At 36.1% G+C, this 144,179-nt stretch overlaps 1 protein-coding gene and 1 pseudogene across 1 annotated transcript; one reads left to right on the top strand and one right to left on the bottom strand.

The window, feature by feature from the left end:
• Window positions 1–69,633: 69,633 nt before the first annotated feature.
• On the top strand, window positions 69,634–71,015 carry LOC132360151 (14-3-3 protein zeta/delta-like; annotated as a pseudogene).
• A 2,071-nt stretch (window positions 71,016–73,086) lies between these two features.
• Window positions 73,087–130,119, bottom strand: LOC132360150 (transcription elongation factor 1 homolog). The gene is made up of 2 exons (XM_059915226.1): window positions 130,045–130,119; window positions 73,087–73,496 (listed from the first exon to the last, which is right to left on the bottom strand). The coding sequence occupies exons 1-2, from the start codon at window positions 130,117–130,119 to the stop codon at window positions 73,164–73,166; spliced, it is 408 nt and encodes a 135-aa protein (XP_059771209.1). The 3' UTR covers window positions 73,087–73,163.
• Between the last annotated feature and the right edge of the window lie 14,060 nt (window positions 130,120–144,179).

Genomic DNA, 144,179 nt, shown 5'->3' with positions numbered 1-144,179 from the left:
GAAAGATGATAATTCAAAACAAAACAGTGGCATGGCAAGACTCACACTACAATAAAAACTAGAAATATATTTTCTAAAAAGAACTAGCAAAAATATAATTCTACTGTTTTAAAGGAGCACTTTTCTTTAGAGTCCCTTTAAGACAATATACTTCTAGTTGTCTTTGGAAAATCTATTTTAGAAAAATAAGTTTATTTGATTTATTTAAAGTCCTTCCCCCTACCAGAGAGTTTAATAAAAAAACAAAAAACAAAAAAACCCCTCAAAAATGGTTTAGGTTTATTCTTCCATCTAACGTATATGAACTGTTGGGGTTCAGATATAGGCCTCACATTCCTTAGTCTGAGATGATTAAACAGCATACGTTCCCCACTCCATGTTCTTAGCAGCTTAAAAATGTATAATTGAATTGCACAGTATTCAACAAAATTCTCTAGTAGAGGAAATCAAGGAAGACCAAGATGCCAATTAGGATGATATTTTTTCCTGATAGTGGCAGAATACAAAAGAGCCAGTCATAAGAGCAGAGGATAAAGCTGCGGCCCTGAACAACCTGGGCCTTGGGGAAGTAAGACCAAAAACTTTCTATAGAAAATAGAGATGTAGGAAACCTATGTAGGATATGTAGAAAAGGAAGTATAATGAGAGGACCACAGAATCTGGACCCAACCAGAGTCAAGACTATTCTTTCAGTCATAGAGGGTGAAGCATTTTCATCAGTTTATGTTAAATCTTTCCCTCCTCCCACTGTGTTACGTTTAAAGAATTTGTGCTTATTAGCTTTAGAGAAAAATGTGTAAGTTCTTACTCCTGCGTGTTCAGACATTGTTGATGAATCCTTTGTAATTCTTTTAACCTTGTCAATTAAAGAAACCCTCCAGGTTTTGTTAAAAATAGATATTGAATACATTCTTCTCATCTCTATAAGTTGACTCTGTTGAGCCAAAGAAAACTAAAACTCTATAAGACCCATCCCTTTTAGAACGTTGCTTTAATAAACTATTTTATAGGAAATCTGGATGTGCTGCACAGTGTGTACAGACAAGGTCTTATTCCTGTCATTCAGTTGAATACACTATAATGTTTAAATAGAGGAAGTAATCTCTTTGTTTCTTCATTATTCTTTGAGTAACTTATTTAAAAATGACATTTTCCTTATTGTGAAAAATGAAAATATTTTTTATATTTCTAAATGTTTTATTCACATTGAATGATCTAGGAAAAAGTCTTTCTTCTCCCATGGTGGAAATGAAAAATTGTGAAACTGTAAATCTGTATATATTTTCATTCAAATAAAGGAAAATGAAATACCATTACATGAGGTAAAAATGTCTTGATGAGTAACCGAGATAAACATGGCATGATATAAATTACCTAATAAACAGCTCACAACTGTGACTTATTTAATACATTATAGTTGACTCATCCTGCCTGTCTGCATTAATGGCTGAGCATAAACCATTTTTGTCAGTGAAATTTTATTCAGATTTAAAAAGAATAATGTAGTTCATAATGGATTTAACTACAGTCATCAACTCTACACCATCCTGTTGCTTTCAGATTGTAGATTGAACATATGTTTTAAAAATCTTAATATGTCTTACAATCAGAAGTGTTTTATGTTAATATATAGCTTTGTTCATCTGATTACAGCATCAGAAGTACATTAAAGTTTTATGAGAGTCTTATAAAGTTCAACAGTTTGATGGAATACTAAACAGAGTAATCACCGTACTTTATGGAACTTTATTCTGAGATGAGTTAGATTTTCTCAAATGATTATTAGGTGGAGTGACTCAGATCATTAGCTTACCACATTCCATACATGAGAAAGGATGGTGCCTGGGTCTAGAGTCCTGAAAGATTAAAAATATCTCTCCAAATATTCACCATATCACCAAAAAGTGACTCACACATTGGAAAGAGAATCCCTTAAGTATGTGATGACAGGCTTTTCTTTTATAAAACCTCAATAATAAATCCCCTGTCCTCTCTATCTCTAGGAGGTCAGAAAACTTTTTCTATAAAAGGCCAGGTAGTAAATACTTTTAGTTTTGTGGACCATAGTACATCCTCTTTCTGTCTCAACTACTCAATTCTGCCCTCTAGGTGTGAAAGCTGAGCAGATAACATGTAAACAAATGGAGTGACTGTGTTTCAACAAAACTTTTATTTATAAAACACAAGGGGCAGGACTGATTTGGCCTATAGGTTATAGTTTGCTAAACCCTGCTTGTAAACTTTTTGGCTAGCTGCACTTTTCTTGATGATAACATTCAGAGAGAGGATCAAGGCATCAGGCTGTTCTAGTTTTCTTCGTTTTTTTAGCCAATAACCAAAGCCACCAGAACAGGAGAATGAGCTTTACCAGTCCCAGGATTTCCAACTATGTGGTCTTGACCACATAATACATTTATTTACTTTAACTGGTGAAATCAGTGAGTGAAATAACAGGTTTGAATCTGGATCATTTAAGAATTCCCTGCATGAAGTTTCATTAAATTATGTACAATCCCCCCAAACCATTTCCTCTGATATCACACTGTCTCTTAAATATTTCCAAATTTCTTTCCAGACATTTTCTGAAGGTTCAGCTGGCTAGAACTCAAGCAGTTGTATCCCTGAGTACTGTTTCTTTCATTTGCATGGAGATTTTCTAATAATAATAACATGGGTGAAGGGGCTCTGTTACCTGACTTGTAACCTGGAAAGTTCATGTCCACTTTAATCTTTGTGGAGAACTTCACCTAACTGAATTCAACTATTACCGTAACTTATTGGCAAATGGATGTAACTGGATCTTCTTCCTCATCTCAGTTATGTTGACAGCCATTCAGACTCTTCTCCTTATTTTACCCACCAGGGCATTTAAAATTCTCTCTCCCCTTTGCCTGTAATCCCATATGAGTAACACATTTGTTGTGTATTTTTCTTATTTAATAAATTGCTTTCCTCATTTTCTGAGATCCTGCCAACCACAGCTGGTCTTGTAGTATGTGGCAGCCACACTTCTCTACCCTTGAGGTCTGATGAGATGCTGACTTCCAGGGAATAGACATTCTTCAGACAGCATCAAAGGACTCCATCAAAGAATGGGGAGAAGGCAGAGTTTTTGCCTTGCTCTTTGTGAACTCTGTCCCACTGAGTTGGAGATGTCACAGGGTCCTACTCTTCAACTGCACTTTGCCTTCCTTTGTAGGCACTGATTTCTATCAATATTTATATAGTGCCCTTGGAATTGATGGTATTCGGGGAGGTGGTACAAACCATGTACGTATATGAGAATTGGAAATGTCAAAACATTTTTTCAGATAATTTATTCATTCAACAAATATTTATGAATAGATTGACCATATAATTTACTGTACACAGTACTTTTTTTTTTCTGAAAAGATATAAGATGGAAAATATAGACAAAAGCATGGTAATTGTATTCAATGAATGCTTCCTATGTCTGTTCCAGAACCAGAGAAATAGCAGTGGCCAAAGCCTGCCCACAAAGAGCTTTCACTGGAGTAAGGAGAGACATAATAAACAAGCAATAAAAAGGTTAACCTTTAAAAATAATTTTTCCTGCTTATATAAATTAAATACATTATAGAAAAAAACTAAATTCAGAGACTTTCTGCTGTTACTGTTGCTTCCTTCTTTTATATATTAGTATAAGGGTGATTAAGGAAAGTTAACCACTGGTGATTAAGGAAGTCTAAAAGCAGACTTCTTGGGTTTGAGTCCTGCCTCTCCCAGCTGAGACGCTAAGAAGGAGACTGAATAAGTTAACACATGGAAAAGACTTACAGTTGTGCTCAGCACATAGTAAGGGCTCAATAAGTAATATGTGACTTTTATTATTACTTGACAAGGACACTACATTGATGAATCTTCTGAGAACCTGGAAATAAGATTGCCACTGTTCAACTGCAAAATCAATACATCATAGTAGAGATATACAACTTTTCTCAAAAACAAAGGATAGTGTTCCAGGGCAAAAGGACTATATTGTAACTTTTTCATGGATTAATATAACTAAAACATTACTGTGTCAATCAGCTGTGGGCTTCGTTAGCCATAGATGTGTAGAGAAAGGAGAGCTACAGTGTAAATGTTGGTAAAACGCTCCCAGGAGGGAGGGAGTCTCAGTCTGATAACTCCGTCAAGTGTTCCCCTCTGTTTTGGTAGGTGTCCCTGGAACAAGTGCCCTGGAGCTTATGCCTGAAGAGAAAAATCTTTTTTATTTTCCTTCTTTTTGTTGGTTACCAGATAGTCCTCTAAAGTAGCTCAAGCTTGTAGTGGGAGTTTGGTTGATTAACTTCCTCGTAGAGCAGTTGGGATTTAGTTTTCTTTGCTAGGCTTAAAGTCTAAATTGGGTTTGAGTTGTACTAGGTTATTTTTTAAAGGAATTGCTGTCTTATTTTGGGAATGGAGTACAGTCTTTGATTTCATGGCCAGCTTGGATATAAAAGTTCAACCATATGACATTGCCATTTTTGTAGGTCAAAATGGTCCAATATTGGCAATAGTACATGGTTTAGTCGAAAGCCTGGGCAGCTGGATGTAAGCACCTGGTTGTGCTCACTGTGATTCGGCTGCCTGCCTCTGCTTGGCTGGCCACACAGTCAGAGAGGACTCCAGCCAGCCGGCCAAGTGCAAGTCTGTCTCTTCAGGATGGCTGAAAGCCGCAAACAGAGCACATCCTGCCTTGCGGCCTCTTGGCATCAGGCTGAGGGTGGTTAAGGCAAGTGCGCTACTGCTCTTGCCAGACACAGAAGAACTCAGCTTCCTCGAGGATTGGTGGACCATGGGGGGATAAATCCGCCCTCCAGACTCAGCTGTCTATGTGTGCCAGACCCTTTCTGTAGTGATGACGAACTGTAACCCTTATCTCTCCTCTTCAACTAGGCATCCTTTTGTTTCCTACTGGATCTTGAGAGCCTGCATGAAAGCTCTCTTTGTTTCATCCACATTCTTTAAGACTATGCCCTGTATGAAGACCCCCTCATCTAGGGGATGGGAATCTCCCTCTCAGTCACACTGACACAGCAAGGCCAATTTTGGCTTAGAGATCAAGGAAGGGAGCTGTAGTTGAATGTTCTGGTCCTATTGGAAAGATCATCCTTTTGGTTGGAATCTTGCGACAAGATGTTTTCCCTTAATACCATTAAACGTTTTATTCACCAAATTCCTTCTTCAGGTTCCAGGCTCACCCAACAACCTATATCATCCAGCTTCTCATGTAGATATGCCCTGTCACATGGGCTTACAAGTGTTCTGGTTTCTGTGGCATTTATTTCTTGTTGTGAATTAATAAATTTGAATTTGGATTTATATCATAGTCTTATGGGTTTAGTTCATGTAAATTTCTGCTTATGAAGGATGTCTCTATTTACAGTGGGCCAACACAATCTGATTTTTAATCCTCTGAGAAAAGAAACCAAGACAAATTCAACAAAGTAAAGAGGCCTGTGAGGTCTATTAAAAGTTGGGCAGAATATCATTTTCTAGTCAGACAACACGTACCTTATATCACCATGGGGCTGAGCATGAGTAAAAGCTTCTTTTTGCTTAGCAATTTTTACATACACTCTCTGCCCACCACCCCAACAAAAAAACCCCAAATCTTAATGCAAACACTTTGAAGGATTTCCTGCCTAGCTGTTGTAAATTTCTAACTTGGAAATTTTTAGGATATTAGATATTTGGGGGAAAAAAACATAATAATGTTAAATAGTTGTATAATATGCCAATTACATAGACATACCAAAATTTGTAGAACAATACTACTGTTGTTGAATATTCAGGTTTTTCATATATTTTTTTCTATTACAAACATCTCTATGGTGAACTGTCTCCTTGACACATTCTTGTGCACATCTATTATCTTTCCCTTATTATAAATTTCTAAAAGTGAGATTCATGAGTTAATATCTGTAGTCATTTTAGGCTCTTGATACACACTATCATTTTTTTCAATGAAAGTATGAATTTACACTCCCACCAACTTTGAAAGAGACTTCATTTCACTGACACTCACCAATATTGGTTTTATTCCTATTTTTGAATCTGTGTTATTGTTATAGGCAGAACATACTACTGCATTTTTTAAAAATAAATTTATATATTTTATTTACTTATTTTTGGCTGCATTGGGTCTTTGTTGCTGCGCGCGGGCTTTCTGTAGTTGCGGCGAGCGGGGGCTACTCATTGTTGCAGCACGTGGGCTTTTCATTGTGGTAGCTTCTCTGGTTGTGGAGCACGGGCTCTAGGCCCGCAGGCTTCAGTAGTTGTGGCATGTGGGCTCAGTAGTTGTGGCTCGTGGGCTCTAAAGCGTAGGCTAAGGAGTTGTGGCACAAAGACTTAGTTTCTCCGCGGCATGTGGGATCTTCCCGGACCAGGGCTCGAACCTGTGTCCCCTGTATTGGCAGGTGGATTCTTAGCCACTATGCCAGCAGGGAAGTGCCTACTACTGCATTTTTATAAGTAGATTTTCCATTATTTCTAGTCAGACTGAATTTTTCTGAATTTTTTCAAATGTTTTTGGCAATCTGAATTTTTCTTAAAAAAAAACCCCACACATTTCAACCTCCTGATTGATGTCTGTGAAGCAGGCAGGAAGAGAGAGCGATGATCCTGGGAGTCTGAGGCTCAGAGACACCAGTTATTTGCTTTCCTCTTGAGCAATGGTGGGATCCTTGGACTGTAGCTCTTCAGTGACAGACCTCTGTGACTAGAAGACAAAGCCTATTTCCATCAGAGCTTTTATTGTGGTAGCTGAGGTTTTTATTGTAGTAACAGATACCTTTTCACACGATGCTGGAGGCTATGTCATAGGTTACAAAGGAAGCTACTCAATTTTATATACAGTAAATGTACCTTCTAACAATCAATTGACCTAATTCAAATCCCTTTTTTTTTTCTTTTTTTTGAGGTGTGCATTTCAAGCAGCAAACCCAACAGTGGCATTTATTGTATTATCCTGAAGCAAAACATTCTCCTAAAGTCAAACATGGTACACTTGAAAAGCAAATTTTTACCAAAACATGATTTAAAGCAGCACTCCAGAATAATTTGTTTACAATTGTTGGGCCTATTAAAATGATCTCCTAAAGCTAATCACCTGGAGAACATTATGGAATTTCTTGATGAAGAAACCAGTCATTTAAAGGGTATTTTCTGGTGTCCCCCTTGGACTCTCTCTTGTCTCTGGTGCTTGCAATATCTGAAGAAAACCTGAAGCATGCCTTTCTAAATGTCAAAACCCTTAATCTCAGCCAGTGCTCTTTTCGTTCTCAGTCCCAGCTCTTCTCCTTGGGGTAGCACAGAGGGCGAGTCTCTCATCTGCCTCTAGACTAGCTGCTCTCACTGGGAACTAACAGCTTTCAAAGATGCCACAACTTATTGTCTGCATTATGTTGTGTTACTTTCCTTAAACTCCCAATAACCTAATCTGCATCTTTTTCAACTGACCCGCAGCTCTCACTTGGTTACTTATTGGAATCTATTTTTAAGTGATGTAAATTACCATTTTCCAAAACTGTACACATACTTTTGACTTTACAATGTATTATAAAATGTAAGGTGTGTTATACATTCATAATGGTGGTATGTTGCTCCCTTTTTCTATTCACCTTTATTACTTTTCCTTTTCCTTTCCCATTCCCACAGAAGCTGCTCTAAACCTTTATCACTTTTGAAATTTCCTAATTCAGAACTGGTTCCTTATTCTCAGTACCAGCCACCTTTCTCAACTGAGCAAATAGCAATTATGAGCCCTCCATCTTGCCTTCTTTCCATCTCTAAATGCACTTACAGATTCAGACATCCCTCCTAGAGGGGAGTTCTCTCTCTTTTCCAAGCATTATTCCAGTAAATATTTCCTCTTTCTTATAGCTTTAGTTTTTCTCTTTTTATTAGTTTCTTTACCTCATTTAAAAAATAAAGCTAAAGTTTCTCCCTCCTAAAATGTTAATTTTACTTCCCCCCAAATACTTTCATCCAACTTGAAGCTCAGCTTTGTTTACCTTTATCATTAAACTTCTTGACCAACTATCCAACATTTTTGTTTCCAGTTGCTTGCCATTAATTTAAACCTCAACCCACTGTAATTTGAGGTTTGATTCATTCCTGAGTCAGAGAGTTCTTCTCAGGGGCACTGGTGAATTTTTAATCAGATAGTCCATTTGAAGTATTTTCATTCCTTTTCTCCTTTTCATTCCTTTGACTAGCCACAGTCATTAAAATTTTTTCTCCCATGGCTTCCATGCTACAAATCTGTCTTGCTTTTCTCTCTTCCTCTTTGAATATTCCTTCTCAGGCACCTTCACAGTTTCCTCTATTGGAGGTTACTTCCTGAGTCTTAGGATTCCAGAATGGCTTCTCTTGTTCTCTCTCTTTTTTCCTCTCTCTTCTCTACATACACACACTCCTAGACATTCGTAACTCTTCCTATGGCTTCAAATTCTATCTGTTTACTGTCTGTAGTATACATTCTACTGAGGGAGAAATACAACACAAAACACACAAATCAGACAGTTACAATACCAGATGGTTGTTACTTGCATATGTGTGTTATTCTCAAGATATTACTAACCCCAATAATTTCAATCTTAACGATTTATGTGTATTATGGTTTGGCTAATTTTAATGTGCAAATTAGAATCAAAAGGCACAGTGAAAGAGATTACATGTTCCATGAGAGCAGAAATTGTTGTACTCCTTTGATTCCCTGAAAGACCCAGGATTAGGGCTTTATACATCCTAGGCACTCAGCAACTTTATGATACTTGTAGATAGTCACCGTGACAGTGTGTGACTGTGCTTGCCTGAGAAAGTTTCTCATAAAATAAAATACAAAGTATAAAAATAGATGCCACTCTTACCAACTGCAATTTTCCAGAGATTATTTTTCAAGAACCAAAACTAAGGAAATAGCTTTAAATTACACACAATAGATTTATATCCAAATGTGACCTGTTCCTGGAAAGTTGAATAGAAAAATAGGATTCTATAAGCTACTGGGCCTCAGGACCACTATAGATCCTGTGCCTTGCTGGTGATTCTCATTAAGTGGTAGGCAAAAGTGATTTTACATAATCATGTTAATCAAAAGATGAAGATGTAAAAATGTATGAGGTCTTTGAGAACTGCAAAATAATTTTAGAAATTATCTGGTCTTATCTCTTTGTTTTATGAGAGAAAATTGAAGCCAGAGGGGTTAAATGAATTCTTCAATTTCACTTAGCTAATTATTAGTGGCAAAGCAGGGAGAATTCAAGTTTCAAGGCTCAGGGTTTAATGTGCTTTACTTTATAAAATGGTGCTTATAAATAGCGAAAGTTGTTGTCAATTCTGGCAGAAAAATTAGACCTGTTTTAACATCATTCTTTTAATTAAATAAACAGCCCTTACTCCTTACATCTGAATCTATTTCTTCCCTCCTTGACACGTGAGGTGCTTTCCAGGTGAAGAAAGTGGGGCAATTGCTTTACTCAGCGTGGTGAATAAAGTTTCCAGGTTATTAATGTTGGTGATTATGTTGCTTTTTTACATGACATCTTTTTGTTCCCCAAATGCACCAGGTAGCTATTTTATATCTAGCTTTATCCCTTATTTGGTCAACAAATATTCATTAAAAATGTACTTTATTCTAGTCATAATACTGGGAACTGAGAATAGAAAGATTAATTATAATTCAGTCTTTGCTCATAAAGATGGTGTCAACATCCACTGAAGATTAATTGTAATAACATATGAAAGTGCTCTGTTAATTGTAAATTATAGTAAATATATAGTCAAAATCATCAACTAAATGCAATTTAAACGTTATAGGTGCTATAAATATGTATGTAAATGTGTGTAAATATATGATACTGTGTGGATACAAAAGAGGTAGAAGTGGGAAAGAGGAAGACAGAAGGCCGTCATGGTGACAATCTCTACATTGAGTCATGAACAAGAGTAGATGCTCTTGAAAGGATGATGGTGGGAGGGTAGAAGTAGGAAGCAAGGGTTAAGGGACAAGAGGCAGAGATAGCAGGGGAAGTGAAGGCATGGAAGTGTGAATTAAAAGCAGTTCTGTGAGGTTAGAATTTAAGAGGATGAGGTGGGAAGAGAGACTGGCAAGAGGCTGGAGTGATAGGTAGGAGCCAGATTTTTGAGGGGCTTCGTATGTCCGTGGTAAGGAATTTGTTCTTCATCCTTGATGTATGGGCCCATAATTGTCATCACTTGAAAGCATTATTGAGCATACCTTATATATGTATGTCTCTATAGTATTTGCTGTGGTATGGAAGGAAGAACCCTGGATTTAGTGTGAGCAGACCTGAGTTCCAGTTCTTATCCTTTTACTTATTAATGATGAAATTTTGATCATTCATGTAATCTCTTGGGACCTCAATTCTTCTATTTGTAAAATGGAAATAATAATTCACAGGGGATCAAATAAGAGATATTTGAAATTCAAAAGTATATACAGTGATAGAGCATTGTTATTCTGATTATTTCAGGGGCAGAAAACTTTTGGGGCAAAGAAAAGAGTAAATGTGTTGATGAGGGTGTCATGCTACAGTTTGCTTCCAGTCGGTCCTCTGGGATTGCAGAGAGAAGTATAGCACATGTTGCTTCCGTGAGAGTTCAGTTAAGAAAACAGAAACCAGTCTATATCTTCTGGTTTGGGTTTATGGATTATAGGGCTTTTGGAAGTGATTGGGGAGTGGATGTTAGGAAAGCTGCGACTGAAAGATAAGGGAGCTGCCTTTGAAGGTCAAGGAAGTGAACTGTTAAAATTTAGCCTGAAGCACCCAGTGGGTGATTTTCAAATGCTTGCCTGAAAACCATTCTGAAACTCACATAACATAACCTACACTCTTTAATACTTACATTGTGAAGCTTAGAAAAGCTTCACAATGTGTAGAAAGTTTGACCAAATGGTGAATCATTTAGTTCTATGATCACAGGATGAAAGAAAGCAGGAGACACTATAGCAGAAGTTATATAAGAAAATATCCAATTATTTTATGGAATTTGGGGACTGGAAAATGCAAATAAACCTAAATATCATGTTAAATATGATGAATGCAACTTCATGCAATACATTGAAAAATTGAAAGTTAAGTATGACATGAATATTTTAATGATCCCCATTCAATAGAATATTTTGCAACAGGATTGTTCATTGGATTAATGTTTGGAGATGGACAATTGTAGCTGTGAATTTTTAAAATGGGGAAGAATACTGCGTTTACAAGTGAGTTTTTGGAGATCATTACAAGAATGATTTTAAGTACTAATAAACAGATACCAATTTGGAATCTGTGGTAGGAAGTCTCCAAGATGGCTCCCAATGATACCTACTGTTGGGGATTCAGGCCCTTGTGAAATTGTCTCTCCTTGAATATTCTGGACCTAGTGACTTACTTCTAACCCATAGAATCCGTAAAAAATGGTTGGATGCCATTTCTGAAATTGGATTACAGAGGACTGTGACTTAGGTTTTGCAAAGACTCTGTCTTGCTCATTCTCCTTGCTTACTCACTCTGAGGAAGCCACATGCATGCCATGTGACAGGAAACTGAGGGAGGCCTATGGCCAACAGCCAGTGAGGAATTGCATCCATATTAATTAATTCCATTAATTAATTGATGTAATGAACTCCATTTCATATTTAGAAAGTCATCACTCACCTTGAGATAAATGTTCACTGACATTTTCTTTAGTCTTTTTATGTTTTTATTTTTATGTTGGATTCATTTAGAATTTATTTTAGAATCCTCCTTTTCAAAGTTGCATTTCTTACATTCAGGCCACAATGATCCACCACTGAGAAAACCTTCTAAAATTTACTCAGAGATTCCTGAAATCTAAGGCATTTTCCAAGTGATTTCACTACAGTGACCCATTTACTCAACTAGTGATTTCCTGAGTTGATCCGAATTCTAAGCCTGAAAGTACTCTTAGTCCAAATGTTGAGCACAGATGTACAGGAAAGAAAATACACAGTTCTTAAAATAAATGTTAGCAATCATTCCACTTAGGAGATGTGTGATTATTGTCTCTCCACTTAAAAAAAAAAATTCAAATTCTTCTGTAAAAGTGTTACTTCCTCCATCTCTATGTGGGGAGTTATGAAGGAATACACTTTACAAATAATTAATACTAAAGACCACATATAGAATCAGGGATAATGAAGACATAACAATTGACTATAAATTACCACTGCATTATGCATAGCAAAAACCTGACTGTGCTGAAAATCTGAGGTGTTACTTTGTAAAACAGGCTGTACATACAGATCTAGTGCCAGAATAGTTCCATGAATAATTCCTTGAATAACTTTCAAACAAATTGGAATTGTCATTCTACATGGCACTCTGATGACAACAAAGAACACTTTAGGAAATGCTTTTCTTCAAAATCATGCTGATTGGTACAAGCCAAATTTTGATTTTGGTGCCCCGAGTATTAAGAATAAAGTTTCATGTTTGAAGATAAATGTACTACTGACTGACCAAAAGTAAGCATGTGCATTGAGTTGTCTTCTGGGCAGTATAGTTTGCATAGATTCATCACCTTTTCTAGACTAGTTTCCCAGAAGGATATAACATGTAGCATTGTACATTGTGATTCTTATCGCCCAAGGATTTCAAATCATAGACTTCAAACTTGTGTGTGTGGTTGAGGATTCATTTTCTCTCCCTTGATTAAACAATTTTAAAATGTCTTTGGTTATTGTAGTGTGTAAATGCACTAATAGCTAAATATACAACTCCAAACTGAAGTGTTTATATTTAGCAGAATCGTATAAAAATTGTCATTTTTGTAAATTAAAAAAAGTCAAACATCAGCAATTTCATTGAGTTTAACCTAAGTAATACGGTTAACGAGCAAACAGTGATTAAAGTTCTAAGGAAAGCAAAAATTGGGAGCACATTCTTAAATGAGCTGTCTCTTTGTTTTCTTGTTGTCATATCATAGAAAGAATTTATTTCAGATTGAGGAAAACATGGTAGTTTCCTACCCAAACTCTTTTACTATCAGAACCCTGTTTTTGCAAGAGTCAACAAAGTATCCAGCTTAGGAACAACCACAGAAAATCGTGGTTTTCAAGAATCTTTGCAGTTGGTTATAGCTATGTGGCATAGTTTTATGATGTAAGTGGAACCTAATAAGTTGACTTTTGGGAAAATTTATAGTTTCATTGATAAAAAGCAAAGAGTCACTTTGCAAGCAGTCATTTTGTACGTCTGAAGATGAACACTACGTGTTAAGAATTGTGGGTCAGGAAGCTACATAGAACTTAGGTCCTTAATAACTTCCTTGAGCTACCTCGGGGTGCCTATCTCCATACTTGATCTTATGTGACAAAAATAAACCCCCTACTGGGTTAAGTCACAATTAGTTGAGCTTCTATTATGTGTTTCTTAACTTCAGTTCCTGATGTATTGCCTAGAGCAGGGGTTCTCCAACTTTAATGACCACCTGGAGATCTTGTTGAAACAGATTGCTGAGCCCACTCTCAGAGTCTCTGATTCAGTGGATCTGGAGGTGGATCCTGGAAATTTGCATTTCTAACAGGTTTCTAGTTGATGTTGATCCTGCTGGTCCAAGAACCATGCTTGAGAAGGATTTAGCAGGTTAACAGACATGAAAACAACTATAAAATACTATGGAAGCTGCTTTCATTGATTCTATATCAAGTCAAAGGATAAATAAGAAAAATTGCATCTAAATATTCCTGAAGTCAGAGGAGTGAATGGAGAGAGAATTTGAGTTGAAGAATGAGTATGAGCATCCTAGGCAAATAAATGGGAAGGGATGGAGAGGAAACAATTGGTGATGGCATGGAAACAGAAAAGCACTGTTGTACTGGAACTGTGGAGATGTTGGTCTATAAGCTAGAGACATGCACACCTGTGTGTGCGTTCGTGTGTGTGTGTGTGTGTGGTATTAGGGTGATTAGGAGGATTCTGTATGTGTATAACTAGGGCCACATTTTGAAAAGTTTTATATACTGTGGCAAGGAATTTAGATTGTATACTGTAGACAGTGGGAAAATCATTAAAAAATCTAAGGGTAGGGACATGTTCCATGTGTGTGATAAAAAAGATGCTATTGGCAGTGTGGAGGACAGGCTGGAGGAATAGAAGCACAGAAGCAGAAGAGCAGTAAAGGGTGCAATTGTTCAGGTTGTGTTGATTTTCAGTTGAATGGCTTGATTTTAGTGGGAAGATAGATATGATTCTGAGTAAGAGTATCATCTGATCAAGATGGAATTTTCAAAATCCTTACTAGTAGCTGCATAACAGCACTTAATAAAGAACCACCCCACCCTCCCTCCAGCTGCTATCCATCAGAACAAGGCTAGCTTCTTAACGGTGCTCCTTCTCCAACGTTGGATGTGGAGGTGGGAGTGAGGCTCCTTAATTATCAAGAGAAGATGTGGCAGTTCTAGAACCCAGAACAGTTCTCTAAGATCTCTTTAATATGTTATAAATTGAATGCAAAACATATATACTATCTCAACTGAAGCATTAATAGTCTTGGTTTTCTCTTCAATGGGATAAAGAAGTTCATAAGCGCATGTCACAGAGGAGGGCCTCTGTCACAGGTTGACACCTGCTCTCCCATATAGCATAGCACCCAAGAGACACACATGAAACCTGAAGAAATATCCTCTGTATATTTTTAATCTAACCACAAATTTATAAAATTTTATTTTAGTTGGATCTATATAATATTTACATTTACAGTTCTTGTCATCAGTCAAACCAAGAGGCAAGCAGGATAAGTTGGCTTTGGAAAAAATGCTAAGATATCAAGGATTTATAAATTGAGCTGCCTCCTTTGTTTCAGTTGACATGTTTAGGGCATTGGTAAAGAAGCCAGGAGGCTGGCTTTCCAGGTTAAAATTACTGGCATGTGTAACAGCTTGGTAATGGCACCCAGGTGGTTAATTTCTCAGGTTTAGAAACTCATTTTTCTTCTCCTGTTCACTTAGGGAAAATCAGAGTACACAGAGTGGTTATACGATACCCAAAACAAAACAAAACAAATATCAAAAAAATTTGCAAGAAAATGATTTATAAATGCATACCAGCTTTTAATTTATAATAGGGGTCTGTAAGGGTGCTATGGAAGGGTAGTGTTATCCCAAGAACCATCATCATCCTCTTATCTCCTGGGCCCATGCTTTCTTTCATCACGATACTAAGGCAATCAAATGATTAATCGAAAGTGTGCTTGGTGAGCAAAGAGACTTGTGCCATTTTGCAGGACATTTAATCTGGATGGGCTGATGTAGAGGCTGATGACCTTCCTCCAGCACTGTGAACCTTCCTATTGCCTGAATCACACAGACCTCTTAGACTGTCTGTCTTTTGCACAGCCCTGGAGAATCACTCATAAAATGGTCATCTGGCTCTCCAGCTTTACACAAACTACCATATTTCTGTCATGAAACATTTTCTGGACAAATTGGATATTACTATATCATAGGTTACCTTAACAGTAGTTAAATTTTAAATATTTTGATGCCATTTAAGAAAAAAACTTATTCTTTAAATTTAAGAAATATGTCTTATTCTCATTAGAAAAAATGATTTCTTAGTATGCAATTGCATTTAAAAACACCATATATTGGGGTTTTTTTCCCCTTTAAAATGAAAACCTAAGTTTGATGCAAGAACACAGGAACACAATAAACTAAAAAAAATTTAAAAATCTGAACCATTATAAAAGTTGAAATATTTTGTTAACATATTGTTTTTCTTACAAAAAAGGTAATATGTTGAAATAGCATTTTATGCACCAGATTTTTAATTATATTATGAATAGTATGTTTTCCTATGGTAATAAATATTCTTCTGTATTTGTATTTTAATTGATGAATATCATTCTACTATGTGGAGATATCATAATTTACTACATACTATTGGTGGACATTTAGATTCTTCCCCAAATTTCAGTAGTATAGATAATGCTCTAATGAAAGCCTCTGTTTAAATATATTTTATTTACATCTTTGATTCTTTCCTTACCATTTCTAGAAGAGTTTTGCCCTTTACATTGCCAAGTGAAGTGTACCACTCTTTCATATGACCATTCTAATCCATTGTATACTGATGTTTTGTCTCAAGTACATAAGGTGGTATTTTCTGATTACAATCTCAGAATCTGGTAATCTGGTCATTTTGTGAATTTGGAGTCTGCAGTTCCCTGTGTATATATTACCGTGTATGTGTATATATGTATGCATGTGTTAAATATAACATATATGGCAAAGAAAGTAAAGTAGATTTTACTTTCTTTGAGTTTAGATATTTGTTTCATTAGCTTCTCTATAAGCTCAAATTTAAACTTTCTAAGTCTGAATTGAGGAATTGTTTTTGAAATAAGTAATACGATTTATATTAAGTTCCACTTTGGGACTATAGCTCTAGTTTATTTTGACCAAAAAAATTTGATATGTTGGAAATAACCCGTGCTAAAAATTCTTTTATTCTCATTTTATCATTTTATGTGTTTGTGATTTAAAGCTTTTACAAGGCTACCAATGGTAGAAGATTCTATTGAAATATTTATATACATGGCTCTGGATCAAGGGGTGTGTGTGTGTGTGTGTGTGTATGTGCACGTGCGCATGCGTGTGTATCTGCATGTGAGTGCATCTGTGTCTATTATGGAAATAGATGTGTGTGTGTGCCTTTGTCTATCATGGAAACACCTATACTTTTATATATTTTAAAAACATTTGTAGCTATTATCTTGGTGTTGCAATATATAATATACAATTCTTATATAAGGAGATGGGCATATCTCTCTTTACAAGGAAAAATTTGGCAGAAAAAAATTCAGAGGTTTATTCTTTCTAGATGCCTTAATGGATGTCCAGTCCACTACTTAGATACTAAGTTATAACTAGAAAATGCTTTTTTTTCCACAGTAATTATTGGACATATAGTTAACTTGCCCTACCTCTAAGACAAGCATTTTTAAACTGGGAGTATTGACTCCTAGGAGTGCATGAATGGACTTCACAATGTGTGTGAGCCCACCAAAATTATACAGTCCTAACGTTATGTTTATGTGCATTTGTGCATTTTTCCCTATTGTGAAAATTCTGTCATTTAAAATTCCATTCTCCAAAGGCTCAGTGACACTCAAAAGGGTTAATAATCATAGTTATAAGATGTATTAATTATGTATCAGGAAACAGAATTGAATAGAATATCTATAAATTGGGAATCTAAGGATTTTAGGATATTCAGTAACATGGTGTTGTGTTTTCATATGTGATTTGACCTGTCAGAGCACAATTCAATCTTTATTGTGTTGCACAAATTGAGTAGTTGAAACAGACTATATTAGGCACATAAAGGTTTTGTTTTGTTTTGTTTATGTTTTTGTTTTTTTAAAGAGTGAAGATGCTGCAGAAAAAATAATCATAGCAATTTTTTGGTTGTTCAACTCAAGGTTAACTTGGATAATTGCCTATGGTCTAATCTTGAGTTTATTTGTCATTTATTTATTTGTCTGCTTGTTTATTTATTTCAGTAAGTGAGGGAGCCAGGATGAAAAGAAATTATGTCAAAGAAATTAATAGTTTTATCATTTGTTTGGCTAACTAGCTTATAGTTAATCTTATACATTTGAACCTGTAATATGCAGGGTACTTTGTATAGTGAGGAATTGGGGGTATATGGAGACATGTAAGAGATGGCTCAAATTTTCCAAAAGCTCACAATCTAGAATGAAAATTAAGTTTATAAGACCAACCACAATCTGAGGCAATGTACTTCTGGCATGAGTAACTCAAAAGCAAGACTATATCATGTCTATCCACACTATCACAATTAGGAATAGTTTCTACTTACAGCAGAAATTTGACATGAGACTGTATTTGAAAATGTAGGTTTTATTATTATTCTTGTATGGTGAGGTTAACAGATCAGAAGATGACTGTCATTGAAAGGATAGTTTGTTACAGTTCCCAAGAGGAAGGGGCACACCGCACAACTTGGGGTCCCATTGGGAAGAACTAGGGTTGGTCAGGAGGCAGAGGGAGGTGAGGGGAAAACACGGGCCAGAACCTTTATTGTGGTTTTCTAGAGAAGGAACTGGAGAGGCAGGGTAAGCAAGTTTAGGACTGGTGAGTTGAAATAATTTCTGTGGGCTCTGGGGTGTAGGGGCTGCCCCTCCTTCCCTGATACCTGGCCTTGGTGTGATTACAGAAAGAGGATAGTGGCCCAGAGTGTAAGACCCCCAAGAAAGAGGTTGGGCTAGATGGCTTCTAAATTGATTAGTTTGCATAAGAATGGCATGCTCCTGGGTCAGTTGTTTGCTCTCTCTGAGAATTAGCTAGCAGTGGGAGGGGCAGTCTTTCCAAGATTAGCAAGGCCCCAGATGTCAAAACATCAGAAAATACAGAATATAAAAAGGAATGACTGATACAGGCTGTTAACAGATATAAGGCTCTTGAGGCTATTCACTTCCCCATACTATTTTAAAACAATAACGAAGTAGTGGACCTATTTACTAAATGACAAATAATGAGAAATTCAGTCCTTTCAGTGGTCCAGAAATTGGTTAGTTTGTAATAAGATTAGTTCTTAAAATGTTTCCATTATGAATTGATACTGTATTCATAATATTAATAAAATTATCTGAGGAAAACTTCCATTAATCCTGGTATTTCCTATTCCTCCCCCCAGCCCCCAATATTATTTCAGGAAAGTGAGCACAAGGATGAAAATATTGTTGAACTCTTAATATATAGCAATCCTGTCCAACTGAAATATAATGCTAGCCACACATGTCATTTAAAAAATTTTAGTAAAACTAAAAATAGAGTTACCATATGATCTAGTAATCCCACCCCTGGGCATATATCCAGAAAAGATGAAACCTCTAATTTGAAAAGATACATACACCCCAATGTTCATAGCAGCACTACTTACAATAGTCCAAGACATGGACGCAACTTATGTGTCCATCGACAGATGAATGGATAAAGAAGATGTGGTATATATACACAGTGGAATATTACTCAGCCGTAAAAAAGAATGAGATAATGCCATTTGGAACAACATGGACCTAGAGATTATCATACTAAATGAAGTAAGTCAGACAAAGACAAATATTACATATTACATATGTGGAATCTAAAAAAATAATACAAATGAACTTATTTACGAAGCAGAAACAGACTCACAGACATAGAAAACAAACTTATGATTACCAAAGGGAAAGGGGGAGGAGGGGTAAATTAGGAGTATGGGACTAACAGATACACACTGCCATATATAAAGTAGCTGAACAACAAGGATTTACCATATAGCACAGGGAACTATGTTCAATATCTTGTAGTAATCTATAATGGAGAAAAAACAGAAAAAAAGTATATATAAAACCAAATCACTTTGCTGTACACCTGAAACTAACACAGTATTGTAAGGCAACTATACTTCAATTAAAAAAAGATTATTTTGCAAAAAAAAAAAAAATTTAGTAGCCATATAAATATAAAAAAAGTAAAATTAATTTAAATATATTATTTATATGCATGTTTAATATATAAAGTAATATATTTTGTTTAATCACATATATCCAAAATATCATTTCAGAATGTAACCAATATAAATATTATTTATGAGATTTTTTTCTTCTTTTTAATGCTGTATCTTTGAAATCTGGTGTGTATTCTATACTTACAGCACATTTAATTTGGATGTTAAATTGTCATTGAAATACTTGATCTGTCTTTCAGTTTCATAAAATTTACAGTTGATTGAGTAGATTTACATATCCAAAATTGTTCCAGATGCACTTAGAAGTTTTCCAATAATTGAACTGGGTATCAGTTTTGTTTTGTTTTTTAAAATTTATTTATTTTTATTTATTTATGGCTGTGTTGGGTCTTCGTTTCTGTGCGAGGGCTTTCTCCAGTTGTGGCAAGCGGGGGCCACTCTTCATCGCGGTGCGCGGGCCTCTCACTATCGCGGCCTCTCTTGTTGCGGAGCACAGGCTCTAGACGCGCAGGCTCAGTAATTGTGGCTCACGGGCCCAGTTACTCCGCGGCAAGTGGGATCTTCCCAGACCAGGGCTCGAACCCGTGTCCCCTGCATTGGCAGGCAGATTCTCAACCACTGCACCACCAGGGAAGCCCCGGCTATCAGTTTTAAACATTTAACTTAAGTAAGAGTAAACAGAATTTAAAATTCAGTTCTTCAGCAGTACTATCTGCATTTGGTCAGTGGTTACTGCATTGGACAGTTGAGGTCTAGAGTAATGATTATCAAACTGTGCATTAGAATCAACCATGAATTATGTAAAAAACACAGTTTGCTGGACTCCACCTGAAACCTACTGAATCAGAATCTACAGGGCATTATGTGATCAACAGAATAGTTTGAGGGTCACTGGAAACACCAAACATCCATGTGTCTAGAAACAGAGGAAGGAAGAAAGTTCTTTATGAGAAGGAAGTCTATAAATTCTTACCTAATTGGGTGCCCCTTATTCTCCAACCTTACTTCCTACCAATCTCTTCCTAATGTGCTCTTTTCCAGCCACACTGGCCTCTTTGTAACTTTTCCTCTCATGACTTTGAATTCAGTTCCTCTGGAATTATCTTCTCTTCCACAAAAAGCTTGGCTCACACAGATATCATCTTCTCAGAGAGGCATTTCCTGAGCACATGAAACATGAAATTAACGTATTTCCCACCATACTTTGTCTCCTCACCTTTTTACTTGTCAGTTTCAATAACTAACATTTCATATGTTTTTCTATTTATTAGTTATCTCCCCCTTACTAGAATGTAAATCCAATGGGAAATGGGTCTTTGTTTACTACTTTATCGCCATCATCTAGAAAAGTACTTGGCACTCAGTAAATCGTGTTAAAGAGATAAATATAAAATCTCATTCAGTCTGGAAGACTAGAACGTAACCACTAAATTTGTACAGTTCAGATAAGGTCAATGCAAAGTCAGCTCCAGTGTCTATGATAACCAAGTGCCCCTGATTGATTTAGAGCAGTGAATTTCTGACCAAACTGACTTTTAGACCATATCTCGGGGAGCGTGTTGGACATATATGGTCAGTAACAGGCACTAGAGAAATAGAATACCATGGACACTGAATAGACTTTCACATTATGTAGTTGAGAGGATCAGAATGCTCAATGATATTTGATATCTATTCTCAAAGTAAGAAAATAGTTAATAGTAATGGTGGGACTTCCAGCAAACAAGATGGCATAGACCCATTTTCCTCTGCTCGTCTCTGATAAGCATAACTATAAATCTGGTAATGGTGCAAGAGACAATGCAAGGATAACTCTGAAAGGTGTTCAGAAGAGGTGAGCTGGTTTAGGACACCAGGATGTGAGGCACAGCACAGCGGCAGGGTGTCTTGAGTCCCCCTGCCCAACAGAGAATGGTGTTCAGGTCCCGCATTTTCAGATGCAAATGGCAACAGAAGGCAGCCTAGGTATGCTGCTCTCCCCCCCATCCCCAGGTGGAATGGGAGTACCTCTGACAATATCAGGGGAGCAGGACATTGCCCACAAGGGGATCAACTGTGAGCCCCACCAGAGATAAGCATCCCGGGGAGATAATTCTTCCTCATGGGCCTGAGACTCTTCTTTTTGCAGAGAGATACTGAGGGGGCAGGCAGATTGGGCAGGGGAGTTCAGCTATAGCAGGCAGCCTGGTTCGGGGAAGCCTCTTTGTCTCCCTGGGGACTCTTCTTCCCCACTCAGAGAGTCAGGACAACCAGGAGCCACTGATAGGGGGTATCCTACCACAGTCTTCTCCCACTGAGAGAAACCCATGGCATTCCTGAGGAAACACATTCAATTTCCTCAGGTGGGACCGGGTGGGATCAGTGGGAGCCCTAGGGGCACTAGATAGACCAAACTAGCCAAAGTAACACTTCTAAGCCTCTGAAAGTTAGACTGCCATTGGAAGCAGAGCCCACAGATGTAAGTTAAGACCCATGGGCTACACCTAAACAGAGTGACTGCTTGCTAAATAAAAGATTCAAATAGGACCCAGAGGCTCCTAACATAGCAGACAATATGTCCAGGATACAATATAAAATCACAACTTGAATGAGAAAAGACAATCAATCCACTGATGTCAACACCAAGGTGAATCAGATATTGGAATTATCTGACAAGGGTTTTAAAGCAGCTGTCGTGAAAATGCTTTGACAATCAATTACAAATTCTCTCAAGACAAATGAAAAATTAGAAAATCTCAGCCAACACTTAAATTTATAAAAAAGAACAAAAGGGAAATTATAGAACTGAATGACACAATAATTGAAATTATACAAACTCACTGGATGGACTCAATAATTAATTAAGCATAGATAATTGTTAGAGGATTATACATTCATTTTTAAAATAGTTACTGAGAATTTACAAAGTGTAAACAAGTCAGACATGTTACCTGTATAGACTGTCAGTGAAATAGAGGAGTTGGGTGTTAAATAAATCACGGCAGAAATAATTATAATTGTGACAAGTGCTATGAAGGAAATGCCACAGATAAGAAGTACAGACAATCATTCTCAAGGGTATGGAATTTGAAGGAAAGATGAGAACAGAAGATAATTCATGAGGAGAAAGACTCATTGAAGGGAGTTCGCTGAGTTTCCTGCAGGGATCCTTCTGACTTGGTCAGCTCATATTTGCCTCAGGAGTCTCTGTTGCCAGCTTTCTTGATAAAGCATAGACGATCTGAAGTCCTTATGCTTCCTCTGAAAATTAGGATTGTGATGAGGTGAGTGAAGGACGACTTGTAGGATTCTGGTGTGGATGATGGGGTAAATATCGCAATATTATTAGGACTGGTTGTAGAGGAAGTGGAACAGGTTTAGAACTGGACAAAAATGAGGTCACTTTTGCATACACTGAGCTGGAGATGCCTGGCTATCTGCTGCATCCTATTGGCAGATGGATTTGTGGTTTGGAGCTCAGCAGAGATCAGAGTTAGTGATACGGATTTGCCAGTCTTTAGCATGGATGGAGGTTAATGCAAGGAAGGAATGAGGTCATGGGAAGAGAGTATGTAGGATGAGAAAAGAGGGTCTAAGACATAAATGTAGGGATTGGGAGAAGAAGAGAGCCTGCAAAGATGAATACAGAGAAAATAGAGAAAAGTAATAGAAGCCAGATAATGTTAACAAAGGAAGGAAAGGTTAATGTCAAAGGCTGCATAAATGTCAAGGAGGTAGGGGGACAAAAACAATTTGCAACAAGAACACTCAGTGCCCTTGGCAGGAGCAGCTTCAATAATTTTTAAATGGAAAAAATGGAAACAGCACTATAGACTCTGTTTCTGGAAATTTGGCAGAGGGAGAGAAAGAAAGACAAAGGGAGGGGGTCAAGGTAAAGATTTTGTTTTGGATTTTGGTATGAGAACAGCAATTTGAATGTTTGTAGGCTCAGTAGAAGGGGCAAACTGAAGGGAAGAGGTTGGGACCCAAATAAGAAAGGGAGTGGCAGATGAGGCAAGGTCCTTGAAGTGGTGGTGGGGCTGGATGATGGAGCAGAGGAAGGGTCATTATCCTTCATGGGACAGGGGGAGGGAGGGATTCCTTTTCCAATGAGGGAAGGATCATTTATAAAAGGGCAGAAATTGAAGTGTTATTACTTAATCCACTTTAATTTCCTTGTCATGTGGAAACAATGTGTCCTACTAAAAATAAAAGGAGAAGTCATGGGTGGTGAAAGTTTGGAAAAAATATTAGAAATATTAAGAGGAACAAGGAAAAGAAAATTGAAGGTTTTCTGGGAAGCATTGACTTACTAGTTGAGGTTAGAGGCACGTGTGTGATGGAGTCATTTGACTATTTCTTCAGCAGGTAATTTTTGATCATGACTATCAGCTGATCAATTTTGGAATGAGAGTTTAAGGAAGTGTTGGCACTTAACCAAAGTCTTCACAAATGAAGTTGAATATTTTGTAACATTGTTACTGTCAATGTTTACGTCGTGGCAAACTTTGTCAATTTACTAAATATATCACTAATTAGTTGATTAAAAACATGCTTTTCTTTTATTTATTATTCTGTAGGCACTTATCGGTTGCCTACAACGTGCACAGTACTTTTTCAGTCCCAGCGGGGAAGCCTAGAAAAGTTGCAATTCCTGCCTGCCATAAATTATCCATTTATTTGAAAGGAAATGATAAATAGCGCAACAATCAGGGAAGATAAGCAAAAATGAAAAGACAACTACTATTTTTGTTAAGGTCTACTACGTATCAGACATTGGACTTGGGTGTTTTATAGATGTTATCTCAGAGGCAATATTGCGTAATGATTAAGATTGTGGCCTCTGGAACCAGATTCTAAGTGCCTGATACATGATGGCGATTATTATCAGCTAATTGATTTCACAATAAATGCAGGGAGTAGACATTATTATTCCCATTGTATAAACAAGGAAAGCGAAATTAAAGGGGTTAGATAATCTTGCACAAGATCACACAGTTGAGGTAGATTAAGATTCCAGTTTCTGATTGTGTAGCCTTCATTTGTTTCCATGGACTCTGCAGCTGCTCACCTAATGTATAATGTTGTACAAATTGCATTTTCCTTAGAAATTATGCTTGCAAAGTAGGGGGCATGCTCAGCATGTGGTGACATTAATCACAGAAAATGGACTGATGAAAATGAGTCTTATGGAGGGATTTGTGGGCATTAATTAGAGAAACAGAGTTAGAAAGACATTCTGAAAAGAGGAAATAACATAAGTGAAGCAATAGCCGTGGGAATGACTTTTTTTTTTTTTTTCTTTTTAAAGGCTGGGAAATGACAAGGAGGTAATTCTACTGGAGTTGGCCTCCATGCATTGTGAGATGAGAGGGTGAGTAACTATATGACTCATTTTCTAAAAATGATTTGATTTGTAGCTTTTGTTACTTACCTGTCCTTTTGACATTATTGCATTTTAAGAAAAATTGGAAATAATCATTTCTATTCTTTTCAATTTTGGTCTATCCAGTGGACCTATCCAGTTAGGTGGCCTTTCTTTTCCTGTGAATCACTAACACTGAACAGAATACTTGTGGACAAAATTTGTACATTAATACTTTTTTATGGATTGCCACATAAATACCAGCTATATTTCATCTGAATGGTTTTTGTTTCTAGGGTTTCCTAACTGGTTTCTTCATTTCCATCTTGACCCCTCTGTAGTAAAGGCTCTTCCCCCAGTCATGGTGATCCTTGGAAAATCTAAGTCCAATTATGTTACTGTTCACAATTTCTAATGACTTTTCTATTTTCTCAAAATAAAATCCAATGTTCTTACTCTCAGCTATACGGTCCTGTAGATCTTGTCTCATGCTGGCAACCTCTCTGACGTATCTGTGTTTCTTTCTCTATCCACGTTGCCTTGTCCATCATTTCCTTCAGTTCTCTGCTCAAATGCCATCTAATCATTGGGGTCTTTCCCAACCACTTTCTCTAAAATTGTCCTGTTCTTTTCACCTCTCCCCACATCTGTCCCAGCAACCTCTATTCTTCTTTACCTTGATTTTGTTCATATCACTCATCACCACCTGACATATTACATATTTATTTGTTTACTGTCTGTCTCTTCCCACTTGATATAAGCCCCATGAGAATGGGAACTTTGTCTTGTTCATTTTTCTTGGTATAATACCAAGAGCATTGGCATATAGTAAGTTCTAAACAAATACTTATTGAAGAAATGGAAATGAGTGAATAAAACTATTTTTACTAATGCTAATATATTTAACATTTTAAATTTATATTGGGGAGAATAGTACCTTTAATATGGGAGCTATGCTGTGCTAAAGTACTTCACAAAATAATTGACCAAAACTTGTCATGCAGTGCCAGAACTCATGCTTATTTTCCTTATCCAAATAAGGGCTATTTTCATTATCCAAATACTATTCAGCACAGTGAAAGCATTTCCTAAAACAGACATGAATACCTTTTTTAAAAATTGAAAGTCATTAATGTACAGTGGATGGGGTTAACAATCCAGGGATTTGATTTGTTGTGAACAAATCAACAACAACAACAACAAAATTTGCATTTTTCTTTTGGTGGAGTGGTGACATTGTTGTGGAAAATCTGGGAGGGGTTATGAATGACAAATCTAACATGAAAATGAATTGCACTGCAAGCCTCTGCTTGAGAGAGTCTAAGAAAGGCTAGGGTGGTTTATCTATATTTGAGATACAATAGGAGACAGAGAGAGTTATTAATTCCTCCTCAACCATCAACACACTTCATGATCTTGGATAGGTTCCCACACAAGCAATCAAACTCTGCCATTCCCCTTTGGGAATGAGCCAGACTGTCTTTCGTTTTTCAGTAAGGAGTCAGGAATTGCTGTTTTGTCATCGTAATGATCTCTCAGGATAGAATAGGATGACTATAGAACCATCTGAGGCCAAGTCAACTTCCAATTTTGTGTATATCTGGGTGTCCTCAATCTAATCAGTTCAGCCTGTTTGTCCATCTGCTAGGGTCAAAAAACTGGCAAACAAGAGAGTATTGTACTATTCAACCTCAAGTTTGTATCGTTTGAATTCTTCATGTTCTACTTCCTTGATTTATAGATGCCTAGTAGCCCGGTCAAGGCTGAGAAAAATACAATAGTGTGCTAACTGTAAATTATCAAAGACAACCAAACCAGCTAGCCCTCTAAAGGTTTGTGTTGAAGAGACTGGCAAAGTGGCAAATCAGTAAACAGTACAGGCTTGTGGGTTATCATTGGCTTTTATGTGTGCCCCCAGATTTCTTGTTTTGGCATGACAATCTTTAATAACGATTATATTACTAGTGAAGCTTTCAAATGACGATCAAGTAGATTATAGTAGAAATTATATCTGCATATGTTTGGTTGTCTACTAGACAAAAACATTGTTAGAAGTTCTTTCCTGACACCCAGGTTCTCATAAAAACATGCAAACACAGTGTGCTGCCTCAAGAGACTACAATCACAGTGGTGATATTCCATTTTATATTTATGTTCTGAGAGATATCTCCCTGATGGTGGAATATATACCAAATTCCAGCAAACATCCAGTTTGAGAATGGGAGAGGAATTCCTGGCCCAGCACTGTTGGTCAACGCATAGAATTCACTATGTTAAATGGTGTCAGACATATTGCCTCCAATGCCTGCCAACTTTTTTTCACTCAATAATGCCAACATTGCCACTTCATCATGCAAACAGACAATCCAAGCCTGCAATATTCTTCTGCAGATGCTAATGACAGCAATCTCAGAGGGAGCCTCGTTCTTGTTTTGGTACTGTTGTACCTCAGACCATCATGTAGCATTCTGCCAATAACAGGTTTTAAATTAAAGTGTTCAGCTGTCTCAATGACTACAATAGAAGTGTTGGTGGCTGGCCTCTCCGTGTCACCCCTAGGGTATCCAAAGTCACCAGAACACTGGATACTTGGAGAGGAACCCTGCCTGTTTCCATCTATTCCCTCATCCCATGTCATCCTCTTTTTTCTATGGAGCTCAAAAGACTTTCTTCCCAATAAGGCGAAACTAGGAGTTCAAATTCGAGTGATGTTGTCTTGGTTAGTCATTCACTCACAGGTATTTACATTTTCTGGGGCTCCCTTTGTCTGTGGCACAGTTCCTGCATCTTTGGCATCATTGGTCATTATAACTCAGCCAGGAGACTTGCTACTGCTATCAGAGGAAATGTCTGCCGCCCCTTGGGTGACTCAGTTAAACTTGTTCTCTGCCTTTAGAAGCTTTTACTCTGGGACAAGCAGCATGGGCGTGTCACATGGCTGTGGGTGTGTAGTGGTAGATATATCATTGTTTTAATTTGCAGTTATCTGATGATTAATGATGATAGCATCTTTTCATGCGCTTATTTTCCATCTGTATGTCTTCTTTGGTGAGATACCTATTCAGATCTTTTGCTCATTTAAAAAAATTGGGTTGTTCAGGTTTTTTTATGCTTGAGTTTTAACTGCTTTTTGTATATTTTGGAGAGCAGTGCTTTATCAGATTATGTATTTTGAGAATATTTTCTCTAAGTTTGTGGCTTGTCTTTTGATACTATTAACAATGTATTTTGGAGAGCAGAGGTTATTAAATTTAATAGAGTGTAACATCAATTTTTCTTTAAAATTCATGGATGATGCTTTTGAAGTTGTATCCATAATCTCATTACTAAACTCAGGCTTCTCTAGATTTTCTTCTGTTTCCTTCTAGACATTTTGTAGTATTGAATTTTTTTTTAACATGTTTATAGGAGTATAATTGCTTTACAATGGTGTGTTAGTTTCTGCTTTATAACAAAGTGAATCAGCTATACATATACATATGTCCCCATATCCCCTCCCTCTTGCATCTCCCTCCCACCCTCCCTATCCCACCCCTCTAGGTGGTCACAAAGCACCGAGGTGATCTCCCTGTACTAGTGGCTGCTTCTCACTAGCTATCTATTTTAACTTTGGTAGTGTATATATGTCCATGCCACTCTCTCACTTTGTCCCAGCTTAACCTTCCCCCTCCCCGTGTTCTCAAGTCCATTCTCTACCTCTGCATCTTTATTCCTGTCCTGCCCCTAGGTTCTTCAGAACCATTTTTTTTTAGATTCCATATATATGTGTTAGCATACAGTATTTATTTTTCTCTTTCTGACGTACTTCACTCTGTATGACAGACTCTAGGTACATCCACCTCACTACAAGTAACTCAAGTTCGTTTATTTTTACGGCTGAGTAATACTCCATTGTATATATGTGCCACATCTTCTTTATCCATTCATCTATCGATGGACACTTATGTTGCTTCCATGTCCTGACTATTTTAAATAGAGCTGCAATGAACATTGTGGTACATGACTAGTTTTGAATTACGGTTTTCTCAGGGTATATGCCCAGTAGTGGGATTTCTGGGTCATATGGTAATTCTGTTTTTACTTTTTTAAGGAACCTCCCTACTGTTCTCCATAGTGGCTGTAACAATTTACATTCCCACCAACAGTGCAAGAGTGTTCCCTTTTCTCCACCTTCCCTCCAGCATTTATTGTTTGTAGATTTTGTGATGATGGCCATTCTGACTGGTGTGAAGTGATACCTCATTGCAGTTTTGATTTGAAATTCTCTAATGATTAGTGATGTTGAGCATCCTTTCATGTGTTTGTTGGCAATCTGTATATCTTCTTTGGAGAAATGTCTATTTAGGTCTTCTGCCCATTTTTGGATTGGGTTGTTTGTTGCTTCATTTGCAAATATTTTCTCCCATTCTAAGGGTTGTCTTTTCATCTTGTTTATGGTTTCCTTTGCTGTGCAAAAGCTTTTAAGTTTCATTAGGTCCCATTTGTTTATTTTTGTTTTTATTTCCATTTCTCTAGGAGGTGGGTCAAAAAGGACCTTGCTGTGATTTATGTCATAGAGTGTTCTACCTATATTTTCCTCTAAGAGTTTTATAGATGTCTGGCCTTACATTTAGGTCTTTAATACATTTTGAGGTTATTTTTGTGTATGGTGTTGGGGAGTGTTCTAATTTCATTCTTTTACATGTAGCTGTCCAGTTTTCCCAGCACCACCTATTGAAGAGGCTGTCTTTACTCCATTGTATATTCTTGCCTCCTTTATCAAAAATAAGGTGACCATATGTGTGTGGGTTTATCTCTGGGCTTTGTATCCTGTTCCATTGATGTACATTTCTGTTTTTGTGCAAGTACCATACTGTCTTGATTACTGTAGCTTTGTGGTATAGTCTGAAGTCTGGGAGCCTGATTCTTCCAGCTCGGTTTTCTTTCTCAAGATTGCTTTGGCTGTTCGGGGTCTTTTGTGTTTCCATACAAATTGTGAAATTTTTTGTTCTACTTCTGTGAAAAGTGCCATTGGTAGTTTGATAGGGATTGCATTGAATCTGTAGATTGTTGTGGGTAGTATAGTCATTTTCACAATGTTGATTCTGCCAATCCAAGAACATGGTATACCTCTCCATCTGTTTGTATCATCTTTAATTTCTTTCATTAGTGTCTTATAGTTTTCTGCAAACAGGTGTTTTATCTCCTTAGGTAGGTTTATTCCTAGATATTTTATTATTTTTGTTGCAATGGTAAATGGGTATGTTTCCTTAATTTTTCTTTCAGAGTTTTCATCATTAGTGTATACGAATGCAAGAGATTTCTGTTCATTAATTTTGTATCCTGTTACTTTACCAAATTCATTGATTGGCTCTAGTATTTTTCTGGTAGCATCTTTAGGATTTTCTATGTATAGTATCATGTCATCTGCAAACAGTGACAGCTTTACTCCTTCTTTTCCAATTTGGATTCCTTTTATTTCTTTTTCTTCTCTGATTGCTGTGACTAAAACTTCCAAAACTATGTTGACTAATAGTGGTGAGAGTGGACAACCTTGTCTTGTTCCTGGTCTTAGAGAAGATGATTTCCGTTTTTCACCACTGAGAACGATGTTGGCTGTGGGTTTGGCATATATGGCCTTTATTATGTTGAGGTAAGTTCCCTCTATGCCTACTTTCTGGAGGGTTTTTATCATAAGTGGGTGTTGAATTTTTTCAAAAGCTTTTTCTGCATCTATTGAGATGATCATATGGTTTTTCTCCTTCAGTTTGTTTATATGGTGTATCACATTGATTGATTTGTACATATTGAAGAATCCTTGCATTCCTGGGATAAACCCTACGTGATCATGGTGTATGATCCTTTTAATGTGCTGTTGGATTCTGTTTGCTAGTATTTTGTTGAGGATTTTTGCGTCTATGTTCATCAGTGATATTGGTCTGTAGTTTTCTTTCTTTGTGACATCTTTGTCTGGTTTTGGTATCAGGGTGATGGTGGCCTTGTAGAATGAGTTTGGGAGTGTTCCTCCCTCTGCTATATTTTGGAAGAGTTTGAGAAGGATTGGTGTTAGCTCTTCTCTAAACGTTTGATAGAATTCACCTTTGAACCCATCTAGTCCTGGGCTTTTGTTTATTGGAAGATTTTTAATCACAGTTTCCATTTCAATGCTTGTGATTGTTCTGTTTATATTTTCTATTTCTTCCTGGTTGCATCTTGGAAGGTTGTGCTTTTCTAAGAATTTGTCCATTTCTTCCAGACTGCCCATTTTATTGGCATATAGTTGCTTGTAGTAATCTCTCATGATCCTTTGTATTTCTGCAGTGTCAGTTGTCACTTCTCCTCTTTCATTTCTAATTCTATGAATTTGAGTCTTCTCCCTTTTTTTCTTGATGAGTCTGGCTAACGCTTTGCCAATTTTGTTTATCTTCTCAAAGAAACAGCTTTTAGTTTTATTGATTATTGCTTTGTTTCCTTCATTTCTTTTTCATTTATTTCTGATCTGATCTTTATGATTTCTTTCCTTCTGCTAACTTTGGGTATGTTTTGTCCTTCTTTCTCTGACTGCCTTAGGTGTAAAGTCAGGTTGTTTATTTGAGATGTTTCTTGTTTCTTGAGGTAGGATTGTATTGCTATAATCTTCTCTCTTGGAACGGCTTTTGCTGCCTCCCATAGGTTTTGTGTCATTTTGTTTCCAATGTCATTTGTTTCTAGGTATTTTTTGATTTCCTCTTTGATATCTTCATTGATCTCTTGGTTATTAAATAGTGTATTGTTTAGATTCCATGTGTTTGTATTTTTTTACAGATTTTTTCCCGTTATTGATATCTAGTCTCATAGCATTGTGGTCAGAAAAGATACTTGGTGCAATTTCAATTTTCTTAAATTTACCAAGACTTGATTGGTGACCCAAGATATGATCTATCCTGGAGAATGTTCCATGAGCACTTGAGAAGACAGTGTATTCTGTTGTTTTGAATGGAATGTCCTATAAATATCTATTAAGTCCATCTTGTTTAATGTGTCATTCAAGCTTGTGTTTCTTTATTTATTTTCATTTTGGATGATGCGTCCTTTGGTGAAAGTGGGGTGTTAAAGTCCCCTACTATGATTATGTTACTGTTGATTTCCCCTTTTATGGCTGTTAGCATTTGCCTTATGTATTTAGGTGCTCCTATGTTGGGTGCATAAATATTTACAATTGTTATATCTTCTCCTTGGATTGATCCTTTGATCATTATGTAGTGTCCTTCTTTGTCCCTTGTAATAGTCTTTATTTTAAAGTGTATTTTGTCTGATATGAGAATTACTACTCCAGCTTTCTTTTGATTTCCATTTGCATGGAATATCTTTTTCCATCCCCTCACTTTCAGTCTGTATGTGTCCCTAGGTCTGAGGTGGTTCTCTTGTAGACAGCATATATATGTGTCTTGTTTTTGTAACCATTCAGCCAGTCTTTTGGTGGGAGCATTTAATCCATTTACATTTAAGGTAATTACCAATATGTATGTTCCTATTACCATTATATTAATTGTTTTGGGATTGTTGTTGTAGGTCTTTTCCTTCTCTTGTGTTTGTAGTATTGAATTTTATATTTAAATCTATTACCCATTTGGAGTTCATTTTTGTGAAAAGGATAACGTGTATATCTATGTTTAGACATGTATTGCATATGGATATCCAACTGTTCCAGCACCATTTGTTGAAAAGACCATCCTTTCTATATTGTATTGCCTTTGGTCCTTTGTTAAACATCAGTTGACTATATTTGCATGTGTCTGTTTTTGGCTTTCTATTTTGTTCCACTGATCTATTTGTGTTTTCTTTTGCCAATGTCATGCTGTCTTGATATAGTGAGTCTTGAAGTTAGGTAGTATATGTCTTCCAGTTTTAGTCTTCTTAGTATTGTGCTAACTACTTCACCTTTCCATATAAAAACCTTAAGATTAGATTGCTGATAACCACAAAATAACTTGCTTGGAGTTTTTGTGAGGACAGTGTTGAATCTATAGATCAAGTTGGGAATAATTGACATCTGAACACTGTTGATTCTTCCTATATGAACATCGTATATCTCTTCATTTATTTAGATCTTCTTTGATTTCTTTTATCAGAGTTTTGTAGTTTTCCTCAGGTAGAACTTATAATATTTTGTTAGATTTTTACATGATTTTCCTGGTGCTAATATAAATGGTATTATATTTTTAATTTAAAATTTCAATTGTTTATTGCCGCTATGTAGGAATCAATTGGCTTTTTTTTTAACTTTGTATCCTGAAACCTTGTTATTGTCACTTATTTTTTCCAGGAGATTTTTGGTCTCTTATTTGGGATTTTGGTATAGACAATCATACCATCTGTGAGCTAAAACCATTTTTTTTCTTCCATTTCAATATGTATACCCTTTCTTATTGCACTAGATAAGACTCAGTTGATGTCTCTTGTTTCCTATTTTAGGGGGAAAACATTCAGTTTCTCTCCATTAAGTAAAATGTTAGCTGTACATTTTTGTGAATGTTCTTATCAAATTGAGGAAGGTCCCCTCTATTCTTGATTTGCTGAGAATTTTTTATCATGAATGGATGTTGGATTTTATTAAATATGTTTTCTTCTTTAGCCTGTTAATGTGGTGGATTATATTAGTTGATTTTCAAATGTTGAACCAGCTGTGCATACTTGTAATGAATCCTTTTTGGTTATGGTGCATAGTTCTTTTTATACATTATTGGACTCAGTTTATTAATATTTTATTAAGGATTTTTGTCAATAGGCAAATATCTTTGATTCCCTTTCCTATGTGAATGATGTCTTGGCTGAATATTTGATTTTTGAGTGGTAGTCTTTGCCCCTTTGGAGAGTAGGGGTAAGAGATGGCAGGTTGTCAGGCCCCTTTGAAACCACTCAGTTCCCAGTTCTCCTTAGCTGCAAAATCTAGAGTTCTTCTAAACTTTGAGGTAGGAAGGGTAGGAAAGAAACAGTCCATTTTTACAGGGGTAAATTTCCCCAGCCAAGCTTTCACCATTAGTGCAGAGCTTTGATATTTTTCCTAGGAGCCTCTACTTTTGGTCCTCAGGCTGTGGTCAAAAACAAGGCACAAGAGAGTTGAGTAAGGACCTCTCTCTCTCATTCTCTCTCCCTCTCTTAGGAGAACCTAAAGCCTGAATCCTTATTCATACCCTCTAGTCTCCCTCTGCCTACTAAATCTAACAGCTGCAAAACACAAAACTAAGGAAAATTAATTGGCAATTAGCTTCCAATGAAAGAGAAAGAGAGCAAAGACTTATGGTTAGAGCAGTAACTTCCCAGAATCCCTGTGTCATATTGAAATCTATTTAGCTCCTCTTTTTCCACTTCCCAGCATATAATAAATTTCATTTCATGCCTTTTAAATGAAATGGTAAAATGCATCAGACGAGCCATCATTTTTGGTGTCAGCTATACACAAACTTTACACTTACAAAAGTATTTTACATATGGTAGGGGATTCAATTTAAGCCTGAACTTTACTGACATGGACACTACAGACAGAATTGAAGCAATTTCACGCAGCTCAGTCAGCAGCAGAGGCCTTGACAGAAGTGCCTGGAAGTGAGCTGTCATTGAAGTGGACAAGTGGAAAAGGAGGAAAATGGCAGAGTCAAGTGGTGACAGACAGGATGAGTTCAGTATTACAGGTGAGACCACTCTCAATATCTCCAAAATAATTCAAGGTTTTTTACATGGAACTGGAGATCTTATGGGGATGGCGATTCAATAGCAAAGCCAGGGAAATCCAGTCATTACTCTTAATATGACCCCTTTTTAAACACCCAAGTGTGGCTTAGGTAACTCAGGTCACACAGTAGAAGAATGTAGAGAGGAATTCACTTAACAACTGTATTTAACCAGAAAGTAGATCTGCTGTATCTTTTGACCCAGGTCTTTGGTCTTTGTTCTAGTATCTTTTCTGTGTGTGATTTAAAGAGGAAAATTAATTAACACATTTAAATAAACGTCTCATTATTTTCTTGGAGAATATGACTTTATAAAGTATGCAGGATCACTTGATCAAGGGAAAAGAATCTTTAGATGGTCAACAACTGCCCATGTTCATTTATAAGGAGGCACAAGCTTTTTCTCTGTTACCGCTACTATCTTCCTGACATATCCAGCAGACCTTGACAAGTACAGCACATAAAGCTTATTTCTGTAGTGATAGGAGTAGTGCTCTGCTCCTGACTAAGAAACCTTTATAAGCAAGGCTTCAGTTCCACAAAAATGAGCTAAGACAATCTTACAGCTTGTTCAAGACGTAACTCACTATCCTTGCTTCATTTCACTGGGTTTCTGAAAGCAGCCCTGAACCACTTGTTGCTCCAAGTCATCTCTTCAATTCATCCATCAGTATGGGGTACCATTTTTTTATGGAACACCAGATTGCTTAGGGACCAAGACAGAAGAATTTGAAATCTGGGTCTTTCGTGCTTGGGAAGGAGATTTTGTTCTTTTCCTACCCATAAACTCTCAACTTATATTCATTTAGAGTATTTTAGTTTCTTATATACAAAGAATGGATTTTCCACAGTTGATGAGAAAAGTGAAGAGGAGTGTGAATTTTTGCTGAGCTTAGAGCTAACCTGCTTGAGTGACTAGGAGCATCTTAGAAACACACACTGTCAGTTTAAGAATGTGATGTAATCTTCAGGGGAATAGAGGATTGTTTGGTCTAGGAAAGCTGGGATTTGTTTCATTTGATTTGGTAGATGGTATTATATCTGACAAACAGTAGAGTTGGGAAAAATATAGTTTCTTCTCCTCTCTTTTGACTTGCATAAAGAAAAGATTAAAATAACAATAAAATAATAAATTTTAAATAATATCCTTTTCTTCAGTTATGTAGAAGTAGAACTGAGAATGTGAGCTTCATTTGACATTTGACAACTGAGTTGGAAAATCATTATAACTTTACTAAGATTGATGCAAAGCAGCGTTTCTCAGTGTGTTCTGATCAGCATCACCTGGGAAATTGTTAGAAGTGCAAATTCTCAGCCTTCACCCCAGATCTACTCAATCAGAAACTCTGGGGTAGATGCCCAACCTTCTGTGTTTTAATAAGTTCTCCAGATGATTATGGTGCATCGCTCACTCCCTCAGCCCCTTGAAGTCTTTGCTCAAATGTCATTTCTCAGTGAGGCTTCCATGTCCACTTTATTATATATTGGAACAGCCCAGCCCCTGCCCTTGGCATTCCCTATTTTTCTTACCTTGTGCTGCCCTTGTTTAAATCCATGCATCTAATCACCTTCTAATATAATATCTAATTTATCTATTATGTTTATTGTTTGTGATCTGTCTTCCCTCATCAGAAGGCAAGCCCCTCAAAAGCAAGGGCTTTGTCTGTTTCATTCACTGTTTTGTCCCAAACACTTAGAATAGTGCATGGCACATAAATATGTGCTCGATAAACATTTATTGAATGGGTTATTTTGTGAAGTCAGAATTCATAACAAATCCATGTCTCTCCCAAAGCGCTGAAGCATTTCACACCAGGAGAGCTGAGATTCCATATTGACAAGCTCTCCAAGCGTTTCCCCCTGTGCTCTTCTCCTCCCATCTCCCCATCCGGCCCCTGACACATCCCCACAGCGTCCTACACCTGAGTCATGCTCAGCCGGGAATGCATGTGTCCCCACACACACTCACACACTCCTCCACCATATGCTATAGCACCAGCACCCCAACCCCTAAATGGTCACTAGAGACCATAACCCTGTCAGGAAAAAAGGTAGATGGTTCACCCCATCCCACAACCCCCTTTAAATTATTTCTAGTCTCCATTTCTGGTCCTTAATGCCTTTGCTGCTGATTTATTGCTAGGAGCCTGGAAGAAGGTGTTATCGTTCTATTTCACACACGATATGCTAATCAAATGTGTATTTTAAGGATCGGTTTTAGAGATAACGCTGTATCTAATTAATTCCTGTTTTAGAGGTAGACCCTAAGTGCTAAAATACTCTGCTTTTCTGGAAGGGTAGATTGGAGTCAAATCTTTTGTATTGAAAGGGGGAAATGTATTCATTTTGTAATGGAGAATATACATAGTGAACCAGGGTGTAATATTGTAACAGTGGAGATTAGGGTAAACATAGGAGATGTTTTATGTCAGTGTCACGTTCTCAATGAAGCCTAATCCGACCACTGTAGGTGAAGTAGCAAGTGCTTTCTTCCCTGTTCTGTCCATTCTTTCTCCCCCTTATCATCTCTGCTTTTTTTCTCTTCCAGAACAAGTAATATAACATTACTTCTGTTATATTATACTTTTCTCATTTACTATTTTTGATATTTATTGTCTCTTCCCCCTCCCCACCAAAGAATGTAAGCTTCTCAAGGGATGGTATATTTTTTACTCTCTTGATCAATGCATTGAGATTAGTGATAATGAGATAAGGATAACTAAAACTGTGCCTGACACATAGTGGGTACTCAATAAATACTTGTGAATGAATAGAATATACAGTGTTTATATCCTTGCCACTATAAGAGTGAAGAGTTGTGGGAATATAACCAAATGGAGAAGATAATTCACCTAAGGTTGATGTGGAGAAGCACTTATGCTGTTTGCCCAAATTATGGGGTTTCCTTATCATACTAATGATTTTTTTTTTTTTTTTTTTGGCTGCACCTTGCGGTATGCTAGATCTTAGTTCCCCGACCAGGGATCAAACCTGTGCCCCCTGCAGTGGAAGCACAGAGTCTTAACCACTGGACCACCAGGGAAGTCCCACTAATGATGTTATAATGAACCATGTTACAGGCAAATAATGTAATTGTAATTAAGAGTGGAGAAACAAGTGTTCCAGCGGGCTCATACACTGGAGGAGAGTTAAAGGGGGAGGTTTGGGAGGATCTTTTATTGTGGACAAAGAATGAGGTCCCAAGGGCTGTAAATGAAAAAAAAAAATAGTGTATTAATAAAAGAGAATATTGTATAAATAAAAGAGATTGTACTGAACTGTGAGTTGATGAATTTGGGGGTTAATGCATACCTGGAGGCTTCACTGAGAAATCAAGACTGGAAGGTAGCGGCTTTTGTGAAATGGCTTGTTATTATGACAACTTGTCTTGATTGTTTTTCTTACTCCTTGCTGCCACCCAGCAGCCCACCTGAAGGGATTAGGATGGTTAGAAGGCAGAGTTAAGTAGAGAGTATATTGGATTAGGAGTCTATTATTACTATCTTTAACTGATGGAAAATACTTCTTAAAATAATTCACTTCACAATATTTTTGCCCTAGGTGGCAAGTGCAGGAACATTCTAGAGAGCTGAGATAGGTAGAGAAATTAAATAGCTGACTCTCTATAGTATAAGCATAGGCAACCTAATTAGAAAATTAGGTCATTTTCTTCTTCTTAAATTCCCATCACTTCTACGTGTACCTGAAAGTTACACTCCTGTCCCATCAGTAACCCTTATAAGGAACACATTTTTTTCCCAAGTTATCATTTCAAATATTTTCTTTTACTAAAGAGAGTGCTAATTGTTGAAAGGACACGTTTAACTTCAGTCATCACATTTGTAGCCTGAGACTAGCTTATGTTCAGAAGTTGCTTCAGTAACTAAAGATAACACTGTTAAAGATAGACAGTGTTTAACACTTAAAATTCACCATGGTAGATTCTGAAAAAAATTAAATGAACAGCGAGCCACCATTTTTTTTGAAACTGTTTTATGTTTTATCCCTGGGCTTTTCCTGATCATAGCCCAGAAACAAGAAACAAAACCATTTTCCTAAGCTGTGGCTGTTCATCTCAGCTGTCATTGTCCCCCACTCTGGTAAACAAGAATGCACGTGAAAGGAGCCATGTTGGCTTCTGTTCTTTGCGAGACTGTAGACACAACGCAGAATCTGGCAGATGGAAAAAAAAATAGTGAGTGTGTGCTTTACTAATAGATTTCTAAAACAATAGCTATATCAGGAAAACATGCATTAAAAAAAAGAACAGCAAAGCATAGCTATCCACAAGTTCCTTCAGAGAATCATTCTCACGTTTTAGGTGTTATACTTGAGTGCTTGCTAAAAAAATCATTTTTAGCAGAAGAAAAGAAAACTGCATCCATAAACATGTCTGTGTGTGTGCCCATGTGAATGAGAGAGGTGAGAGGGGAAGAGGGAGGAGAGAGGGAGAAGGAGGCAGGCAGAGAAGTAGAGGAGAGAGACTTTGATGGATTTCCTTTCCAGGAAGTTTGGTTTAAACTTGTTTCCCTGAAAGCAGAAGCCCACCTAGGGGCAGCAAAGGTTTAGGACTCACAGATCTTGAGTGACAATTTCATAGTCAGAAGGGGACACTCCAGTTTTCTTTGCTGAAAGAGTAGAAGTGGGAAGCTTGCGCATGGGTTCAACTGTTCGCTTTGGATATCTATTTGCTTTGGATATCTATGTGTCCTAGAACTTAGGAAATGCCTGGAGAGGAATATATATGCAGATGAAAGAGATATCCAGAATTTTATAGCACTTTTGTAAAATATAAGGGGTTTTCTGTTTCCATATAACATTGAACTTGATCCATATCAATAAGTTTTCTGAATCTTCAAGGAATTAGGGTGTATTTGTACTTGAGGATATAAATAGTCAATTCCATTTCACAGTTGCATATTTTTCTGGCCGAAGCTAACTCAGTATTAAGTAAAGCAAATTAACAGTGTATAGTATAGTTATTTTCCAGAAATTTATATTTTAAAATGTGATGTCATTAATGTTATTTATTCTTTTAATTCTTCTGTGGTATAACTTTAGGGCTTGATACATTTCATTAAAATATTACAGTGACCATCCAGTGGGCAGTAGACATTGTATCTAGTTAATGGCTCTGGCAAATTTAACCTTTAGGGGTAAGGGAAAGGAGGTCATTAACAAAATTAGTAACAATTACTGTTACAGACAAAGGCCTCTGAGCACAGGGTGTGGGAGTGGTCTGCTCTAGGGGGCAAACAACAGGGATGTGACTTATCTGTAGAATTTAAAAACAATTCTCAAATTAAGTGAAAGCCAGTCTCCTATTTATTATCACCAAAAACTTGGACAACTCTAAATGTCCGTTAATTTAACAGGCTAATTTTCCTAAATAACAGAATCAGTCAAGTGGTGCATGAAGACTGCACTCATAATCAATATGCCCAATTGCTTTCCTAAAACACTTTGAATGTTAAACTGCATCAACCTCCCCTTTGCCCCACCATACTTTTTTTCTACTAAGCCAGGTAGAAGAAAATCTGATCAGTTCATAAATTAATTTCTTTCAGATAACTCTGTTCTAGAAATTTTTCTATCCTCTGTAAAGCCTTGTAGTGGCACTTGTGAACAGAAATCAAGGTTCAGATTTTCACTCTCAGAAAGAAAAGTCACTCATACATCTTTGACTGATTTTATTAGATCCTTGTCAGATGTGGTCTTGAATCAAAAGCAGGCATTATAAAGAAAATACAATATTCTGCAATTCTTTTCCAGAGTTAGGTTGGGTGGTTAGAGATTGTACTGGTCAACCACCAATGAGGAAAAGGAAGTATGTGTATCTTGCACATAAGGGTAAGTATGACCTTATCAAAATGTCAAGGACATTTGGGGATATTTAGCATCTTTAGAATTATGATGGTCAGAGATTTTTCCAGTAGACATTTTTCACAGCCCTGACTCTAAGAATAGTGGTAGATATCTAGGAGATATCTAAGTGGAGAGTTTTGAGGACATGCAAGTGTGTGTTTGTGTGTGAACGCACACATGTGTGTAGAGATATACAATTGATTAAGCATGAAATAATGAGAATATATGAGAAGCAAGTTCCATGGAGTATAATAAACTCTGAGTTAGCTTCAGGTCTGTGCTAATAACCTGGGAGCCCAGGCCCAAAGAATAGGATGTGAAAGAAGGGCCCCAGTATTCAGAACAGGGAATGTAGGGTGAACTCCATCCAGAACACCAGGACCTGGTGGAGTTCCACCTTGACAAAAGGAAGACAGGATTCCTGCTAGTGTGGAAGGGGGCCAGGACTCAGACCACTGTCACAATGGTCTCTTCCAGCATAAAAACACGAAACAGTTCAGAGATCAAATACATATGGACATTTTTTACCCTTTTGTTAACTAAATATCTTTTCCATTTCCCATAAATTTCTTTTCCATGCTTTTGAAACATCGGGTCTTATTGCCTTTCCCCTCAGAATAGAAATGTAATTTCTAATTTCTAATCATCATAAAGGCCACAGGTGGGAACTCCAACTTTCTACCAATAAACACAGATTTGGCTCGGTCTGCACTCATTTTTAGAAATTTCTTTCTTCCTGTTAGAATAAAATATATCTAGGAATCTCCTAAAATAATCTTCCCAGTTTTGCTCTAGATCTCATCTCCTCCCTCCTCAGGGAGATTAATGTACTGATCATTTCCTCTATCCTGTGTCTTCAATTTCTCCCTACCTCCTTCTTTCCAAAAGAATTTAAACAGACTGAAGTCCCTTACATCATAGAAACACAACATAGCTAACTCTGCTTTCCTTACCGCCAAATACTCTTAGCCTGCTGTAATATAGCTTTTGTGTCCACTCAGTTACTAAAATTGCTTTCACCAAGATCACCAAATACATCTTCATTGTTATTCCTAGTGGGTACTTTTCAACTTTTTCTAAACTGAACCACTGTTGTTCACTCTCTCCTTTAAATACTCCTTGTTTCGTCTTCTAGATTATCCATTGTCCTGGTTTTTCACAGATTTTTCTGATAGCCACTAAACATCTGCTTTGCAGGGTCTTCTTCTTCTACCAGGAATTCCAGCCCCTCCTCCTTTCTTTGCCTTCTTACCTGCACTCCTCCCTTTATCCTCAACATGCCTACTCTTCTGAAAATCAGTTTTGTTCTTACATACTCCAAGAAGTTTTTCCTGAATTTTGAAATATGTGTTCTGTCCAAGTTTATACGCTTTCGTAGCACATTTTCCTCAAGTAGTGTTGTAATCACCTGTATACACACCTGTGTTCCTCATGTTCTTGCTTCTCAAATTATGGCTCACAAACCCTCAGCATCAGCATCGCCTGAGAACTCCGTAGAAATGCAGAATCTTCGGTCCCAGCGCAGACTTACTAAATCAGAATCTGCGTTTTAATGACATCCCAGGGTGATTCGTATCCACATTAAAATTGGGAATCTCAGTGTGGTCATATTAGACACTTGATAAATATTTGTTCAATGAAATGGAAAAATCCCTGTCTACCCAAGAAATCTGTACAGAAGAAAGCAAGTGGGGGGACTTCCCTGGCAGTCCAGTGGTTAAGACTTCACCTTCCAATGCAGGGAGTGCAGGTTTGACCCCTGGTCAGGCAGCTAAGATCCCACATGCCTCGGGGCCAAAAAACCAAAACATAAAACAGAAACAATATTGTAACAAATTCAATAAAGACTTTAAAAATGCTCCACATCAAAAAAAAAAAAAAAAAAACTTAAAAAAAAAAAAAGAGAAAGTAAATGGGATGGATTGCCTTAAGGCTAGAATGATGTATTTAAGATGCAGCTCAAAGGTACCGCTGAATTGGGAAGGCTTTTTTGCTCATTTGTAGAAGACAATTGCACACAGCTGCTCCGTTTCTATTTACTGAAAAGATGCGGGGGTGGGGGTGTGTGAGTGAGTGTGTGACAGAGAGAGAGAGAGAGAGAGAGAGACACAGACAGAAAGAGACAAAAAGAAACAGAAAGAAGAGAGAAAGTAAATACAGTTTAGCTAGTGAGCTTTGGAAATCTCCATCCGTTAAACTTCCATTGATCGCAGAGCCCCGTGGTGCAGCTCATAAGTGATTGGGTAACTACTGTCTCAAGTGAAGCTCATGGAAGAAGCAGAATTCAGAAGCTCCTCCTAAGACAACACCAGGTCTGCTGATTTTATTCCATTTAAAAATCATAAGAACAGAGGTTTTGTATTTGGTAAACGTTTACTGCTACATACTCTTTTAACTTGCAACATGTTCCAGGGCCTAATGATAATTCAAAGGGGTCAAACTAGGCCCCGAGGGAAAATTCAGCCTGTATCCTGTTATTGAATAGCCAAAAAGCTAAGAATGGTTTTCACATTTTAAAAGGTTTTTAAGAAAACAAAGACTATATAACAGAGACCATAAGTGGCCCTCAAATCCTAAAATATTTACTCTCTGTGTCTTTACAGAAAATGTGTACTGGTCCTAACTCAAAAATTTACACCAACATCCATAACAGCGTCAGAAGAACCATTTTAGGGCAAAATCGTGCAATGTGGAAACTGTTCAGTAACAGGAAAAGATTTTAAGTCGCCACCTGCCATCGCTCTGGTGTGAGTGTGTACACACATACACACACACACACACACACTAATTTATTATCTACCAGAAACTCTTGGATGTGCTTTTTGGCACAATCATTATCACAGAAAATAAGGAAAATAGAACTTTCCTTAACAATTCATTGCTTCTGTTTAATGGGTAGTAAAATCTATTTGGTTTGAAAAATAGATTTCACTTAAAGTTTTAGAAAGAAATCATTGTTATGCCAGAATAAAATAACTTTTCAATAAATAAGTGCAGTCATTTCACAATCTTGCCATTTTTTTGGTGTATATTAGTTTAAAACAATGGGTTCTGGCTTCACTTCACCTGGAACAAAGTGGTAGCTGTGCTTAGGAAAATACTTTATTCCTACCAAGAGAGCAGATTCCTATTACGATCTGATAATCTGATGTAAACATAGTGGCAGTTTGAGCAAAAGATCCCAAGATTTGACTTGGAGTACATTCAAATTATAGGGTGGAAAAGCCTCTTTATAGCCCTGTTTGGGGTATGTAAAGAACTTTGTTTTAAAATTTCTCAATAGTTTGATCATGGGGTATGTGCGCATATGTGTGTAATATTTGACACATGACCTTTTGATTAATGAAGTGAAAAATACTTTTCTCAAAAGGTTAGTTATTTTATGCTATTTTTATCTTTCTGTTTAGTATGGAAATTGTGGCCTTATATACTTGTAAAATTATCTCTCATCACATTTGGTAGGTAATTTTTTGGAAGCACCTATCAGTATTCATAAATTCTTTGGCCTTCACAAGCTAGATAATTCAACATTAAGTAAAAGTGATTTTCAGGGGACTTTCTGGAATAAATCCCTTGTATATGATCATATGCAAATTATGGAGGGAGGGAATACTCATGAACAATTGAAATTATCCCCTAATTTAAATTTGCCAGATATTTTGTCTTTCTTACAACTTCAATGCTGTGTGCTTATGCATGAAAAAATAACTTTATAAAGTACATGTATCTGTGAATTATTTGAAAAGAGTTTTAATTGCTGGGGTTTCTATGATTAGACTGGAATTGAGTTTATCCCCCTTCTGTTTTATACAACAACATATAATGTGACCCAGAGGGTGCTTTTTAAAATTTAATGTGTTTAAGGAATCATTAATGATGTTAAAAGTTTGATCTTGCCTGTAGGATAGAACAGTCTTGTAAAAAAAAATTTTTTTTTTAATTAGCCTGTGTAACATTCCAGGCTAATTTTTTCCATATTAGGTAGCATCCCCAAAGTTAAGGTTAGTAAGTACTTTTACCATATCAATTTTAGAGAGGAGCATTGACTTCACATCAGGTATTAATGGTTTTTACATAACATACAAAATGGTCAACTACATTTCTTATTTTTTGTATGTTATCAACACTTAAGTTGTAATGACTTAAATTATACAAATATCTGTTATATGACTAAGATATGCACAATACTGTGCAAAACATGAAAGGTAGAGAAAATGAGCAGGTCATGCCTTCAAGGTAAATTTCATGAGGCCAGGATAATGTCATATTCGTCTTTATTGAGTCAGATCATAATACACAGTCTATACATAGAGAATACTCATTTGATATTGTACATGTTGAATATGAGTGAATTTGTAATGAATATAATGGGGAGTGGATCTAAGAAAAATGCACAGTTAACCAAAACACAATAGAAGCATGAGACTGTAAATACCTTAGAAAGGTTCAAAATGACATGAGGGTTTCAAGGAGACAGTAATCATATCAGGTTACAATTGGAGAGGAGAAAAAATCTAGGACGGCTGCATGTCAAAGGAATTTTTGAGATGGCATCGGAGTATAGAATAGTGAGAAATGGGTTAAGGAGCTGTCCAGACAGAGAGAACTCACATGAAAAAGGCACAGAGGTGGGAACACATGGCAAGTGTTAGGGGACTGGTAACTGCTTTGGATGGGTTGTAATGTGAGGTACAGATAGGGAGGGCATGGGGAGATTGGGATTTAACATGCTGCTCTAGAATAAGAGAAAAAGGAGTGATTTATATCATCTATCCTTCTGTAGGATTGCCAAAATTCTCTGCAGTCAAGTATTTAAACAAATCTTCTCAAACAAGTTGACAGTGAAAATTATGTAGCAGCTTTAGGTAAATTGTTCCAGTATTTAAAAGACAAGGTTATCAGGTGTTTTGAGTTAAGCCCAAATTTGCTTCAGAAGTAGAAGACATAACTTTGATAATCCTTTTAGCAAACACATTGTAAAATTCTCTCTTGTATAAGTTTTACCTTTCGTGAATGGAATAAGCTTAGATATTCTTACATGCTCTTAAATTTAAAATTATTTTACTAATTGTTTGCTTTCTTCTTAAACCATCAAAATACTGGGCAATAAATTTGGTTCTAAGAAATCATGTATTTAGTATACATTTAAATCTTGGTTCCTCATATTTATTTATTCTTTGTTTTTCATACATCATTTGAAAAATTATTTCCTGACCGTACATTTATAAGGAGTATTGGAGAATATTTCTTGAACACTTGCATTTCCAATATATGGCAATGCTGTCTTACGGCCATTTGAAATTGTAACACAATCATAATGAAAGGAAGCAGATGTTCATTGCTGAGGAGGAACTCTATGTGATGCTACTTCCAAAATATACATCTTCCATATCAAAAAGATATTTTTCACTTCTGCCTTTCTCTATGTGCATTGGAATTTCCTATGTATATTATTCACTGCAGGAAATATAATGTTAGAGGGAATATCATAATAAGATTTAAGTGTCATACCAAAGGACTAATTTTGGGAAATTAACTCCGGAGATTTGAACAGCTGCTGATTTCCTCTTTTTATTATTTCTAGGAAGTGAAATTTATAAACTAGATTTTCCCAAGATGGTTTACAGGTAGCTATTATACTAGGAAAAAATAATAAGGTGCAGGAATCCAGGGAGAAGGAAATACTTGTGTCTAAAAAATATGTTTGAAAATTATTTCGAGTGAAATATTGCCTTCACATCTTAATGAACTTTATTAAGAGATATTTTGATGTAATGTAACTTTGTTAAGAGACATTATTTTTCTAAAACTCACTTGAATAGGAATAGTTTCCTAGAAAGTCCAAGGCATTTATTTGGAGTCAGTGTCTGGTCTTTATGATTCTCATTTAATGAGGCAGGGTTGAGGATCTTCTCAGTACCATCTCCTGGAGGCTTGCGTGTGGATTTCTGTGCATCATTATACTTGGGCAAAAAGCTACAATAATGTACTAATCAGAAAAACATTGATTGTAAGTCAAGATTAAAAATTTTCCTCATATTTGATTCTCCAGTCAAAGGTCAGTTGGTCTGACCTCAGCCTAGTAGAGATAATAATTAAATAATGATAATACCTTAGATTTAGACTAATATTTACAGGTAACATAATTTACATTAATAATGTAAGAACAAAAAGTAACAAGTCACAGAAAATAAAAATAATACGTTGATATTACAGATAACAATGTTATAGGTAACAATTATTTTATTTGAATTTGTGAATTAAGAAGAGAGTGATTAAGTCCCTTAATCTCAATGAGACTCAGTTTTTTCACCTATAAAACAGACTTTAGTAACCAGTCTCTCTTGCTTGAGTTTACGCAGCTAATGAGTATGAGAGCTGGGAAGCTAACCCAGGACTCTTGAATCCCAAATAATAACAGTTTCTCTTTAGGAAAATGTCAGTTTTCCTAGGAAATGACCTTATATGATCTATTCAAAGACTGTTGACTCCAAACCTTCACTTTTCTTTTATTTTCTCATATATTTGAGCTAATTGCATGACAGAAAGCATTTGAAAGCTAAAACATTCAGTTAGGAATTCAGACGTTTTTGTCTCTGTGATATTCACCACGTGGTAGATGTAGAAACCCAGAATCAAGAAAGTTCTGAACTCGTATGGACACCAAGGGGGGAAAACCACAGTAGGGTGGGGATGGTGGTGTGCTGAATTGGGCGATTGGGATTGACATGTATTCACTGATGTGCATAAAATTGATGACTAATAAGAACCTGCAGTATAAACAAACAAACAAACAAAACAACTGATACTAAACTTTCTTTGGGTTATTTGTATGGAAATATGTTAATATAAATGTCTCAGACATTACATGAAATTTCTAAAAATCTTATATGTTCTGGTATAATGTTATAAGTCATAATTCTAGTTATTACTTTAAAATGTATATCTCAGAAATAACTAAATTTCCTTGTAAACTGCATTATTATGAACTTTCATAAAATCTTTAACTGTGAAAAAAAAAATGCCTCTGTCAAAATTGCTGAATAAAAAAAAAAAAAAAGTTCTGAACTAACAATTTCGAGAATATATGATCCAATATCCTCATTCTACTGAAGACAGCACTGGATTGACGGCTCTCTTTACAAAACACAGCAGGGCTCTCCATGAACCCAATAAAAACTAGAAGTGATATTATAGTAATGATATTTTTGGAGGAAATGGTTTTGCTCTTTTGGATTTTTCATTTAAATAGTCCTTTTTATATTTGGAGACCATTTGTGTAAACCGGAAGGCATGTAATTCCAGGGAGTTAACAATCTTGAAGGAAATTACAATTTGAACTCTTTGGCTTATTTTTATTACCAGATCTGTTTAAGAAATTTAATAGACATGACAGTGCTGATGTTATGGCCTGACAGGAAACAAGGATATGCTATAGAAACCAGACAGTAAAAAAATAATTGACCTGTTCTTTGTAATGTATGAGTTCTCCACGATCTGCCGGGACTAAAGCACCATTGCCTTAGCTCATGGGCTATGCCACAGCCTGAGTCACTGCTCACAAAAAGCTAAGAAATGTTGTGAAATGACATCAACAGAGCCTGGACTCCAGGCCACTAAAAGGATGTGGGGGGTTTCATTTTATCATATTAAAGTTTTTCCCTTTAATTTACTATATTTCATTGAATCTAAGATGCTACAGTGATGCATATTACAGTTTAATGGTGTTAGCTGGAACCTAGATTGCATCCTCTCAACTTAAATCTGTATTATTCTGAGCTGAGTGAATTCTCTCCATAATAATAAAATAAAAATAATCTAGGATAGCAAAATTATTTTTCCAGTTTCTGTCAGTTTATCAATCCTCAAAAATAATTGAGCACTTATTGCTGCTTGGGAAAGTGCTAGGCATGACAACCAGGGGCCTGCCCTCAGAGAGCTTACAGTTATACATGCATTTGTAATACAAAGTGATAAGAGCAATAAATAGTCAAATAGAGAAGAAATTACAGCACCTGTAAGAGCATAGGTAGGGCATGTGGGCCAATAATAGGGCTTAGGGAATCACTAAAGGGACAGTTTCAATAATCAATTTTTTATGACATTTAAACTTGTTTAACTAGCAACACTTCTGTTTCTATCTTCTTTGAATACATTTTTTTAAGTTTATAATGTTCTCAATATACAATAATTATTAATAATTGCTAATGATAACGATGCAACATATACTCTTGCTATTATATAATGAATGGTTTCCTGCCCCTTTAGTTGGCATCAGCAATCAAGAATCCTCTCTTTAAGAATAATATTTACTAGTATTTCAGGTTGAATAATATGAAATTGTTGTTTCTATAGGTTAAAAACAACTGAATATTGGCAATTTTATGTAACTCAACCTATTCATCTTGCTAAATGGAAGAAATTTCCAACGTGACTCTTTCATGCTATCATCTTTTGCCTCCTTTTTTGTTGTTATTGCCTAGATCTTATGAGAAATTCAAAATCAATAATTTTCAGTTTTAATGAATCTACCTCTCTTACCAAATATCAGAATTTATATGCATATTTTTTTTACATGTGATTGGGAACAAGAGGAAAGAGATTTTGAACTGAAGTAGTAGAGTTCTTTTCTTAACTTAATCAATGGCCTCAAAGACAATTCCTAAATTCCCAAGATGACATAAGATACTACCAGATTCCATAAATTAACAGCAATCTTGCCCAAGTTAAGTAATTGTTCTTGGACAAGAAAAACAGTTGACTTGTTCGGCATACAGTCAAAAGGAAGGTTCATACCCTCTTCTGGAAGTGGCCAGCTCTCATCTTAACACTAAGCTCTTTATTTCCATCTTCTTTTTTTGAGTTCCACTTGGTACTGAGACATGCATCAGTAAGAAGCACCTCTACATACTCAGCTAGACTGTTCAGAAACTTTCTTTAAGAGATGGGATAATGGAAATACTATACATATGGATCATTAGCAATTTGACTCTTAGAATCACTTCTACTCCAGTTTCTACTGTAAATTGCACGATCAATAATCAAGCAGTCTTCTGCTGGAAAGAAATGAAACAAATGATTATTTAAAAATTTTAAAAAAAGTTTGAACTTTGAGAGTTGTTTTGCCTTTTGAGAGTGGTTTAGAAAACCACTAGGTCTTTTGAAGCTAAAGTAGAATGATGAGTATTTTCTAAAAAATGAAAAAAATAGAAATTTACAAAATATATATATTTTATTTCTATCAATTTAGCAAAAATTAAAAATGTCATTATAGTCTATGAATTTCCATGTGTGATAAGATTTCTTTCACTTATCCCTGGTGGGAATGTAAATCGCTACCATATTTTACAAAGGGCCATAAGATAATTAGGTATAATATCATGTAAAAAGTCAAGATATAAAATTATATAGAAAGCCTCAGTTATGAAAAGATAGGAAAATAAAAAATTCCAAGAAGGAAATACGTCAAAATATAAATAGTGATTATTCTTGGGAAGTAGCGTAATGGGTTATTGACTGGAAAAATAAAAAACCTCACAATGTGAGAGCTGTGAGTTTCAGTTTTATTTGGGGACTTACTGAGGACTAGACTATAGTCCAGGAGACAGCCTCTCAGATAGCTTCTGAGGAACTGCTCCAAAGAGGCAGGTGAGGAGCCAGTATGTATATGAATTTCTTTTCTTTTTTGGTCTGGGAAATACATGTAGTCAAACACGCATCTTGGTAAAAGGTTACTGTTAGTCATGAGGATCAGATATCTCAGTTAATGATTTCAGTGTTTATCTAGGTATGGGAAGACGCAAGAATCTGGGGCCATTGAAATTCTTCCTTAGATATGCATTTTAACTATGTAGGGGCTCATATATCCAAAACACAGAATGCTTTATCCTGAACTCCTTTCAAGGTGTACTTGTACATCGCTATTTCAGTGGCTAATGACTTGATTCTTGTAGAACTGAATGGTGGGCAACCTTCCTTTGTCTACAGGGTGTAGATGAGGAAAAATAATTTTCCCTCTATCCCTCTATGTTCTTGTCTGAGACCCCCTGTAATAAAATGATAGATTAACATGGGAAAAACAAACAGAAGTTTAATAACATGTATACCTCCTGTATATAAAGGAGACACCCAGGAAAACTGAGTAACTCCCTGAAGTGGCACAAGCTACCACCTTAAATACCATCTTCAGGCAAAAGTAAAAGAAAGATGTCGGGAAATTATCAGAAAAAGCAAAGTGAAAAAGAGTATGATTATTATAACAGGTTTAAGTGTCTTCTCCACTGATAAGAGTTTCTAGATATTATTCATCCTCCTCCTCCTGGTACAGAGAGGGAGACACCCTTACAAATGGGGATTTCCCTTATAACTATAAATTTCTCTTGTAAAAGGGTAAGCTCCTACTACATTTTCAGAGCTTCTCCTATGTCTGCTATTTCTTAAAAATAACAAGCTAAAGATAATCCTTATGCCAAAGAGGCATATTTGGGGGTAGTAAATTCTGCTCCCCATTCATGGATAAGCTTATACTGTTTTATATTTTCTTTGAATATATATTTAAAATAGGTTTTTTACATTTTCCGAGTGCTAAGCGTGCATAATTTTTATATTTTAAAAAAAGTCCAAACATTTTATTTTTAAAAAATGAAGTAATGGTGATTTCAATAAATGATACTTTTAGGAATAATGACATGAAGGACAGAGACTACAACATAATACTAAATATTCCCTGGAGCTACATATTGGCTCAGGTACGCTAAATTTTAAATAATTTTAAATAAATTCATATTTATGGCTAAATTAAACAAAGTTCAATTTAATTTTTAGAATTCTCAAACAGAACAGGTGTAAAGTTCAGGGAATTGCACTATCCAGTTATTATCTCACTGTAGGAAATCTCCTTTTTCCTTTGCTCTCTCTTCCTGCTCTTTCCTTACCTTACATATGTGATGAGCACTGACTATGTGGGTGACACTGTGTTAGGTGCAGAGGATATAAAAATATTAAACAGCTCCTGTCTTTAAGGAGTTTTCAATTAAGGGTATAAACATTCTTGAAAATTTAACTTCATTTGAAGAAAGTAAACTCAAAGAGATTTAAAAGGAGAAAAGTCTTTTGTGACAGCACACATTCAAGTTTAATTATTAAGAATCTCAGAAGCAAGATATACACCTGTATTCTTTGTCTAATGTGCTTAAGAGTGACTTTACAATCTATTAGCTCAACTAGGAGAGCTGTCAAGTTGCTGGAATGAAACAGGTAGCCTTGTTTCTTCCTGAATTATAGAGACAGCAAGTGGGATTGGAAGACCACAGGGGACAGATCTTTGAAACTGTGTCTCTGATGTCACATTAACAACCACTTTCCTTTTCCTTCTGAAGTGAAAATAAAGCTAAAGTGGTAAAAAAGGGGGAAATAATAGAAACATTTTTATAGTTGCTCTATATAGCACAAGTCAATAATTTCAGGAAGATATTTGAAGAATTTCTTTGTCTTGTGGTTATTTATCTTTTCCAAGTCAAAAGAGTTTAGCAACATGACAACGTAATGAACAGTTCAAAAACACTCTTAGGTGACCAGTTTGCAATCAAAACATACTTTATAAATCCCTATTATTATTCCCCCTTGCTTTCTTCTTTTTTTTAAATTTTCTGTCTTATTCCATTTAAAGGATTTCCTTACTCAACAACACGTCCTTTCAGTAGCTCATGTCTATAAAATCAACTGCCAATGCTAATTGCAGAGGCATCGTACATAGGCATTGAGGGGAGACCTCAGGGATAACATCTCTATCTTAAGTTTTGTAGAACCTAAGACTGCTTTTATCTTTTAATTCTCTCTGCAGCAGCTGCAGTTATCTTTCAGGAACAGATTTGAAATGTGAGGAAAATGCTAACAAATTTGCCAGTACGTAACCTTTCCTTTCTAATATCATTAAGGATTAGGATGAGTGACTCATTTCCTTATATTATCCATATGCAATTGTGGTCATTATTGACCCCTTAATTATAGCTATTAGATGACATAAAATTTCAAAACACTTTGCAACCTTCCTATTATTTGCAAACCAAGTCTTTTATTTCAGGGGTGCCAATACTACTGCTCCAATGTTCAAGCGTATTTCTTTAATAGTTAAATTTTGTATCCTTCTACTCATGGAGGAAGATAATATTAATGAGGAATATCTCAAATGATCTCCCCACTCCCATGATCCCCACAAAATATTCATTTTTAATGAATAATAAATAATGTAAAGAAATGTACATTTTTAAAATAAATGCCTAGAAGTCAAAGTCTACTTTAGATACAGACAAAATCATTGATATGCCTGATTGAAAATTGCCATTTTTTAATTCATTTGGATATGGGTTATGTTGTCAAACTCAAATTCATGTGCCCAATGCACAGTGAGGCCAAACAAACTGAACCGTTGGAGTGTGGAGCAGACAAAGGTTTATTGCAAGGGTCAAGCAAGGAGTATGGGTGACTCATGCTCAAAAGACCCAAACACCCTGATAAATTTCAGGGAAGGGTTTTTAAAGACAAGGTGAGGGAGAGAGTCGCAGGGTGTGTGATCATCTAGTGCACAATGCTCTGGTTGGTTGATGGTGAGGTAACAGGGTGGTGTCACAAGGGTTAACATCAATTCTCAGGCTCCATCCAGTCTGGAGGCTATGTATTCATGGTCATCACGCAGTTAATTTCTACCATTTGGTAGGAGTTTTAGTATCTGCAAAACAACTCAGGAATGTGTATCAGACACTGTTATATATGTCCTTCAGGGAGGAACTAAGGATTCTGTGACTCTGCCATATGGCTGATCTATTGTTTAAATTGTTACCAGTTCTCCTGGCTCAATTGCTATTTTTTGTTACTACATTTTTACATTTCTTCTGTCATTAATTCTTGAGCCAGCTTTTTTGACTCAAGTGAGGCCTGGGAGACTAAAGTTTTTCTACAATCATGAGGCAGGCAGAGGACATGGGGAGGCAGGGTCTGTCATGGGAAGGCCCCATAGGGTCCTGCTCAGTTACAGTAATAATAATAATAATAATAATGGCAGCTAACATTCATTTTGTACTTACTATGTGACAGCCATTGTGCTGCCTTACTTGGAATATTTCATTCATTCACATAATAATTGTAATATCTACATTTTATAGATGAGGTTAAACACAGGTAGAAACTGACATAACTAGGATTTGAACCATTGTCTTCTAGAACCTGCTGCTCCCTCCTCCATACTCACATTAATCAAATTATAGTATAATTTGTTCTTTGTTTACCTTTCTATCCAGGTGCCTCTAAAGAAGAATGTAAACCGATTTATTTGGGATGCTTAGAGCTATATTTTGCATGATAATGATTTTCTTTCTATCCTTCAAACTGCCACTTTATTTTCTATCCATAAGGTCTATCTATGCATTTTTATGTAATTTTTTTTTTTTTTTCTGAGAACGTGGTTGCTTATCTCTGTAATCCCTGTGCATAGCACAGTTAGCTCCTGGCAAACAGAAGACACTTAGTAAATATTTACTGAATGAGTAGATCTGCATATAATTTTTATTTAAAAAATTGATCAATCTATGCATATAATTTTGCTAAAACTTATTATTCAATAATGGTTTCAGAACACCAATAAGGAACATCATCCTAAGTCAATAAGTCTACTTTTGATGCACTAAGTAACTCTGACTAATTTTTTAAGAAATAGCACTACTAGGTCAAAGGGTTTATACATTTTCAAGTTTTAGTAGACACTGGCAAAATTCCAAAAAGGTGCACCAATTTACATTCTCATCAAAGAAGTAGAGGTAGAAAAAAAGCATGATTAGATAAAACATGACTTGATTTACTGCTACAACAGATTACTACAATATTCTGAGCAAGCCACCTGAACGATGTGTAAGAGTTTCTTGATAAGATCCTGGATGGAGATTTCATTGCCTCTTGTAATTACAATTCAGAAGTAGTCACAAGATGTATAAAAAACACTCAAAATTCAAAAATAAGAAAAGAGACCACCCAATTCAAAAGTAGACAAAATATTTGAATAGACTTTTTATCACAGAAGATATGAGGATGGCAAACAAGCACATGAAAAGATGCTCAACATAATATGTCATTAGGGAAACAAAAATTAAAATTACATTGAGATACCAGTACACATGTTAGAATAGTTAAAACAAGACAAAACAAAACAACAAAAAGCTGACATTAGCCATTCCTGATGAGGATGTGAAACAGTTGGAATGATTGTTCATTGTTGATGCAAAATGATACAACTACTTTGGAAAACAATTGGGCAGTTTATTATAAAGTTAAATGTATTTGTGCCATATGATTCAGCAGTCTCACTACTGGGTATTTACCCAAGAGACACAAAAGTTTATGTGTACATCAAAACCTATAGTGCATGTTTATAGCAGCTTTATTTATAATTGCCCAAAACAGAGACAATCAGTATCCTTCACCATGTAATGGATGAACCAACTATGGTATATCCATACAATGAAGTAATGCTCATCAATCAAATGGAATAAACTATTGATACAAACCAATAACATAGTTAAATGTCAAATGAATCATGCAAAGTGAAAGAAGTCAGACACAAAAGGCTATTGTATAATTCATTTTCTTTCTTCTCTCTCTCCCTGTATAAAGATATGAGGTAAAGTTATTTTTAAGGCAGGATAAGAAAATTTTTGAATATAAAATTCTCTCTGCCCATTTGGGCCACTCTCTCTTTAGTGTGCATTGTGTATCTCCATTATACTTGAACTAGACCTCCTTAGAAGACACAGGAATGCCTGCTCAACTGAAAAGAGCAATTTTCTCCTGGTACCAGCAAGGTAACTCCTTAAGAGATAACATTCCTTTCTAAATCCTGTGAGGGGTCACGGTGACCCACTACTTGCCTTGTATGTGCAGATCTGGACTATGTAAACTGTCAATCTGTTACTTTGATGTGTGACCCTTTGTTTTGAAAACGTGTATAACTGTGCTTTGACCTCTAACCAGTGGAACAATCCTCAGGGCTTTCTGAAAGACTGTCTGCCAGGTTATAACCCTCAGGTTGGCGCGAATAAAACTCCCTACTTCTTTCTTAGACTGAATATTAATTAATTTTTCATCGACAGTATAAACATTCTGGAAAAGGCAAAACTGTAAGCACAGAAAAGAAATCAGTAGGTAGCAGCTTCTAGGGATTGGGAGTGTGTGAGACGTTGACCACAAAGGGGCAACGTGGGAAAATTTTCTTTGACTGATAGAATTGTTCTGTTTCTCGATTGTGGTGGTTGTTCTAAGACTTTATGCATTCATTAAAACTCATAGACTTCTACACCAAAAAGAGCAAATTTATTGTATGTAAATTAAAATTAAAAGACATAAAAATTCAAACGAATAAAAAATAGAGGAATTACAGAAGCTCACTTTGACATCTGCAAGGCATTGAGAAGGCATGGTGTAGCCTGGTGTGTGCAGGTGTCTGTGAGTGTGTGTATTTTTTATTGTTGTCGTTGTTGTTATTATTATTATCACTACCATTGCCTTGTAGTACCCAGATTTAGTTAGGTAACAAGAGATGATTAGGCTTGTTTTCTCCTCTATCGTTTCCAATTTGGACCCAGAGAGAAAATTATTGCTAGATTTGGATTTTGTTGCTGTGAGAGTTTGTCTTGATTTACCCCTCTCATTTTATAAAGAGATGCTCATTTAGATTGATCAAGGGGGCTGATATAAAATCATCCAACTTACTTTGGGATCAGAATCTGAAACAGATCTAGCTTATTTGTTTATATTCCTATTTAATCAATTTCCCCATTTTAGCAAGATTATATACTAATATAACTCCTCATGTATTAATGTTGCTCATAGCTTCAGTCTTTGGAAATCTTGGGTATTCTGTATTGCTTGTCATATACTTTTGGAAGTTAAAATTGTCCTTCAGTTAAATAAAGACAAGATTACCTAACTGCAGCATTAATAAAATTGCATCTAGAAATTCATTTAAGTTCCTCTGAAGAAAATACACTTTTAAATTAAGATCATATAATTACCATTTTACTCACCTTAAATTAAACTAGATCAATCCATGTACAAAAAACATTAGAAGTAAAACCATGAATCACTCTTTACTTTAAATGTTTCTTACTTAGATTTTGATTTTTGATTTGACTTTATATTTTGAAGTGTTATAATATTACACATTTAGATTGTGGAGTTTTGTCAAAGTTGGCTGAAAGGTATACCAAAATCAGATTTTTTAGAAGGTGAATGTCTGCTCATCATATAAAAGGATTAGAATCCTGTTTTTGTGTTCAAATTGAGAAAACATTCTTGAGATATAGACTCAGTTCAGGTGTTATCACAGATGGACAATCTACTTCCCTGGGCATTTATTAAAAGTAAAATACTGTGGAGAGGGCAAACCTCCAAAAAGGAGTAGAAAAATGGGAAGAAGCTTAGTCAGTGTCATTAATGTTTATGATAACACTAAGGTGACAGTGAAGGAAGAGAGGTGAGAATAGCATCACCCAAAGTGATGTTTTTTCCCCTTAGAAAATGTTTTCCCTGTAGAAACTTTTTAGTAATTATTATTCCATTGCAATTTTGCTTTTTGCCTTTATTTCCAATTAAAAAGATAAAATGTAATCATATAGCTTTTTACAAAAATGAACAACCTGAACAAATTTTAAGCTATGACATTGAGTCAGTTACTAAATCTAAAGTATTATTGAAAAATAAAGGGATTTATCCCTCAAATTATACTTATTGCAATTATAGTTATTCCAACAGCAGAGGTTATTTTACTTAATATTAGTGAGTTTTAAATTTATTAGACAAAGTAGCTTTAGCTATGCTGAGGGGGAAAAAAAAATCAAACTCTTACCTCAGTGGCTTTAAATAACAAAGGTGTACTTCCTGCTAAGGCTATAGCAAGTTGCAGTTTGAGCTGCTGTCCTGCACATCTCCTTTCCAGGTAGGGGCTAAGAGGCCCAAACCCTTCCATCTTGCAACTTTGTTACCTTGGAGTCTATTCCAACAGCATGGAAGGAGAACACAGAGCACAGAAAAGGTGCACGTGATCTTTACTTCCTCAGGCTACAAGTGATGCAACCCAGCTGCTCACATTCTGTCGGAGAGAATTGTCCATATTATGGTCTCTAGATGCAGGGAGGCTGGGAAGTGAAGCTTAGCTGTGCTTGTAAGAATATGAAATAATTGGATGAATAAATAGCATTTTCTCTGCCACATATTCTAGTTTCTATTAACATAAACAGATCCATTTACTTTGAAAAATGAAGTAAATAAAGTGGCTTGATTTTTTTGGATGCCCAACCACCATTTTCTAAGAATAGTTCCAGAGCTAAAATTTGGTCAAAGAATTTCAGACACCTTTGTTTTAGATCCAGTACCTTTTTACCACGGATAATTTAGGAGCTGAGTCATGCACTTGATTAGGAAGGAAGAAATGAGTTCTGATTAACAGTATCTCTGAGATAGTTAATTATTAATATATATATCATATATATCTATATATCTATATTATATCTGAAAAGAAAATAAATCCTGAAAAACAATGTGCTTATATGAAAGAGATGTGAATATTGGATTTCTGTGAAGCCATAGGATATCTTTATATGTATTAAATCTATTTATTATTTTGTTTATTTATCCTCTAATTCATTCATGGACTCAGTAGAAAGTTATTGAGTCTCTAAACATAGGCCAGACACCCTGCAGAGCCTAAGGATAAAGATGAAAATAAACATGTTCCCTACCTTTAAAGAGGTTCTAATCTAGTGGGGGAGAGTTATTTCTCACTACTTAAAAATGAAAACAAAACATAAACTATAGAGTCAAGCAAGTACTTTTGAAATAGAAAGAATTTGCTCTGCAGGAGAGGAAAATTTGCCACCCTAAAATATATCTCTTTAGCATATTAATCGTTTTTAGCAGGTTACATTCTGAGAAGTGGCACTCTGAAAGGCTCTAAACACCAAGTAGGAGTTGCCCCTTTGTAAGAAACATTTACATTTGTAAGGGAAATTCCCATTTGTAAGGGTGTCTCCCTCTTTGTCCTGGAAGAGGAAGATGACCAAATCTCTCAAAAGTCTTATCAATGGAGAAGGCAGGACTTAAATCTGCATCACAGTCACCCAGTTGCAGGTCCTGGTAACCTCCCAAACCTAACTCTCCCCACCCTAGCATCCTCTTTAGGTGAGGAAGGTATTTAAGGTAAGGACTTTGGCCATTTTTGTGAGTTACTCAGTTTTCCTGGATTTCTTAGGTATATATGTTATTAAACTTTGTTTGGTTTTCTCCTGTTAATCTGTCCTATGTCAAGTTAATTCTTAGACCAGCCAGAAGAACCTAGAAGAGTAGAGGTAAACTTTTTCCTCCCTGACAGTTCAAAGTGCCACTGGGGACAGAGATGAGGGTGCTTCTAACTCTGCTTGGGAGAGAAATCAGATTATATTCTTACTGAGGAATGGGCCTATGTTTAAGATTGTTGTATATTTTCTATAAAAGTTTTGGAAAGCTGTCACTGAATTTGTTTAGAACTGAGTAGGATGATAAGTATCCTCACAATATATTTGAATGAAATAATTCACCAACTTCAAAGGCCATTTGGGGAATAAACAGATTTTTCTTTCTGGCTTTGGATATATGCTCCTAAATTGTAATTAGGCATACATGACTAGGTAAATATAGATTTATATAATCTAATTGGGGTATTATTTATTTTCAAAAAACATTTTATTTAAAAAATCTTTGAGATAAAACATGGATATATTTCCATTAAGAATAAAGCAATATGGCAGCATTTATGTAAAATCTCATATTTTTCAAAGTCAGTATTCCTTCAGAGAACATGAATCATGAACACGAACATGCTGTTCTTTTGAATTTAATAGCATCACATAACTTTTCCATAAAAAGTTTGACATTTAAAAATCATGTTAGTAATGGTACTTATGACGCCGAAAACTCAGCCTCTGTGCACTGGTGCTGAATTGAATATTGAAGACAGAGTTTTGGGTGAAGTAGAAAAGAATAGTTTTATTGTTTTGCCAGGCAAAGGGGGACACAGCCGGCTCCTGCCTCAAAAACTGTGTGTGCCAACGAGAGAGGATTTGGTGAGGAGTTTTATAGCAATGGTTCAAGGGTGGGGTTGCTGATTAGATTAGGGTGTGTGTAGGACCTGCACTCCTTTAATCTGGACTCAGGTGGTCTTCTCTGGAATGAAGAATGCTGACATCATCCATTTGTTGGGGGTTTTAGTTCTGTAAAGAGCTCAAAGATATTGTTATGTGTATCCCTTGAGATGGAACCAGGACCCTGTCCCAAGCCTGCACTATTGTTTTTTGGCTACTCCTCCCTTGTCTCTGCATCCCCTCCCTTCCTTGTAGCAACTGTTCAAATCTGCCCTTTGGGACTTAGGGAAGGTCATGGAGGCTGGAGTCTGTTCCCTAAAGATAAGGAACGGGGGACACAGAAAGGCTTCCATGCCCAGGAGCCCCAAAGGGTCCTGCTCGGTTTCACTTACAAAGGATAAAAAGTTACATTAAATTATATTGTCATTAGTTGAAAAACACTATTTCTGCATTTTTGCCCTTGCGGTTGTCTTCTCGTATACTCTCTTTCTGCCCCCCTAAATTGTATATGTGTTCTTTCTCAGAATTAAAAGTTTTCTTAATATCATTATATTTTGTAGATATTATCAAAATTCTTGCAGTCAGGATAGGCATATTTAGGTCAGGTTATGGGGCAAATGGCATAAGACTTATTGAGAAAACAGTGGTTCTGGGAAATGACAGACCTAAAGGGTATGACATGTTATTGGCTTAAACAATAGTCTAGAGTGACGAATACCTATTAATATGTGTTCTGAGGGCAAATGAAAAGTGAGGTGACAGAATATGGTATTAGTTTGAAATGGACAGGGCAAGTAAGATACAGAGGTTCAGGAGTAATAGAAGTTAGCATTACAGCATTAAGCTGAATGAGAAGAAAAGACATTACATGGTGAGAATAGTTATTTAGATTTTGTTCATTTACTTGTGTGTGTGTGTGTATACGTGCATGTATGTGAATGTGTTGAGTGGGTGTGAATTTATTTCCTGACTTTATCAAGAAAGGATTCAAATCAGTTATAAAACACACATGCTAAGACCTCTGCTTCTGGTCAAGATGGATTAACAGGGACAGAATAGGATGCCTGAAACAAATGCAAGACAGGATAAAATGATGTAACCAAAAGCTGGTTCTTTGAGAAGACTAATAATATTGATAAACATCTAACTAGATTAACCAAGAAAAAAGAGAGAAAACACAAATTAGGAATAAAGAGAGATGACATCACTACAGATTCAGTAGATATATTTAGGGAATATTATAAACAACTCTATGCCAATATATTTGACTACTGAGAGAAAATAGATTCCTTGAATAACATAAACTATTAAAGGCTCACTCAAGAAAAACTAGATAATCTTAAAAGCCTTATATCTATTAAAGAATTGAATTTGCATTGAATTTTCACTTCTTAACACAAAGAAAACACCAGGAAATTCTACCAGACATTTGGAGAAATAATATCAATTCTACATAAACTCCCCTAGAAAACTGAAGAGGACTGAATACTACCCAATTCATTTGATGACATCAACATTTAAAAACAAATAAAAAAACAAAAAAGAATAAAACAACTACACAATATCCTTTAAGAATATAGATGAAAAAAGAATTCTTAATAAAATGTTAGCAAACCAAATCCAATAATACATAAGTTGAATATATCATGAACAAGTGGATTTTATCTGAGAAGGAAAGGTTGTTTGCACATTTGATAACTAACCAACGTTCAGAAAAAAAAAATACATGATCATCCCAATAGACACACAGAAATGCAATTGACAAAATCCAAACTCCATTGCTGATGAAACTGCCAGCAAACTAGGAATTGAAAGAAACTTACTTAAACTTGATAAAGACATCTACAAAACTCCTGCTGCTATAGTCATTTTCACAAAATTGATTCTTCTAATCCAAGAACATGGTATATCTCTCCATCTGTTTGTGTCACTTTTTATTTCTTTCATCAGTGTCTTATGGTTTTCTGAGTACAGGTCTTTTACCTCCTTAGGTAGGTTTATTCCTAGGTATTTTATTCTTTTTTTGCAATGGTAAATGGGATTGTTACCTTACTTTCTCTTTCTGATCTTCCCTTGTTAGTGTATAGGAATGCAAGAGACTTCTGTGCATTAATTTTGTATCTTGCAACTTTACCAAATTCATAGATTAGCTCTAGTAGTTTTCTGTGGCATCTTTAGGATTTTCTATGTATAGTATCATGTCATCTGCTAACAGTGACTGTTTTACTTCTTCTTTTCCAATTTGGATTCCTTTTATTTCTTTTTCTTCTCTGATTACCATGGTTAGGATTTCCAAGACTATGTTGAATAAGAGTGGCGAGAGTGGACATCCTTTCTTGTTCCTGATCTTACTGGAAATGCTTTCAGTTTTACACCATTGAGAATGATGTTTGCTGTGGGTTTGTCATATATGGCCTTTATTATGTTGAAGTAGGTTCTCTCTGTGCCCCCTTTCTGGAGAATTTTTATCATAAATGGGTGTTGAATTTTGTCAAAAGCTTTTTCTGCATCTATTGAGATGATCATATGGTTTTTACTCTTTAATTTGTTAATATGATGTATCACATTGATTGATTTGCATATAGTGAAGAATCCTTGCATCCCTGGGATGTCCCACTTGATCATGGTGTATGATCGTTTTAATGTGTTGTTGGATTCTGTTTGTTAGTATTTTATTGAGGATTTTTGCATCTATGTTTATCAGTGATATTGGTCTGTAATTTTCTTTTTTTGTGATATCTTTGTCTGGTTTTGATATCAGGGTGATGGTGACCTCGTAGAGTGAACTTGGGAGTGTTCCTTCTGCAATTTTTTGGAAGAGTTTGAGGAGGATGGGTGTTAGTACTTCTCTAACTGTTTGATAGAATTTGCCTGTGAAGCCATCCGGTCCTGGACTTTTGCTTGTTGGAAGATTTTTAATTGCAGTTTCAACTTTATTACTTGTGATTGGTCTGTTCATATTTTCTGTTTCTTCCTGGTTCAGTCTGGGAGGATTGTACCTTTCTAAGAATTTCTCCATTTCTTCTAGGTTGTCCATTTTATTGGCATATAGTTGCCTGTAGTAGTCTCTTGTGGTCCTTTGTATTTCTGTGGTGTCAGTTGTAATTTCTCCTTTTTCATTTCTAATTTTATTGATTTGAATCCTCTCCTTTTTTTTCTTGGGGAGTCTGGCTAAAGGTTTATCAATTTTATTTATCTTCTCAAAGAACCAGCTTTTAGTTTTATTGATTATTGCTATTGTTTTTTTCGTTTCTATTTCATTTATATCTGCTCTGATTTTTATGATTTTTTTCCTTCTAGTAACTTTGGGTTTTGTTTTTTCTTCTTTCTCTAGTTGCTTTAGGTGTAAAGTTAGGTTGTTTATTTGAGTTGTTTCTTGAGGTAGGATTGAATTGCTATAAACTTCCCTCATAGGACTGCTTTTGCTGCATCCCATAGGTTTTGGGTCATTGTGTTTTTGTTGTCATTTATTTCTTTGTATTTTTTGATTTCCTCTTTGATTTCTTCAGTGATCTCTTGCTTAATTTAGTAGCATATTGTTTAGCCTCCCTCTGTATGTGTTTTTTTACAGTTTCTTTTCCTGTTATTTATTTCTAATCTCATAGCGTTGTGGTCAGAAGAGATACTTGATACATTTTCAGTTTTTTAAAATTTACCAAGGCTTGATTGGTGACCCAAGATGTGATCTATCCTGGAGAATGTTCCATGTGCACTTGAGAAGAAAGTGTATTCTGCTGTTTTCGGATGGAATGTCCTATAAATATCAATTAAGTCTATCTGGTCTATTGTGTAATTTAAAACTTGTGTTTCCTTATTTATTTTCTGTCTGGATGACCTGTCCATTGGTGTAAGTGAGGTGTTAAAGTTCCCCACTATTATTGTGTTACTGTCGATTTCTCCTTTTATGGCTGTTAGCATTTGCCTTATGGATTGAGGTGCTCCTATTTTGGGTGCATAAATATTTACAATTGTTATGTTTTCTTATTGGATTGATCCCTTGATCCTTATGTAATGTCCTTCCTTGTCTCTTGTAACAGTCTTGCCATCCCTATCAAATACCAATGGCATTTTTCACAGAATTAGAACAAAAAAAATTACAATTTATATGGAAACACAAAAGAGCCTGAATAGCCAAAGCAATCTTGAGAAAGAAAAGCAGAGCTGGAGGAATCAGGCTCCCAGACTTCAGACTATACTACAAAGCTACAGTAATCAAGACAGTATGGTCCTGGCACAAAAACAGAAATATAGATTAATGGAACAGGATAGAAAGACAGTAGATTATCCCACATACCTATGGTCACCTAATCTATGACAAAGGAGGCAAAAATATACAGGGAGAAAAGACAACCTCTTCAGTAAGTGTTTCTGGGAAAAATGGACAGGTACATGTAAAACAATGAAATTAGAACACTTCCTAACATCATATACTAAAATAAACTCAAAATGGAATAAAGACCTAAATGTAAGCCTAGACACTATAAAAATCTTAGAGGAAAACATAGGCAGAACAATCTTTGACATAAATCACAGCAAGATCTTTTTTGACCCACCTCCTAGAGTAATGAAAATAAAAACAAAAATAAACGGTACCTAATTAAACTTAAAAGCTTTTTCATAGCAAAGGAAAACATAAACAAGATGAAAAGACAACCCCCAGAATGGGAGAAAATATTTGCAAATGAAGCAACTGACAAGGGATTAATCTCTAAAAATATACCAACAGCTCATGCAGATCAATATCCAAAAAACAAACAACCCAATCAAAAAATGGGCAGAAGACCTAAATAGACATTTCTCCAAAGAAGATATACAGATTGCCAACAAACACATGAAAGGATGCTCAACATCACTAATCATTAGAGAAAGGCAAATCAAAACTATAATGAGGTATCACCTCACACCAGTCAGAATGGCCATCATCAAAAAATCTACAAACAATAAATGCTGGAGAGGGTGTGGAGAAAAGGGAACCCTCTTGCACTGTTGGTGGGAATGTAAATTGATACAGCCACTATGGAGAAAAGTGTGGAGATTCCTTAAAAAATTGAAAATAGAATTACCTTATGACCCAGCAATCCCTCTACTGGGCATATACCCTGACAAAACCATAATTCAAAAGACACATGCACCCCAATGTTCATTGCAGCCCTATTTACAATAGCCAGGACATGGAAGCAACCTAAATGTCCACCAACAGAGGAATGGATAAAGAAGATGTGGTACATATATACAATGGAATATTACTCAGCCATAAAAAGGAATGAAATTGGGTCATTTGTAGAGATGTGGATGGACCTAGAGTCTGTCATACAGAATGAATTAAGTCAGAAAGAGAAAAACAAATATTGTATATTAACACATATATGTGGAATCTAGAAAAATGGTACAGATGAACCTATTTGCAGGGCAGGAATAGATACACTGACGTAGAGGATGGACAAGTGGACACAGCAGGGGGGTGTGTGTGAAGGGGGGTGTGGGATGAACTGAGAGATTGGCATTGACATATATACACTATATGTTTAAAACAGATAGCTAGTGGGTACCTGCTGTATAGGGCAGGGAGCTCAGCTCAGTGCTCTGTGGTGACCTAGATGGGTGGGATGGGGTGTTGGTCAGGAGTTCCAAGATGGAGGGGATATATGTATACATATAGCTGATTCATCTTTTTGTACAGCAGAAACTAACAGAACATTGTAAAGCAACTATACCCCAATTAAAAAAAAAAATCCTACTGCTAACATAATACATCATGATGAAAGAAGGAATGCTTTTCCCCTATGATCAGGAGAGAATGCTTTCCCCTATGACAAAAATCAAGGATGTCTTTCACTACTTCTATTCAGCTTTATATTAAAGCTAGTAAATAAGTTTATCAGGCATGTAGAAACAAGATCAATACATAAGAATAATTGTATTTTGATATTACTAGCAATAAATATTCACACATTGAAATGAAAAACTATGCCACTTATAGGATCAAAGTTATTAAATACTTAGAGGTAAATCTGACAATATGTAAGATATATACATTAAAATTATAAAATGTTACAGAAAGAAATTAAAGAAAGCCTAAATAAATGGAGAGATATACCATACTCATGGTCTGAAAGATCAATACTGTGATCAACAAATTCACAATCAAAATCCTAGCAGGATATTTGTTTTGGTAAAAATTACTAAGTTGACTTTAAAATTCATATAGAAATGCTACGGAATGGTTATCACAAAACTGGGTTTGCCTCTTTGTGGGGGTCGAGCCAAAAGACACAACCCAGTGAAAGATCAAGAGAAGGAAGGAATTATTACTTGCAGCAAATAAGGAGAGCACCAGGGATCTTTCCCAAAGCGACATCTCTCTGAACAGCAAAGTTGGGGAAGTTTTAAGCTAAGGGTACATGTATACTCATGAAAGGACTCATATTCAGAGTCTAAACTTTAGTTGATTGAGGTCAGGAGGGTCCGAAAAGGTCAAAATCGTCCTCCCTTAATTTCCAGTTGATCTGGTGGTTGAGCACTTCAGGCTAATCTTTAACATTGAAGCAGAACTGGGAGTCTTTACAACTGATATATTATCTTTACTATTGTTACTGTTGTTGCCTGATAACAGTCCTTTGTTCCTACATTCTTTTGTTCCCTTAAGGTTATTAATTGCTGGGACCTGTTCAAGGACAAGCATTGTGGCCAGGCTTAGATCACAAAATGTCTTAGGCCAAAAATATCTTCTCTTATGTCAAGAAAGCTATGCTTGGTTCTCTTTCTCTGGGGACCCTCTACCCTATCTGCTTACAGAACTACATGTAGCCCCAAAATTTAAAGATGCTTAACAAAGAAAAAAAAATGAATGGCTAATACTACCTGATATCAAGGTTTATTATAAAGCTACAATCATCAAGACAGAGTGGTGTTGGCATCAAGCTAAACAAATAAAGCAACGGAATAGAAGGAGGAGTCCAGAAATAGACTCATACATATGAAAAACATATTTGACAAAAACACAAAGGCAATTAACTGGAGAAAGGGTCATTGCTTTCAAGAAATAGACTGGGATAATAGGATACCTATATGTCAAAAACAAAACAAAACAAAGAACATGAACTCTGATCTTTAGCTTGCGTTATATAAAATATTAACACAAGATGGATTATAGGCCTAAATATAAAACCTAAAACCATAAAACTTCTAAGAAAATAAGTCAGTTTGGCTAGAGGATTTGGACTTTTTTTTTTTTTTTTTTTTCATTCTGCAACTCCATGTGTTCTTCTGAAGTACCTGGATGTAGGGAAAACACACTCCTTTTAACTAGAGAAGGTAATAACAAAGAACCTAAAAAACTGGAGACAAACTTGTTCTAAATTATAGTCTTGATTAGGACACTCTATATTTACATTCAAATGTAATCTCTAAGGGGGAGCATTCATTTTGATAGTGCCTAAGATAGGACCTTGCAAAAAGTTGGCAATTAATGAGTACATTTCTTGGATAAGGTGAAAATTCTATAAACAGTGTCAAAGAAAAATTGTACTGGACAGAGTTAAGCAGGAAAGAAAGACGTTATTCAAGGCTATCGCAACAGGGTAGAGAGATTAAACCCAATTCTGGGGAACAAAAGGCCAGAGGATTTTTAAGCCCTGGGGCAAGCTGATGGAAAAGTACTGGAGGACTTCAGAGGAGGTTGGTCAATGTGTTAGGCCATCTGTGTTTGTTAATTGGAACTTATGGAAGATAGGCTTCTATCCTCCCACAAAGACTGGGAGATAGTGTCCCTATCTTTCTTGATGATTACACTTCAAAGGAATGGCTCCCAGGTCCCTGAGAAAGACATTCTTGAGTTGTAAAATGGGCAAAAGGCTAGGAGAAAATTTATATCTCAAAGGGACAGAGAAATAATTTATGATTGAAAGCTTTCTAAAGTACTTGATCTAAGAAAAGGGAGGTCAGAAGTTTATAGTCTTAAAAAAAAAAACTGTTTACAATTTAGTCAAACTGAGGGGAACTTTAAAGGCCTCAGGCCATCTTCGTCAACAGATTACTGGGAATATTACTCAGAAGTCTAGCCTACTTCACCTTTGCTGTTTTTGACAATTGTAGATTTAACTACTCAAAAGAGGATGAAACGATTAACATAAATCCATCATCGTGATGGAAAGCAATAACTTAGAGGATGGGTATATGGTATCTTTTTATATTAAAATACATGCAATTTTACTTATCTTAAGGACCTGAAATACTGCAGCATAATACAATGTAATAGTTCTACTTGAGGCTCATTATTGTGATTTTTGATGATTTGGATTTTGTAATAATGATTATTTTTTCTGACAGCTAAATGGATTCTAATTTTTTGTCCTTTTAATATATCTGACTTTAATTATTCAACACAGTTGGCTTTACTATGAATATATTCAAAAATTATAAAATATTTTATTTTGTGGATTTTTTAATGTATAAAATTACAAATTATATGTTAATCTCAAAATTTTATGCCACATTTTGCTAAATTATCATGTTGAAATTATATATTCTGAAAAGAGTAACTTAAAGTTTTGTTCATTCTTCTAACATAGGGTAGAAGAATAAAAAGTACATACTGCATGTTACTTTCTTTTTTAAATTAATTTTTATTGGAGTATAGTTGCTTTACAATGTTGTGTTAGTTTCTACTGTACAGCAAAATGAATCAGCTATACATAGACATGTATCCCTTCTTTTTTGGGTTTCCTTCCCATTTAGGTCACCACAGTGCATTAAGTAGAGTTCCCTGTGCTATATACATTATGTTCTCATTAATTGTCTAATAGTACCAATAGTGTATATGTGTTAATCTCCCAGTTCCTCCCACCCACCTCCCCTTTCCCCCTTGGTATCCATACATTTGTTCTCTCCATCTGTGTCTCTGTTTCTGCTTTTCAAATAAGATCATCTATACCATTTTTCTAGATTCCACATATATGCGTTAATATACGATATTTGTTTTTCTTTTTCTGACTTATTTCTCTCTATATGACACCCTCTAGGTACATCTATGTCTCTAAAAATGACCCAATTTCGTTCCTTTCAATGGTTGAGTAAACTGCATGTTACTTTCAAGAAAAACATTCATTTTTGGAAATATTTGCATTAATTAGGTATTGACTGAAAAAAATGCACAGCCTAAAAGTTGAGAATTATGTTTTATTTGGCAGATATACTGAGGACTTAAGCTGGGGAGATAGGCTCTCAGATAGCCCTGAGGGACTATTCTGAAGAGGTAAGGGAGGAGCAAGAATATACAGGAGTTTTTGCCAAAAAGCAAACAAACAAACCAAAAAACCAAAAAACCAGGTAGTTAGAACATGAAAAGATTACTATTAATTAAAGAAACACCAGAAATCTCACGTTCATGAATTTAGTGCTTTTCTATGTATGGGAAGATGCAAGAGAGTCTGAGCTCATTGAAATCCTTCCTTTGATAGGCACCTTAATTATCTAGGTCCAGTGTTCTGCCTGAATCCCCTCAGGGTGTGGGGCCTGCTGCAGTGGCCAATGGCTCGATGGCTGCAGCGTCTATTGTTTTTGATATCACAGACAACATTCTTTGTCCACAGAGGTGAATTTAAGAATTAAGTGATATCATTAATTATAGGAAATGCTGATTATATACAACTTTTATTGTATTATATACAACTTTGCTGTAACTATGGAGGTTACAGTACTTGTGGTAAAAGTGATTTAGAAGGAAGCAGAGAGACCCAAGGCAGTCAAACCCAGGTGATCACCTGAATAAGTAAGAATTATTCCCAAACCCTGTAAAAGACTAGAGAAAAATTTACTATAGAGGTTGGTGACGGGATAAACATTTATCATTTCCTGAGCTGAAATTACTGCAAGAGTTCATAGGATCAGTTTGGAATCCTCTTCCACAAGGAAAAAGAAGCTACTATAATGAATTTAAGGATCAAGGCATAACACAATTATTACTTCTTTCATATTCACTTTGCCACAAATTGAAGACAGAAACACAGAGCCTGTGAGCAGCGAGATCCAGGGACAATTTCAGCCTCGCCACTGCTATGGCTCAGAGCCAGCAGGACTCCTCTCCATCCACCACCATCCACTTCTGGCACAAACTTCCAGTCACGGATGAAAACATGCTAGTGCAGAGGCCAAACTGAGCAAGCAAGCTGAGTGATATGTTGACATGGCAGCCTGCATGAAGTCTGTAACTGAGCAAGAAGCCAAATTAATCTTCTCTCAGTAGCTTATGAAAATGTTCTGGAGCCCATAGATCATCTTGGAGGGTTGTCTCAAGTACTGAGAAAATGATGGAAGGTTCCAATGGCTTGAGAATACAGAGAGAAAATTGAAAGTGATCTCCGAGATATCTGCAAATGATTTGCTGTCTCTTTTGGAAAAAAATTCTTCATCCCCAGTGTTTCACAAACCCAGAGCAAAGTCTTCTACTTGAAAATGAAAGGAGACTACTACTGTTACTTGGTCAGTTTACTGCTGGTGATGACAAGAAAGGATTATGGATCAGTCACAGCAAGCCTACCAAGAAGCTTTCCAAGTCAGAAACAGAAAATGCAACCAAAAACATCCTATCGTATTGGGTCTGGGCTGTAAGTTCTCTGTGTTCTATTGTGCGATTCTAAACTTCCTGGAAAAAGCCTGCTCTCTTGCAAAGAGAGCTCTTTCCCCCTCCAGTTTTATTTAAATCTGCAAAGAGAGCTCTTTTCCCCTCCAGTTTTATTTAAATATAATTCACATATAACACTATATGTGTTAAGGTGTACAACATAAAGCTTTAAAAAATGTATATGTTGCAAAATGATTACCATAGTAAGTTGAGCTAACATCCATCACCTCACGTAATTATATATTTTTTTTCCTTGTGATGAGAACTTTTAAGATTTACTGTCTTAGCAACTTTTAAATATACAGTACTGTTAACTATAGTCATCATGTTGTACATTATACCCCAGAACTTATTTATCTTACAACTGGAAGTTTATACCATTTGACCATCCTCACCCAATTATGCCCCCGCCCCCAGCAACCACAATTCTGACTCTGTTTCTATGAGTTTATTTTAGATTTCACATATAAGTGAGGTCATATGATATTTTTCTTTCTCAGTCTGACTTATTTCAGTTAGCATAATGCTCTCAAGGTCCATCCCTGTTTTTGCAAATGGTAGAATTTCCTTCTTTTTAATGGCTGAATAGTAGTCCATTGTATATGTATACCACATTTTCTTTACATATTCATCTGTCAGTAGACTTAGATTGTTAAGTCAGCTTTTGATGAAGCCATTGCTGAACTTGTTATGTTAAGTAAAGAATCACACAAAGACAACATGCTAACAATGCAGTGACTGAGAGGCAGCTTGACATTGTGAACATTGGATGCCCAAGTGGACAAGGCTGAAGCAGGAGAAGGAGGGGAAAATTAACCAGCCTCCCAACTTTTGTCTATCTCATTCTGAAATTTACATATTTGTTATCCATAGTGCCCCACAAATAGATTTTTTTTATGACAAGTATATGTTAATTTTATTTGAATTTCTATTTTTTCCCGTAAGGTTTTTATGTTTAATGATAGGGGAATAGAGTCAGTTAACATTTAGAAATTTACTTGCTTTTTCCCTTCTCTTTCTTTCTTTTAAATTTTACATTCAGACTTGCTTTGTTTTTTCATTTATTCAACTCTTGTTTTAACAAGATAATTTATCTTGCTTAAATAAATTTTGTTGTTCTTCATATAGGTTTTGAACTTTTGTTACCTTTTCCTAGCTATTTTATCATTTGGCTATTGCCAATTAGATTTTTTTTAATTGAGATATAATTGACATATGACATTAGTTTCAAGGTGTAAAACATAGAGATTTGATATGTGTATATATTGTAAAATAATTACCAGTGTCTAGTTGACATTCATCACCACATATAATTTTATTTTCTTGTGATGAGAACTTTTAAGGTCTACTCTCTCAGTAACTTTCAAGTATACAATACGGGCATATCTCGGAGATATTGTGGGTTCAGTTCCAGACCACAGCAGTAAAGTGAACATTACAAAGTGAGTCACATAAATTTTTTGGTTTACCAGGGCATATAAAAGTTATGTTTACACGATACTGTAGTCTATTAAGTGTGCAATAGCATTATGTCTAAAAAAATAATGTACATACCTTAATTAAAACATACTTTATTGCTGAAAATGCTAACCATTATCTGACAATGCAGGATTGCAACAAACCTGCATTTTTGTAAAAAATGTAATATCTGTGAAGTGCAATAAATTCAAGTGCAATAGAACAAGGTATGCTTATACCATATTATTAACTATAGTTGCCATGCTGTATATTTTATCCCATGACTTATTTATTTTATAACTGGAAGTTCGTACCTTTTGATGCCCTTCATCCATTTCACCCATCCCCCACCCCCTGTTTCCCCTTTGGAAACCACCAACCTGTTCTCTGTATTTATGCATTCATTTTTGTTGTTGTTTTTTGTTTTTTAGATTCTACATATAAGTGAGATTGTATGGTATGTCTTTCTCTGACTTATTTCACTTAGCATAATGCCCTCAGGTTCCATCCAGGTTGTTGCAAATGGCAAGATTTCCCTCTTTTTTATAGCTAAATAATATTCCATTGTATATATACATACCATATTTTCTTCGTCCATTCATCCGTTGATGGACACTTAGTTTGCTTCCATGTCTTGACTACTGTAAATAATGCTGCAATGAATGTGGGGGAGCAGATAACTTTTCAAGTTAGTGTTTTGTTTCCTTTGGATAAATATCCAGAAGTGGAATTTCTAGATCATATGGTAGTTCTATTTCTAATGTTTTGAGGAAACTCCATACTGTTTTCCCTAATAGCTGCACCAATTTACATTCCCACTAACAGAGCACAGGGATTCCCTTTTCTTTATATCCTCATGAACACTTGTTATTTCTTACTTTTTTGATAATAACCATTTTTGTGTGTGTGTGTGTGTGTGTTGGCTGCTTTATTTAAGGGCTGGTGACTGACAGCTATCCTCAACCCAGCCCCTCCCTCCTCTACAAAAGTGGCCAAACATGAAAACAGGCCACTCTGCCAGGGGGCCTGTGGGGCTGTGGCTTGAATCCCAGGCCACAGGCCTTGGAAGGCAGGGAAGGAGGATGGGCAGTCAGTCCAGTTCAAATGGACAAGTGCTGGTGAGGTGGGGGAAGATGCTGGAGAGTCCTGAGGCAGCCTCTGCTGGGCTTGCCCTCACCTAGGATGTCAGGACACAGGTCCCTGGAGGAGCCAAGACTCCAAAGCCAGGGGGCCAGGTGCCAGAGGAGGGAGCAAGTCAAAGGCTTTTGGAGCCAAGGGAGACAGTTCAGGACCCTGGAGCCCAGCAACCCTTCAACACTACCCCATGCCCACGAAGACACCCCCACAGTCACACCTGCAGCCACACACACACTCACACCCACACCCATGCCAATTTCACATACACACAGGGCTGCAAAGGCCCTGGACCCACACCCTGGACCCTGGAATGTCTCTGGATTGGTACCCAGCAGGTGAGGCTGCCAAGGGGGTGGGTCCTCTGCGTTGCTAGTGATTGGCTGCCTCGCAGGCATCTATCAAATCGCTGTACACGTCCACTGGTTCTGACAGATAAGTGATGGGCGTCTGGAATTCTTCTAGGCACATGGTACAAGAGATGACTCCAGTGTTGTGAGCCTGGTCCATTTTCATGTCACAAGACTTCTCGTGGTTGCAGAAGGGGCAGGTGAACTCGACATCTAGGGAGCCTGTCATCTTCTTCTTGGGATGTGGCTTCTGTTTTGACTTTCTGCGCACCACGTCTGCAGGAGGGCAAACCTGCACTTGCCGACCCTCGTTGCAACAGCCTCGTTCACCCGGGAGACAGTGACTTCCAGCTCCCTGCAGAAGCCGATAACAACCATTTTGACAGGTGTGAGGTGATACCTCATTTTGGTTTTAATTTGCATTTCCCTAATGATTAGTGATGTCAATCACAATTTCATGTATCTGTTGGCCATCTGTATGTCTTCTTTCGAAAAAAGTCTATTCAGATCCCCTGCCCATTTCTTAATCACATTATTTGTCTTTTTTGCTATTGAGTTGTATGAATTCTTTATATATTTTGGATATTAACCCTTTATTGGATATATGATTTGCAAATATTTTTTTTCCCATTCCATTGTTTACCTTTTTATTTTGTTGATGGTTTCCTTTGCTATGCAGATGCCTTTTAGTTTGATGTAGTACAACTTGTTTATTCCTGCTTTTGGTATCAAATCCAAAAAATCATCACCAAGACCTATGTCAAGGAGCTTATAACCTGTTTTCTTATAGGAGTTTTATGGTTCCAGGTCTTAAATTCAAGTCTTTAATCCATTTTGAGTTGATTCTTATGTATGGCCTAAAATAGTTGTCCAGTTTCATTCTTTTGCATGTGGCTGTCCAGTTTTCCAAACCCCATTTATTGAAGAGACTGTCCTTTCCCTAGTGCCTATTTTTGGTTCCCTTGCCATAAATTAATTGACTGTATATGTGTGGGTTTATTTCTGGGCTTTCTACTCTGTTCCATGGATTTATGTGTCTGTTTTTATGCCAGTACCATACTGTTTTGAGTAATATAGCTTTGTCATGTAGTTTGAAATTGCAGCACATAATGCCTTTAGCTTTGTTCTCTCTCAAGGTTGCTTTGGCTATTTGGGGTCTTTTGTGGTTCCATAAAATTTTTCAGATTGTTTGTTCTATTTCTGTGAAAAATGCCATTGGAATTTTGATAAAGATTGCATTGAATCTGTAAATTGCTTTGTGTAGTATGGGCATTTTAACAATATTAATTCCTCTAGTACATGAGCATTGAATAGCTTTCCATTTTTTTGTGTTGTCCTCAATTTCTTTCATCAGTGTCTTATAGTTTTTCAAGTACAAGTCTTTTGCCTCCTTGGTTAAATTTACTTCTAGGAATTTCATTCTTTGTGATGCAATTGTAAATGGGATTGTTTTCTTAATTTCTCTTTCTGATAACTTGTTCTTATGTAGAGAAATGCAATTGATCTTGTATATTGATTTTGCATCCTGCAACTTTACTGAATTTATTTATTAGTTCTCAAGAGTTTTTTGGTGGAGTCTTTTGGGTTTTCTATATATAATATCATGTCATCTGCAAATAGTTACAGTTTTACTTCTTCCTTTCTAATTTGGATGTCTTACACTTCTTTTTCTTGTTTGATTGTTGTTTCCAGGGCTTCCAATACTGTGCTGAATAAGAATAGTGAGAGTGGGCATCTTTGTCTTGTTCCTAATCTTAGAGGAAAAGCTTTGATGTTAGCTGTGGGCTTGTCATATATGGCTTTTATTATGTTGAGGTATGTTCCCTCTATAACCACTTTGTTGAGAGTTATTTTCATCTTGAGGTGGTCAATAATGGAGATGTGAAATTTTTATACATAGTACTTTTGCTATGTTGTGGCTTTGCAAGGACTTGTGTTAAAACTGCTTCTATGTCTAAGGAAAGAAAACTGCCTGCCTATTGGTTTGTCCTGGTGTGGGATAGGAGATAAAATTGGTTCCTATCAAAGATTTGGTTGTTGTGGGTATTTTAAGATTTGGAGAAATTATAGGACTGTAGTAAAAATAGATCCCCCATGGATGTTATTACCAAACATGTTTGTTTTGCCTGATGCGCAGCAAGCCAAAAGGCTGAGACACTGAGGTTTGTAGCAAAGAGAGAGTTAATTGGTAAGGCATCCAAGTGAGGAGATGGGAGAGCAAGCCTCAAATCTGCCTTCCCTAAGGCAAGGGGCTTGTTGTATTCGTGTATAAAGAATAAAGAAGCAGGGTGGTCTGAGTCACGGGGAGTGTGGGGAGGTTGGGGAAATGTGATTGGAAAAAAGTGCAATAATCATTGTTCTGCACAGGCGTAACTCAGCTACAGACCTCTGCACATTCAAAAGGTCACTGAGTGGACACTCCTGCACATCCAGCTGGTGGGTCAGTGGGCCTATTCAGTCTTAACCAGCTCAGCTGGAACTTGACACAGCTGACTCTCAGCTCAGCTTGTGCTAGACACAGGTGACTCCACATTCCTGAAAAATAACTCAGGCAAACATCTTATAGTTTGGGCTATGTGTTGCTTGGAGGACATATAAGTCTTAAAATGACCTTAATTGGTAAGGGCAGATGAAATGGATTTAAACCAAGATTTCATTACATTTTGAACATGTGTATCTGTGGAGTACAAAATCTCGACATGCACACCTTTGACTACAGCTGCAGAAGTGTTCCTTTAGACAAAGTTGTGATCCAATTTTGTCTAGAGAAGGGCAGAAATTATTCATATTCCATTGTTTGTAAAGTTACCTATTGTTTTCTTTCATTAGTTTGGTAACACTCATTTTATTTGCATTTAAATATTTTAAGCAACCTAAGCACAAATGTAAAAGTAAAGATGCGTTAAAATGAATTTCTTGATATCCATTATTTCATGGATATCAAGCAGAAAAGTAGAACAAAAGCCCCCAAAAAGCAAAAAATGATTTTTGCTTTTGTGATTTCTTTGAAACTTATCTAACATGCATGTTCTGTAAAAACAGTGAACAGTGGAATAACTTGAGATGGTGGCTAGGTTTATTTAATATTTTATGAAATCTTTATGAACAATCTAAGTATAATTGTTCAGAACATGTGTATTAAGTTGATGTAAGTGGAATAAAAGTTTTATGAATGAAAAAAAAAACTAGAAACATGAACTCTCAATTTTTCTTTTACTTTATTCCTCAGTTTAATTTTAATATTAAGGAAGTACATTTTACGTTTTTTGGTGTCAACATTTATCTTAGAAGATGCTTTCATCGTTTTTCTCATGCTTTCAGGTTATTCTTTTGAAACATGACTGATTTTAATATATACTTTCCACCACTCTTTGCATTTGTTGTATTTATCGATTTACAATGCTTTATAAATTTTAGTTATTTGTTCTAACAAAAATAACTTTAGTATTGCTCATATAGGATCCAAAAATTGTCTTATTCGTTGGTGAGGAAATGAACATGTGAATATCCTAGAATATCTTTAAGAAATAAATACTAGAAGATAAAGTCAATAGAAGTTTTAGATCTTTATAAGATATACAGGTCTTTTCTGCTGAAGCCAGAACACTGGTAGTAACAGCAGCAGCTAGAGGGGGCCAAGAGTCCAGTAGGTCAGTGATCTCATTGGGGTCACAGAGTGTTCTAAATCTGGAGTCAGAGTAGAATATGAAGAATCCTGTCCTAAGCATATGAATTTGTAACTAGAAGTGACTGAGTTGCAGAGACTGACTAATTTTGGGCAATAAAGCTAGCATCATTATATTTTGGAAGATAACTTTCTGAAACTATGTTTTAAATATTTAAGTATAGGCATAAGTTTTTTAATTGCACTTTGCTTTATTGTGCTTCGCAGATACTGCATTTTTGACAAATTGAAAGTTTGTGGCAATCCTGCATTGTCAGACAATGGTTAGCATTTTTTAGCAATAAAGTATTTTAAAATTAAGGTATGTACACTGCTTTTTAGACAAATTACTATTGCACACTTACTAGACAACAGTATAGTGTAAACATAAGTTTTATATGCACTGGGAAACCAAAAAATTCATGTGACTTGCTTTATTCCAATATTAGCTTTATTGTGGTGGTCTGGAACTGAATTTGCAATGTCTCTAAGTATGCCTGTATTTACTGACTGATTAACAACCTTAGCTTTTTATTTTATGAGATGTTGGGGGAAAATCTCTGAGTTGTATTTGAAGAATTTGATCTACTTTAAGAGAAAATTCATACCTTACAGTACATTTTAGTTGGTAGGTAAGATATAAATAAATATCAGAGAGTTTTAATAAATTAAAGGACAGCTTTAACTACAGATTAATATTGAACCTTATAGTAGAAATAATTTTATAATGAAATACTTATATATCTGTGAGAGGCTGAATATACAAATGGAATATGGCCAGGCCATAACTAAAACATAGAACTCTGATCCACATCCTTAGTAGCAACCAGGCAGGGAAGCCAAACCACAACCTCTGTAGCACTCAGCCCCAAAAGGCAAAACTTGATCAATAACTGCCAACTTCCCTAATTTTTGCCCTGCTTCTAACTTCAGACCAACCAGAGAAAATGAAAACATGCTTCCCTAGCCAATCACATAGGGTGCCCTTCTTCTAAGTTAGCCTGTCTCCAGATTCCTCATGCTGACAGCTTCCATTCGGGGTATACCTGAAGCCTTTTCTTTTTTCCCCTTTAAAGCTTTACACTTCCTTTACTGCCTTTAAATCCCTATCAAATGCAAGTGATGGTGATGGACTCTAGTTCTGAATAAAAAGCTTTTGCTTGTTCACAAACAGGTGGGCTTCACTTACTTACACAACTGGAAATGTAAATGTATGGAATATTGAGACTTATAAAATCCAAACTATATCATCTAAGATTTTAAAATAACAATTTCAGGGTATAAATTACTTCCACTTAAATAATCTCATGATGGTAAAAATTTGCTGACTCTCAGCTAGAAATTGAAAAGCAGTCAATTCTAATTTACACACTAGCTTTCCAACAATTTCTTGATTTTGAAATATGGATTTTCACATCCACACTTTTAAAAGTAACTGAGATCATCTGAAAGTTATTTTAATATATAATTTATAGTGGTCCTTTGATTCATTAACCCAGGATAATACCTGGTGATTTAAAGTTTTATCCAGAAAAGAATTTTGACTTTCAGTTAGTTGGTAAGGAATATCCAATATTTAGATAAGAAATTCAATTATCTTTTCATAGAAGCCAAGATGATTAGAGTCAGAGAACCAGAGGCACTATGCTGTTTCATTTCAACGTATACCTAAACCAATTCTGTTTTTAAGTATATATTTTATTTCAAGAAATTGGATCTGCCTTGAGATCCATAAACTCACACTATTGCATTCATATTTATTGCTTTTAAAGTAATTATTGTGCTAACTAGTACATTAAATTTGTTCTGTTAAATATAAGAAGCCCTTAACTTTATAAAAATCTCCCTGGAGTTTTCTCCTGGACTATTATTTAGTTATGTTCAAACACAAATTATAATAGCCAGTAACATAAGAATGTTTCTGGAGGGCTTTTAAAGAAGAAAGAAAAATGAAAAAACACCTGGTAATGTGTATTTCAGCCAGGAAATCCAAGAATCCACTAGTGGTTTTCAAGCTTTTCTAACCTTTGTAATAGTGATAAATACAAACACATATAGTGTTTATTATGTGCCAATTATTGTTCTAAGCACATTATAGGTATGAACTCACTAATCCTTATACCAATTCTAGAAGGTTAGTGTAATAATTCCTTAACACTTCCTTTAGATTTATAATTTTTGTGACCTAAATCAATGGCACTTATATTTTAGATATGAATGTAATTTAAAATTAAAAAGAATGGGAAAGAGTCACAGAATTTTTTCACCAAGTGAAGTTATAAGAACTACCCACCACCATCAACACAACTACTATCTACTGTCATCACTTTTTCATTGAAAACAAATTTTTAACGTCAAAACAGTAAGCCTAAACTCAGAGTAAAGAACACTCTTACTGAAAAGAAATTTGCTTTATGGAAAGGTCATTTTATTCCTTATTTTTGTCAGATGTTTACATGGATCAATAAAAGCTTTATTGACAGCCAAAGACAATCTGTGGTTTTACTTGAAAAATAAATTAGAAATTTTAAAGGGTCTGACTAGTTGAAGCCAAAAACAGTCAATCCTTTGTGAATGATACTAAAAACAGTCAAATTTCCCAAGTTTTGTGTGAATAAATTATAAATTATAAATTAATTGGCTGGTTGAATTCTTTACTTTTTAATTTTTTTTTTTTTTTGGTCTAATGACTGAAAGCAGTGTGAACAGTAATAGAAAAAAAATAAAGCCACACAAAGAAATGAATGCTCATCCATGCTCATTTGTCTGTAAAATTGTGAAATAAATGTGTTTTGCATATTGAGCAGTCAGTTTATTTTCCTCATACCTGCCATTAAGTTATATGGTTTCTTGATCTGTGAGTTAGCACTTGGTTTTCCAGGGTCCTCTACTTTGACTTTAATGTCACTACATCCTTGGGAATAGTAAGCATCACATTTGAAGCTCCGGGGATTTGGTGCCTGTCTGTAGAGCATACAAAGCATAACTCAATGTTTTTTTTTCAAGGGTTTAGCTTTCAAGCTGTGTTAATTTGTTATGTGGTTGCCACACTGATTTTTTTTCTTTTATTAATTATATCTTCAGCTCTTTGGTTGGTCTATAATAGGGACATATTGATTATTCTTGTGGATGAGTAATTGAAGTATAATAGTTCCAAATTCTATATCCAGGAATCAGGAAATAGCTAATAACTTGAATCAGTGTCAAAATGTACATTATTGGTTGAATAGAGTTGGATGATAATTCAACTCTGCAAAGGGATAAATGATCACTTGAGAATAACGTAAGTACTGGATTAATGTCTTATTGATTTCTGAAAAAGAATGGAAATGTGGTCATGTTTTCTGCTTTTAAAGAGGATATTTCTTTTGGGGAGGTTATTTTGATCACATTAACACCTTAATCAAAGTAATCAGAAAGTGACATGATTATGTGGCTATCAACTAGCAAACTGTTACTCAAAAATAACTGAAACAATATTGTGAGTGTGACTATGGAAATACCAATTAGGACAAGTGGATTTGGTTGGTGATGCATATATAGAGTTCATAGAGGAAAACATCCTAGTAAAAATAGTTTTATACCACATAGCAATATGTTTGATCTCAGATATTTCATTTTATTTGAAAAATTAGTTTAAAATAATTTGTAATAAAACATACTGTAATGGGCTGAATTGTGACCCCCCCCCCAACAAAAAAAAGATATGTCCTAAACTTAATGCCCAGTACCTGTGATTGTGAATTTATTTGGAGAAAGGGTCTTCACAGATACAATTAAGTTAAGGGTCCCAAGATGAGAGCATCCTGAATAACCCAGGTGGACCCTAAGTCCAATGAAACATGTCTTTCTTAGAGACACAGGGGATAAAGCCATGTGAAAATGGAGGCAGAGATTGGAATGATGTGTCCACAAACCAAGAAATGCCAGGGAATCCTGCAGCAACCAGAAGTTAGGAGAAAATCATGGACAGATTCTTCCCCAGAACTTCAAGAGTCAGCCAATCCTGCCAGCACTGATTTTGGACTTCTGGCTTCTAGAACTGTGAGAGGATATTTCTTGTTTTTTTAAGCCATCAAAATTGCTGTAATTTGTTGCAGCAGCTCTAATAAACCAATACATACAATTATGCAGAGACTAAAATGTCAGAAAATTGAAAAACTAAAATAGGAAAGTAGTTACATCATATGGATTCAACAAGAGCTAAGTAGAGAATTAACTCTGAGTCATCCCAACTTTTATCTCATATCTATATTAACAAGCTTAAATAAAATTAATTGAATTTGCAACAACTCATGATTTCATGTTACATTCCAAAATCATTAAAGATAGAGGAGTAATACAAATGAATACAATGAAGTCCAAATTTATAAGCAGAAACTGATTAAAAATGAAAATTAATTTGGAATCCAACCATTTAAAATATCTAGGGAAAATACTTCCTGAAACATAAATATTTAGGGGGAAAGTCACTTGGGAAACCTTTAAATGCTTAAGCAGAACATGAAAGGTATTAACCAAATGTGATATTAATTGCTGTGAGATTAAATAGCTAACAGCAGAACAACGATCTTTATGCACAAAGTCTTTCTAGTTTTCAGTCAATTATTGTTTGTATAATTAGTAAGCAATTTCATCATCTATGCTATAGTTGTTTAAAATCAAGTCAAAAAGAATTCCATCATAGTTTGGGGAGATGTTTTTATGCCTTAAGTTAGTCTGACTCATAAAAAAAATGCTCCAAAATTTATCTATTTAGATTTAACCAAATATCTTTTTAAAAGAAAAACTAATTGACATAATTTAGGTCATAATCCTCTTAAAAATGTTTTAGAAAAGGGTTACGTTGTATTAAAAAAAAACTCTATCCAAATTATATAGAATCTGGAGGGTTACTGTCATTGCCAAGTATTATCAGAATAATTGTATTCATAGAAATGCCCGAATTTTAAATCCTTCATAAGCTTCACAGAACATAGAGTTCTCACTAAACAAACAAAATATGGCATCAAGCCAAGGGAATGAAGAGAATTGAAATCTCACTTTGGATAAATGTGTAGTTAATTACTGTTGACTGATTAATTCAACCCTTTTATTTCTATTCTAAGCTTTTCTTATTTGATATTAGAATATATAACAAATGGAGTTTCAAGAATATATTTTGAAAGACACTGTGTCAAAGTAAAGGTTATCTCCTGATGAGATTTTTAATTAATTAAAGTTCAATAGAAGTTTAATATGAAAAAAAGTTACTGTAAATATGTTTGGTAATGCTACAATTTGTTCTGATGTGCTACTGAGTAAAACAAGTTTGTAAGGTGATATGAAAATATGTTTTAATAACTGAAATTTTCTTCATCACCTTGTATTAAGCATATACTATAAAAGTTTTTAAGTTTTATAAATTTTTATTGTAGATGAAAGTAGGTATTTAGAAAGGGTATTGGAGAGATATGTTTTAATGGCTTATCAGTTTTAGATTTGATTCCTTGTCCTACAACCTACAATACTGAATAAGCTAACCAATGTAATCCCATACTAAATGAAGCAGATTAGGTACTCAATAAATGCTATTTATTATTATTTATTTTTTAAAATTTATTTTATTGAAGTATAGTTGATTTACAATGTTGTATTAGTTTCTGCTATACAGCAAAGTGATTCAGTTTTATGTGTATATATATATATATATATATATATATATATATATATTCTCTTCTATATTCTTTTTCATTACAGTTTATTACAGTTTATTGAATATAGTTCCCCATGCTATACAGTAGGACCTTGTTGTTTATCCATTCTATATATAATAGCTTGCATCTGCTAATCCCAAAATCCCAATCCATCCCTTCCCCACTCCCCCTCCCCTTTGGCAACTGCAAGCCTGTCTTCTATGTTTGTGAATCTGTTTCTGTTTCGTAGATAAGTTCACTTGTGTCATATTTTAGATTTCACATATAAGTGATATCATATGGTATTTGTCTTTCTCTTTCTGATTTACTTCACTTAGTGTGATAATCTCTAGGTCCATCCATGTTGCTGCAAATGACATTATTTCATTCTTTTTTAATGGCTTAGTAGTATTCCATTGTATATATATAGCACATCTTCTTTACCCATTAATCTGTCAATGGGCATTTAGGTTTTTCCGTGTCTTGGCTATTGAGAATAGTGCTGCCATGAGCATAAGGGTGTATGTATCTTTTTGAATTATAGTTTTGTATGATTATATGCCCAGGAGTTGGATTGCAGGATCATATGGAACTCTATTTTTAATTTTTGTGAAGAACCTCCATACTTTTCTCCATAGTGGCTGCACCAATTTACATTCCCATCAACAGTGTAGGAGGGTTCCCTTTTCTCCACACCCTCTCCAGCATTTATTATTTATAGACTTTTTAATGATGGTCATTCTGACTGGTGTGAGGTGATACCTCATTGTAGTAGTTTTGATTTGAATAAATGCTATTTCATTTTTTATTTATTCATCTTTCCTAGATGTTCTAAGTTTTTTGTAGTTGTACCCATTCTCTCCTTTTAATATCTGAAAAAAATTGAAGATATTAGTGGATTTTAATAAACCTATTGATTATTAAAAATATATATCATATCTTTTTACCTTATTTATTAAGTAGAAAATTGGCATGGATTAGAGTTCATGTGTGCTCTTAAGTAGTAGGATAAATAGCTGGATATTTCTGATATTTACCTGACTGATGTCAACATCAGGGTGGAGACATTTATAAATATCTTTGCCTTAACATTCCTGACCTCTTTAACTCCATTAACCTTCACCTTCATGCAATTTCAACAACCCAGTTCCATGAACACACATTGAATTTTGCTATCTTTTAGAATTGTTATTTTTCAAAATTTTTAGAAACATAGTGTTTTTTTGCCTACCACTTTCACTACTATTCCCCTACTTAATGGAATCTTTGATCTCATGGAGACTCCTAAGTCCTTAATCACCTGACTACTTATTTGTAATTATTTTTACTAATCTTGGGCCTTTCCTGCCTTCACTTTCTTTTCATATTCAAGCATATCATATGCTTAATATGAGCCAATGCTGTTTTTATTACAATCAATAGAAGAACAGTTAAGTCTTTTTAAGGCAAAAACATTAATAACTACAGGAAAGGCAAGGTTTAGCTGGTGCTCATGGAGCACTGGAAATGGATGGTTTATTCAATAAATGGTTCTAAAACAATTGGCTAACCAGGTGGGAAAACAAACTAAAATATTAATTTAATTTATATTTTATTTTTTTATATGGAAAAACAAATTTATAACTCTAAAAGGAATTACAGGAACATTTTAAAAAATAAAATCAGGGTAGAGAAGAATTTCTTAAAGGACAAAAAGGGAAATATTTAATATATTTCACAACCTTAAATTTTTTTATTTATATATATCTGTATCACAAGAAATATTATAAACTCAGTTCAAAGCAAGCTGTAGATTAAACATTTATAATGCATACAAGTGATAAAAAGTTGATAACCAGAGTATGAAAATAATTTCTACAAATCAATAAGAGAAAACAAAAAGAATGGAAAATGGACTAAATAACATCGTATCAGTCAGGGTTCAATAGGAGTCATATGGTATATTCAAAAGGGGCTTTGACGAGAGTTCAATACAAGGACTGTTTACCAAGGTAAGGGCATGATTTAGTAAACCAACTAGGAATAGACTAATTCTGTAGGGCCAGCAGAAGAAGAAAGAAAAATGAAGGGGGGAAGAGAGAAGTTATCGGAACACAAAAAGAATAAGAGGGTCACCTAACAGGAGCTGTAGCCCATGGCAAAGGAACACAACCAACCCACGGCAGTCTGCAGGGGGAATGCCAATGGGACAAATATCCAATATCACTCCCTTCCTAATCTCTGAGATTTTTGCTAATGGCTCCGATGGGCAAAGCCAACTGGAAGCCAGAGGGCATGGAAGCCAGCATCTAACTTGCACAATTAAATCTCCAATTAAGGATGTCAAATCTAAGTTTCCAACAGCCTAAATTTTTGCCCAGATGGGTGATACGAGGGATTCTGTTACAAATAGGTTTTAAATCAAAGGGACTGATTTGGGTGTATGTCGTTAATAGGGTGTCAGGTTGTTCGCCAATTAAAATATCCATGGCTGAGGATATTACAGAGTTCCAGCATTTGCCTATAGGCAGGCCCTCCAGTTGGATGAGTTACTATGGGCCCTTTGCTTCAGTAGTTAGTTTGTTTGGTGATGGGCAAGCCAGCAAGATCTCTGAGTGTTAGAGATTATATTAACCAAATTGAATGAAATGGAGAGAGAGAGAGAAGAGAGAACTTACCACAAGCTAGTTAGGTTGAGAAATGAAAGGCTATAGAGTGGTGAAAAAGAAAGACATTTTTTCTCATTGACATAGGACACATTTAAGATGTAATAGAGAATGTGTATCCCATATGTAAGCCTTATGAATTTGGTTCATGAAACAGATATTGGCTATTCTGAAAAGCCTTACATTATATTCTGTGTTTATAAGCCACATCCAGTCTTGCTGCAAATAATGGTGTCAACCATAGATAAATCAGTAAAACTCTTGGATGCACTGCTGATACCATGTTGCCATATTATCACCATGATATGTGATCTAAGTTATTTTTTCCTACTCATCTACCATGGGATCTATCATATGCATTACACACAGTGTTTTGATGCCTGAGAATCTTTCTGAACTTATGGGACTTTGAATGACCTGGACCACTATCAACCCCTGTGATGAAGACTGAGTCTTGTGTGGAAGCACCCAGTTTCAGTAGGGAACAATAATAAAATAGTACCTCATTGGCCAGGCCGTAGTAACTGCCATTGTTTAAAGAAAGCTGCATTATAGTGGAGGTAACCATAAGGCTTCTTAGTTACCTGATTGATATGCATGCCTGTGAACAGTGCACTTAAAACACTTGGAAGACTCTTTAGCATCTTAGTGCAAAATCCTTCCATAAAATATTTTTAAAATTAAATCTTAACATGATACTCTATAGAGATTATTCCTGTGGCTGATTAATTACATACTCTTTGGGGGACAAAGGAGCAGTTTCTTTGAATAGTGGTAAGCATGTAAAAATATTAGCTGTGCCTTAAACTTTTCTTTAATTGCTTAGAATACTATCAGTTTGTGTGACACAGAGGGAAACAAAGCTAGAGATCTGCTTTAAAACAAACAACAAAAACAAATCTTATTCCTCCATGTAATAGGCATAATATGAGCCAGAATTAGCATAAAGCTTGCCAACTGCCCTAAGAAGAGAACTTCTCCAGACTATAGTAAAATCAGATTAGAGTAAGTCATTCCATCTTCAGGACTTGCTAAAGATATCAGTGGAGATTTCATCTGTTTTGAGAGAGAAAGGGTACGCTTCTTTCACAGGGTTTCTTATGAGAACCTAGGAGTGTTCTTCAGCCTCTGTTTAAAGTTGGAGGTACAATAAAAGAAGAAAAATTAATAATTATGCTACTTAGTGATATGCTAGTTAGTGTTGACACTAGTTAGTGACGATACTAGGGGGTAATAGTATCCCTTAGTAAACCCATCTCCTCCATGCTATTACAGATATAGAGTGTTTCAATTATTGGACTTGTTACAGAATCTTAAGATTGGAAAGGGCCTTAAATGATCATCTAATCACACCAACCAGTTGGTGTTTGAATAATTTCTATAAAATTCCTGATGGGCATAGTCCAACCTTTGCTAGAATACCTACTATGAAAGGGCATTTATCTATTACCTTCCAAAATTGCCCACTCTTATCTATGAATAGGTTTGATTTTAGATGCTCTCTCTTGTGCGTATGTCTCCTTATGACTTCTATTTAGTGTTCTTGGTTTGATCTATATGAACCATAATAAAAAATGTCAACTCTATCTTCCACAGGAAAGCCTGTCTATATTTAAGGTATCATGATTTTTGAGATGTTTTTTCATCTTGGGCTGAATCTTCTGTACCACATAAGAAGTGAAGCTTATGGGTAGGGCTTGCCTTTAAGAAGTTGTTTATCGGTAGTATTTGTCTTTAATAACACCTTTCTAGAGCATTTACACTGGTACATCTTCTTCATCCCAATAAATGCCATGTGCCACTTAAGGTACAGCCTTATTGCCACTTCTCATCAACATCTCCATCCATCCCAGCATTCACTGAGCAGTGAGATGGTAACATCCTTCTGATACTAGCTCTCCTATCATCAATTATTATTATTTATTTTATAGCTGTGCTTGTGTTTCTATTTTATATTGAAAGGTCTTAAGAGTGGGGAAAAGCTGTATTTTTATCTGTATCATCCTCAATAATCATCTTCATCATTGCAATAGCTAACATTTATTACCTGCTTACTGTGTGACAGACCATTTTCTAAGCCTTTACATGTATTAACATTTCAAAATAACCTCATGAAGTAGGTACTAGTGTTACCCACATTTTACATATGAGAAAACTGAGGCATAAGGAGGTCAAGCAATTTTCTCAAGATTACATGCATCATAAGTGTTGGAACCATTATTCGAACCAGTGTGGTCTGGCTTCAGTGTTCAGTATCATAACCACTCTGTTACACTGTCTTCTCTACAATCTAAAACCTTCATTGGCTCTCAACAGACTTTCCTTGGATGAGTTCATCTGTGCCCCTGTGTTTAACTATCACGTAGACACCGGATCTATTATCTTTTGTGCTTCAGATCTTTATTTTGAACTGTAAAGTGTGCGACTCTATATGGAAGCACTATGTCCAACTTGATCTATCCTAAAATGTGTTCATCATTTTCCATTCAAAACCCTGCCTTCTTTTGTGTCCCCTCCTTTCATTAAATGGAATCATCTTATATCAGTTTGCCCAAGCTAGAGATCTAGGCTTCCTCATAGATTCCTCCTATTCTCATGCTCTAGCACTTCCAATTAATCTCAGAGTCCTATAAATTCTAGTTCTTCAATATCTGTCTAATCAGGCCTCTCCTCTCAATTTTTACTGTGATTACTTTTGTTCACAATTTTTCACTTGGAGTATTGTAGCTTTAGCCTCAGAAAAGTCCTCTACTCAAATGTTGCTCCCTTCTAGTGGATTTACCACAGTACAGCCAGGGAATTTCATAACATAAAAGTGATACTGTCATGTATCTGTTTAAGATGCTTAAATGCCTCCACCTCCCCCTTTCAGGATAAAAGACAGATTCTAGCAAGTCAAAGAAACCCTTCATAATCTGGCTTTGTTCACCTTTCCAGTCTTACACGTTGTCATATATTCTTAAGCAACCTGCTATACACTGTTTTCTCTGCCTAGGATGACTTGACCCTCATGGCCTGTCCCTGACCAGTTCTTGTCTATTTTTTGAAGATTAGTTCAAATGTCACCTTCCCTTGGAATTGTTCCCTACAGCCATCTACACTCCAATATCTGATTAATTTCCCTCGTCACTCTGTTATGTACATCTATGCTTTATCTATGTGATTTCAGCAGCATAGTAATGGTTGATTTTTACATTTTCATTCTGTTTACCTCATAGCCTGTGAGTTCCTTGAGGGCAAGTATTACATTTGCTGTTGTTGTGGTCCTAGTATTTAGTGCCTGGGAAATAGCAGACCTACAACAAAACTTAGCTGGATGAAGGTCAATAATGCCTCCCAGTCTATTAACAGAAATGAGAGGGCCTACGTCCAGGATGGGAAAAGGTTCATCCATGTGCTAGTTCTCACTGTTTGAGGAGCTGCCTGGAGCATGGTGCTGACATGGATTCTAAGGCAATGTTTAGGCTCAGTGGAAGTGTATTGGAATTTATTACTGATATTTATTATGGGGGATAGGGAGAAGTGGCATTTGCCTATCTTGATACTGCTCTAACAATATTTTTCATCAGGATTTGCCTTCATATAGGAAATCCTCAAAGCCTATGAAGACATTAATACTCCCTGGAGTTAATTTTTAAAAATAATGACATCTTTGGGACTTGTTCCAAGGGCTGGAAACTTGCCTTTGTCCTTCAAATTATACCAATTCTTCAAAAACTAGGAAGCAGCATAGTATGGTAGTTAAGTCCCAGGTTTGGGGTGTCAGGCAGTATTAGCTTGAAGCTCTATTTTACTACTTATTACTTGCTTGACCTTGAGCAAGTAGCTTAAACCTTTCTGGCCTCAGTTTCCTCATCTAGAAAATGAGAGTAATAGTGCTAATATCTACTGTTATTATAATTCTACCAAACCTCTACCAGCATAGTTCTAAACAAGTGTGTCCTATATAGAGACTTAAACCAAATACAGAGCATTACAGTTTAAATCTAATTACATGTGCCATTGGTAAGTATACTCAGGTTATATAGTGTAGGACTTCACCAGTGCCTTTATGTAATGCAGAGTGTAATTGATTCACAGTAGAGCTAAGTAATTCTAAGCAAGTCAGTTTATACTCTGAAATAGGCAAATAATGGTAAGTATCATTATTGAGTTCCTTCTGAATGCTGGGCATTATTTAGGTCCTTTATACATCTGCCGAAATATGTGTAAAAGTCTTAGAAGAGTGTTTGACACATTAATAAATGTGCTACTAATAGTATTATTTATAATCTTCACAAAAACTAAACAGAGAAGGTGAATTTATTTGATGCTGAGATATATGTTAAACTGTTCACTATAGTTAGCAAAGGTAGAGTCAATCCTTGTATTTACTGAGCAATTCATATGTGACAGATACTGATTCTAACTTTAATAATCTCTAGATAATATCTTACCCCAGGTAACCGTTATGGGACCATGCGATAGTTTCAAACATTGGTGAATGACCACAGTAATAGTGCTCGGGTTAAGTTGAATATAATGACATGTTACTAAGAAGAGTTAATAATGCAAACGCTTTTCCAAGGAGGAACTTGGGGATACAAGCTTATTGTGGAAATCTCATCCTGTGGCCACTATCCTAATACTGGTTATATAATATTATACTATTACTAATTTCTCACAAAGATCAGGATTTTAAGGGAGTGTGAAATTATTAGAAGGAATATATTTCTTACCAAACTAGATAAGATGATAATTTCTTGATTTTACTTGGAGAGGGGAAAAAGACAGCTTTAGGAAATCTGAACCTATCCTTTAAAGCCAAATTTCTACATAACTGAAAGTTACCCTTGAAAGGGTTCGGCCTTAAGAAAAGCTGAACATTTGATCATGCAGGCACCAAGCCCGTGATGCCTCACAACGCAAGTGTTTAAACCAGGCTTCTCAAAACAATAATGAAGTGTGTTTAACAGCTCTTTTATTTCATTTTGGAGTTTTTAAAAGAATATTAAAGTCAAATCATGGAAATGAGACTCATCTGTATAAGTACATTTAAGTCGGGATTACATAGAGATGAGTTTTCTAAAAGTATCTCCACTTCTAAGCATTTGAAGGTGGTTCTTAGTCACTTATCCCAAGTTAAACTTCATTGCATTGGGATCAGGCTTTTATCCTTTATTTTCAATAACAAAAATCACACCCAGCAGTGTGACAGCTAAGGCAGCCCTGGAAATTAAGCATTTTGCTGAGGAGAAGGAAAACCTTGTAAGTAACTTGGTTAAGGTTTTTTTTAAGCTTGTTTTTTTTGTAGCTTTTGGTGGTTTTAGGACTACTGGGCCGTGCAGCTGAATGTGCTGTAGTGGCTAATTTAAAGTTCTAAGGGAGTTTAAAGCAGCATGCATTTTTCATCACAGATAGGTTAAAAGGTTTTTAAAGTATTCTACTTATTCATAGGCAGCTGGAATCCAGTAGGACTGCATATCTGCTACGACTTCAGCAAATATCATTCCCAATTTGGCCCTTAAAGAACAGCACTAGAAATTCTTTACATGCTTCCTACCTAGAAATAGACAGCAAATTTTGTGGCAACTTTAGCTGTGAACTCTTCATTTCAGGGCTCTACATCTTCATTTTAATATGTATTGCTGTTTTTATTTGTGTGCCCAAGAAATACTAAATCCATGGTGGCTGTGAATGATATGGATCGCTGTAGCTCCCTTTAAACTGGGACTCCTTATAGCATGTAAGAGCTCGTGACCACAAATTACATCGGTGTAGTTTTCACTACTTTCAGTTCTCCATATAGGCCACAGTAGACCGATTTCTACAAAAAAAAAAAAAATATGTACTTTTGGTGGTCTTGCTGCCATATATGAATATGCATCCTATAAATATATTGTCTAGGCAGTGCACTGTATTGGTATCAATACTGCCTCTTTATTCAAAACGAGAATGGTTTAACAAATGTAGACATGTGTAAGAGGGAAAAAAAGATGTCACAACAGAGGGGTCCTTCATATAGCAGAGACGTTGCTGTCCCCTGATGTCTTATATAAATCCTGCAACCTCAGACCTACAGTAGATATATAATGACATGTTATCAAAACCACACCATTGAGTTAAAATTGTCGATGTCAAACTAATTCTGCCTCACCAGGTATTTCTTCCCATTTATAATACCTTTTGTAAAATAAAAAAGGGTCCAACAATTCAGATGTGTATATAATAGGGATGATATAAAATTGTACTTCAAGCTGACTGCAAGCAACCTGTCAAAAAACAAAGCTATAAATTCTGAGTAATAAAATCCATCACATGATTGATATCTTGCATTAAGTGTAAGTTGAAGAAAGCAATTTTGTTTATGGGGAAAGTCTTGGCTTGGCACATTTTTCATGTCACATAAAGATGGAAATCTTACCTTATGGTTGTAGATTGCAGATATATTTCAGCTTCTGTAATTGTAAAAGGACACACATCTCTTTTAAAATAAGAACCATTTTCTTCTGATAAAAATGAGCTCATTTTAATATAGTTCTTTCTTCTAATACATATCATGTTCTCCTTTGCTTTCATTCCTATGTTAACTCTTTTATGATCTTGATTTTACTGTGGCTTAGTAAACGAATGCATCGTCTAAGAATTTTCAGAGTTTCCAATTTCTGTGTGTTTGTGGGCACTTCATGGCAGAAACAATGAGTTAACAGATAAAGAATTTACCTAATATTTAAGAATACTGCGAATTGAAGAAAACTGGGTCAATGTGTTCTTATTTTTCTGTGTGGAAAAGAAATGAGTGGTAATATTAAAAATCTTGTATAATTTTGGAAATTTATCAATTTCTGATTTCTTTGTATTAAATACTTTAAAATAAAGCTTTCTAAAAATGAACAGTATTTTATAGTTTACAAAATGCTAACACACATATCATTAATCTTCATCTGTCCTTTGGAATAAGAATTAATATTGTTACGATTTTTATCTTCTTATTTTATATACCAGAAAACTAAGGCTCTATGAGGTTAAATAATCTGCCCAAAGCTGACCCTCTAGAATTTAGCAGACTCTAGTATTTTGATATAGTAGAATTCTAAATGATTTAAGCTCACTTGACTTCTGACTAAAATATGGGTAGACCAACTCTAGCATTGGTGTTAAACTACTTTGGCTAAATTAGAGCTAATCAAAAAAGTTTTAAATCAGAAGTTTTGTTTCTGTCTTTTTGTTTTTAGAGGAGTGCATGTAGATTTGTATAAGAGAATGGGAATTGCTATTGAAAGGGATGAGGAAGAGAATTCTTACCTCTGAAGTAGTAAATGTTTTCAATATATAGGTAATTAATGCTTAATAAATATTGAGGAAAATAGAAGTATCAATGCTACATCACACCTGTGTAAAATTTGTGAAAGCTGAGCTGTGTATTCTCTCTTTGGACTATCTTTGTACATCATGCAAAAGTTACTTTGTTAGGAGAAGGAGATTGGCTAAATCTGGATTCACACCAGTATTATTCAGGTCGGCATTTCTCTTTCTGATAGTATCACAGCTGCATGTTCTTTTCGCCTTTCTGATTCCCTACGGGGTAGGCTGGTTCTAAGATAGTTCCCAATGATTAAATCCAGGCTTCTGGTATTCACATTCTTGTGTAATGCCCTCCACTTCTGTATGGGTTGCTTCTAGGGACTTGCTTCTAATAAATAGAATATGACAAAGTGACAGATGTCATTTCTGAGATAAGGCTATAAAAGAATGACTTCTGTCTCTCCCTTTCTCTTGCCACTCCTCCCTGTTTGGCTGACTTCGATGAAGCCAGCTGCCATGTGAGCTGCCCTATGGAGAGAACCATGTGGCAAAGGACTGAGATCCTCAGTCTACTAACCCACAGAGAACTAAATCCTACTCACAACCACCAAGTAAGCCTGGAAGCAGATTCCACACCAGTCGAACTTTGAGATTACTGCTGCTTTGGTGGACACTTGGATTGCAGCCTAGTGAGAGACCCTAAATTGGAGGACCCAGCTAATCTGGGTCCAGATTCTTGACCCACAGAATATATGTGTATTGTTTTAAGCAGCTATACTTTGTTGCAACTTATTACCCTCCTAGATATTCTATGTCACATCATCTTATATTATTTCCGTGAAAACTCATCATTATTTGAAATTATCTTAATTTATTTATTTGTTATTTATTCCCTCTCTTCCTCCAATTAAACTATAAATCTTATAAGACTTGGGACTTTGTCTTGTTCATCTTTAGTTCCCCACAGTGTCTAGAAGAGCACCTGGCACATAGTTACTGGTACTCTGTAATTATAGGTTGAATGAATGAATAAACAAATTTTACTTAGAGTTTTATTTCTAGGCCCTCATTTTTGTCTCCCTCTAAAATAGCGAAATAGCTTAAGACAAGAACATTTGATTTTTCTTTTTATCTCTACCTACAGAAGGATTATTTCTCAAATATTTTTTAACCCGCTGCTAATCTTCCTTCTAACAGCTGTCTCACTATTAACTTCTCCATGTCCAAAGATCTTCAAGAACAATATTCTCATCATTTTTACTTTGCATAAAATTAGGTAAAAACAAAAAAAATTGATTCTTTGACATACAGTACATTTTCAATTTGCTTTTCTTTGGATTCTGAGCTTGTGTTCACTAGAATTTTGATGGAACAATATATTATCTGCAGTATTAAAATTGTTTCATTTTCCACGTTGTTTCCATGTGAAGGGTGTTGGCTTCCTGAGTAAAATTCATAAAAGTGAAAATGAAGAAATACCGTCTCTCTCTCTGTCTCCTTGTAGCTCTTTCGCTCTTCTTGTTTGTTTTTCCTAGAATATTGTTGGTTTCATAAAATAAATTTCTGGCTTTTGGACCACATTTGGTCCTTGGCTTCATTTCATCCAGTTCTCAAAGCAATTTTGCTGTTGTCACTGATGTAGAAATGTGTAAAATAAAGGACTTCCTTATTCTTTCATTTATTGTAAAACCTCTTAGGATTTAAAATTACAATAGTAAAATAGTTATAAACAGTAGGTTCAAGGTTCAGAAAGTGTTGGCGGTTGTGTTCTAAAGTTGGACCAAAAATAAGTATCATATGTATTGTTACCTATCTTTTGTCCATGGTTCCAGGAGCATGATAAGGGGTACATAACTAATCCCATGCTCCTCCCTGTTTAACGGTGATTTCTACTGATGATGATTTTAGCCTAAAAAAGCCAAAGTATTCAGCTGTCAGTGAGGTAAAAGCAATTAAAGTTTACAGTCATCATTTGCCTAATATTATATTTAACTACTTTGAAATTTAAAGTAATTAAAAATTCCAGTCAATAAATTTAACACATGTAGTCCTGTGTTAGGTCAATGTGTGTTTGGCCAGTTAAGGGAGAGTGTAAGAGGGGAAGCAAGTTGGGAGAAGAAGACTGATAGAAAGACATAGTCCTAAAAATCTTTTTAATCATTTTCAATAGACTAATGTCCTAATAGTCTTCTAGTGAGTTAGGAGTTGAAGAATTCACTTTACAGAGGAAAAAGACAAAGTATGGGAGAAAGTGATAAAACTTACAGGGTATCTATGATATGCTGGATACTAGATTAGGCACATCATGTACTTTATCTTATTAAACACTTACGAGAGTCTTACAAGGTACTTTCACCATCCCTAAGTGAATCCAACTCTCTGTCATCCAACACAGTCAGAGCCGAGGTAAACGACACATGATCTTTCTATAACTTCAACCTCAACCAGGCCCGTAGCCAACTCTGAGTTATTTTACTTTCCTACTTACCCAAATAAGATTTCACACATTTTGTACTTTCTTTAAATCTCTCACTCTACCCTTTCCACAGCACTCTCAGTTAGTGATTTTGTATCTTCAGAGAGGAAATAGAAGCCATCAGACATTGCCTACTTCATTTTCCTATCCCTCTCCCCTCCTACTAATTTACTGTCACCTATTCTCTCCTCCTTCTCCCCTGTTAACATGGGGGAATTATGTTTCTTTCCATGATGTGGATTAGATACTCTCTTGCCTTTTCAGAAACGAAGTTATTAAGTACTCCCTTTCTCTCCTTTATCTTTAATATATTCCTCTCATCTGAACCCTTCTTATTAGCAATTAAATATTCTACATGTGAATATATTTTCAATTTTAAATGTAATATTTAAATATGTGTTATACAAATTTTTATACATTGTATTATATGTTAATTTTATTAATTATGAGTCTATAGAAAAATTAATAACTATTTTCCTCTCTACTGAGGAAAATAATCATTCCCCTCCTCATCTGAGCATACTATTATTTTTCTAATCTAAAACCACCTTCTCTTTGCCCATTTCTGCACCCAACTGTTACTCTATTTCTGTCCTCCTTTCAGAGTAAAACATTTGGAAAGAGTATTGTATACACCTGGTTTCTAAATTTTTTTCTCTTCTTTTCTCTTATCAAGTTTCTTGTATCAAGATCACCAATAGACATTATTAAATCCAGTAGTCACTTCTCAGTTGTGATATTTCTTAAAATTTTAGCAACATTTGCCATGGTTGATAATTCTTTTCCTTGAGCCACTTTCATCTTTTGGCTTCCAAGATGCTGTCTGGTTTTCCCACCAATTCTCTGGTTTTTCCTTCTCATTGCTCTTTGCTGAGTCCTTCTCATCTTCTTGACCACTAACATGGGATTGCTCAAGGCTTACTACTTGGACTTCTACTCTTCTCTATTTAATATCGCTTCTTTGGAATTCTTATCAAGATTCAGAACTTCAAATATAAGTTGCCAACTCCCAAATAAATACCTTCATCACAGATCGCTTCCCTGACTTCCAGCATCACATAGCCACCTGACTACTTGTCCCATCAACTTAAATATGGAACATACATCATAAACTGAACATGTCCAAAACTGAGCTCTCACAGCATTCTCTAATGCAGTAAATGGCAAATTCACTGTTCTAATTTCTCAGGACAAAAATCTTAGAATCATCTTTAATGTCTCTTTCCCTCCTCACACTTGGTATCTTAGGCTCTACCTTTAAAGGATATCTAGGACACAAATTCTTATGCCTCCAGTGTCATTCTACCCTGATCAAAATCATAATTATCTCTCACCTAAAGTCTCTTAATTTGTCTCCCAACATCTACCTTCAATCTATGAAGCCAGAGTAAACGTGGTGAAACCCAAGGTGGATCAAGCTCAAAATCTTCCAGAAGTTTCCCATTCTAATCTGAGTAAAAGTCCAAGTCCTCATAGTAATCCACAGGACCCTACATAATTTGTTCTAATTTCAAATTACCTCTATTTCATCATCTCTAACTTCTACTTCAACCATAATAGCTCTTTAGCTCTTCAGCTCGTCCTTAAACATGTCAGCATATTTGAAACTGAGACTTTTCCACCTGGTATTGCTTCAGCCTGCAATGGTCTTTCCCCAGATATGTTTACCTTACTACTTTGATCTTTTCATTACAGAAGATATGCTTTATTTATTTATTTTTTGTCTGTCTCCCCCAGTAGAATATAAGCCCCATGTATTGGCTAGAGTAACACTAGCTGTTGCAACAAATAAACCCCCCAATTTCAGTAGGCTAACATAATACAGTTTATTTTGGGATCATATAGGTGTTCAAATATTTTTAAAGTGAGTAATTTGAGAGGGTGCTTTGCCCCACTTAGTCATTCAGTGACCCAGACTTGCAAAAACCCTGTCATTTCTAATGTCATCATCTAAGGCCATTCTCAGGTCACTCCTGTTTCTTAAAGGCCATAGCACAGAAATGACCAACTATATTTGCATTCCAATTTCAATGAAGATACCCAGTAAGATAGCCATATCTGGAGGAAAGCATGCGGGGAATGTAGCCCTTGATTGGGCAGCTACGCTCCTATGGCAACAAAGAGCCTGAATATTTGGTAAATGCCTAGCTGTCTATGCCACATTCCATAAGAGCAGTGATTTTTGATTATTTTATTTACTGCTATATGCCCAACACCTAGAAGAGTTAAATGAATAACTGAAATATAAGCAAATAAATAAAACAAATAAACAAACCATTTATGGATCTATAACCCCGTCCTTTCCCTTCTCAGGCTTATCAAAATGGCAGTCCAGACCTCCTGCTTCACTCTAACTTTCTAGTCACTCATCCTACTCCAATCTGAGTCCCAGCAAACCTGAACTTCTTCCTTGTAAATAAATTCACTAGAAAATGTGGCAGGATGATATTTTTGAGATATATTTATATATATATGTTTTTACATAGCAGAAAAGCATACTTGGAAATATGTCTTTTGCATTTTAATCTAAACTATAGAGTAGACACAGTATGACATGGAAATGGTTTCATTTCACTTTGGAAGGAGGTGACAAATTGTCCCTTTGTTGCAGTGGGAGTGTAGTCTGGGGTGGGGGGCATCTCATCTTGGGTTTTCCAAGAACTGAGGCTGTGAGAAGGATTTAACGTGTAACTTGTTTATTTGGAGAGGTAATCTTCAGGAACAGAAACAGGAATTGGTGTGAGTGCGATAGAGAAGCTGACAAAGCCAATAAGTGTATTATTGAAGTTCCTATTGTGAGCCATAGAGGTTTTATTTTGCTGGAACCTCCTGAGAAATCCAGAGACTGCCTCCTAAGACTATCTTTCCAAGGATGGGAGACAGAAGCATTTTATTCATTAGCTCCCATCCCAAACTGGTTAAGATTTACTCCTGAGGGTGTTAACTTTCTTGTTCTTCTGAGCTATATATGACATTCAGGCTATCACAACACTAGAAAACATCCTGGGGGAGAAAGAGTAAAATGCGGCAGTGTGTCTTAGTAGTGAGATGCCAGAGGCATGAAGGGACTTAAAGCCATTATGAAACTTTCTGCTCCTGTTATGACTGAAGTGAGGTGAGGCCTTAAGGATATGCACTGGACACCAGAGCGTCTCATATAGAGAGATTCTGAGGTGATATGACAGACATTTAAAATTAGTAAAGGAACTTACTAATTTTTGCCCTTCCCAGATTTTGGACTAGAAGAAACTGGAGTTTGAAGTTGGATGGTCATACTGTACAAATATTGTGCAAGTTAGGCATGGAAGGGACTGTGCATATCAGCAAGTGCATGCCATCCCAAGCTACAAAAATCAGGCAGGACGAGCTATACAATAACTGGAGGACATTGAAGGTCTGAGGGCTATACAATTACTAGACCCTTGACATTAGACTGCCCCAAGCATGGATAAAGGAGGGGAGGGCACAGGGTGAGAACTGTGAATTTGACTGAGTACTTGACTAAAATGATGTTTGTAAAAGGGAATTCACTTCATACTTCCAAAATTTATTCACCACCTCTGAAACAAAAAAAGAATCAGGAGAAATAGGAGCTTGTGAATAAGCTAAATTCTATTACGAAGAAATAAAGGTGTATTTACATGTTGATCACCTGAGTTATATTTTCAGAACTAAAATCTAGAACTCACTAGAATTCTTTTATCTCCATCAGCATTAAACTAACTTGGCCACTGTTGCTTGCAACCAAGGAAGCCTAACTAATGCAAAAATTGCTTCCATAGCTGTCTATACAATTCTCCTGGAAATGGGACTTGGTATTCTGATACAATGAGATTCCAATTCACATTCTGGCAAGGGGGACTAATAGCCCATGAGACGAAAAGGAACCATGAGAGTGAAGCTCTGAGATCCAAGCAGCTGTCACCATAGAATAATTTTAAGAAGAGTGTGAATTCCAGATTCGCTGTGTATGGTGAGTGCTTCTGATAGCAATGGCTAACTTAAAGCAGATGAGAAGCTCAGATCACTAAATTGTCACCTTGTATCATGGAATGAAACCTATGAGTTTTCTGACTCTGCTGAAAGACATTTTTTCTTTTTATAGCAGAAATGCTGAAGTCACTAATTGATTATTGATTCTGAAGATTCAGTTGAATTCATAACCTCATCAGGTCTCTTGTATGAAAGTTAGGGAACTAATCAATAACTGATCAAGATTTGACTATGTGAAAAAAATATCTTCTTAAAGGATCTGGATATGGAGCTTGCCAATTTGGAAGTCATCTGAAACTCCCTAATGGCCTGCTATTCACTAGGAAAAAACCCTCCTCTGCTAACTGGAGGAAGCTAATAACTCCCTTTATGCCCATGCTGTTACTTATGAGTAACCCGAATCCAAACTCCTCATTGCCAGGACACTGAAATGCAGAGTCAGAGGAGGGAATGAAAGGTACACAGAGACGAACTTGAAAAATTTGCCAATTTGATGAATCAAAAATCTGAAAAGGGGCTTCCCTGGTGGCGCAGTGGTTGAGAATCTGCCTGCCAATGCAGGGGACACGGGTTCGAGCCCTGGTCCGGGAAGATCCCACATGCCGCAGAGCAACTAGGCCCGTGAGCCACAATTACTGAGCATGCGCGTCTGGAGCCTGTGCTCCGCAACGAGAGGCCGCGATAGTGAGATGCCCGCGCACCGCGATGAAGAGTGGCCCCCACTTGCCGCAATTAGAGAAAGCCCTCGCACAGAAACGAAGACCCAACAGAGCCATAAATAAAATAAATAAATAAAATTAAAAATTTAAAAAAAAAAAAATCTGAAAAAATTGAGGGAGTTAGTTTAGAGGGTAGATCAACTAAGGCAGGCGTAGCCAAATTGTAATTATGCCTTATTTATTGAGATGGCTATCCTTTTCTGAGATTATAAATTTAATGGATTAGCCAGAGTTAGAGCTGTGATTCTAATGATTTCTGGGCTGAATAGTAAAAACCTGAACTCAAAATTGGCCCATGCTAAAAGACATGAATTGGCCAGGAATCCTTGTGCATCATTCAGAACAGAGGTTGCAATCTGGGAGCCTGCAACCTGGATCTGGCCTGTTGACATGCTTTGTTTGGTCCTCATATTTTTGGCCCACACAGTGTTTTTAAAACAGTTGCTTTAAATGCCAAGAAACCTACATAAAAACTTTGATTTCTACCCTCCTTTTAAAAGATCTGGCAACATTGAGCTCATATTCCTATGTGGCAACAATTTGCTGCCGTCTGCTTAAGATGGGGCAGGTATACTTCATTTTTCTATAGGTTCATCACTTTCTATAGCAACTCTCTTCCAGTTGACTGCACTAGTTTAAATTTGATTTTGTGATCCCTATTAATAAGGAAGGAATAAAAGGACTTTGAATAATAGAACTCTGATTAAATTTGCCCTATATCCTACCTACCCACCCAGAGAGGCCTGGAAAAATGGGTTGATGAAGAAGAATCTATTTAAAAAATATGTTTAATGACTCTCTAGGCCTGGAATACTGGTGAAAGTGTTACTGAACCAAACTTGGGTCCACTCACCCATGCACAATAAAGCCAATTTCCTGACACGGGTTGTGGTGAAGGAAAGTGCAGCATTTATTGTAAGGCACCAGGCAAGGAGTCCAGAGCAACTAGTGCTCAAAAAGCCAGAACTCTCCGGTGGGTTTCAGCAAAGCAGTTTTAAAGGCAAGGTGAGGGAGGGGAGTCCCAGGGTATGTGACTAGCTCTTGCACAATTCTCTGATTGGTTGATGGTGAGGTAAGAGGGCGGTTACCTTATCAGTCCTTAGATGCCAGTAGGTCTAGGGTCTACTGTGCTCATGGTCATCAAGTAGTTAATTTCTTCTGTTTGGTAGAGGTTTTAGCATCTGTAAAACAACTCAGGAAATATACATCAGATACTACTATCTAGGTACTTCCGAATGGAGCTAAAGCGGAGGATATGGGGGAGGGGTCTGTGCTGGGAATGCCGCATAGGGTCCTGCTCCCTTAAAAAAAGGGCCTGCGATGTTTAAAAAAAAAAAAGGGCCTGCAATTGAAAGGGACTCAGATTTTAGCAAGAATAGGGAATCTCACAGTGGCAGAGCCCAGGGTGTAGCAGTAAAGTAACAGAAGAAAAAACAATATACCTAGGAATATGACCTAATTCAGAAAAAGGGTATTTGCAGATGTATTTAGTTAAGATGCGGTCATATGGGAGTAGGGTAGACCCCTATCACTAGTATCACTAGTATCACTATCCAGTATCACTAGTGTCCTCATAAAAAGGGGGAATTTGGACACAGACATGCACACAAAGAGACGTCATGTGAAGATGAAGGCAAAGATAGGGGTGTTGCAGCAGAAGCCAAAAAACACCAATGATTGCCATCAATCCACCAGAAGCTAGAAAGGAGACATGGAACAGATTCTCCTTCATAGCCCTCAGAGGGAACCAACCCTGCTGAAACCTTGGTCTCTAACTTCTAGCCCCCAGAACCATGAGACAATAAATTTCTGTTGTTTAAGCCACTCAGTTTGTGGTACTTTCATTTCAGCCTTAGAAAATGAGTACAGTTCTAATACTTAGTGAGAACAAGATCTTGAGCTTTTCCTTCCATTTGTTATCCAATATTCTTTGAATTATTTCCTTTTTTAAGGGGAGGAGGCTTAAGATAAAATCTGTTTTGTCTTCTTTTTATTTTTTTTTCAAAGACAGTAACAGACACACATACATATATCCCATAATGCTATGAATAGGTCACTGTGGACCTATTCAGTATCACTACCCCTTACTCATACTTACAATCCCAGCTAAATCAAAGAAAGGGGGGAAGAGAAATCATCATACACACACACACTACCTTAGCACTCTGTGTTTTTCTTCTCTAGAAAGATTTTAATTTTAATGAAAAACAATTATATAAATATATCAATGTATATCTCCCCACTTGACTGAGATCTATTACAGCAAGCAATGTGTTTTATGTCTACTTAGTAGTATCTGGTGTACGGCAGGCACTCAAATATTTTGGAATGAATTAAATATTAAGTTTGTCTTATTCTTAAAGTCAATAATAGTCACTAAGTATAATTAACAATGAAAAATCTCTCATAATTAATTAAACTAAAAAGTTTAGTATCTGTGTTAGAGTTCTTAAAATATCTGTCATTATTGCTTTTGTGCTAGAATGTAATAGTTCTTTCAGAATTAATTTTAAAAAAGTTATTTCTCCTCTGGTCCTCTATTCCTTTCATGTGTGACTGTGACTATGCAATAGTATAGGATATATTTACATATTATCAAGTTGAGTTGTCTGGAATTAAATGGAAGCTCCTTTTAGTGATTTAAAAGTAGAAAATAGCATTAATTATAACTGAGATGAAAAAGCTATAAACCATTTGTTTCCTGATGGGAGATCACTCAAATTTAAATTGATTTATCCATCTCATAACTTACTGTAAAGGAAATTGTCAAGATTACCCTTGCCTTGTCAAAAACATGTCAATGGAGAGTTGAACATAATGGAAGGAGTCATTTTCAAATATAATATTAAATGCTAGTAAAAAATGTTCAAATCCTGGTTTCACACCAAAGGAAAAAAAAAACCCCAGCAACAAACTTATAAAACAGCTGTCTTTTATAATGATATTTCTACATATGTATTTATCCAAGTGTCCACCTGACACCGCCACTTCAATGTGTAATAGGCATTCCAAATTTACATGTCTAAATAGAACTCTTGACTTCGCCTGCCTTTCAAATGTGTTCTTATCTTTTTTTGTTTGTTTGTTTCATAATTCACCCAGTGTCTCAAGACAAAAATCTAGAAGTCAACCTTGTTACCATGCTTTCCTTGATCTTCACATCCAAACCAATAACAAGTCCTATTGATTTTAGTTTCAAAATGTGTATTTAATATGAATACTACTCTTGATCTCTTTTGCCACAACTTAAGCCTATACTATTATTTTGTCAAGCCACATCAGTAGCCCCCTAAGTGGTCTTCTGCTTGTACTCTTGCCCTCTTAAAATCCATTCTTCACACAAGAAATCATCTCACCATCAATGGCTTCCCATTGTATTTAGATTAAAATATAAACCAATTACTACAGTCTTTGTATCAGTTGGGTTCTTGCTGAAATAGTTAAGAATGTTAAGGTTTTGGGGGAGAAACATCTTTGAAAGAAAAAGGGACAGAGCAGGATTTGGTAGAGATAGCAATGAAAGGCAATGTAGATCTAAAATGTCTCTGCACGCCAAACAGCTTGCTGTGGAGCAACAATTGTTCCCTAAATGAGTCCTGTAATGGGTGGACATGGCTATGGCCAGGGCTTGTACTAGATTCTTGCTCAGTCACTAGCTGAGACCACCCCAAGAAAAGAATGCCTTTAGCTTAAGAGGTGATGTGGATCTGAGGGTGCTTACTGACAGCTTGAAACTGTCAGTTAACCACATTCCTTGCAACTGGGCAGGGAGTCATCTCTCTATCTCTCTCTCTTTTTTTTTTTTTTCTTTAATTTTTATTGGAGTATAGCTGATCTACAATGCTGTGTTAGTTTCAGGTTTACAGCAAAGTGAATCAGTTATACATATACATACATCCACTCTTTTTTAGATTCTTTTCCCAAATAGGCCATTTCAGAGTACTGAGTAGAGTTCCCTGCACTATACAGTAGGTTCTTATTAGTTATCTATTTTATATGTAGTAGTGTGTATATGTCAATCCCAATCTCCCAATTTATCCCTCCCCCCCTTTACCCCCTGGTAACCATAAGTTTGTTTTCTACATCTGTGACTCTATTTCTGTTTTGTAGATAAGTTCATTTGTACCCCTTTTTTAGATTCCACATATAAGCTATATCATAAGATATTTGTCTCTTGTAGATGAATTTGGCTAGTGAGTTTCTGTCCCTGCTCTGTCTTAAGGCCCTAGGTGCTTTGGGTTCTCATTCAAATCTTGAAACTCATCTCATGGCACCCTACTTTGCAGTCACTGCCTTCTAATTTTCTTGTACACACTAAACCCTTTCTTGCCTCAGAATCTTTGAACATTCCATTTCCTCTGGAGTATTTCTGATATGTATTAAGTTACTTAATTCTAACAACAAGCCTATCAGGTGGGTATGATGATTACTACCATTTTACAGACTAGGAAACCGGCACAAAGAGGTTAAGTAACTTCCCCAGGGTTCCTCACCTAGGATATTATAGAGCAAGGCTTCTAACCCAAGAATCTGGCTCCAGAAGCCTTGCTGTTAATGATTATACTCCACTGTCTTTACAGATATTACAAATATTCTTATGGCTCAGGTTTCAGCTCAATGATTACTTTCTCAAGGAAGCATCCACTGACAACCCTAACTTTAGTAATACCCACCCTGGTTCCTATTTGTAATTCCTACTATATTTTCCTAGACTTAACACAATATAAAATTATCTTTTTGTTGTTGTCTTTCATATTTATTTTGTCTCACCATATGAGTATGTACACTCCTTGAGGTCTGGAACCATGTCTGTCTTCAATTCATTGTGTTCTCCCTAGTACCCATAAAAGAGCCCTGACCATCAGAGAAGCTCTTTAATTTTTTTTTTTTTTATGAATGAATGAATTACCAAAGCTTTCATTCTCTAGAAAAAGGAATATTAGGCTGTATTCATCTTGGAAATGAATTTAGCTATTATATTGAATAAGTAGATATTGAAATCTATTATATTTCCTTTTTCCTCTTCCCTAAGAAGGGTTTCATGTTAATTCATCTCTGAAAAACATCATATTAAAAGGGAAACCTAGAAAATATTTGGGCTGTTGAAGGTAATATACGTGTCTCTCTGTTTCTTTTTCTAGTTATCTATCATCTATCACCTCTCTCTCTCTCATGTACCTCTTTACAGACACATGCACACACACACACAGCCTACAAAGGAGCTGCTTCACTAAAATAGAAAAATCTTGGTCAGTGAGCATTCACATAACTTGAGATGCTTTACTGGAGATTTATAACTTCGTATCCATTTCTCAATAAGCCAGTTTACATTGTAGGAGTCTCTGATTGAGAGTGGTGCCAGGTCCATGAGAAAGGACCATGTACCATGGTCCAGAGGTATACACACCATTGATATTCCCTCAAGCTTATCCCAAAGGGGCCTGTGGCTTTTAGTCACATTGGACAAAAGAAAAAACAGACATTTCAGGGATTATTAGATTAGATTAAATTAGATCTGAACTAACAATAATCTTTATTGGAAATAAATTCTACGTGGTTCACCAGTCAGAATGGTGACCTATAGATCAGCTGATAAGTGAAGTTTTAGACCAAATCCAGCCCACATTGGGTTTAATGCTGTCACAGAACCATCCTCAGAATGTAGAATAATAATTGATATACTAAGTAATTGGAAGAACTCCAAAATTAGTTACATGATTCATGGAGTGAAGGCCATTAAGTTAGGAAATGTCAAATAAACCCTAGGATTTCCCTTCTATTTTTCTCCCACCCCTCAAACCCCAAGATAGTGAATTAATACTGAATCCTTGGGGAAACTGAGAGTTTGAATGCACCAACAAAGACTTGAAAAATGCAGGTTTAACTCTTCTGTTGGGTGAAAAACTAGGTAGGTCTTAGAGAATGATTGTGGAATATTACATTTGGAGATACCAGATACAGCTGTAGTTCCAAATTTGTATTCTTTATTGGAGGAAATAAAAATGTTCCCTGCACCTAATATACAGTTATTACAAAATTTTCCCCCCAACCTTATCAGTAAAATAATCAGAAACATTGTAGAGACAGCAGATTATCTTTACTGATTTCCCATAAAGCTATGCCAATTCTCCTGCTCTCTATCATATCTTTTTCCTTTAAACTTTCTAGAGTATTCATACCCATGTTAGTATCTTAAATAAAATGTGTGTGTTCTTTCCTTACTATAGTTATCTTCAGTAAAACATTGATATTCATCTGAACATCTTTAAATGACTCATGTCTTCTAAAATTTTATATTTCTTAAATAATCAGGAATAGTTATGTCTAGTTGAGGTGTTACTAATTAAAATATTAATTGTAATTTAAAAACACATAATTCAGATTATTATGAGTCTTGACAATTTTTTACCATCCCGCTAATTGAAGGGCTCAAAAATTTAGAGAAGATAAATTTTATGGTACAAACTTTAATTATAATATCCTTAGTATTTCTCCCGGTGAAGTTCATGCCCTTTAACCCTAGGACCCTAAGGTAGATCAATTCCTAGGCTGGATGTATACTCTGTTGTCTCTGGAGATGTAACTCATCAATTCTGGTGCCTCCACCTTTTTCTAGATATCATGGTACAGTTTTCTTTAATTTTTAACTAAATGGGATACTGCACAATGGGGTTGCAAATGAGGAAGATATTCCGTGTTTGTGTTTTTAAAAAACAAAAATTAAAAAAATATTATACCGAAGAGAATTCTGGGAAAATGTAGTAGCAGTGGCAGCATATGTTTTGGATCTTCCCAAATCCTTGCATAAAAACAGAGCAACCAGAAAGCAAAACCAAAAATCCATGGATAATATTTTCAACCAAACTACATATCTCTTCAATTCCCAAAATGAGTTGGAACAAAGTACCAACAGCTACCAGACATGCCTGTTATCAACATGTGTGCAAGGAAAAGCAGAGGGAGTTACCCTTTTGGTGGGAGAAAGTTGTTTTATTTTGTCTTTTGTCTTTTTGTGTCTCAATTCATCTTTTCCTAGGCTGGGCTTTCATATGTGTGTACAATTAGGGAGCAGAGAGCTGAGGGCTGTAATGGAGTAGGGGGTAGTTCAACATCTGCTTGGCCAGTGGCGTGCTTTCAAGTCTGATGGTGGCTGAGGCCCACCCCTTGGGTTTAGGTGGATAGAGCCCAGGGCACCAATACTAGATTAAATTGGGGGCTTTAATTCCTACAACACAAGCCCTGTTGGCCCAGAGGCATCCAAGCCTTAGGGAGCTGCAGGGAAAAATGAAAACAGAAGTGTCCTGGGTCTGGTCTGAGGCTGGCTGCCCCCAGGCATGCATCTGTGTGGTGTGCAGTTGTTCTGGGAGTCTGGTACCTCTGCCCAGAGCAGGAAAAGTCCAACATAGTCAACTTGAAAGTGAAGTGGGTAAACGTTAGGACAGCATTTGCAACTGGGGGTGGGTGTTACGTTCTTTAAAGTGAGTGTAAGGGGTTTGTGTTCAGATCTATAGGGTACGGAGCAGTATAGCCCCAAGAACTTTCCAAACTGATGTTCTAGGGCTCTTTTTCAAGATAGGTCTCTACCCTGAGGGGAGAATACTGACATCGGGATGTAAATTGACAGAGACAGGAGTAAAAAACGAAATATAATTAGAGGATAGGGCAAAAGCATCAGAGAATCTTAGAAAACAAGCAAGGTGCCATGTTTTTAACACTATACAAAAGCAAGAGAAGAGAGGGCTTTTTGACATTAGAAAATACCCGAATAAAGTCTACTAAGAGTGAAGAAAAATGAAATTTACACAAAAATGAAATACAGAAAAATGATCAAATCTCAGATACAGTTGCCATAGGAAAAATGAGTATAAGGAGAAAAGAATATTCCTACAGAGATTAAAGTCTGTCAGAAAGGTTTTTTCAAAATGCAGGTCAAAACTGTAATATATTATCTTAAAATAAGCCAAAAGACATTAAGAAAATGATTAAAAACATTAAAGAACAACATAAATCAGAATTAGAAAACCTCAGAAAGGGAGAAAGAATTCAAGTAAAATTAGAAACAAAAGAAAAATCATTTTAGAAATGAAGACTAAACTAGAAGAAATATAAGAAGAGACAAATATTGAAGACAGGCATGGTAGGTGAATAGTGTCCTTGCTTTTCTCCCCTCATTGCCCCCCTCCCCCAAAGGTATCAGGTCTTAATCCCTGGAACCTATAAATGTTACCTTATATGGATATAGGATCTTTGCAAATGTGATTAAGTTAAGGGTCTTGAGAAATCAGGAGATTATCCAGGATTATCAGGGTAAATCCTAAATTCAACCACATGTCTCCTAAGAGGAGAGAGGGGAAGATTTGATGATACATAAAAAAGAAGACAATGTGGTGAAACTGAAGGTAGAGATTAGAGTGATGTGGACACAAGCCAAGGAATGCTGGCAGCCATTAGAAGTCGAAAGGGTCAAGGAAAGGATTCTCCCCCAGAGCTTGTAGAGGGATAGTGGGTGGCCCTGCTGATACCTTGATTTTGATCCAGTGATACAGATTTTGGGCTTCTGGTCTTCAAAATTGTGAGAGAATAAATTTCTGCTGTTTTAAGGTACTAAGTTTGTGGTAATATGTTACAGCAGCAATATGAAACTAATATAACATACAACTAACACCACATGTGGAAAATAGGAGTATAAACAAGAAACTCAAAGCAAGGAGAATATAGCAAATACTAAAAACTATAATTCAAGAGAACCTTACTGAAATAAAAAAAAAATGAAAGTACATATTGAAAGTATTAAAAGAGCACACCATATATCTGATAGTATTAACCTGAAATGACTAACACAAAGATATATTTCAGTAAATTCACTGGACTTTTAAGAAAAGGAAAAGAAATCATTTGGGCATCCACCCACTAAAGGTACATGTAACTTAGAAGAAAAATAAAATGGAATCATCATCAGTCTTTCTGATAAAAATTTTTTGTGCCAAAGAAAATAAAGTAATATATTTGAGATATTTAGGGAAAGCATATGTGAGCCAAGAATTTTTAGCCAGAAAAGCTGCCCTTCAGATAAAAAGGAAACACACACATTGTCATCATTATTCAAGAAATCATGGAGTATTGTTTCCATAAGTTATTTCTAAGGAATCTACTACAAAATTAATTTCAGAGTATCAAAATGAATTGAGATATTGATATAAGACAGGAGATAATCATGTATGGTTTTTGGTAAAACTAAGATTAAATGAGAATATGAAGAGAAGGATATTATAATATGCAATATATAGTGGATATATGATTAAACAATATAAACATAATATAATCATAAAAATGGAGAAAGTGTGGGGATGATATATGCAAAAAAAAGTAACTGCTTCTATCTATTATTTTATAATCAGTGGTTGTCTTGTTAATATTCTTATTTCTGAAACATTTGTATTTTTAATACAGGATAAAAAAATAATTATGAGATAACCTAATTTCATCATCTGTGTTCTTGAGAACCATAATCCTCAGTATGGAAGAAAGGAGATAGAGTAATGTAGATGAATTTAGATAAGAACCCCGTAGTACTGTTTTTGAATTGGAAATATTATTAGCTCATAAGGTATTTTATCTATCAATATCTATCTATAGTTATCTATATCCCATTCTGTCCACTGAAAAGGAAACTATGACCAAACCAGCAGGAATGAGCATGCTTTGTACAGATTGCCAAATTGAAATATTACTTCTCATTAAAAGGAGCCAGGGCTTCTTGGATAGATGGCTGATTTTAGAGTAAGAATTGTAACAGATGAACCTGGAACATGTTGACATATAACTATCAAACATACTATGGTCATATCAAAAAGACTTAGGAGGTGTTTTAAAAGAATCTTTCACTAGGTGTAGATTTAGCAATTTGAGGTTAAAAAAAGATAAGCGTAAGACTGGATTTAAACTCATAAACTTTTTCATCCATGAGTTTATAATATTTTTTTAAAAACCCTAATTTTTTACATTTTGAAAACTAGAGAGAACCAATTCTTTATCTTGAAAACAGGTTAAATAAAAGTAAGAACTGAGCATTTACATAAGAACCATTCCACTATGTAACCACATAGAAGTGTCTTATTATAAAATTATTGCAGATAATACATGAAAAAAATGATAGAATTAGAATATCACCTTTTTACAACCTCACTGAATTGATGGATCCAGTCCTGAGCATCAACCTATGCTAGCATCAAAAAGGAAGTGACCTGATATAATATGCATCCCGATGACAGAAACCCCTTTTCCTTGTCAAAGGGATTGAATCTGAGTTTGGTCAAGCATCTTAATCCAGATGCCAATTTGCAGGAAATTCAGAGAATAGGTCAAACTGCACTGTGGGTATACAATTAGCAAAACAAATACTGTGGAAAATCTACCTGTCAAATGGCCCAGGTTCTTCAACATATAAACTAACAAAATAATGAAATAAGAGGAGAGACAATTGTTGCCTTAGGCTTTCCTTTCATACAATCATCCCATTTCTTTACTGTCATATTTGATTAAATGTTTAACTTGATATAAAATCCTAGGTTGGCAATAATTTTCCTTCAGTATTTTGAAGGCATTGATCCATTGTCTTTTATCTTGCCATGTGACTATTGAAAAGTCAGAAGCCATTCTGATTCCTGTTCATTTGCTTTTGAGTCTTTTAACTTCCCTCTCTGAAAGTCTTTTGGATATTTATTTTGTCTTCAATATTCTTAAATTTTGCAGTGATGAATTTCAGTGTGACTTACTTTCTTATTCCTTATGTTGGAAATTCTGTGGAATTTTTAACTTGAAAAATCATATCCTTCAGTTCCATAAAACATTTAAATATATTATTTGATGTTTTCTTCTGAGAAAATCCTATTACTTTAATGTGGAAGTTCCTGGATCAATCAAGACATTAGCAAGTTAAGTCCAGTGATATATAGAACAAATGTATCATGACTGGATGGGGTTTATTCTAGGAAGGCATGTTGGTGTAAATTTGATTTATTTGCCACATTAACAATGCAAGAAGAAAGCCGTGGGATGATCTAAATAGATACAGGAAAGGCATTTAATAATTTCAATATCCATGCATGATAAAAATCTTTCAGCAAGCTAGAAGAACAAGGCAATTCCACAAACTAATATATCCCCAAACTTGCTGGTGACCTTCGACCCCTAGTTCCTCTGCATCCACAGATTCAACCAACCAAAGACTGTGTAGTACAGTAGTATTTAATATTGAAAAACATTTGCATATAAGTTGACTGGTGCAGTTCAAACCCTTCTTGTCAACTATTTTCTTTTTTCCTGGTTTGGTTTTATTTATCCTTATAGTTTTTTTTCCCTCCCTGTACTTAAAAATAATCTTTTTTCTGTTGTTGTAATGAGGTTTCAGGTGAGGCTCCAGTGTGCCATGATTAGTGGAAAATCCAATAAGCAGTCTTTTAACGTTGTTTATGGTATCTTTTGTAGTACATAAGTTTAAAATTTTTGAGGTTTAAAATGTCAGTCTTTTCATACAGATCATTGAAGTTTTTGTGTTTGCTTAGAAAGTTCATTTCCAACTCAATATAATTAAAATATTTGGAGTCTAATACTTTACTAATTACTTTAATGTTTAACCCTTTAATCAATTTGACGTGTGTCTGTGTGTCTGTGTGTGTGTGTGTGTGTGTGTGTGTGTGTGTGTGTGTAGGGATAAATAGAATGGGTCAGGGGTCTGATATGATTTTTGCATGGATAGCAGATTTCCCAGTGTAATTTCTTAAATGATCTATTCTTTTCCCACTAGTGTCAATGCCACTTTTATTTAGACTAAAGTTCTATACATGTGATTTTATATGGCACCTATATTGTGCTCCCTTTATATCTTCATCATTTCCAATGCCAGTTCATACTGTTTCATTTACAATTTTTTAAACATTTTTTTGGGAGTATAATTACTTTACAATGGTATGTTAAGTTCTGCTTTATAACAAAGTGAATCAGCTATACATATACGTATATCCCCATATTTCCTCCCTCTTGCGTCTCCCGCCCGCCCTCCCTATCCCACCCCTCTAGGTGGTCACAAAGCACTGAGCTGATCTCCCTGTGCTATGTGGCTGCTTCCCACTAGCTATCTATTGTACATTTGGTAGTATATATATGTCCATGCCACTCTCTCACTTTGTCCCAGTTTACCCTTTCCCCTCCCCGTGTTCTCAAGTCCATTCTGTACCTCTGCATCTTTATTCCTGACCTGCCCCTAGGTTCTTCAGAAACATTATTTTTTTTAGATTCCATATATATTTGTTAGCATACGGTGTTTGTTTTTCTCTTTCTGACTTATTTCACTCTGTATGACAGATTCTAGGTCCATCCACCTCACTACAAATAACTCAATTTCGTTTCCTTTTATGGCTGAGTAATATTCCATTGTATATATGTGCCACATCTTCTGTATCCATTCATCTGTCAGTGGGCACTTAGGTTGCTTCCATGTCCTGGCTATTGTAAATAGAGCTGCAATGAACATTGTGGTACATGACTTTTTTTGAATTATGTTTTCTCAAGGTATATGCCCAGTAGTGGGATTGCTGGGTCATATGGTAGTTCTATTTTTAGTTTTTTAAGGAACCTCCATGCTGTTCTCCATAGTGGCTGTACCAATTTACATTCCCACCAACAGTGGAAGAGGGTTCCCTTTTCTCCACCCCCTCTCCAGCATTTATTGTTTGCAGATTTTTTGATGATGGCCATGCTGACTGGTGTGAGGTGATACCTCATTGCAGTTTTGATTTGCATTTGTCTAATGATTAGTGGTTTTGAGCATCCTTTCATGTGTTTGTTGGCGATCTGTATATCTTCTTTGGAGAAATATCTATTTAGGTCTTCTGCCCTTTTTTGGATTGGGTTGTTTCTGTTTTTGATATTGAGCTGCATGAGTTGCTTGTAAATTTTGGAGATTAATCCTTTGTCAATTTCTTCATTTGCAATATTTTCTCCCATTCTGAGGGTTGTCTTTTCGTCTTGTTTCTGTTTTCCTTTGCTGTACAAAAGCTTTTAAGTTTCATTAGGTCCTATTTGTTTATTTTTGTTTTTGTTTTCATTCCTCTAGGAGGTAGGTCAAAAAGGATCTTGCTGTGATTAATGTCATAGAGTGTTCTGCCTATGTTTTCCTCTAAGAGTTTTATAGATGTCTGACCTTACATTTAGGTCCTTAATCCATTTTAAATTTATTTTTGTGGATGGTGTTGGGGAGTGTTCTAATTTCATTCTTTTACATTTGGCTGTCCGGTTTTCACAGCACCATTTATTGAAGAGGCTGTCTTTTCTCCATTGTATATTCTTGCCTCCTTTATCAAAAATAAGGTGACCATATGTGTGTGGGTTTATCTCTGGGCTTTGTATCTCGTTTCATTGATCTACATTTCCGTTTTTGTGCCAGTACCATACTCTCTTGATTACTGTAGCTTTGTAGTATAGTCTGAAGTCTGGGAGCCTGATTCCTCCAGCTCTGTTTTTCTTTCTCGAGATTGTTTTGGCTATTTGGGATCTTTTCTGTTTCCATACGAATTGTGAAATTTTTTGTTCTAGTTCTGTGAAAAATGCCATTGGTAGTTTGATAGGGATTGCACTGAATTTGTAGATTGCTTTGGGTAGTATAGTCATTTTCACAATATTGATTCTTCCAATCCAAGAACATGGTATATCTCTCCATCTGTTTGTACCATCTTTAATTTCTTTCATCAGTGTCTTATACTTTTCTGCATACAGGTCTTTTGTCTCTTTGGTGGGTTTATTCCCAGGTATTTTATTCTTTTTGTTGCAGTGGTAAATGGGAGTGTTTCCTTGATTTCTCTTTCAGGTTTTTCATTATTAGTGTATAGGATTGCAAGAGATTTCTGTGCATTAATTTTGTATCCTGCTACTTTACCAAATTCATTGATTGGCTCTAGGAGTTTTCTGGTAGCATCTTTAGGATTCTCTATGTATAGTATCATGTCATCTGCAAACAGTGACAGCTTTACTTCTTCTTTTCCGATTTGGATTCCTTTTATTTCTTTTTCTTTTCTGATTGCTGTGGCTAAAACTTCCAAAACTATGTTGACTAACAGTGGTGAGAGTGGACAGCCTTTTCTTGTTCCTGATCTTAGAGAAGATGGTTTCAGTTTTTCACCATTGAGAACGATGTTGGCTGTGGGTTTGTCATATACGGCCTTTATTATGTTGAAGTAAGTTCCCTCTATGCCTACTTTCTGGAGGGTTTTTATCATAAATTGATGCTGAATTTTGTCGAAAGCTTTTTCTGCATCTATTGAGATGATCATATGGTTTTTCTCCTTCAATTTATTAATATGGTTTATCACATTGATTGATTTGCGTATATTGAAGTATCCTTGCATTCCTGGGATAAACCCCACTTGATCATGGTGTATGCTCTGTTTAATGTGCTGTTGGATTCTGTTTGCTAGTATTTTGTTGAGGATTTTTACATCTATGTTCATCAGTGATATTGGCCTGTAGTTTTCTTTCTTTGTGACATCTTTGTTTTTGGTATCATGGTGATGGTGGCCTCTTAGAATGAGTATGGGAGTGTTCCTCCCTCTGCTATATTTTGGAAGAGTTTGAGAAGGATTGGTGTTAGCTCTTCTCTAAATGTTTGATAGAATTCACCTGTGAAGCCATCTGGTCCTGGGCTTTTGTTTGTCGGAAGATTGTTAATCACAGTTTCAATTTCAGTGCTTGTGATTGGTCTGTTTATATTTTCTATTTCTTCCTGGTTCAGTCTCAGAAGGTCGTGCTTTTGTAAGAATTTGTCCATTTCTTCCAGGTTGTCCCTTTTACTGGCATATAGTTGCTTGTAGTAATCTCTCATGATCCTTTGAATTTCTGCAGTGTCAGTTGGTACTTCTCCTTTTTCATTTCTAATTCTATTGATTTGAGTCTTCTCCCTTTTTATCTTGAGGAGTCTGGCTAATGGTTTATCAATTTTTTTTTTTCTTCTCAAAGAACAAGCTTTTAGTTTTATTGATCTTTGCTATTTTTTCCTTCATTTCTTTTTCATTTATTTCTGCTCTGATCTTTATGATTTCTTTCCTTCTGCTAACTTCAGGGTTTTATTGTTCTTCTTTCTCTACTTGTTTTAGGTTCAAGTTTTGGTTGTTTATTTGAGATTTTTCTTGTTTCTTGAGGTAGGATTGTATTGTTATAAACTTCCCTCTTAGAACTGCTTTTGCTGCATCCCATAGGTTTTGGGTTATCGTGTTTTCATTGTCATTTTTTTCTAGGTATTTTTAGATTTCCTCTTTGATTTCTTCAGTGATCTCTTGGTTATTTAGTGACATATAGTTTAGCTTCCATGTGTTTGTATTTTTTACAGTTTTTTCCCCTGTATTTGATATCTAGTCTCATAGCGTTGTGGTCGGAAAGGATACTTGATATGATTTCAATTTTCCTAAATTTACCAAGACTTGATTTGTCACCCAGGATATGATCTATACTGGAAATTATTCCATGCGCTCTTGAAGAGAAAGTTTATTGTGTTGTTTTTTGATAGAATGTCTTATAAATATCAGTTAAATCCATGTTGTTTAATGTCTCATTTAAAGTGTGTTTTCCTATTTATTTTCATTTTGGATGATCTGCCCATTAGCGAAAGTGGGGTGTTAAAGTTCTGTACTATTATTGTGTTACTGTCCATTTCTCCTTTTATGGCGGTTAGCATTTGCCTTATGTGTTGTGGTGCTCCTATGTTGGTTGCATAAATATTTACAATTGTTATATCTTCTTCTTGGATTGATCCCTTGATCATTATGTAGTGTCCTTCTTCGTCTCTTGTAATAGTCTTTAAAATCTATTTTTTCTGATATGAAAATTACTACTCCAGCTTTCTTTTGATTTCTGTTTGCTTGGAATATCTTTTTCCATCCCCTCACTTTCAGTCTGTATAGGTCACTAGTTCTGAACTGTGTCTCCTGTAGACAGCATATATGTGGGTCTTGTTTATGTATCCATTCAGCCAGTCTGTGTCTTTTGGTTGGAGCATTTAATCCATGTAGTTATCGATATGTATTTTCCTATTACCATTTTCTAAATTGTTTTGGGTTTGTTATTGTAGGTCTTTTCCTTCTCTTGTGCTTCCTGCCTAGAGATTTCCTTTAGCATTTGTTGTAAAGCTGGTTTGGCGGTGCTGAATTCTCTTAGCTTTTGCTTGTCTGTAAAGGTTTGATTTCTGCATCAAATCTGAATGAAATCCTTGGTGGGTAAAGTAATCTTCGTTGTAGGTTTTTCCCTTTCATCACTTTGAATTTGTCCTGCCACTCCCTTCTGGCTTGCAGAGTTTCTGCTGAAAGATCAGCTGTTAACGTTATGGGGATTCCCTTGTATGTTATTTGTTGCTTTTCCCTTGCTGCTTTTAATATTTTTTCTCTGTATTTAATTTTTGATAGTTTGATTAATGTGGGTCTTGGCATGTTTCCCCTTGGATTTATCCTGTATGAGACTCTCTGTGCTTCCTAGACTTTGTTGACTATTTCCTTTCCCATATTAGGGAAGTTTTCAACTATAATCACTTCAAATGTTTTCTCAGTCCCTTTCTTTTTCTCTTCTTCTTCTGAGACCCCTATAATTCAAATGTTGGTGCATTTATTGTGGACCCAGAGGTCTCTGAGACTGTCCTCAATTCTTTTCATTCTTTTTTCTTTATTCTGCTCTGCTGGAGTTATTTCCACTATTTTATCATCCAGGTCACTTATCCATTCTTCTGCCTCAGTTATTCTGCTATTTATTCCTTCCAGAGAATTTTTAATTTCATTTATTTTGTAGTTCATCATTGTTTGTTTGCTCTTTAGTGTTTCTAGTTCCTTGTTAAATGTTTCTTGTATTTTCTCCATTCTATTTCCAAGATTTTGGATCATCTTTACTATCATTACACTGAATTCATTTTCAGGTAGACTGCCTATTTCCTCTTCATTTGTTTGTTCTGGTGGGTTTTTACCTTGCTTCTTTATCTGCTGTGTGTTTCTTTGTCTTCTCATTTTGCTTAACTTACTTTGTTTGGGGTCTCCTTTTTGCCGGCTGCAGGTTCTTAGTTCCCGTTGTTTTTGGTGTCTTCCCACAGTGAGTAAAGTTGGTTCAGTGTGTTGTGTAGGCTTCCTGTGGAGGGGACTGGTGCCTGTGTTCTGGTAGATGAGACTGAATCTTGTCTTTCTGGTGGCAGGACCACGTCTGGTGGTGTGTTTTGGGGTGTCTGTGACCTTATTATGATTTTAGGCAGCCTCTCTGCTAATGGGTATGGTTGTGTTCCTGTCTTGCTAGTTGTTTGGCATAGGGTGTCCTGCACTGTAGCTTGCTGGTCGTTGAATGGAACTGGGTCTTAGCGTTGAGATGCAGATCTGTGGGAGAGCTTTCACCATTTGATATTATGTGGAGCCAGGAGGTCTCTGGTAGGCCAATGTCCTGAACTTGGCTCTCCCACCTCAGAAGCACAGGCTTGACACCCTGACAGAGTACCAAGACCCTGTCAGCCACACAGCCCAGAAGAAAAGGGAGAAAAAAAAGAAATAAATAAAATAAAATAAAGTTATTAAAATGAAAAATTTTTAAAGATTAAAAATTAAAAATTAAAAATTAAAAATAAAAAAATTGAAAAGTTATTAAAAAAAAAAAGAAAGAACAAAGAAAGAAGAGAGCAACCAAACCAAAAAACAAATCCACCAATGATAACAAGCGCTAAAAAATTATACTAAAAAAAAAAAAAAAACAAAAAATAAATGGACAGACAGAACCCTAGGACAAATGGTAAAACAAAGCTGTACAGAGAAAATCACACAAAGTCCATCACCTCAATTTTGTGATGATTCGTTGTCTATTCAGGTATTCCAGAAATGCAGGGTACATCAAGTTGATTGTGGAGTTTTAATCCACTGCTCCTGTGGCTGCTGGGAGAAATTTCCCTTTCTCTTCTTTGTTCGCACAGCTCTTGGGGTTCAGCTTTGGATTTGGCCCCACCTCTGCATGTAGGTCGCCTGAAGGCATCTGTTCTTTGCTGAGACAGGACAGGGTAAAAGTAGCAGCTAATTAGGGGGCTCTGGCTCACTCAGGCAGGGGTGAGGGAGAGAAGGGTACAGAATGCAGGGTGAGCCTGTGGTGGCAGAGGCCAGCGTGATGTTGCAACAGTCTGAGGGCGCCATGTGTTCTCCCAGTGAAGTTGTCCCTAGGTCACAGGACCCTGGCTGTAGCGGGCTGCACAGCCTCCTGGGAGGGGAGGTGTGGACAGGTACCTGTGTTTGCACACAGGCTTCTTGGTGGCTGCAGAAGCAGCCTTAGCGTTTCATGCCTGTTTTTGGGGTCCGTGCTGATAGCCACAGCTCATGCCCTTCTCTGGACCTTGTTTAGGCAGTGCTCTGAATCCCTTCTCCTCGTGCACCCCGAAACAGTGGTCTCTCACCTCTTAGGCACTTCTAGACTGCTTTCCCAGACCTGCTCCCAGCTAGCTGTGGTGCACTAGCCCCCTTCAGGCTGTGTTCATGCAGCCAACCCCGCTCCTCTCCCTGGGATCTGAACTCTGAAGCTGGAGCCTCAGCTCCCAGCCCCCACCCGCCCCAGCAGGTGAGCAGACAAGCCTCTCAGGCTGATGAGTGCTGGTCAGCACTGATCCTCTGTGCGGGAATCTCTCCTCTTTGCCCTCTGCACCACTGTTGCTGCGCTCTCCTCTGTGGCTCCAAAGCTTCCCCCCAACCCACCCCCAATCTCCGCCCGTGAAGGGGCTTCCTAGAGTGTGGAAACTTTTCCTCCTTCACAGCTCCCTCCCAGAGGTGCAGGTCCTGCCCCTATTCTTTTGTCTCTCTTTTTTCTTTTTTCTTTTGCCGTACCCAGGTACATGGGGAGTTTCTTGCCATTAGGGAAGTCTGAGGTCTTCTGCCAGCGTTCAGTAGGTGTTCTGTAGGAGTTGTTCCACATGTAGATGTATTTGTGGGAGGAAGGTGATCTCCATGTCTTACACCTCCACCATCTTGAAGGTCTCTCTCATTTACTATTACTACATATTTTATTTTAATAGCTGATGAGGCAATGTTTTCTTGACTGTATTTGCTAACTTTTTTTCCATATGCACTTTACAATTAGATTTTAATGTTCCATAAGTATTCTGTTGAGATATTATTTGAGAATATTTTGAATTTCTAGGTGTATTTTGAGATAGTTAATTTTCATTCTCAGTCTGGTCAGTTTAAGACTGTCAACTCTCTGAAGGTTGTGATCACATGTGTTTGGTTCATGACTTAATCCTCATTGCCTAACCTGGTGTAGGGACCCAATAATATATTTATATGTAATACACTATGTGTAATAAATAAATAGAAATGTGTAACCTTTCTTTACAACTGATATACTATTCACTGCAATAAAAATGAGATATCATTAGCTAGCACCAGACCCACTGAGGCAAAAATATCTCCCATCATTAAAGCATTATCTCACTAAATTCAGAAAATCTCAGTTAAGCAAGAAAAAATAACTTACTTTGTGTATGTTTATGAACATACATTTGTGGTGATTTGTGCACAACATAATAAAAAAGCACGTTTGGTTTTATTTAAGAATTACTGCTAATTACATGATTTGGACTAATGCCAGTAATAGTAATAAAAGTATTTAAAATGTTAGCTGTATGCTGCTTTGTTACTTTAACATTTAAGTAATTAGGCTTTAAAAAGAATCTGTTATAAATTTGACTTTGTTAACTTTGTTAAGGCAAATATATGTCATATACTTCATATTATTACTTAGATAGGGTTGCTTGTTTAAAAATTTTAGCCTTGGCTCTTAAAATGAATATTCCTTTATTTCATCCAAAACAGTAGAGGACACTTTTTCTTTCTCTTCTTTTCACTTTGTTGACAGATTGCTTTATGTACTCCAATCTTACTGTAGATTTTTCTGTATTCTCTATACATATTTCTCTCTCTAAGAGTTGGGAACACAGAACTACCTGGCTTTGGCATTGTGCCTCTGGCTGCTGACTATAAAAACAAAAGTACCTCATGTGGTACTTTTGACAGGGCCCTGATTTAACAAATGGCAGATTCCAAGTTTACAATTCATTCAGACTCTCATTATGTAAGACAGGGACCCTAAGGCTGCAAAGATAATAAAATAAAAAAATTGTAAACCTTTAGGGACAGATGAATTGCCTTCCTTATGTTATCTGAATTGCTGTTTGTTAATCTTTGGGAGATGTTTATTAACTTCATATATTTTCTAAGTGAAAGGGATGTTGGTACATTTCCCTTTTCTGATCTAGATGTTGCAAATGAAGTAAATGCTTTGATAAAAAGCCATGAGGGAGAGCATGTTTTACTATAGTGTCAATTCTCTCATGTAAATATTATTTGAATTTATTGATATGTTAAGCTTCTAGCTCTTGGGTTCATATCAGAACAATGCAGGGAGGTATTGAAAGGCTTACCTATGTAAATTTCTTTCTGTTGTATTGTTTGACAGCATGCCAACTTAAATCTTTTCCATTATTTATTTTAAATTTTGAAAATATTTTTGTTCATGTATTTTAGGCTACAAAAGAACTTAAACAGTACTTTGCTCTTTAGCAGCTATTTGCACACGCATTAAGGACAATGAAATAAAAGTAAAGCAAAATCCTTTCCAACTGATTAAGAAACAATTTAATAGAGCTGTTTCAAATATATGTTACATTAGGTTTTTAAAAATATTATGAGTTTCTTTAAACTAACTTGAGATTATTATGTTTTTTAAACGAATTTTTTTCACTAGTCATAATTGTTAAAATTTACTAGGTTACTAAGTCTTCTTAGAAAATGTAAGCCCTTGTTTAGAGCTGCATAATAGTTCGTATTGTGATTGTATAGTGGTTTATTTAGTCATTCTCTTATGGACTGAACTGTATCCTCCCAAAATTCATATGTTAAAGCCCTAACCCCCATTGTGACTGTGTTTTGAGATAGGGACTTTAAGGAGGGATTTAAGGTTAAATGAGATTATAAGGGTGGAGGTCCTAATTCAGTAGGACTGGCGAGCTTATAAGACAAGCAAGAGATGACAGAGCTCATTCTCTCTCTCTCTCCACAGAGGAAAGACCATGTGAGGACCCAAAAAAGGAGGCACCATGAAGGGTAAGGAGAGAAGCCTCACCAAAAATCAATCCTGGTAGCGCCTTGATCTCAGACTTCCAGCCTCCAGAACCATGAGTATAAAATTTCTGTTGTTTTAGTCACCCAGTCTGTGATATTTTGTTATGGCAGCACAGCAGAATAATATATCCTGTTAGTGAACATTTACTATTATATTTTGTTTTGTTTGTTTTATATGTTTTACTATTACTATTTTGCTATTATATATTACTATTTACTATTATATTTTATTTTACTAATATATTTACTATTATATTTTATAATATAGTGACTAAATAGTAATTTTATATTTTTTACTGCAATGTTTTACTATTGTATTGATGCAATGGGAATTCTTGTCATAAATATTTATGTATATCTAGTAAAATTTTTTCTAGTAAAATTCAATGTGTGGCAATGCTGAGCCAAAAGCTATACATTTCGGGTCAAAAGCTAGGGGAAATTTTTATCAAAAATTTGTGTCCAAATGTGTTTTATACAAGTTTATATGGCCATCAGTTGCATATGAGAGCTCCTTTCATCACAGGCTTGCCCAAACTGCATTTTAACAAAAAAAATGTTTCCTGAAGTAAAAAGTAAAGAGCTTTTTTTCTCCTTTGAATATATATTTCTTTGATTATTTTTAAATTTGATATTCTTTACATATTTATGGGTTAATTTTTATTTCTTCTATACTGGATTGCCATTCATGTTCTTTGCCCATTTTTCTGGGTGTGTATCCTTTTGTATACTAATGATAAAACCGATGAAGCTATGCTCGAAAAAGAGGTCTCCCATTTTCATTCCTTAGTACAGAATTGATGTACGGCATAAGGAAAAAAAAATAACTACCTATGTTGCATCTCCATTAGACATTTAAAATATTCATTTATTCACCTATCATTTGATGAATATTGAATGTCTTCTATATGCCTGGCAATTCTCTATGCCCTAGTATTAGAGAACTGAACAAAATACTGTCTTTACTTTCTGAAATTTATGTTCTCATGAAGGAGTGACAGGAAGCAAGCAATGTGTTGGATGGTGTTAAGAGCATAAAACAGAGTAAAGCGTATAAGAAGGGCTGGGAGTGGGGAGGGTGGTTGCTATTTTACAAAGGTGTGTCAGGGATGGTCTCTAACAAAGTGACTTTTAAGATCTGAAGAAAGTTCGAGAGTGGGCCAAGTAGCTGTCTGGAGGAAAATCTTTCCCTGAAGTGGGAATTGCAAATGCAGAGACCTTGAAGCCAATGTGTCCTTGTATGATATCAGTTTTAAAAAATTGTATATTGTTGTTAATGTTGGAGAGGGGAAATTTCCCGCTCTTGAGTTCTTGTGGCTGGACTAATAATAACATTGACATAAGGCAGATTAATAGGAGAAAAAGAAAAAAAAAAAATTTGTGCACATGGAAGTCTCATAGAAATGGGACCTAATAAGTGGCCAAAGCTGGCAGCTTTTATACTTTTCCACAAAGACAATGAATTGGTGAGGAATTGACAGGACAAAGAAACTTAGGTTTGGGTGCTTAATTAGTACAGAATCTAAACAGAATTTGGACTTGGAGTACTAAATTAAAGAAGTAACAAAATTTGTTTATATAGTGTTCTCAGTCCAAATTCCCTATCTCTGGTGATAAGGGTGTCCTTCCACTCCAAATACAGAGCATGCACCTTTCACATCAGAGATTCGTTTCCTGCTTTCAGGGAGACAGAGAGGAGGATCAAAGTGTCCCTCTTGCATTAGCTGGTTCTTAAGTAAGTTTAATTCAAAATAATCAATATGCCACTGAGGGAGAAAAGACAGTCTCTTCAGCAAGTGGTGTTGGGAAAGCTGGACAGTGCATGTAAGTCAATGAAGTTAGAACACACGTTCACACCAAACACAAAAATAAACTCAAAATGGTTTAAAGACTTAAATATAAGACATGACACCATAAAACTCCTAGAAGAGAACATAAGCAAAACATTCTCTGACATAAATTGTACCAATGTTTTCTTAGGTCTCCTAAGGCAATAGAAATAAAACCAAAAATAAACAAATGAGACCTAATCAAGCTTATAATCTTTTGCACAACAAAGGAAACTATAAATAAAATGAAAAGACAACCTACAGACTAGGAGAAAATATTTGCAAATGATGAGACTGACAGGGCTTAATTTCCAAAATATACAAACAGCTCATACAACTCAATAACAAAAAAACAAACAACCCAATCAAAAAATGGGCAGAAGACCTAAATAGACATTTCTTCAAAGAAGACATACAGATGACCAGCAGGCACATATAAAGATGCTCAACATCGCTAATTAGAGAAATGCAAATCAAAACTACAATGTGGTGCCACCTCACACTGGTTAGAATGGCCATCATTTAAAAAGTCTACAGATAACAAATGCTGGAGAGGGTGTGGAGAAAAGGGAACCCTTCTACACTGTTTGTGGGAATGTAAATTGGTGCAGCCACTATGGAGAACAGTATGGAAGTTCCTTAAAAAACTAAAAATAGAGTTACCATATGATCCAGTGATCTCACTCCTGGGCATATATCTGGAGAAAATGATAATTCAAAAAGATACATGCACCCCAATGTTCATAAGAGTACTATTTACAATAGCCAGGACATGGAAGCAACCTAAGTGTCCATCGACAGATGAATGGATAAAGAAGATATGGTATATATATACAGTGGAATATTACTCAGTCATAGAAAAGAATGAAATAATGCCATTTGAAGCAACATGGATGGACCTAGAGATTATCATATTAAGTGAAGTAAGTCAGACAAAGACAAATACCATATGATATCACTTACATGTGGAATCTAAAATATGACACAAATATACTTATTTACAATACAGAAACAGAGTATTTTCATAGGCATAGAAAATAAACTTATAGTTACCAAAGGGGAAAGTGGGTGTGGGAGGGATAAATTAGGAGTTTGGGATTAGCAGACACAAACTACTATATATAAAATAAACAACAAGGTCCTATTGTGTAGCACAGGAAACTATATTCAATATGCTGTAATAAACCATAATGGAAAAGAATATGAAAAAGAATATATAACTGAATTATTTTGGTGTACACCAGAAACTAACACAACATTGTAAATCAACTATACTTCAATTTTAAAAAATGCCATTGAGGCATATTTTAGGGTGGCCTGCCCTTGGCCCCAACACTCTTATTGTATTTTTAAGAGCCTTCATTCTCTATGAATTTAGTATTAAATAGAAGATGATTCCTCATTTAAGTACTAAAGATGGTTAGGATTAGACTTACTAGTATGTATTCTCTTTGGTTAATTGTTCAACCATTATTTTTGAACTGGGCCATTTCTCAGGTACTTGGGCACATCACTGAACTAACAGATACAACGTTCAATACTTTTTGATTAGGACTATATGTTATTGCTGTGTTGAAATCATGGTGGAAACTATTGCTTGAGTTCGTATAATACTTGAGATATATATGGCAGCATTTCTAAGCATGGGTTCGATGGAATGCTATTTGAGAAATTTTAATATCTTTCCAAGAAAATATTCTTTGTCAAACAGATTTTGGAAATGCTACATATCCTTCCCTTTTCTGAAGAGCTTTCCACTAATGAATTGCAAATGCAAGGGCCTTGAAGACTCTGTGCTTGTATTAGCTTACTAACAGCTATGTAAAATCCCAAAGAACCACATGTTTCTGATGAATACTTATTGACATGATATGGGAAAACATCTTGTGAAACACTAGCTTTAATTATTAGATAAGTACATTGAACTTCATTTTTTTCCTCCTGGAAACCAGACGAGTATTATATCAGAAGATAAACTACCTTCCCAAACCATAGTTTATTATTATAAAATTATCATTTTTTTTAGTAGTTCTGAATTAAACCCAGTTATAAAATAATTTGGAGTAATATAACATCAAGACCCTGTATTTAAGAAGATACTTTATTAGACTGTCTTTCGTGACCCAAAATCTCTGACTTCCATCTGAAGATAAACCACCAATGGAAAATCCTTACTTTGTGTAGGCAGATACACCCTCTTGAGTGGCTTCACTTCTTGGTAAGTATCCTTTTTCTTCCAGTGCCTTGTAAAGCTTTTCAATTTACTCTAAAATGAGGAATCACATACTTCACCTTTCAGTGAGCTAATTGATATTTGTTTCACATTGAATTTTCACTCAGTGGATTATAAAACTAGAGATATTTCAGTCTTAGATTTCTAACAGCCCAGCTCATTGGAAAGGGGAGGAGGAAAAGGTGATACCTCTTTCCTGGACCAGGAGGTTAGATGTCCTTTCTGATGGAAAATATTCAGAAGGCCCAATCTGGTCTGTCTTATTACAGAAGTTAATACCTTGAACCTAAAGCATTCACATACTAAAGCCTTGACCACCTATCATCTTGTGCATATGATTGTTATTTCACTAGATACCTAGTAATAACCTCATATTTTAAAAGGCAACTCTAAATATGAAGGTGTCATTATTCAATGCTACAATATATTTATCAAATATTTTTACTATTCATAAAATATTTTGATTAGTTTTGGTTTAGTTAGATACATCTATGATTTTTTTTTTCCAGAAAGTGTATGTAAGGAGTATACTTTCTTTTTTTTTTTTTTTTAATATTTTATTTATTTGTTTGTTTATTTTTGGCTGCACTGGGTCTTCATTGCTGCGCACGGGCTTTCTCTAGTTGCGGCGAGCAGGGGCTACTCTTCACTGCGGTGTGCAGGCTTCTCATTGCAGTGGCTTCTCCTGTTGTGGAGCACGGCCTCTAGCCATGCGGGCTTCCGTAGTTGTGGCTCGCAGGCTCTAGAGTGCAGGCTCAGTAGTTGTGGCACACGAGCTTAGTTGCTCCGTGGCATGTGGGATCTTCCCGGACCAGGGCTTGAACCCGTATCCCCTGCATTGGCAGGCAGATTCTTTACCCCTGTGCCACCAGGGAAGCCCAGGAGTATACTTTCCATACTTCCACAAGTATTTATGTGCCTGAGAGTTTCATTCATTTACTTTCAAATGAGAATAGTAGCTTGGATGGGTTGATTTTTGAATTGAAAATTTTTCTCTTTGAAACTCAAATTTAGGATTTTTCTTTATTTTTGAAATTAGAAAAAAAAAGGGATATATTTAGTGTGCTTCCTTTTCATTAATAATGCTTGGCACCAGGAAATGTCTTTCATCTGAAAAACTGAAGTTCTTCAGGTCATTTAAATTTTATTGTATTATTTCTTTATTTTTTGCATATTTTCACCTCATTTAAAAAATCCCTTTTTAAAAAAAAAATCCCTTTTTAGTATTGGTATAACTATATCTTTTGGATACAGTTTTCTGTATCAGTTATCTATTAAATTATAGCAAACCACTTCAAAACGTATTTTTATGAGTTTAGTTTTATTAAGATACCATGAAGAGGTTTTAACTTTGTTAGTATGTTCATTCAGTCTAGCTAAACACAGCTGAATTCATTGTTAAAAAAGAAAACATGTGATGTGCCATTATAAATACTTTTTTGTTATGCCATACAGTTTAATTTGTTGTCTTTTTTTAATCTATCTTTAGAATCAACCCTAACTTGGTTAGCATTTTCACCTTTTGTTGTTGTTGTATATAAGCTAAGTTAGCTCTCAGGAATCACCCTAGGATTGTCATCAATATTCCCTGGTCACATCTTGATTCTTGCTGCATTGGTGACCAGTTGTGTGGACACTGACATTGCCTTCCAGTGGGCTTGTGTTTATCAACACTGTGATTATATGCTTTATAATCATATAAAGCATATAATCACAGTGTGATTATATATAAATCATAGGTCCTGCTACCTATGAAACTATTTTCAAACTAGGGCAAAGTATAAAGAACTTGAATAGAAAAAGTTACCAGTAGCTTACTTACATAGTGAGCTTCAATGAAACCTGTTGCTTTCCTTTCAGAGTTACTTAAATAAAAGTAGCCATTATGAGACATTGTATATGGTAGGAGCTCAATAGATATTTCCTTCCCTCTCCACTTCCTCCTTGTGTTTTTCCTAATCCACCCTTTTGCTAGACTGTGCAGATCATGTCATTATTAAGGGGTACATTTACTAAGTGAGTATGAGAATGGTCCTCATATGATAAAGAAAGGAGTGTCTTTTTCACATATATGTAGGAGAGTTGAAGGAAATAGGACTAGACTGAATACCCAAAGCCATTTCTTTTTAGATATATACATATATTTACTGTGTGTGGATATTTACAAACCTTTTACACTAGCATGTATTTATAGTTTGTAGAACAGGGCTGATATTACAAATAGATGAATAGTTGATTACTACTCAGTGTGATTTGGGGGCAGTGATTTCTTTCAAGTATCTTTACTGGCTTGTACTATAAGGAGTATAGCCTTGAACTGCCTCCTCTTGTATTTTTCATGCTGAACTTGGCTGACTCTTTATTGAGTTTAGTCTTGGGTGTCTTCATATCTTCTGGTTTCCCCCCAAATGATCTTTTTAAAATTTTGTTGATAATCTTAAAAATTATATAAACATATTCTGAATCACCTGAGGCAGAAAGAGTCAGAGCAAATATGTGACTTAAAGTTGTTTATCATTCTGTTCTGAAAAATAAGTTTTTGATATAGAATGCTATTTTATCAGTAGGTAAAAAATTTTGACTTAAACCAGACATTATGATATATAATAATTCAATCATTTATTTATTCGGTCATTCAACACTAACCATTGAGTGCTCAGGAGTAATAAAGGCAAGCATTTCTCTTATAGTCTAGTAGGCAGACATTAAACAAATGATTATTACATATTTAATTATATCTGTCCTAGTGTATTTATAGAAGTCAAGCTCATTGAAATTCACTAACAGATATTAATATTTCAGAAGACAGTTACATGATAAATGCTCATTATAGAATTGTAAATAAGGACTGACTTAGTACATTTATCTGTATTTCCTTCTGGGGTATTCATACTTTTAAAATGATAAAACAAGTTGCATGTTTACTTTTGTTTGGTTGAGTATAAGTTTTGCTTATATTCAGCTGCAATTGTACTAAACTTTTGAGGCTGTAAGCTTCTGAATAGGTGTCCGTGATGCTTCACAGCTGTATATAGTAATTAGTGATGTAAGGCAAGACCTTAGATGAAAGTGATAATGGTAATGTTTCATTTCTCTAAAAAAATGTGAATGCTAAGGAATGTAATCAATTTAGAAGATGATGTTTTAATTGGAAAATTGATGACTACATGATAATAAATAGTTAAAAGGAGATATGAATAATCTTGCCATAATGGAAGCATAGATAAAAATATTCCTTTTTTATGAATAAAAATAATTTTACCCCATAATATAGATTTTTAAATCTCCACAGGAAATGAATCATTTAAATAGAAGATAGGAGAAACTTAGATAATGGTGTTTTCCAGTTGTAAGCATGTATGTCAGTGGGCAAAATGGGTTGCTTCAATAAAAATATTTATATCATGTCATCACCATTCATAGTCAATGTGTATGTGACTTCAAAAATTACAAAAAAACCCTTAATGTATATATATATACATTTTTGCCAGAATGATGTCAAATTATCAGCTTGACATTTTAAATAACTAAATCAATAAGGTTTTTGAATGGATCCAGTAAACTGCTCTTACAGATTCAGATATATACAAACCAGGTTTAAGATGATATCTCTAAGAGGGGTGGGATGGGGAGGGTGGAAGGGAGATGCAAGAGGGAGGGGATATGGGGATATAAGTATACGTATAGCTGATTCACTTTGTTACACAGCAGAAACTAACACAACAATGTAAAGTAATTATACTCCAATAAAGATGTTAAAAAAAATGTAACCCCCCCCAAAAAAATAATATCTCTAGGGATTAGTGAATGGCTCTCTTCCACCCTAGCAGTTTTAATATAGAAAATTATCCCAAAGAGTGAGTCTAATTCTACCTCCTGCATGTGGCTGGAGGCTAACAATACATCCTTCAGGAACTGCAGGAAACCTCCTTGCTTTCTTCTGAAATGATTCCCTTGACACACATTCAAATAGGACTTGAGAAAATAATCTCCAACTTTAGTGGAGGTCAATTATGTAACCACTGCTAAGACAATTACACCATATTCTTCAAGAAAGTTGCAAGAAGCTGCAGTTGAAAGAAGTGTGTGTGTTTGTGTGTGTGTGTGTGAGAAGAGAGACAGAGACAGAGAGACATAGAGAGAGATTCTGCTGCTGCTGGTATTTTGCTGTTTATCTTTGGTAATAAAAGAGTAAATCTTATTGCTGAGCTGCTTGCCACGTGGTGTCTACTTTTGGTGCTCCCTTCCGTACTCCTTGCCATGACCCTTCTCCAATTATGCGTCAGGAAAAAAACTGCTTCCTGTCATTGTTTAAAATGGACTCAGCCTCAGAAATTCTGTCTGAAAGTTTACTCTATTCCCTCATTGGGAAAGCAGTTTTTAAAGCACAAGATTTTTTTAAATGGAGTTTTTAATGTTAAAACAAAGGGAAACACAACTTTGGAAATGTTGTGTTCCTAATGAATTATTATTTCTTAAGAGAGAAAGTTTTTCAAAATGAGTTTTATATTTTTAAGAGGAAATTATGTTTTTTCTTCTAGTGTATTTATAAAATAAATGAATAAACCCAAAGGGCTTCATTTTGATTGTTGTTCTTGTATTAACATTGCAGCTTTTGTTGTACATTTTTAGCAAGTTTCATAAAAAAAATTTTTGGAAAATTTGGTTATTTATATAAGGCTTAACATATCACGCTTTTCTAACAGAATATTTAACTTTTTGCCAAATGCACACTTCACAAATTACTAATTTGTCTTGGGTTAAGTACAAGTAATAAGCTTGGGGTAGCATATCTGTTAACATAGCTTCTAGAGCTGGGGACAAGTTCAACTGTTAATGTATGTCTCTCCTTCCTTCATTTCACAGTATAATTGCCTTCCATGGTGGATTATTTTCTATAGAAACCTGTCAAAATAATTGTTTCCCTTTTCCCCTATGCCACAATGAATTTTTAACTTATTGGCAATGAATTTTTAACTTATTTTCGTTTTTTATTGTGAGGTATTTATTATATATGAAAGTAATACTATATACTAAAACAAATAATAAAGTGATTACTACTATAAACTATTCAGGTTATGAAACCAAACATCACCAATATGATTAAAGCTACTCCTCCTCATCCTGTAATCTCATTACTCCCCACCAGAGGTAAGCTTCTTTTTCGTGAAACACTCTGTCACTTGGCTTAGGGCCTTTTCACTTGATTTTGTCTTACCCTTGCTTTTTCTAAATCTTTGCTGGTTTCTTCTCCATTTCCAGCTGTTGTATCTTTACTGGCATAAACAAGCATAGCCACTAGTACCTTATATGAAACTGTTTCTCTAGCAAATACTTATTTATCCATCTATATCATTAAAGAAAATCAAAATCATTTTACTCTCATATGACAGTGAAAAAAGTATATATTTATTTCTTGACTCAGGGCCCCATCAACTCTGTTGCTTTCTATCATAATATAATCTGGGAATAACTTGATAGTGATGACATCCCAGAGAATATTTGATGATGTTATGTTAATTAGACCTTTCTTTGGTTATCCTATTACTGCATAACAAATTACCCATTAAGTAGCAGCTTAAAACAATCATTTTAATTTTGTTCACAGTTTTGGAGATAAGGAATTTGGGAAGGGCTAGAACACATGATGGTTGCATTCATATTTTGGTTGGGGATTTAGTCATTTGAAAGCCTGTCTAGGCTGGACATCCAAGATGGTTCATTCACATGGCTGGCCTTGACATTGGCTATCAGCTGGGAACTCAGCTGGAGCTATAGACCAAACACCTCACACGACTTTTTCATGTGACCTGGACTTCTTACAGCATGGCTACTGGGTTTTGAGAGGGAGTGTCCAAGAGGCAGTGACAAAGAATGAACATTTCAAAGGTTCAAGGCGGAGAGTCTCCAAGTCTTTTGACTTAGCCCTGTAAGTCCTGTGGCATCACTTCTATTGCCAGTCAGTCACCAAGGCCAGCCAGATTCAAGGGGAAGGGAATTCAATTTTACATCTCAATGGGAGGAATGTCAAAGCATTTGTAGTTGTCTTTATCCCACCACAGACCTGGTGAGTTTAAAGAACTAAGGACCCTATTTGCCTTAATAAGAAACATGAATTCTAGAGGGTAGATTTTATATCTTATTAAAGCTCAGGGGCCTGTCACATGGGTGAAATTTCTAATGTTCATTTATTTGGGTCATGTTAAGACATCCCTTCTAAAGTGAGAAAAAATTGTTGCACTTTACCTTGCCTGCTATAAAGACAGAGACACAGTAGTAGGTAGGTCTCATAAGATCTGGAAGACAACATATAACAACTTGTGGTGAGCTGCACTGACCCAATTTCTAGATCTACCATACAGCTACTAGCCTAAAGTAAGAATAGAGCAAGACCACCTGTAGCACAAGTCCCCCTGCTACTTGGGTCTAGGACTTAGTATTGGGAGGATCTATGGCAGACAGAGATGTATCTGTCAACTGACTTAGAGAAAGCACAATACAATCTCTAAGGTTTTTAGAGAAAGGCCATGCCCTTCTTCACTGTCAAGTATTCTCCATGGGCCATGGAAGACAACTCAACAGCTGACCATGGTACTCTAAACCTGGACTGCCTGAACTAGTTATTATGTGATTTAATGAAATATGTAATTGGAGGGGCACAATAGAATTAGATTGTGAAATGGAAATAATATGTATAAGGCTGAGGCCAAGTAGATATTAATAAACATTAATAGGCATGAGTAAACAATATAAGCTGCTGGTTCAGAATCCAATCATAACTGCTTCTAAAACCTCTCCCTCGACTCCTGTTTCTTTTTTTCTTTTCTACCTACCTGCCTGTTGTTACTATATATAAAAAAAAACTTTTACTTTATAACAAACTAACTGTTAAAAAATAATATTAAAATAAATTCAATCTTATTAATTCTAATCATTTCTCTCAACAGTTATGCAGACATATACATAATAAGGACAGTCTCTTAAAGTACTTTTCAAAACCATATAATTTGTTTCTTTTACTTTCTTACTGTACTAATATTTAAGTTAGATTTAACCAAAGTGGTATTAGTAAGTATATAATATAATCTATTTCTTCTGATATCAATAGAGCTATGCAAGTTTCCATGTTTTCCTTTTGTTTCTAATTTGTATTGCACATCTTTAAAAATCCTTTTTTTTTATAATCCAATTTTTGGATGCAAAGTTTTATGTGTGTTCATTAAGTCAAAGTTATTAATGATAATGTTTTAGTATTCTATATCTTTACTCATTTTTATCTGCTTGATATCGCTGATAAAATATTTATTTGAAAATTTATAAAATTTTATACTATAAAATTTGAATGTACATGCCCTGTGTTATCAAATTCTCTTGCACATGAACAGGACCAGTGAATATGATGGGCTAATACTCCTGTGATTAAGTTACTAATCAGTTAACTTTGAATTAATCAAAGAGGAGATTGTTCTGTGTGGGCCTGATTTAATCAGATGAGCCCTTTAAAAGAAGTTGAAGCATCAGAGAGATGCTATTCTGATGGTCTTGAAGGTACAGTTTATGACTTCTACAACTGCAGGGAAATGACTCCTGCCAATAACCACATTAGCTTGGAAGAGGGCTCTGAGCCTCAGATGAGACTCTTGCTCCAGCTGTCACTTAGGTTTCAGTCTTATGAGACCTGGAGCAGAGAATCCACTTGAGCCCTGTCTGTACTTCTAACATACAGGAACTGTGAGGTAATGAATTTGAATTATTTTAAATTGCTAAGTTTGTGGTAATTTGTTATGTAGCAATAGAAATGTAAAACAGCCCCCCATTTTTTTAAACATATTTATGAAGTCTCATATCTTTATCTCTTATCATGTTGTCTACTCTACCACTAGCCTAAAAAGGTAATCATTCTAATATATTTATTTTCTATCCTTTTATTATATGTGTATTCTTGAAAAATACATGCTATTTTTATAGGTATGTATTTTTATTTTATAAGCTGTTATGTTATAGGTCTCATTTTTATCTTATAATTTTTACACAGCCGTGCTTCTATGAACTATTTAAGTTACATTTACATTTAGCCTATTGCTTCTCATAGTCTTCCAGTATTCCATGGTTTGCATCCACCATGTTTTTATGTCCATTCCCCAGGAATGGTCCTCCAAATTGCCTCCAGTTTCCCACCATGATAAGCAATGCTGTAGTCGTCTTCCCTTTTGGACCTGGGGGCAATTTCTCTAGGATATATGCTCAGGAAAAGGAATACTACTTCTTAGAGTATTTATATACTTAATCTGACTGAGTACTGTCAGATTGCTCTCCATAATAGCTGCACATTCTAAATGACCATCTGTACTACATGAACATTCCCATATTCCCACGATCTCTCCAACAATTTATGTTACCTAGCATTTTAATACTTGTTAATATTATGGGTATGAAGTTATATCACATTGTTTTAATTTGGTTTTCTTTTTTAAAAATGAGTTTAAGCATTTCTTCATATCTGTATTAGTTATTCATGTTATTTCTTCTGTGATTATAATTTTAATTTTTTTTTTGAAATTAATCAATATTTATGTTTTCTCCTTCACAGAAGAGTTATTTATCATGCAGTCACATCATGTTGCTGTTTATCTTACTCTTCCAGCATGCTGATATTATCTGTAACTTTGGGACTGGGTGGTTGTGAATGCTTTTACTTTTTCCATTATTATTTTTTTTAAGTATGCCTACGAGAATTAATCATGAATATGTTGACATTTACAGGAAAAGCATACGTCTCTTTTTAGTGCTGGGCTTATTTATTATACTCATAGAACCTCCAATTTCCACACAGATTTTTGCTCACCCAGGTATCCAAAGTTTATTCTATTTTTTAAATTCACGTGAATGGTTAGTGCAATGAATTAATGGCCTTATGAAATACCAGGAAGAATACTCCCATGTCAGAACAGAGTTTACCAAACATGGGGGGACAGTTTTTTTTGTGTGTGTAGGAATATAGGATTTTACATGAAGAGATACCAAAAGGGGAAATGTAATAGACTGAAAATATCACTGATTCCTGTACGTCATTGACCTTAGAATAATACTAATGAGAAAATGTTAAATGTTCTTACAAATATAAAAATTCCACTTGCTTTTTATGTATCATTATACACTGTTCTCCACCCAGTGCCAATTTAACGAAAAAACAAAAAGAAATAATAATATTCATCGCTAACCTTTATGTATTTTTTTGGTTTATGCTCCTTTACTTTATTCAGTGCTTTACTTGCAATATCTCATATAATCCTCAGAAAACTCCTGAGATTTATACTCCTTTTATTACTGTTTTACATATGAGAATCTGGAGGCTTATTGTAACCAAGGGGTCAAAAGGTTAAGTGTTTTACTGTGTAAGTTCTATTATGCTAAGCTGCCTCAACTTAAATTAGTGTTCTTGTCATAATGTAAAATATGTAGGGCTGGTTCGAATCTGGGTATGGCTTATTAGAGAGTATGTGTGTGAATGATGCTGATATCTTAGCACTGTTGCTGACACTAGTTCTTTGCTAAGCAGGCTCAAAGTTGGAGTGGCAGTACATGTAGAACTCAATAATATCCAATCAAAATGCATCTTTAAGATTTAGTGGTTCTTTGTCTTTTCAGTATTGGTAGCTCTTATTTCCTTCAGCCCTTTGACTTTTGGGCAGAGCTACACTTAATATTATAAGGAAAATAGCACTAAAAAAGCAAGTATGCTGCACTATTTTTAGTTCCTAGAGAAACAAGATGCTGACATGGTAAAAAAAAAAAAAAAGGCTTTATACACACTATTGCTGTTATAACACGGTTTCAAGATTACTAGATGAGAGTGATCATTAAGGCATTGCTTAGAGATTTCTGCTTATGTGACATTAAATATTTGTGTTTTAAGTAATGTGGTGGTTCTCAATACAAAGAAACCTGAATACTGGAAAATGTATGGTTATTGATATATATATATATCAGACATATATTGAAGTTCTATTTATAATTACTTAAACTTGGGATCCTCTATTTGACTCTTCTTTTGGATATGGTTTTCTACCATAAGGAAAAAAAAAAGAAGCTTAAGTCATATCATGTTATAGGTCAGACAGTCAATATGATAGACAAAGAAGTTGAGTCAGTAATATCCAAATCCTTCTCCTTCTGACCAAGTTTTGAGAGCAAAAACAAATGAGAAATATGCCCCCACATTCAAAAGGGGGAGCATTAGGAAGAGAGGAGAGGCACTATAAAAGTCCAAAGCCCAGAGCATGGACTAGTGCTGCTAGAGATACAATTACATTCATCTTGTTGGGTATTCACACTTTAGTTTTAATTGAGACAGCAAAAGAGGGATGCACGAAGCTGCAGTATGTCCAGAGGAGCCATGGAAAACATGTAAGTGCATTGATTCTGAGTGGGAGACCTGTGTAAATCTTCCATTCAGAGGCCAGGCATGAAATATTGGGAAGCTTTTGATACTTGACATTACTTCTACTTTCTCCTTTTGTTCATGTGCTCTCTAAATAGGCTTATTTTCCTTTCAAGTGCCTGCTGTTAAGAAGTGCTGATTTGGTTTGAACTATGTGGGAGGGCTAGGACAAAGTGGACCAGATTGAAAGAAAATTATTGAAGTTAACCCAGAGAAACCATTCTGAGGCGGTTGGAAAAATTTCAGTTGCTTGCCATATGATATACTCCTTTTTGCTTTTAATCCAGATGTTTTGGATACTTGTTGACCTAGGATGCACTTATAAACATTCTGCTTTTACTCAGTGGACCTCTTACCACAAATTATATATACTTAGTATTTGAAATTAGCTTTAGGCAGTTTTGTCACAATGTAGCAGCAGTCATCTACTTTCTCTGCCAAAAATTTATACACAGTTGGCCTTCCCTATCAGACTGCCAACTTTCAATGCTTAGATAATAGTATAAATAAATGGCCATGGCAAACAAAATATGGATGCCTTCTAGCTGAATGTTAAAATAATCATTGTGGTTGGATGATTCATTTGTTTAAGAAAGAGGCCACCATCACACTGATACCAAAACCAGTCAAAGATATGACAAAAAAGGAAAATTACAGACCAATATCACTGATGAATATAGATGCAAAAATCCTCAACAAAATACTAGGAGACTGACTCCAACAATACATTAAAAGGATCATACACCATGATCAAGTGGGATTTATTCTAGGAATGCAAGGATTTTTCAGTATCTGTAAATCAATCAATGTGATACCCCACATTAACAAACTGAAGAATAAAAACCATATGATCACTTCAATAGATGCAGAAAAAGCTTTTGATAAAATTCAACAATGATCTATGATAAAAACTCTCCAGAAAGTGGGCATAGGGGGAACATACCTCAACATAATAAGGGCTATATATGACAAATCCACAGCCAACATCATACTCAATGGTGAAAAGCTGAAGGCATTTCCTCTAAGATCAAGAACAAGACACGGATGCCCACTCTTGTCAATTTTATTTAACATAGTTTTGGAAGTCCTAGTCACAGCAATCAGAGAAGAAAAAGAAATAAAAGGAATCAAAACTGGAAAAGAAGAAGTAAAACTGTCACTGTTTGCAGATTACATAATGCTATACATAGAAAATACTAAAGACCCTACCAGAAAACTACTAGAGCTCATCATGAATTTGGTAAAGTTGCTGGATACAAAATTAATATATAGAAATCTGTTGCATTTCTAGACACTAACAACAAAATATCAGAAAGAGAATTTAAGAAAACAATCCTAATTACCATTGCATCAAATACTTAGGAATAAACCTACCTAAGGAGGCAAAAGACCTGTACCTGTACTCTGAAAACTATAAGACATTGATGAAAGAAATTGAAGATGAGACAAACAGATGGAAAGACATACCATGTTCTTGGACTGGAAGAATCAATATTGTTAAAATGACCATACTATCCAAGGCAAGCTACAGATTCAATGCAATCCCTATCAAATTACCAATGGCATTTTTTACAAAAAAATTTACAATTTGTATGGAAACACAAAAGACTCTGAATAGCCAAATCAATCTTGAGAAAGAAGAATGGAGCTGGAAGAATCAGGCTCCCTGACTTCAGACTATACTACAAAGCTACAGTAATAAAGACGCTATGGTACTGGCACAAAAACAGAAATATAGATCAATGGAACAGGATAGAAAGCCCAGAGATAAACCCATCCACTTACAGTCAGTTAATCTATGACAAAGGAGGCAAGAATATACAATGGAGAAAAGACAGTCTCTTCAATAAGTGGTGCTGGGAAAACTAAACAGCTACATGTAAAAGATTGAAATTAGAACATTCTCTAACACCATATACAAAAATAAACTCAAAATGGATTAAAGACCTAAATGTAACACCAGATACTATAAAACTGCTAGAGGAAAACATAGGCAGAACACTCTTTGACATAAATCACAGCAATATTTTTTGAATCTGTCTCCTGGAGTAATGGAAATAAAAACAAAAATAAACTAATGGGACCTAATTAAACTCAAAAGCTTTTGCACAGCAAAGGAAACCATAAACAAAATGAAAAGGCGCCGGAGGAGAGAAGATGGCGGAAGAGTAAGACGCGGAGATCACCTTCCTTCCCACAGATACAGTAGAAATACATCTACACGTGGAACTGCTCCTATAGAACACCCACTGAACGCTGGCAGAAAACGTCAGACCTCCCAAAAGGCAAGAAACTCCCCCCGTACTTGGGTAGGGCAAAAGAAAAAAGAAATAACAGAGACAAAAGAATAGGGACGGCACCTGCACCAGTGGGAGGGAGCTGTGAAGGAGGAAAGATTTCCACGCACTAGGAGCCCCTTCGCGGGCAGAGACTGCGGGTGGCAGAGGGGGGAAGCTTCGGAGCCACGGAGGAGAGCGCAGCCACAGAGGTGCGGAGGGCAAAGCGGAGAGATTCCCGCACTTCCCGCACGGAGGCTCGGCGCTGACCAGCACTCACCAGCCCGAGAGGCTTGTCTGCTCAGCCGCCGGGGCGGGCGGGGCTGGGAGCTGAGGCTCGGGCTTCGGTCGGATCGCAGGGAGAGGACTGGGGTTAGCGGCGTGAACACAGCCTGAAGGGGTTAGTGCACCACAGCTAGCCGGGAGGGAGTCCGGGAAAAAGTCTGCAGCTGCCGAAGAGGCAAGAGACTTTTTCTTCCCTGTTTCCTGGTGCGCGAGGAGAGGGGATTCAGAGCGCCGCCTAAACGAACTCCAGAGACGGGCGCGAGCCGCAGCTAACAGCGCGGATCCCATAGCAACAGGGGCGCAGAGGAAAAAACGGAGAGACTCCCGCACAGAGGCTCGGCGCCGAGCAGCGCTCACCAGCCCGAGAGGCTTGTCTGCTCCCCCGCCGGGGCGGGCGGGGCTGGGAGCGGAGGCTCGGGCTTCGGTCGGATCGCAGGGAGAGGACTGGGGTTGGCGGCAGGGAGAGGACTGGGGTTGGCGGCGTGAACACAGCCTGAAGGGGTTGGCGCACCACAGCTGGCTGGGAGGGAGACCGGGAAAAAGTCTGCAGCTGCCGAAGAGGCAAGAGACTTTTTCTTGCCTCTTTGTTTCGCGGCGCGCAAGGAGAGGGGATTCAGAGCGCCGCCTAAACGAACTCCAGAAACTGGCGCGAGCCGCGGCGATCAGCGCGGACCCCAGAGACGGGCGTGAGACGCTGGGGCTGCTGCTGCCGCCTCCAAGAAGCCTGTGTGCGAGCACAGGTCACTCTCCACACCGCCCCTCCCGGGAGCCCGTGAAGCCCGCCACTGCCAGGGTCCCGTGATCCAGGGACAACATCCCCCGGGAGAACGCACTGCGCGCCTCAGGCTGCTGCAACGTCACGCCGGCCTCTGACACCGCAGGCTCGCCCCGCCTCCTCTGTACCCCTCCCTCCCCGCGGCCTGGGTGAGCCAGAGTCCCCGAAGCAGCTGCTCCTTTAACCCCGTCCTGTCTGGGCGGGGAACAGACGCCCTCAGGCGACCTACACGCAGAGGCGGGTCCAAATCCAAAGCTGATCCCCAGGAGCTGTGCGAACAGAGAAGAGGAGGGGAAATCTGTCCCAGCAGCCTCAGAAGAAGCGGATTAAAACTCCACAAACAACTTGATGTGCCTGCATCTGTTGAATACCTGAATAGACAACGAATCATCCCAAATTCAGGAGGTGGACTTTGGGAGCAGGATATATTAATTTTTCCCCTTTTCCTTTTTTTTTGTGAGTGTATATGTATATGCTTCTGGGGGAGATTTTGTCTGTATAGCTTTGCTTTACAATAGCTTTATTTTACTTCACTATATTATAGCTTCTTTCTTTCTTTCCTTTCTTTCTTTCTTTCTTTCCTTCCTTCCTTCCTTCCTTCCTCCTTCCTTCCTTCCTTCCTTCCTTCCTTTCTTTCTTTCTATTTTTTCTCCCTCTTACTCTGAGCCGTGTGGACGAAAGGCTCTTGGTGCTTCAGCCAGGCATCAGGGCCGTACCTCGGAGGTGGGAGAGCCAACTTCAGGACACTGGTCCACAAGAGACCTCCCAGCTCCACGTAATACCAAACGGCAAAAATCTCTCAGAGATCTCCATCTCAACATCAAGACCCAGCATCACTCAATGACCAGCAAGCTACAGTGCTGAACACCCTATGCCAAACAACTAGCAAGACAGGAACACAGCCTCATCCATTAGCAGAGAGGCTGCCTAAAATCATAATAAGGCCACAGACACCCCAAAATACACCACCAGACGTGGACGTGCCCACCAGAAAGACAAGATCCAGCCTCATCCACCAGAGCTCAGGCACTAGTTCCCTCCACCAGGAAGCCTACACAACCCACTGAACCAACCTTAGCCACTGGGGACAGATACCAAAAACAACGGGAACTACAAACCTGCAACCTGTGATAAGGAGACCCCAAACACAGTAAGATAAGCAAAATGAGACGACAGAAAAACACACAGCAGATGAAGGAGCAGGGTCAAAACACACTAGACTTAACAAATGAAGAGGAAATAGGTAGTCTACCTGAAAAAGAATTCAGAATAATGATAGTAAGGATGATCCAAAATCTTGGAAATAGAATAGACAAAATGCAAGAAGCATTTAACAAGGACGTAGAAGAACTAAAGAGGAATCAAGCAATGATGAAAAACACAATAAATGAAATTAAAAATACTCTAGATGGGATCAATAGCAGAATAACTGAGGCAGAAGAAAGGATAAGTGACCTGGAAGATAAAATGGTGGAAATAACTACTGCAGAGCAGGATAAAGAAAAAAGAATGAAAAGAACTGAGGACAGTCTCAGAGACCTCTGGGACAGCATTAAACGCACCAACATTCGAATTATAGGGGTCCCAGAAGAAGAAGAGAAAAAGAAAGGGACTGAGAAAATATTTGAAGAGATTATAGTTGAAAACTTCCCTAATATGGGAAAGGAAATAGTTAATCAAGTCCTGGAAGCACAGAGAGTCCCATACAGGATAAACCCAAGGAGAAACACGCCAAGACACATATTAATCAAACTGTCAAAAATTAAATATAAGGAAAACATATTAAAGGCAGCAAGGGAAAAAAAACAAATAACACACAAGGGAATCCCCATAAGGTTAACATCTGATCTTTCAGCAGAAACTCTGCAAGCCAGAAGGGAGTGGCAAGATATACTTAAAGTCATGAAGGAGAAGAACCTACAACCAAGATTACTCTACCCAGCAAGGATCTCATTCAAATGTGATGGAGAAATTAAAACCTTTACAGACAAGCAAAAGCTGAGAGAGTTCAGCACTACCAAACCAGCTTTACAACAAATGCTAAAGGAACTTCTCTAGGCAAGAAACACAAGAGAAGGAAAACACCTACAATAACAAACCCAAAACATTTAAGAAAATGGGAATAGGAACATACATATCGATAATTACCTTGAATGTAAATGGATTAAATGCTCCCACCAAAAGACACAGGCTGGCTGAATGGATACAAAAACAAGACCCATATATATGCTGTCTACAAGAGACCCACTTCAGACCTAGAGACACATACAGACTGAAAGTGAAGGGATGGAAAAAGATATTCCATGCAAATGGAAATCAAAAGAAAGCTGGAGTAGCAATTCTCATATCAGACAAAATAGACTTTAAAATAAAGACTATCACAAGAGACAAAGAAGGACACTATATAATGATCAAGGGATCGATCCAAGAGGAAGGTATAACAATTGTAAATATTTATGCACCCAACATAGGAGCACCTCAATACATAAGGCAAGTACTAACAGCCATAAAAGGGGAAATCGACAGCAACACAATCATAGTAGGGGACTTTAACACCCCACTTTCACCAATGGACAGATCATCCAAAATGAAAATAAATAAGGAAACACAAGCTTTAAATGATACATTAAACAAGATGGACTTAATTGATATTTATAGGACATTCCACCCAAAAACAACAGAATACACATTTTTCTCAAGTGCTCATGGAACATTCTCCAGGATAGATCATATCTTGGGTCACAAATCAAACCTTGGTAAATTTAAGAAAATTGAAATCGTATCAAGTATCTTTTCCGACCACAACGCTATGAGACTAGATATCAATTACAGGAAAAGATCTGTAAAAAATACAAACACATGGAGGCTACACAATACATTACTTAATAATGAAGTGATTACTGAAGAAATCAAAGGGGAAATCAAAAAATACCTAGAAATAAATGACAATGGAGATACGACGACCCAAAACCTATGGGACGCAGCAAAAGCAGTGCTAAGAGGGAAGTTTATAGCAATACAAGCCTACCTCAAGAAACAGGAAACATCTCGAATAAACAACCTAACCTTGCACCTAAAGCAATTAGAGAAAGAAGAACAAAAAAACCCCAAAGCCAGCAGAAGGAAAGAAATTATAAAGATCAGGTCAGAAATAAATGAAAAAGAAATGAAGGAAACAATAGCAAAAATCAATGAAACTAAAAGCTGGTTCTTTGAGAAGATAAACAAAATTGATAAACCATTAGCCAGACTCATCAAGAGAAAAAGGGAGAAGACTCAGATCAATAGAATTAGAAATGAAAAAGGAGAAATAACCACTGACACTGCAGAAATACAAACGATCATGAGAGATTACTACAAGCAACTCTATGCCAATAAAATGGACAACCTGGAAGAAATGGACAGATTCTTAGAAATGCACAAACTGCCGAGACTGAACCAGGAAGAAATAGAAAATATGAACAGACCAATCACAAGCACTGAAATTGAAACTGTGATTAAAAACCTTCCAACAAACAAAAGCCCAGGACCAGATGGCTTCACAGGTGAATTCTATCAAACATTTAGAGAAGAGCTAACACCTATCCTTCTCAAACTCTTCCAAAATATTGCAGAGGGAGGAACACTCCCAAACTCATTCTACGAGGCCACCATCACCCTGATACCAAAACCAGACAAAGATGTCACAAAGAAAGAAAACTACAGGCCAATATCACTGATGAACATAGATGCAAAAATCCTCAACAAAATACTAGCAAACAGAATCCAACAGCACATTAAAAGGATCATACACCATGATCAAGTGGGGTTTATCCCAGGAATGCAAGGATTCTTCAATATACGCAAATCAATCAATGTGATACACCATATTAACAAATTGAAGGAGAAAAACCATATGATCATCTCAATAGATGCAGAGAAAGCTTTCGACAAAATTCAACACCCATTTATGATAAAAGCCCTGCAGAAAGTAGGCATAGAGGGAACTTTCCTCAACATAATAAAGGCCATATATGACAAACCCACAGCCAACATTGTCCTCAATGGTGAAAAACTGAAACCATTTCCACTAAGATCAGGAACAAGACAAGGTTGCCCACTCTCACCACTATTATTCAACATAGTTTTGGAAGTGTTAGCCACAGCAATCAGAGAAGACAAAGAAATAAAAGGAATCCAAATCGGAAAAGAAGAAGTAAAGCTGTCACTATTTGCAGATGACATGATACTATACATAGAGAATCCTAAAGAGGCTACCAGAAAACTCCTAGAGCTAATCAATGAATTTGGTAAAGTAGCAGGATACAAAATTAATGCACAGAAATCGCTTGCATTTCTATACACTAATGACGAAAAATCTGAAAGGGAAATTAAGAAAACACTCCCGTTTACCATTGCAACAAAAAGAATAAGATATCTAGGAATAAACCTACCTAAGGAGACAAAAGACCTGTATGCAGAAAATTATAAGACACTGATGAAAGAAATTAAAGATGATACAAATAGATGGAGAGATATACCATGTTCCTGGATTGGAAGAATCAACATTGTGAAAATGACTCTACTACCCAAAGCAATCTACAGATTCAATGCAATCCCTATCAAACTACCACTGGCATTTTTCACAGAACTAGAACAAAAAATTTCACAATTTGTATGGAAACACAAAAGACCCCGAATAGCCAAAGCAATCTTGAGAACGAAAAATGGAGCTGGGGGAATCAGGCTCCCTGACTTCAGACTATACTACAAAGCTTCAGTAATCAAGACAGTTTGGTACTGGCACAAAAACAGAAATATAGATCAATGGAACAGGATAGAAAGCCCAGAGATAAACCCACACACATATGGTCACCTTATCTTTGATAAAGGAGGCAAGCATATACAGTGGAGAAAAGACAGCCTCTTCAATAAGTGGTGCTGGGAAAATTGGACAGGTACATGTAAAAGTATGAAATTAGAACACTCCCTGACACCATGCACAAAAATAAACTCCAAATGGATTAAAGACCTAAGTGTAAGGCCAGACACTATCAAACTCTTAGAGGAAAACATAGGCAGAACACTCTATGACATACATCACAGCAAGATTCTTTTTGACCCAGCTCCCAGAGAAATGGAAATAAGAACACAAATAAACAAATATGACCTAATGAAACTTAAAAGCTTTTGCACAGCAAAGGAAACCATAAACAAGACCAAAAGACAACCCTTAGAATGGGAGAAAATATTTGCAAATGAAGCAACTGACAAAGGATTAATCTCCAAGATTTACAAGCAGCTCATGCAGCTCAATAACAAAAAAACGAACAACCCAATCCAAAAATGGGCAGAAGACCTAAATAGACATTTCTCCAAAGAAGATATACAGATGGCCTACAGACACATGAAAGAATGCTCAACATCATTAATCATTAGAGAAATGCAAATCAAAACTACAATGAGATATCATCTCACACCGGTCAGAATGGCCATCATCAAAAAATCTAGAAACAATAAATGCTGGAGAGGGTGTGGAGGAAAGGGAACACTCTTGCACTGTTGGTGGGAATGTAAATTGATACAGCCGCTATGGA

This window comes from Balaenoptera ricei, chromosome 2 (genome assembly GCF_028023285.1).
Source record: "Balaenoptera ricei isolate mBalRic1 chromosome 2, mBalRic1.hap2, whole genome shotgun sequence".
NCBI classification, from domain to species: Eukaryota; Metazoa; Chordata; class Mammalia; order Artiodactyla; family Balaenopteridae; genus Balaenoptera; species Balaenoptera ricei.
This window is presented reverse-complemented; position numbering and strand designations above follow the sequence as displayed.

Bases quoted from the DNA above. Each gene is read 5' to 3' on its own strand.
- LOC132360150 (XM_059915226.1), bottom strand. From the start codon at position 130,119: ATGCTTGTTTATGCCAGTAAAGATACAACAGCTGGAAATGGAGAAGAA. The intron at 73,497-130,044 runs GTAAGACAAAAT...CGGCTTCTGCAG, and splicing joins AAGATTTAGAAAAAGCAAGG to GGAGCTGGAAGTCACTGTCT.